At 43.5% G+C, this 144,179-nt stretch overlaps 4 protein-coding genes across 5 annotated transcripts; 2 read left to right on the top strand and 2 right to left on the bottom strand.

Moving 5' to 3' along the window:
- Positions 1-39,886: 39,886 nt before the first annotated feature.
- Positions 39,887-58,352, bottom strand: HSD17B4 (hydroxysteroid 17-beta dehydrogenase 4). Its single transcript, XM_061553507.1, has 24 exons — positions 58,172-58,352; positions 57,310-57,363; positions 56,723-56,830; positions 56,265-56,324; positions 56,130-56,151; positions 55,972-56,018; positions 55,785-55,869; positions 55,291-55,478; positions 54,171-54,262; positions 53,645-53,669; positions 53,147-53,275; positions 50,474-50,565; positions 49,475-49,711; positions 45,122-45,173; positions 44,937-45,008; positions 44,252-44,358; positions 43,998-44,063; positions 43,718-43,787; positions 43,252-43,358; positions 42,957-43,043; positions 41,786-41,875; positions 41,318-41,456; positions 40,534-40,664; positions 39,887-40,446 (listed from the first exon to the last, which is right to left on the bottom strand). The coding sequence occupies exons 1-24, from the start codon at positions 58,224-58,226 to the stop codon at positions 40,357-40,359; spliced, it is 2,205 nt and encodes a 734-aa protein (XP_061409491.1). The 5' UTR covers positions 58,227-58,352; the 3' UTR covers positions 39,887-40,356.
- A 4,455-nt stretch (positions 58,353-62,807) lies between these two features.
- On the top strand, positions 62,808-71,353 carry LOC133343736 (deoxyribodipyrimidine photo-lyase-like). 2 transcript variants are annotated; one of them, XM_061553505.1, is made up of 11 exons: positions 62,808-62,965; positions 63,963-64,148; positions 65,460-65,630; positions 66,253-66,398; positions 66,838-67,020; positions 67,308-67,466; positions 68,168-68,366; positions 68,716-68,868; positions 68,990-69,111; positions 69,213-69,372; positions 70,146-71,353. In XM_061553505.1, the coding sequence occupies exons 2-11, from the start codon at positions 63,992-63,994 to the stop codon at positions 70,307-70,309; spliced, it is 1,614 nt and encodes a 537-aa protein (XP_061409489.1). In that variant the 5' UTR covers positions 62,808-62,965; positions 63,963-63,991; the 3' UTR covers positions 70,310-71,353. The 2 variants fall into 2 exon arrangements, with proteins under 2 accessions (XP_061409489.1, XP_061409488.1); XM_061553504.1 differs by having other exon boundaries at positions 62,808-63,054.
- A 46-nt stretch (positions 71,354-71,399) lies between these two features.
- Positions 71,400-81,316, bottom strand: LOC133343737 (integrator complex subunit 14-like). Its single transcript, XM_061553506.1, has 12 exons — positions 81,057-81,316; positions 77,974-78,223; positions 77,718-77,825; positions 77,304-77,459; positions 76,249-76,364; positions 74,798-74,934; positions 74,039-74,131; positions 73,548-73,689; positions 72,186-72,319; positions 71,964-72,082; positions 71,753-71,818; positions 71,400-71,655 (listed from the first exon to the last, which is right to left on the bottom strand). Exons 2-12 carry the CDS (start codon positions 78,211-78,213, stop codon positions 71,410-71,412), a joined length of 1,557 nt encoding a protein of 518 aa, XP_061409490.1. The 5' UTR covers positions 78,214-78,223; positions 81,057-81,316; the 3' UTR covers positions 71,400-71,409.
- Positions 81,317-84,690: 3,374 nt separating this feature from the next.
- Positions 84,691-134,928, top strand: LOC133343623 (sodium/potassium/calcium exchanger 2-like). The gene is made up of 11 exons (XM_061553314.1): positions 84,691-85,367; positions 88,829-89,891; positions 115,866-115,922; positions 120,515-120,629; positions 121,274-121,327; positions 125,676-125,840; positions 126,908-127,038; positions 127,699-127,851; positions 128,767-128,856; positions 129,729-129,895; positions 131,389-134,928. The coding sequence occupies exons 2-11, from the start codon at positions 88,866-88,868 to the stop codon at positions 131,636-131,638; spliced, it is 2,208 nt and encodes a 735-aa protein (XP_061409298.1). The 5' UTR covers positions 84,691-85,367; positions 88,829-88,865; the 3' UTR covers positions 131,639-134,928.
- Positions 134,929-144,179: the final 9,251 nt, after the last annotated feature.

Raw genomic sequence — 144,179 nt, 5'->3', positions numbered from 1 at the left:
GGGAAATAATAATAAAATAATAAAAATAAAACATAATAAAATACAATTCTCACGACGTTTCGGCCACAACGCAAGCAGCCGTCCTCAGGTGAAGAACAGGCAGTCGGAAAGACAGCGTCCATTCAGACGCTGTCTTTCCGACAGAACCAAGAAGTTGTCTAATCAAATTAAACGTTTTAATTTAACCCTTACGTAAAATATAATCTTCAACCATGGTCAATCTACTGCTGGATGAAGGCGTCTCCAAACTGCCACCACCTCTCACAATCCCTGGCATGTCAAAATCCACACACGAAATTTAGAAAGAAAGAAAAAAAACCCATGCCACTTAGCATTCGCCCACATTAAAAACAGCAATGCCCATGTCCAATTTTGCTCACGGTGGCATCAGCGTATCAGATGAAAGCTAATTTTCAGCAGGGCATAGGTTTGTGTGTGTGTGTGTGTACGCGCACGCGCGCTTTTCAGCTGCCGCCTTCTCCTTGTTTGATTCTTTCTGCTGCTGCTGCTACATGCAGTGACGAGCAGGTGGAATTCATTCGACGTTGAAAATTGCTTTATGAAACGTCCCTCAGGGAGGTTTTTTTTCTCTTTCTCCAGTTGGTGGGAGCGGTGGGGGGTGGGGAGGATGGCCGAGAATTCTGCTCGTGTCACTGGTGCTGATGACACTTGCTGCCACTGCTGCTGCTGCTGCATTCAATTCAAACTCCTCAACCCTAAAGTAGGTGTCATGGCGAGGGACCATGGCTTTGCGATTCAAAATGGTACGCATTATTACAAGGACGTAATCCCCCTCAATATTCAAATATGCTCAAAATGTCCCCCCTCCAATATTTTGCTATAAAAATGTAATTGCGATGCTATGTAAATAAAAATAACAATTTGCTAAACCTTGGCCACAATATCTGGACTTGTCTTCATATAAATCAATGCATAGATTTCTGTTTATATGATTGTGGTTATGGTTGTACTTAATTAATCCATAATCTCTGCCATTACATACAATGAAACAAGAAATGGTAAAAAAAAAGTTAAAACAGCAATTTAATACAATACATTATTCGACAAAATTGTACCAAAAAAAAATCCATCCCATGTGTAAGTGAATATTTAAATATTTTAGGCAGGAAATGAGTTTTCAAATTAAGATATTTTTTCTGGGTTGGGACCCCCAGACACCCTGGAAGATTTGGTCCCCCCCAATGTTGACTCCCTGGCTACGGCCTTGCATCATCATTATTATTATTATTTAAAGGTGGCTCAGCGGCCGTAGAGCGGGCGTCTCGGAATCGGAAGGTTGTGGGTTAAATCTTGGTTTTGGGGGTTGACTCGGCCCATTGTCCCTACGGGGTCAATGAATTGCACTTTTTTGCGAAGTCAACAGCAGTTGTCCTATGGAGAGACTCGCCCCCTCCCCCCCCCCCCCCCAAGTGGAACGCGTCATTTAAAACAGGGAAAGAAACAAAAGTGTCATTATGGGGACCATGGCTGCAGTAAATGTGCCGATTGGCTGGGTTTTAGGAACAATTCACTTCGGTCATCAGAATGGTCTACATAATAAACTCTGAAGTGGCACGGGGTGTTTTTTTGATGATTGCTGTGTAAGAGTAGTTTTTTTTATTAGCTTGCAAATTAAACAGAGCATTGGAAAGGTATTCATCATCACCAATCATGGTCTATCAACCGCTGGATGAAGGCCTCTCCATGTCATCACCGTCCCTCATGGTTTTGCAGTGCCAATCCCATCTTACTCCTGCAGATGAGTCGATTTTATCACTCCGTCTCCCCAGTAGTTGTCCTCTCAGGCATGTTCCCACCTTAAGGCTACAATTCACAGCACCATCCTCGTCCAACAGTCAAGCTTCTCTTCTTAGCGTCGTGTCCTTCCCAAAACTGCTTGGAAACTCTTTGCATTCAATATCATTTCAATCATTTTCATTTGTTCTCTGATCCACGTATTTCTCTTTGTCCCCGTCTAAGTTCCAAGCACACGCTTCTGCAGATTTTTGCATAATAATTTTCAGCTTTGTGTTCCATTTTCTTTGTTGTTGTACATATTTCGTATCCATATCATAGCAGGGTAATATGCACCAATTTGTTACATTGGTATGTTGCTTTTCATTATCAAAGGTCATGCATGTGACAATTAAAAATAATGTGACATTTTTTTTCCCAGATTTGCAACGCCACACCTCTCCATGCTTGCTAATGTCACTTGCCATGACCCTTACGCAGCGATCATTCTCACCCTAAAAATGTGCCCTCGTTTAATCACTCCATCTCCTTGCTCCATGCGTGTTCTTTCTCTTGGCTGTCACTCCACTGCCAGTTTTGTCCATCGATTGTCATTCCACCTCCTAGCGACGTGTCGTGCGCAAGTCGATTTGTATCTCTTAATGATTGTAATGTCCCGGATTCTTTTTTTGTCTCCTAATCCCTGTGTTTCTTGGCCACTCTCTTGAGTTATTTCAGTCGTGCATCTTCCCATTTGTTCCTTTGTGCGGTTGGGTTGTAGCATTTGTCTTGCCAGTGACTTTGCCTCCGATCCATACATCACTGCCGGCAGTACACATTGATCGAAAAATATCCTCTTCGAAAAATGAAATTGTTCTGACTGCATTCATTACATACAGCATGTCCCGTAATTATACATCCCATCAATAGGTACACATGCCCATAGGAGTGTGTACTTTGTATACGTTATAGAGCGTCATCGACATAATTAAGACAATTACACTTTCCAAAGCACATGAACGCAATTGTCGGTTCAATAAACTTTTACATTGACAATAGTGGACTTCATGTGGAACTATAGTAATGTGAGGACAACTACATCATTGCGTGTGTTGTTTATTTGTGCGTGTTTGGCGAGAGTGGTGGCACAGTTAGTTACCACACTGCACTATGAATCCGATAACCTGGATTTCATTGCTGGCTACAGCTAACATCAGTAGCAAGTGGTAACTGAACCAATCCTGGGCCTCCCTTAAGTCTTCTAAGCACTGGTCTCGGCCACACCAACCCCTCATGACATTGCTCAGGCATTAATAGGTGCTCGCTAAGAGCTATTGCCACAAGTCTAGGAGGTTAGATGGGGCATATTTGTACCCAGTACATTGTGTGGGAAGCAGCTATGCACCCGGCAACCTTATTTAGATTCCCTGGCATGGCTAGCATCCGTGGCAAGCTGTGTCCGAACCTGTTCTGAACATCTCTTGGGTTGACTTTGGCTTACATTAAATTTTGCTCGTTTTGTCTACCCAGAAAAGCATCACTAAGTCTATTCAGGAGGGGCCTGCCAGGTTTTTGCAGTAGGGGGGGGCGGCAATGTTGCTGTGTAATCCCAATTGAGCAATTTGCAGGAAATATTTGGCCCATACCAGTCACATATTTTTTTAGTGATGGGAGGAAACCAGATAACCTGGCAGAAACCCATTACGAACAGAGGGAGAACATACAAACTCCACACAGAAAGATTCCGGAGTTGGGAATCGAACCCAGGTAATGATGATTGCTGTGTGAGAGTAGGGTGAGAATGATCGCTGCATGCTGTGAGATACAAGTGTTACCACTGTGCGACCCTGCCGTAAAGAATAGTACTTGGTGTAGTGTGCAAACAAATGATAGCCACACCACTGCTTCATGCAACACTTAATGTTATCAACTATAGCACTTTCCCCAACAGTGTGTATGGACAAATAATAAATATTTGAGTGTACAGTACTTTGAATATGAAAATAATTAAAACGGAAATATTAACATTTTCATCCAGTCCATGCGGTTATACATTTCTCAAACAATTCACGAATATGAAAAACAACAAATACGTGATGGCTAAATGCAGTCAATGGATGGAATGCATTCGAGGGTATGTCTATAAGAGATGTAGTGATGCAATAAGCTCGTGTGCAGGTATTAAGTGGATTACTAAATCGCAGGATCGCAAGTGATGGTGACAACTTGGCAAGGCCTTTATCCAGCAGTGGATCAACCATGGCCCATGATGCGTAAATGTCCGTTTGTAATGTAACGCATTTGGATTCTTCTACCTTGCACTACTGCACCACGTGAAACGTTGCATACTCTCGCGAGTCTGATTAAATAGTGTGTGCATCCCAACGTGATGGATGGCGTGGGAGCGCCATCGATAAGATGGCTAGTCTTCCTTCTCAGCCACCAGCACTTTCATCTGTTCAATGAGATGGGGGTGGGAGGGGGGGGGGGAGTCAAATAAATAAATATATAAGGCATACATTCAAACATTCATACACACGTTTTATATTTAGATTCAGAATCGTAGTGGAGTGGTGGCTTCATGCATTGGTGGATTGAGAATGGTTGTAAGTTCTTCTTTTATTTTATATCCAGATTGTCTTGTTACCTCAATGTTGCATTCCATTCATTCATGAAGACAAGTGGCCTTGTGCTGGAGACGCCACTATACTGGATGGTGGCCAGTGGTCAAGACTAACGTCTGTGTGGCAGCCAAGGGAGGGGGGACACCCATGAGAGTACAAACACCGGGGGGAGAAGGAGCAATTCGATCAATTAAATCAGTTCCATGTGCAAGTGCGATATGAATCGCTGCATTGCACGACCGTGACAGATATAGCAGCAGCCTTTAGAGTCCTGCATCAAACGGTGGATTTATCATGGCTGATGTTAAGATTTTGAGAAATACATACCGCAGAAATGTACTTTTCACAAGTCTTTCTTTCAGCACGTTGGGACGTGCCAGTGCCAAGCATTGTATGGCACTTTAGGAATGGATCACTCTTTTAATTATGTCTTTGTGCAGCAAGGGAGTAAAGTGTGGTTCTGTGAAAGTCCTGATGTGCAGTGCAGTGCATCAATGCATGTGTGTACAGCAGCATGTGATGACTGAGTTGGGCCTGTAGGTGGCTGGCAGGGTTGCACGTGTAAACCAGCCACATGGTTAATGGCGACTCGGAAGAAATGCTGTTGTAATACGTGCTATTGCATTTTACAGAGTGACGGTGCTGTTCTTCACAAGATTAATACACTGGTCAACACACTTTTTCTGGCATAAGGTATTTCAACGGTTGTAAGGTAATTTTGGGGTGCTGATTCCAAATCTGGCATCTGTTTTTGTCTATCACAGGTTTTTGAGATATCAAATATTGCATTTTCAATAAAAACTGCAAAAGAAAAATATTAAATAAATGTGGATATCTACATAGAATGATATTATAAACACACTATCCTAAAAATACAACACCATATTTGAACACTAAAGCAGTCACTCACTCGCAACAACTTGCAATCATAAGTGACAAAGTTAATTTCTGGTAAAATCAATGAAAATGGGGTATGCCGATAGCATAAAAATGAGATGTGATAGAGCAAATCTGAGATCAGATTTGGAATCAGCACCCTGAAATTAGTCTAAAACAGCTGCAAAAGTCCAGGCCAGAAATTTTTTTATTTTTTTTGTTGACCAGTGATATTAACCACAATAAATAAATGCGCTTGCCCTCGATTTGGAGCACCTGCCTACGTCCTTCATGTCGAGTGTGCAACAATTGCACCGGCGTGCTGCTGTTCGCTGGCGCCAGCGCGACACATTCACGTCCTTTGGTTAAGCATCAATAACGTTTGAGTAAACAGCACGGTGATGTTACGGGCCTATATTTCCAGTAATTGGATTGCATTGCATCAATGTTGCAAGCAATTTTCAGTTAAGCGTTTGAATTTCGGGAATCCTCAGCAGCAATGTCCTCAAGAAGGTGACCCCCACCACCCCCTTGCGATCGATAGCCAAATGTCACGGTTTATATTGTTCACTCGTGCGGAAATGTAAACCACTTTTGATAAAATTGGACGAGAAAGTTTGAATTGCTCAGTTGTGCCCATTCCCGCAATCCGTTTTGCTCTTGCACGTGAGCTGATCTCATAATTTCATCTCACAATGGTGGTCATCCTCGCGTTCAACGATGTTCTATCGAACAAGGGGAGCCCGCGAACGGTTCACATCTCACTCGCTACTCATGCCCAGGAATCAAACTTAGGCACCCATGTGTAAACTGAAATCCACCTCAACAATGTCCTGCTGCTCTCACTCCCTTTGCAAATTAGAAATTACTCTTTGGTTGTTTCGTTAAAGTCACGTAGATAGAAAAATAACTAATACATCACGACGTTTCGATAGCAACACAAGCCATCATCGTCTTCAGGTGAAACAACACAGCAGGCGGACTGCTGAGGCAGGAGGAAATGTAACGAGAGAGCCACCGCAAACCTGAGGCCACATCCCCCCGTGGTGGGCACAACCCAAGGGCAAATGGGCAGGGCTAGGGATGGAATTAGCAAGTAAATGCAGGATCGCAGAGCTCGCACACCTCGGCCAATCCGAAGGGGGGGAGGGAGGGGAGAAGGAGGGGCCGTCGCAACGGGCGAGAGGATGTGGGTGAAATTTACAGAGGGAACAATGTGATAGAGAGAAAAAATAAAAAAAGATATCAAATGAATTCCTGCAGTCACGAAAGCTTCAAATCAAAATTATAGATCGTCCAAAAATACCGTTTACTTTAAATGGAAATATTAGATGATTTCTATTTCAGGTATTATATTTCGAAAAAAATTGTAAGTAGTTTTTAAAATATATATATATCAATGGAGAATGTCATGAATTGTAGTTACAGTAAAAGGGTTTGCTTGTCACCTTTAGTAATTATGATTAAAATAATGTCATCAGTGGTAAAATATTGTTCTCATACACAGAAAATCGTATGTACATTACATGCAATGCCTTTAGTAAATGACCTAATTACATCCTTTATACATAAAACATTGCAACATTCCAATGCGTAATTGCACAGTAAATACCAGTCTAGCAAATGAATGTCACCGATTTCTAAATTATAATTTATATTTTACCACTACTAAGATCTGTGCCAATCAATGAGTAATTAGTGAAGTGTCCCATTTTTCTCTCACTGTCGAACACCGTGGAAACCTAAGCAACGTAAAACTTTTGCAGAAACTAATTTCATACCATTGACCTGGCATCTTGTACTAAACAAAGATGTATACCGCCTTAGCTAATTGAATCCAAGCACTGAAGCACAGTTTTTTATATATATACAAGTACTGTAGATGTGTTTTGTTCTCTCGTTAGTGACTAAATGAATTGTATAAATGTCAGCATCAGATGTTATTCATGGAAAAAAGATCATGTTTTTGTTCTTTTGCCTTGAAATTATAAATGTCCTGGCCCATTGCCGAGGGGATCTTGCATGCAATGAGAAAACATCAGCCTGCCGTGACTCTAACCCTTTGGATGCCGTTGTCTTCATTTTTCTTTTTCTTTTAAACATTCCTTTTCTAAACTTGGCGGTGTCCTAAATGGAGCAATGCCACGTGCAGATTAACCTCTTATCAGGAGCCCTTCGGGGGTTTAAACTGTTACCATTGGCGGTTACAAACGACAAAGCCCCAAGGGATGCCGATCGCTTCATGGCCATCCGTTGACATTTTTGCAGATGGGGCTAGTTGACTTCAGGTGACAAAATGTTTACGTGCAGGTCCCCCCCCCCCCCATGCCGCCACACGGTATTATCAGAGTTGACCCCCCCCCCCCCCCAGGACAAAATGCAGAAACCCAAGTTCGGCTGCAAGAAACTTCACCGGATCACAGTTGCAACGTTAGCAAACGGGGCTAGGGACCCCATCGAGAAGAAGAGGGGCGGAGAATCAGGCAGGAAGGGAAAAAATTAACCCGTAAAAACAAAGTTTTTCACTATAAATCCTTTATATGCGTGGCATCGGGGCGGCTCGAGTCCTCTCGTCCTCTGGCTTGAGATGGCTGCCACCTATGGGTCAGATGATTGTCTGCCACCATTAAGCAATTGGTAATTAAATATTTTTTAAAAAATTCCCTAAACAGTGTAAAATTTTTGGAAAAAAAAATCACGAAAAATAATTGTCACGCACAATGAGTCTGTGTGCAAAATGTCAGCTCGATTGGATCACGGGAAGTGGGTTAAAAAACGACCGAAAGATTTGCACGGTCGTAAGCAAGCAAGCAAGCACGCAAGCAAGCAAGCAAGTGAACTTAATATAAAGGATTTAAAAAGGGCGACAAAGGGTCCTGGGGTCCGAGTGGCCAGCCCCCACGGCCGCCACAGTTTTCTCATTTCACGGCGTTGCAAGGGGTACCACTGACGGGTAATTTGAACGCAAATGAAATCGGCCTGCTGGATAGATAAATTATGTTCGGCTAAAAGTCAGTCATTTGCAGCAAGTCTCTGTTCATAAACAGAGGTGTTGCGAACACCTTTCACCACGCACCACATTTCAACCAGGTCGCATATTGACGCGGCCAGAACAAATTTGCTGCTGCAATGAACATTACATTGTGCGGCATACACTTGAGGTGCGGTCGGCGCGGTGGTGCAATGGTTAGCGGGCTGCACCATAAACCCTGACACCTGAGTTTGATTCCCACCCAAGTCACGGCTGATATGAGTGACAAGTGATATCTGGAATGTGGTCCAGGGCACCCACTTTGCGAGTACGTATCAAGTATCAACCCCGACAACCAACATGGCTTGCGGAGGCCTCCATCCAGCAGTGGAATTTTAAATCAAACTACTATAGTAAACTTACAGTGTCATCTCACTTGGGGGCTCGTGTGGTCTCTTTGGTGGGAATCAGGCTCTTGCAACATTAACGTCCCATTGGTCTTGGTTTAGATGTTGGGACAAAGTCATAACAGGTCGGTATGGTCATGCCGACTCTTCAACATGAATAATGCTCTTGTACATTGGTTCTCAACTTTCTTTGGCTTTTTATGCCCCCTGATGAATTTTGTTTCAACTAATTACCCCCTTGTCTGACCCAATATGGTTCTGAGAAATAAATGTATGAATAATGAACATCAATATTTTAACCAACTGGCCATTTTATGAGTTATTCTAACCAGCTAGTAATTGCAAATGAATGTAACAAAATCAACGGACGCTGTGCATGCATGTCATAGTTCGCACTCGCTGGTTACTCTTGGAAACCACATTGTTTGCTATCAATGAGTTTAGAAAGATATTTTATATCGTTCTAGGTTACCATTTGGATTAATATTTGATCGTAGTTATTTAATATTGGCAGATTCATACGAGGTTATTCACCAATGATTTATGTGTGATGTAATTTCACACATGTATAAATCACCTCACTAACCCCCTGGGAAATTGCCACGTTACCCTCAGGGGTTCGCGTAACCCCAGTTGAGAACCACTGATCTAGCACTTCACAGGCCTACAAACATAAGAATGTATATTCTACATGTGTAGTAGGTTCCAGGAGACTTGGACGACATAGTCGGAGGCACACTTATTTATTAACCACAATGTATATTACAGGCCGAGATATACAACACTCGAAGGGGTATCGGCCCCTTCACCCGTCTAACAGGGAGATCCCTCAATCTCTGTCACGGATAGCCTACTCCTAGGTCCTCCACTACAGGGCTAGGGGAGGCTAGCTGACCCAGCTCTGGTTAAGCTGGGATTACGGCACCCTGAGTCCCCAGACCGGCTCTTACAAGAGCATCGGCTCTGGGCTCTCGGGGCCACGCCACTGGCTTGCCCTGGTCGGTCCTGAGAAGGACAGCGATCCAGGGGAGTCCCAGGGCCTATCTAGCCGGTCTTATTGCTTCGCTGGTTAAAGCTGAACACTGAACCCCGAGCCCTCCGGCTCACCGCCTTATATAGCAACTCCCCCACTGAGGGGTGGGGCCGTGGGGGATCCCAGCGCCGTGTTAGCCCCCCAGGCTAAACTGTGCAGACGTGGATGTAAGCACCTCTTGGCGTACGGGCATAACCACGCCCAGTGTGTTTGTTTGTCCTCCGTAACACCTCTACACGTGTTGAAATAGCTAAGCACAAGTGGAGTGCCGTTTCATTCATAAGTGGCTCGGTGGAATGTACATGTCTTTAACATGATTTTGCAATATTTGGTGCTTGTGTAGTGACGCCAACACAAACACTATTCCTAGGCCCGGGCTTCAGTTGTAGATTATTGGACTTCATCTTCTCTCCAACCGTCTCCTGCCCTTGTGCACTCCCCTTTTGTATTCCTGGAGCCCCCTTTCTTGAAGGTTCGTCCACCCAATTTCCCTCAGCCAATCCTCACCCTTCTTCTATAACGGTCGTCAACCGTCCACCCCGACAGTCCACCCTCGTTTTCCCAGCTTTTTACGTTTGAATTTCTCAACCAATCAGTTCAATTCTCTGGCCCTAACCAATCCTCTTTGAGGCCCCTCTGCACCAATCAGAGGCTTGACACACTCCCCGACTGTCCGTTTGTACACGTGTAACGGGTTCCGGAGACACTTGTAGATGTAACTTCTTTATAAAGGTCGTAGCGTCGGGAGTTCCAGAGTCCCAGCGCTGGCTCTCACAGCATCCCAGGGTCTCCAGATGGCTGGTCGTGGGTCTTGCGTCTTGAGTTACAACTGGGCCCCGATCGTCCAGGGAGCTCTCCTTTTATGCCTGGTCCGACGAGGGGTGGGGCCGTGTGCGCCACCAGACATCCCACAGAGCACACACAGCCCCCCCCCCCCCCCGTTGGCGGCGCCAAAAAGGCTTAAGCGCCTGGGAACCCAACGCCTGGCGCCCAAAGGCTTAAAAGCATCTGGACCCCCTGGGAACCCAGTGCCTGGCGCCCAGAGGCTTACGCGTCTGGACCCACCTGGGAACCCAGAGCCTACAGCAGCCCCTCCCTTCTTATGTCACTACACACGTACCGTATCAGGTAAGCGGTTTGTTGTTTTAGGTCTTTTACACTTGTAAGGGTACGTCTCTCAATCCGTGTACTATTACGATGTGTATATCGCACTGAATCTATTTAGTGGGTTGGTTTGCACAACACAACACCTTGCGTGCAATACAGAACACAGTGACACGATTCACTATGTATATTGCTGCAGATACCCTAAACGTTTAATTGAAAAGATCGTTTTATTGGTATTAAATAAAATAATTATTACCATAACATTCACAGTTCTGCTGCAATGTTAACTCAATATCCTCCGTTTCAATGGCCTCGCCGGAACGATCCTTAATCATAACCTACAGCCCATTTGTCAATCCACTGCTGGGATGAAGGTCTCTCTCTGTGTACTGTGTCGGCAATCGGGGTTGTTTGATCACCCCAATCAGCAGGGTCCGGTGAAGTTGCTGGGGTAGCATGATTCCCAGGGGGGTGGAGTTAAGTCACTTTATTTCAGATAAGACCAAATTGAGCTAAGAAGATATTTTTGCAATTAGTGTGACCGGTTCAGATATCATTCCATTTGTAGCTTTAGTCAGGAATCAAACTCAGGTTTTCCGACTTTTCGAGTGCAGTTCATATAGACTAAGCGGTCTCCGTCTGCTCCTATGAAATAAACAAAAAATGTATTCGGTCCACTTTGGAAGATAACAATATTGACTGTCACAAAGTCTCAACGTGAATCATGGTTGGAATATTGTTATTGAATCCTGAAAAGATAAATTTAAAGAGATTACCCAAGTGTATGGATTTCATTTTGTTGTTTGCACTTCAATGGTCCTTTCACCCAGCTTTCTACAGGGAAAATAACATCTGCAGCGATTTTAATATGATTTTTGTCATTTAATTTGGATTTGTATGCTATGGTATACTGGTGCTTATTAGAGCAGTACATTTCAGAGTAAGCCATAATGCAGCAAACTTCTCATTGTGTACGCCTTTAATGCACTGTATAATGCAAAACTGATTTTTTTTTTTACGTATTCGTTTTCGAATTTGGACTAACATTTTTGGGGGTTTTACGCATTAAACCAAATTAGCACGCGTTGCAATCATGATTTGTCGATTGATGCAAATGATCATACATTGATAAATGTCATAACTTTTACTTATTAAAAAGTGTGGAATCACACAAATACTTATCATATTCCGCTACTGGTTTTTGTTATTCTCAGTTATATCGTTTTATATGAACAGCACCGTCATTAATCATCGCTGGCGTATTCCTTCACATTTTAGACAAAAAGTTGCACAATCGCTGGATAATGAAGTGTCAGGCAGGGAAAAAATAGCATGAATAAATAAAAGTTACATCAAGCACCACCTATACATCAGCATCATCCACGATCTACTGCTGGATGAAGGTCTCCCCAAGCCGCTACTGCCTCTCATGTTCCTGCCACGCAACAATCCGCCTGGTGCTAGTACACCATCCGATTTTTGTGCTCCATCTCCTCGATGGAAAACCTCTCAACATCATTCTTCTTCCATAAACACATTCATCCTGCGGAGGGAGCTTGTAGGAACGTTGGGTTGCTCGGTCAATGGCCAGGGTCAACGGCGGCGTGGTGTATTCCGCAAATATGGCCGACTGTGAGGGCGGGCACAAGCCGGTGTGAGTAGGTTAAACGTTGAGTTTTATAAGGGCACCACGGGGTGACCAGCCCCTCCCCACCCAGCCCCACCCCTCCCACCCCCACCCAGCCCCACCCTCCCCACCCAGCCCCTCCCCACCCTCCCCTCTCCACCCAGGTGGTTCCTACCAGTATAAAGATTTTTGAGTTACATCGCAAAAATACAAATGTGTCGTTAACCCGCCACCACCAGACACAGCCAATCAATAATGTTTGCCACGTAAACACATTTATATTTATGCGATCTCACCCAAAAAAACGTTATTGTGGATATTGGTTGCGAAAGCCTACTTGTTAAACTGATCATTATTCTTGGCATTCGGCCATCCTGCTAGCAATTATGTCCCGACAAAGCCCACTTTTCTCGGCTGATATAATGACGTATTTAACCTGTCCATGTTCTTGAATCCACACGGTTGTCTGTCTCTCGGTCTAATTTTAACCTACTTTTCTCCATGCATCTTTGCACAACTTTTCAGTTTTTGAAAAATTTTCTCTGCTAATTATCACGTTTCATATCCGTATGTCATTGCCGATAATCTGCATTTATTAAAAAAAAAGTTTTCGTTTCGTCGCATGAATATATTACTCATAATACAGCTTATAATGTGCACAGTTTCGTAAACCGAGGGTCATGACCCTTAACTTGAATGCGCAATCACCTGGTATTGAAAGGATTCAGAAAAACATCGCATTTATGTCACGATGTTTGAGTAATGCTGAATCTCATTTTTGCGTGCAGGGTTTGTATAATGGGAGCAGCAATTATGATGCTTAAATACTGAGGCATGGTAACAATTCCCCCGACTGGTGATTCAAAGTTGAAATTAGATTTGAGTCGATAGTGACTTTTACATTCTCGTTGTGGTGAACGGTAGTGCCTGGAGTGGCGGCTGGGGTGGTGTCAAACCATTGAAGTCCATTGCACCATTCTTAGTCGATATTTCCCATCCATGAATATACAGTAGCAATCCGTCACTGTTGGCAATCATATCCCATCCCTTGCTGGTGTTTTATGTCGTCCTTTTCACTCAGTTCTAAAGCTTCCTCCACTCCATCAGTCCATATTTGTCTCGAGTCGTCCTCTCTCTCTGTTGCCATTGCTTTTTTCTGGATTCCTTTTAGCTGGCATGCAACCCGTACAAATTGTGAAAGTTGTACCCATGGCACACCACGCTATGGGGAGCAGAGTCGAGGATGTAATGGATGGAGAAGGGAACAAGGAATGGAAAACGGAAGCGAGAAGAGAAAGAATGTAAAATATAGAGGAAAACCCATAGAAAAGGAATGGAAAAACTGAACCAAATGGCGAGGAAAGATGTGGTGGGTAGCTAGTAAGAGGCTGCAGAAGGGCCTCACGATAGATGATTCTAGATTTGAAGCTTTCGTGACTGCAAGGATTCATACTCTTAGTTCTTTCGGTAAAGTCACGTAGGTAAAAAATGAAATAAAAATTAATATTGTTTTATTTATTTATTTTAATTTCATTTTTTTCCTACGTGACTTTACCGAAAGAACTAAGAGTACGATAGATGATCTTGGTAGTAGTCACTGCAGAGGATGGCTACACAAGGGCAGAAGTGAGCTGCATCGACTCGTGTGTGTGTGTGTGTTCGCAGGTGGCGGGAAGAGGGACTCAGAGTGGGGGTGGCAACACATACAAAGGCACGTCATTTATGGGAGGCTTGAGCTGATTTAGAAATATAGATTATTATTATTTTTCATAATAAACGTTTTTGGGTTAGATTGCGTTATTTATAATTGTGTCGTAACCCTCCACCACCCGACACGGCCAATCAGCAGGAAAGTGTCACGTACGACAAAAGACAAATAGTTCACTACTTTAGCCCACCGGTGTGTTGAAGAGTGAAACCACAACAGTTAAAATGTTTGAGTACGATGTTTCGCTGGTAATTGCATCCAGTCAATGTTAATCAACTACAAAAATAAATACTTGTTCACTCTGATTCACCTCCGATTAGCTCGGTTGGCTATGTACGGTGCGAAAGAAGTTCAACGTACATACAAACACACAACGAAATGAGTAATATGTATTTTGTTCATGATGCATTCCATCTCTATATTTCAGCCCCCCTATGCAGAATAGCAATAAACTTGCCACTGGTGTTAAATAGTGTACATTTGTGTAATTGACTTTAAGAGGGGGGGGGGGGGGGGCTCACCCCTCCAAAGCTCCCCTGACGCTACAGGGCCGGCGTGTTACAAACCGAACATCTAAAGTCTTGCCGATACGCCAACCCTCTGGGCCGTCATGCTTGGTTGTATAAAACATTGTGCGTGTGTGGGTGTGCCATGTCAATAGTAGCCAAAGGCATTGCTGTGCATTTAATGTGTTTTTTTATTGCATTTTTATGATAATGTTGTGTTTTATTCATTTTATAAATAAGACGTCAAAACTAGTCCACGCTTGTAAGTAAACGTCGCTTTGCATTGTGATAAAGAGTGGCATTTTTTATGCATCGTTGCAAATTTCACTAAACAGACACCAATTTTTGGTGTTTCACCAACTCGGTGCTTTAAATGTATGCTTTATTTTAATATATTTTTGCCACAGCGCCTACATTGTACAGGGCTCTTTTGTAGACATGTTGCATGTCCGATGCGATGCCTTTCATCATTTATATAAATGCATCTCTGAAACATTTTATGCAAAAGTTATACGGAAAAATGGAAATGCAAGCATCCATTGTTTTCATCATAACAACAGCAACTGATAACTGCATCAGAGGGGATGGTGGTGGGAAGGGACATTTCATTGTACCATATTCTCAGGTTCTGATGTGGTTCGTAAACATTTTGAACTGATAAAAGAGATTACTGACAAAAAACTGAGTCTTATTCAGAGGGCTTTTTTTAATCAACAGAAGCTTAGCATTTCAACAGATGGCAACAGCATCCAGGGAATTTGTAGGGCAAGGTATTTGGTTTTCTTGGCGGAATGAAGATTAAGCACCGCATATAAATAAAATAACACTCTTAAACGGTCAGCAAACACTTTGCCAGAAATAAAAATAAAAGTGCGCCCAAACGGAATTGTTTTCTGAATTACTCTCGGAAGATAAGAGGCTTAAGTCTCTTCCATTCCAACTAAATGGTGTTGAGGATCGTAATTTTGATGTCCAATGTCTGTTGCACTGTGTGCGATACTAAATTGTTATCGAAATTAGAATAAGGTTTGTGATATGTGACATCATCGCTATGATGTTGTTGCAATGAGCTAGGGTTGTGCTGAGCACCTTCTGAATGTGTTAAAAGTGCATGTTCCCTCTGATTCACTGATATGTGAGTCGTGCTTAAAGTACATTTACAGTGAGCGTTTTGATATTTTTGAACGTCAGTTTTTTGTGTTTTAGCTTCAAATATTAACAAATGTCACTTTGAAAATACCAAAAAACCTTGCCCAACGTGTCATTATCGAACACGCGTTTCAGCCATACGCGGTTTAGCTCACGAGGTCTATATTGCCGGAACACGGGGTGATGTTTCGGCTCTACTCGGTTTGACGCTGCCATGATTGTCATCTTCGCATCGAAAAATAGTGCCGTCAGAGTGCTGCTTTCGTTAGAAGGTGTGAATGAATTGACTGTGAGAACAATGTATTTGTAGAGGTGGTACGTACCGGGTTGTAGCGAGCCATCGCGTAGCCGGTGTCTACATCACGGTCCGCACATGGGTGGCTACACCGACGTCCGCATGAGCCCCGCCCCTCGGGGAGCAGAGGGCTATATAAGGCGGTGCGCATGAGCGCTCGGGAGTCGTTGAAGCCAGTGAAGAATGAAGACGGAGCAAGCTAGATAGGAACCTGGGACCCCTAGCCCCGCTGCCCTTATCAGGGCCGGGACTCTGTGTGGCTCAGTGGTGAGAGCCTGGGTACTCACGGCCCGACGTCCTTATCAGGGCCGGGTTTGATGGGCCAGTGGTTGGGACCCGTACTCTAGCTAGGTCGGGTCAGATAGCCTCCTCTAGGAAGTACTCAGCTGGAGGACCTGAAAGCGTAGTCGGTGTCAGGCACGCGTAGCCGTAGGCTGTGTTCCTAGGCTGTATAGATGACTGTTCTGTAGGGTGTTACAAATAAATACGTGCTGCCTCCGTCAACTCGTTTCCTGCAGTATTTACGCCGTTACATATTTGCCGTGTATGTTTTTGTCTATGTTTTGTGTGTGTGTGCTAATATAACACATTCATCAACACGCACAACAACACAGGGCACACGTTCATCGATTGCCGCACGCATCTTATCATCCACTCGTCGAGGGCGTCAGTCAGCAGACAGACGCCGAGATGAGGAATCGCTGACGTTCAAGTGACAGTGTTAGGGACGAGCGTCAGGCAGGGAATTCAGTATCAGGGCCGTCGGGCATGAGTGCTGCAGTGCGGAAAGAGTAATAGAGACGGGGGTTCCGTGTTGAGATGATATTGAAAACTAAAGAGAGTACACACACAATAAATGTAGTGCGATGCATCATCCTTGAGTACAATAACAAGTGTGGAAATCATGTAGATTTTAATTAAACAAAGAGGGAGGTGGTGATAATTTTGGACCCAGGAACACAACCCTATTTTGTCCATAAGGTCTATTATTTGTAGAACGCGGCTTTGTCCAAAAAGGCATTTTTTACAGGAACTTAACTCCCGGATTCGGCGAGGTCTGCCTGCATTGATCAGAGGCTTTCATGAAAATAATAAGTAATATTTAAAAATACTTTTTAAAGACACGCTTTAATGAAATGTACCGTACTCAGATCAGTCAAAACAAGGACAAACAGATTCAAACAGAGCTTTTATCCTACAGCGATCACCACACTCAATAATGCTAATTAATTATTAAGTAATAGTGTTTACAATTGATTGTGAAATAGAGATGTGCAATGACAAAATGTAACCTTATGTGGGTATGTGGGTATACTTGGGCTGTTTTTATATATAGTATAAATTGATTATCTTTCATTTAATTTTATTTTTATTTTCTTGTTTTATTTAATTTAAATTTATGAATGATGCCCTGACTGGTGAGCATTTTAAATTTCGTTGTACTGGTGACAATGACAATAAACGATCTATCTACTCGTAATAGCAGAACTCCGCGACTCCAGGAAGTGGCCGCAAAGCTTGCCATAACGTAAGGAGCCATGGTGATTTACAGCCAACGTCAGTTGAGCGTGGACAATTAGACCCAAGCCGAAACATAACATAAAAATTAAGGTTTAAAAATATATTTTTAAATAGAATATAGTATTGTCATCAGTATGACATAAGTATAGCAAGTTTGCAGTCGATACCACATTGGGAAGTGGGTTAAAATTGAGTTACAAGATTTGAGGATACGACAACAACAACAGACAGAGTGAGTTAAATTAAAGCATGTAATGATAAAAAAAAATAACCAAGATACAAGAAGCCACGATGGTTTGTGTTTTTTTTCCAATATTGTATTTATATTAAAACCAATGAAGGCCCATTGCCTTGAATGTGTCACTTATTTTCAATCAATGTTTGAATTTTTTTTCTTGAATCTTTTTTTAATCAGTCAATAACCATTATTTTCTACCAAATGGGGTAAATTTGATGTACCTGATCAGAATAAATCAGGTAGCATGGTAATATCTTTGCATGACAATATAGCTCCACTGCAACATTTTCACGGGATGAATTGCATTTAAAGATGGTAATTTGGCTTTTATACCGATTTCACTGACTTTTTTTGTCACGGTCAAATATCAACTCTGCATGTCGCCTGATGATGCTGGTTGTAATTACTAGAATTGTAAATGTTGTGGGTTTACTCTCCAACACACCGGTGTGCTGAACTAGTAACAAATTGTTGAGTTTTGTTTACGTGACAACCCTTACTAATTGTCTGTGTCGGGTGGTGGTGAGTTTAACGACATGTTTATATTTACACAATCTAACCCCAAAAAAACCCTCGATTATGGCTTTACTGCCTTGGTCTAATGCAGTGGTGCTTAACCTGGGTGCACGCATTCCCTGGGGGAGCGAGATGCCCTTTCTGGGGGTGCGAGACATGGCCACATTTATTTTTATAAGGTAACTCATCGAAAGACAAATTAAGCACGGGCACTTAAGTACAACTAATTTGTTTCATCAAATCCATGTATTCATTAACATGCATTTTTGTTTTACGATTGAGAACCAAAGGTTGGTTTCAAGGCTGCAGGAAAGGTTAAGAACCACTGGTGGGAATGTTGTATGCATTGGATCTGCAATGCAGGGCTGCGTTCACTGGGCCCCGTGGCTCTTTTGAACGGTGCCATCAGTAACGCCGAGAGCCCGGTTGATGGTGGGTGGCGTCACGCGGTCGCTCAGCCAATGAGCGCTCACATTGCGTTGGCGAGCCGAGAGTTCGAATTTGGCGGGGGTTTTGGAGGCGCTCACCTGACGCTCGGTGCCTGTTATAACGACGAGTTCTGGGCTACTAACAGACGGATCTTAAATCGTAACTTAAAGCTTTCGTGACTACAGGAATTCATATTCTTTGGGTCTTTTGGTAAAGTCACGTAGGGTTCAAAGAAAATAACAAAAAACTACGACGTTTCGATCACAACACAAGCGGTCATCATCAGGAAAAGGGGATTAGCTTCTAAAGGCAAATTGTTTATAAAAGTTTGAAATGGGCGTAGCCCAAATGTCAGCAGCATGGGCGGGGCAGCAAATGTTAATGTAAGTGATGAATGGCGACCGCGAAGGTGGTGGCTTTTCTACCAATTAAAGGGCTGCCAAGTAAAAATTAGCATGTACACCTAGATTGGTGAGTGGCCTCCACGGCGAGCGCACTGAGGTGGCTATGTTAATGTGAGAGATTAGCATGTTAATGTGAGAGATTGGCATGTTAATGTAAGATCGCAGAGCTGCCACCACGTCTAGGTCAGCGCGCGAAGGTGGCTGTGTTGGTGTGAGAAATTGAACCTGTTAATGTAAAATCGGAGAGCCGAAAATAACTAACATCGGAAGATGGCGGGACGGGAACATCACAGCCAGTGATCACTTAAACTGGTTTATAACGTCCTTCCAATGATTGCTAAGTTTGTACCCATCTTCTCTAAAGCTCTATGTATTTCCGACCATCATCTAGCCAGTGAACTAGAACACGTACACCAAGCTCGCAAGATGAATGGATATTCAGACTACACAATCCGTAAGGCTATCACCCCTACCGTCGGGAAAGAACCATCTGAGGACCCAATCAAAATCATCACCTTGCCATATCTAGCAGGGGTCACCAAAAAGACTTCCAAAATCTTGAGCAAACATAAGATCCAGGTTCGATTTAACACAGTACATAAAATTTGTGATCTGATCCCATCTGTGAATAATGTAATCCCTAACATGCAATACCCCGGCGTCTCCAAACGGAGCTGTGTCTGCGACAGTGGTTACATTGGGGAAACTAAGCGACATGTCTCGGACCGTGTTCGTGAACATAAGGCAGATCTTAAACACGGTAGGAGCAATAACTCGGTCGTGGCTGATCATTGTTGATATGCGGTGGGCTCACGAAATTTATTTCTCTAACATAAAGGTACTTTGCAAACCCACTGGCTATCAACAAAGATTCGTTCATGAAGCCATCCATATATACAGACACAGGCACAATTTTAGCCACCCGCCACTCCACTAGTTGTTGAGAGCATCGCTCCTCTGCCCTCCATTGTTGTTGGAGGGTGACTGCCTCCAACTGCCCAGTAGCGTCATTCACGAGCCTCCTCCATAGAGGTTGAGCTTGACACCGCTGTTATCAGTCGTCGGCAAGTCCACTCAGCTCTACATCCTCATGTACTACATCAGTCCATCTCTTTTCCAGCCCGTGTGGTGCCCATTTAGCCCCCTCTATCTGGTCAAACAAAAGCTGCTTGGGCATGCGGTGGCTGGGCATGCGGGCTACATGACCCAACCTTGTCCGCTAGAGGAGATCCCTGATGGGAATGTGTCCAGATATTTAAATGATATGTGAGCTCCTCACACAAACCAGGCTGGTTAAATTCAGGATGGATCGTAGGCAAGCCAACCTGAATGTTTCTAATCGGTGCAGAGAGGTCCACATTTCACAATCATAGATAAAGGTGAGCATGACTGTGGCTGAGATTACCCAAAACTTCATGTGGAGCTACAGACCAGGTAACTTCCACAGCATTATGCAGCCGAGGAAAAGATCATCTTGTCCGACTGATTTCGAGTGAGACCTCTGCTTTCAAACCGAAGCTAATCATGAGCACACTGCCCAAGAATGGAAACCTCTCCACTCTCTCCACAACTGAACCGTCACCAATGGGGAGTTGAGGGGTGGAGTGTTTGATGGCACAAAATACCCAGGCATGTGCTTAGTTTTGGTGGGGCTGATGGTAAGACCCCGCCTCTTAGTGGCACGCTCCAGGTTCAGCAGCATCTCCTCCAACTCCTCCTCTGAATGAGGAGCAATCACCAGATGATCAACAAACATAATATCGTTGACCGATAGGGAGCCATCCTTTGAACACACCCGGGCATCGATCAGCCTCATATTGTATCTGTACCAGATGGAAATTCCTCCATTACAGCCATGAAAAGTTTCTTAAACTATGTGGTCGAAAATTATGTGAAATAATGTGGGATCCAGAGGACATCCCTGTCGCATCCCAAGGTGAACAGGGAATGGCTTTGACTCACGACCACACGGCACACAGAGACAAATTGAGACAGAGACAAAGTTGATTTAAAAGGAACAGGGACAGAGTGGGACAGAGACACCGAGTCAGAATGAGCCAGACTAATACTAGTAAAAGACATATCGACATGGAGATATGGTGAGGCAGAGAAAACAGAGACATATTTAGACAGAGAGACACTGAGAAATAGTGTAACAAGCTATACCAGAGATACAAGTTTAACAGATAAGTGACCAGAGAGCATCAAGATTACAAGTCGAACTCGACTTACCTGTGTGACAGCGATTCAGGGTCACAGTGACCAGTGAGCCCCAGGACTACAAGTCAGACTCAAACTACCTTGTGACAGTGATCCAGCGTCCCAGGGTGACAGCTATACGGAGTAATAGTGAAGCGGTGACTTCAGCTAGAGGCTAACCGATTGCCCAATGCTACACCAACGGAAATTGCAATCCTTTCGCATTGTCCGAACACGTCCACCCCCACTCGCCGACACCACTAGCCAAACCCTTGCCCACCCCCAGACTCTCCGGAGTAAGGTCACCTGCCAAAATCCAGAAGCCCGACGTGAGAACAGCGGTATTGACTGGGGGGGGAAACAAGTTTTTACCAAGGTACAAAACCTGTTTTTCCATTGCCATGTCATCGTGCTCAGTTATTATACACATTTAGCCACACGTGTCAAAGCTGGCGCGCTAACGGAGGGACAAAGAGAACTCATCCACCACCTTTCGCCTCTCAGGTTTTAGGGTGTCCGACAACCCTGTATAGCAATGAGCGACGCAATCATTCAGCCAGAGGCTGGCTTTTCCCCAAACGAGGGAGAGGGCACAGTTAGAGGCAGAGAAAGAGACCAAGGGATCGGATTGATGGTAAGGAGAATCCGATGACTGAGGGAGGACCTTCTGGAAGGTTGCAGAAGGGATGGGAATAAGGATATTAAATGGGCGATGCGATGTGAGAAAATGGCGGGGTTGACAAGAGAGCTTCCTTTCAGTCTGTATATTGTGTTGCTGGAACAGTAAAGTTCCCTTAACATTTTACCTGTAGAGTGACATTTATTTTTTGCCACTTACACAGATGGGGAGCTTTCAAATACCATGAAAAAAATAGCTAACTCCCCAAGTTGCAATTGGGCTGTACCGTACACTTTGTTAGCAGTAAAGTACGGATTGGGGAAGGGTAATTTTTAGTAGTAGGTTTTTACCCTTTCAACTGGTACAAAAACTTACACCTGTGTACAAGGCATCATGTTTGCAATAACCACAACACAAGCAGTCAAAATGCAAACAAAAAGAAGCAACTCTGATTATGATAATGATATGCACTGCCGTTGAAGTTGATTGGTCCACACCCGAGACAGCTTTTCTTAGAGCCTAGTCTCCATTGGTGTTGGACCAGATGACGCCAAAAGGCGTATAACTCAAAGACAGCGCACTATCAGAGTATTGAGAGCTCGGGGTAAGCATTTACACTATGAGACATCTCATTTACCAGTGGCAAAATATAGTAGTAGGTTTTTACTATATTTTGCCACCGGTAAAGGAGATGTCTCAAAGGGTAATTTTTCTCAGTTGACAGCCGCCAGTTTGCTGAAGTATAATATTTGAGAATGTCGACGTGCATGCGACTTAGTTCAAAGCAAACGGGAAACTTAAATGGAACTTACAAGTCTTAGCAGTACCCATGACAAGTGTGAAGCCATTCACGATGCCCTAGACTCCTCGAGAGATGAAGTGTTGACGTCTCTTTTGGGATTAATGTTTCGTAGTCATCACCCGTTCCAAAAATTATTTAGAGAATAGATGAAATGTGAAGCGATGCTGCAAAACACGCGCCGTTTTGTGACATAAATATCCTGTAATTGTATTAAACCCTCTCTTCTTTGTGCTTGTGTTAGAGGAATTGCACCTGCTAATGCAGTATTCTGGATTCTGCCGTAGCGTAGTAGTTATAATACTGGACTTGCAATCCAGGGGTCTCCAATTCTATTCCATCTCCTGGCGCGGCAATTGAATCAACGGTGCACATTTATTACCCCCCCCACCCTGCCTTTGCCCACCCAGCATTATACATGGGTACATCCGCAGTAAGTAGATTGGCAGATCCGAATGTGGTGGGATTAAAGTGTGAGAATTGTCACCTCTGCTGAAGACGTATTGCCAGCGGTGAACACCTTTAAGATTAAGAGGGAGCTCCCTCTAGCGGAGGCTCTTCCGCCCAGAGTGGCGCGAGGACGCAATGGCAGAGCTGCACCTTTACCCAACTCATATTGTCACGTGTGCCATTGCTACCTGGCACGTGTGCCACTGCTACCTGGACACGTGTGTCATTGCTACCTGGGCACGTGTGCCATTGCTACCTGGACACGTCTGCCATTGCTGCTTGGACACGTGTGTCATGGCTACCTGGACACGTGTACAATGAACGCCACCGTGCCAATTAGACAAAGAGCGCCAAACAGCGGCGTGGTCATGGATTGTGCGCCAAAACGTCAGTAGGTCATCCCATCAGCCCACGCCCGGCACTTTATTTCCGTTGTACTCTTGGCACGGAGCCATTTCTTTTTGTTGTTGTTGCATCTCATTAAGGCCGTTGCAGCATTCGGCAAACTTCTGTTTTCTCCAAGGAAATGTTTTAACCAGTTTTCTGCACAACAACGAGCTCATGGTTAAAAATAGAACGCGGTGTTGCAACTGATGAGATATTGCTTGTGTCCTGTAAAAGCGTGACAATATTGATCGTCAAAGCAGTATAAGTGCTTTGTTCTTGTCTCCTGCGAGCAATATAGAATTTTGTTTGAAGGCTTTTTTGCACATTTATAGATGGGAACAGTTGTACCGTGTTCAATGTTATTTGCCGGTTTTATTCTCCATAATTATTCCCCAATTGTAGTAGGTTTTTACCCTTTAAACTGGTACAAAACTGACACCTTTATACAAGGCATCATGTTTGCAATAACCACAACACAAGCAGTCAAAATGCAAACAAAAATAAACAACTCTGATGATGATAATAATATGCACTGTCCTTGCATACAGTGCATATTATTATCATTATCAGAGTTGTTTCTTTTTGTTTGCATTTTGCATACAGTGCATATTATTATCATTATCAGAGTTGTTTCTTTTTCGATTTAAAGCTTTCGTGACTGCAGGGATTCATCTTCTTGGTTCTTTCGGTAAAGTCACGTAGAAGGGAAGTAATAAAATAATAAAAATAAAACATAATAAAACAATTCTCACGACGTTTCGGCCACAACGCAAGCAGCCGTCCTCAGGTGAAAACCAGGTCCGTCGAGGCGACAGAGTCTGAATGAAACAGCACACGAGCTTGGAGCATATATATAAGCTGGGCGCATTGACAAAGGAATTTGCATATCAAAAGGAATTTAGCATATTTATGGGAAATGCAGGAATGTGATTAGTACTGCATAATGCACATGCATATGCAGTACTAATCACATTCCTGCATTTCCCATAAATATGCTAAATGCCTTTTGATATGCAAATTCCTTTGTCAATGCGCCCAGCTTATATATATGCTCCAAGCTCGTGTGCTGTTTCATTCAGACTCTGTCGCCTCGACGGACCTGGTTTTCACCTGAGGACGGCTGCTTGCGTTGTGGCCGAAACGTCGTGAGAATTGTTTTATTATGTTTTATTTTTATTATTTTATTACTTCCCTTCTACGTGACTTTACCGAAAGAACCAAGAAGTTGTTTCTTTTTGTTTGCATTTTGACTGCTTGTGTTGTGGTTATTGCAAACATGATGCCTTGTATAAAGGGTGTCAGTTTTGTAAAAGTGTTAAGGGTACAAACCTACTACTATATTTTGCCACTGGTAAAAGAGGTCTCATAGTGTATTCCCCAATTGTTTTCATTGCGCGTGAATATTTTGCGCTCCTGTTGATTTCGTTATTTTGTATTGTCACGCAACTTTAAATAGTCCAATTTGGCAATCTGTTATTCAATAGAGTGATCCGTTTATAGCTACCCCACCGATGTAAAGTGACCCTAGTCTTGTGTAGCACGTGATTGTTTTCATTCCCAATTCGTTAGTTGCATCGGCCGAGGTGGAACATTCGCCTGGCCCCCACGTTCTACGCCGAACATAACCAAGACCACGCGTGTAGGTCCGTAACAAAACCTTGAGATATCAGACCTCAGCATATGCATCATCATTGAATGCTGTAAGCAAATAACACCAACTACATTGGACAAAGCGTATGTAGAGCGTTAAACGATGTATTACTTGAGATTGAAACAACATGTAGAGACTGATATGAAATGTTTTCTTGATATTTTCTCCACTTTTTTTTCGTGACATGTCTATAAATGAAGGGGAGCTGGCCACTATTCGCGATGTGTGCTGCAGCGTCGGCATCACCTCAGATTCCCCGTCCGAGGCCTGCTGACTTGTCTCCTCCTGGTCGTCACCTTGGCCCGGCCCATGGGTACGAACTGTCTTCCTGGTATCCATCTCGTATAGACAATTTCTGACTCCAGTTGTAACGGCGTAAGTAGTCCAGGAGACGTCGACGGAGGCAACATGTATTGATTAACAATTGCTACTATACAGTACATAATGCATCCTAACACTTGAAGGGGTAACGGCCCCTTCACCCGGTTCTATCCGAGGCAGTGTCCCTTAGCTAACGTTTCCCCGTTAGCTCCTACACCCTTTTAACCCAGACCATCCTAGTGGAGGCTAACTGACCTGGCCCAGCTTCGGCTCAGGTCCGACCCTCAGCCACACGAGCCTGGCCCTCACAAGGACACAGACCTCGCTGCTCTGAGGTCGACCCTGGCTTGCCCTGCTCGGCTCTTATAAGAGCAGCGAGTCAGGGCAGTCCCAGGGCTAGCTAGCTGGTCTTCAATCTTCACTGGCTCTTCATTCTCTTCTGCTCCAACGAATCCTCGAGCTCTCTCGCTCACCGACTTATATACCCAACTGCCCCCCCGAGGGGCGGGGCTGTATGCGGACGTTGATGTAGACACCCCACATACGGACGTTGATGTATACACCCCAACGTAACGGCTTGCTGCACCCCGGTACGTAATACCTGTACACTATGTAATGGTTAGCATACTGCACCGCAGTTGTAAAGTTGGCCAAAAATACCCTCCAGAGGGATTCTCTTGGAGGAGCCTCTGTCAGCAGTGGTGTGAACAAAGTAATTGCAGGCTTGCACCTTTATCTCCATATGTATAAAAGGCAAAGTTGTGATATGTGTGTCTGTTCAAAATGTTTAGCGCACTTCCCGACATGCAACAAACTTTAAATTTGCCATGTGGGTACTTTCCAGACTGTACACTTTTTTGGGGAGCTCAATAATGCATATATTTTGTGCACGGAAAGTGAGCTGTGACGTCACATCTGTCATGTGACCCGCGCATGTGGAAGCGAAACGCATTGTAGTGTAGTGGGTAGCGCTACGCTGCGCTACGAACCGGGCGACCCGAGTTCGATCCCAGCTCACGGCCACCACCGGTTGACGGTTATTTTAACCGGTCCTGGACCTCCCCTAGGTCGACTCAGCCTCAAACGAGTAACTGGTGTGCTGTGTGAACATCGCCACTGGAGGGACAAAGGCGGCCGGGCGTGGTGAATCCAAGTCCCGGGCGAAGCCGGGTAGGAAAGCTCGTTACTTATAAATGGATCAGCCAAGAACACCGACCTGTTATAACGTACAAATAATCGTTTGTCTCAAATTTAAAGATTTTTTTCACAGCGATGCACGATTCCTTGCCGATGCCACAACATGAATTTGAGAAGCCAGACCTTCAAAACCTGCCTATTATGAAGATCACACGTAACTTCCAGCCGTCAATCCCAGCCACACTCGGAAATGTTGCAGAGGGTAAGTGTGAATAAAAATGTAATGGTTATCTTCTCTTGTGCTGTCTCCATGGTGAAATTTTGACTTAAAACTGTCGTAATGCCAGGAATTCATATTCTTTGGTTCTTTCTGTAAAGCCACGTAGATAGAGAATATAATGAATAATAATAATAAAAATAAAGTGAATCAAAATATCACGACGTTTCGATCGCAACACAAACGGTCGTCATCAGGAAAAAGGGACCGCTTGTGTTGCGATCGAAACGTCGTGATATTTTTATTCACTTTATTTTTATTCTTATTTTTTCTATTTACGTGACTTTACCGAAAGAACCAAATAATATCTCCATGGTGCTTAAGTGCTCCAAGTCTCAACGATGCATAACTCTATTTTAACCATGTGTGAATTTTTGACGCATTACAAATGTAAAGTGTATCTTACCAGATATGAGGTTACAAAATAATAATCGCCTCCGCTATATTTACTGTGATTTTTTTTTGCCTTTATGTTTGTTATGCGATGTTCGTATTGATGTCACGTTTATGATGTTGGGTGATTTGGGCGTTTGTTAAACACCTTTAACTATACTGCTTTGTGTCTCAGATCTCCCATGAAAAGGAATTTTAGTCTCAGTGGCTCTACGCCTGGTCTAAAGGATAGCGTACAGCAGGGATGTGCAGTCAGGGGAGGCAGTGGAGGCAGAGCCTCACCTGTCATTCTCCAATGAAGATAGCTGTTACTAAAAGTAAAAAAAAGAATAATCAAATAAAATCAATATTAAGATTTTTCCACTGATCTGTGTTATAAATGTCATTTCTGTATGATTCCAGTCATTTTTATAGTCAAAATCGCCAAATTTGTGGAGCTCCGCTGCAAATACAGGAAGAGACGACGAGAGGTGAGGCAGCGACGAGCTCAGCCTCCCCTCTGATTGCGCAACCCCTCAGTAACTGGACGGAACGCGGGCAATAAGCGCGTGCCTGTTACTATCTCAGTATGTCACCAATGTAATGTTTGTAGACCCCTTCATTTCATGTCCTCGCCTTCCATACTCCAGGTAACTTATTTCACGTATGTGTATAAAGATATTTAGGCTCGCTGATCTCGTCATGAAACTGCAATGAAAAAGCACCAGGGGAGGCAGCTATCACATCTGCCTCACTGAGGGGGACGTGTCTAACACGCCCCCCGCAGTAAGGCCACGCCCCCCTCAGTGAGGCCACGCCCCCCTCTGACCTCACCGCACGTCACTTGAGTACAGACAGTCCCCGGGTTATGGAAGGGTTAGGTTCCCGAGAACGATCCGTAACCCATATTTTCCGTATGTCGGAAACTGTAAATGTTTCCCCCAAAATCAAGATAATTTCAATTTACCTTAATCTTTGTGCAGCTCGAGTGAGGCATAAGGCTACCCGCGGTATTCATCCACTACCTCACCGAGCTGCACTACTTGTGCTTACGTAACTAACGCAAAAAGAATTCCGCGTATTTAAATTTTTGACATGATTTATGGGAGCATTTCCGTAAGTTGGATATTCCCCAACTCGGGGACTGTCTGTCCATAATTATTATACATACAAAAAATCATATTTTAGAATGCATATTGGATAAATATGCTAACACGTCAAAAGGGATTATGCACAAAAATAACACGGGTCTAAAAAATATGTTATTGCCAATGTTGCCCATATATTTTTTACAGATCTGGGCGTTTGGTATCGTTCAGCTGTGTTAAGTTTTTTAGCGATTGGTTGGGGGAGTTTATAGCTTCGTGAACTCTTGTTACGTGTGTCCTTGGCTGGACATAATATTTGCAGAGCACAGAAAAAAGTATCCAACTTGTGGCTCCATTTGGAGCTTATCTTAATGGAGAAAATTTGAAAGCTCACAATATTTCGACTCGTTTTAGAGCCATGACCTACAAGAAGGGACGATGCACATTTCCAGCACAACGCGTACTCTGCGACACTTCAATACAAAGCATACAATGGCATCACAATTACCTCCAAGTAATCTGCTAATTTTCAGGCACGCAAAAAAAACGAATACAATAGTCAGAAAATGAGAGATAATTACACATCAGCTGATAGCGGTTACCAATACGTGTGCCTCGCACACCATTTTTATCATTGTTTACTGGGTATCCACCAGCTAAGGATGTAATAGAATGACCCAAACCCTTACCTCTGACCTTTAGCTTTATGCACTCACCATACATAACCTTTTGATGTTCAAATGTTTAATGGCATGCCCCACGGTATGTATAGCCGAGCATTAATTATTATTTTATATGTTTAAATGTTAAGACGATGGTTTAAGCAAACGTTAATAGGCAGTTACCAATTGATATTTAGTGAAATTACACTGTTAACGGAAACACGTAAAAAATTGGGACTAAGACTAAATATACTGTACACACATCATATAGCGATGCTAACTGAATGCGTAAGCACATTTGATTTGTTAAGTTTAAACAACGGGCACATTTATAAAATCCTTCCATGAATAAGTGGAACAAGAGGGCAAATACCATCAAGAGGGGCTTCTGTCGAGTTCCCTCTCGTGTTAGCAAGTAATTGCAGGTTCCGTATTTACCTTTACACATTATGTATACACTCCACACAGTATGTGTATTATAGCTTGGAGTACATGTTCGCATTTATACACTGCAATTAGTTTAACACATTGGCTTTCGTTACAAATATGAATCGTAATGAAGGTTTTTGGGTTCGATCGCGTAAATATAAATGTGGCATTAATACACCGCCACCCAACAACGAATTATTAAGGTTTGTCCCGTAAACAAAACGTACCAATTATGTGCTACTTTAGCATGCTGGTATATTAGTTGCTACTTCAGCACACCGGCGTGTTGAAGTAGGACGTTTCGTTTACATGACAAACCTTATTAATGGGCTATGTCGGGTGGTGGTGGGTTACCGACACATTTAAATTGACACTGCAATTAGATAATTTTTTTATTTCCCATATTTGACAAACTAAGTATAATTTGTATATATGATTACTGTAATATCATTATTTTTAAGTTTCTGATTAATGCGACTGCCTTTCATGTATGCATTTATTCTGCTCCGTAAGTGCTAAGCTAATTGGAGGGCATGGTGAAAAAGTAAGGAATTCCTATTGTCTAATGCACAGTACCATTTTTCCTCTGTCATAGGAATATACGTCCCAAATAAAATACTCACTGGTCAGAACACTGAGCCTGCACCCCGAGATCCTGATCGAGTAGACTGGACTGGTTACTCCAATACTGTTAAAGAAAGTGAATAGGATCAGCCAATTCCCGCACATAAAAATACATATTACCTGAACTGAGAAGATTGCAACTGTGTGACTTGGACATTTCATGTGATGAAGAATCCAATATTTGAAGGGGGTTGAAAGTTGTGTTCTCGTGTCAATAAGGAGGCCTATTGAAGTTATTTCAGAATCAAATGAAATCAAATAAAAGCGACCGACGCAATGTACACAACAATAAGAATGATACATAAACAAACATCATAATAAATAAAAAATAAGTAGAATAAAAAGCATAGTGAACACACAATACGAGCATTGGAATTAAAATCCATTCTAATCAGGTATGTTTAGGATTTCGTTTAAAACATTCTGATTGAAAAGAAGTTGTTACATCATCTTCCAGGGCGATTCTCTGCTTAGCTGCAGTGTTCCAACTGGTAAAATATTCATGTCGTGCCGTGAAGCTGAACTGCGTTTTATATTCAGTTCGTTGTCCTTCCCCTGCACCTCCGATTAGCACGGTTGGCTACGTACGGTGCGAAAGACGTTCAACGTGCATACAAGCCCCATAACAACCCCATGGGAATGTAATATTGGGAAAGAAAAAAAAACACGTGAATAATACAATGCAGTACTCATAAAAGAAAGATCATTTTTTCCGCATTTGTACAGGGAATTTTCTCAAGATGTAGACTCTTATTCCGATCTAACCATCAGACGTTCTCACATAATGCAACACACAACTTCCACTGAGCCGCACCACAGGGGAGAAATGAGCTAAAGCACTGTTTACTCTCAGAGACCTCAGACTTTATCTCAGCCGGTAAGGCCCATTGGTATCCATCATACATTCTAGATTTGAAGCTTTCGTGACTGCAAGGATTCATATTCTTAGGTTTTTTTCCGGTAAAGTCACGTAGGTAAAAAAAAATTGTGTTGCCTCCGAAACGTCGTGATTTTTTATTTTATTTGTATTTTATTTAACTTTTATTAATTTGAATTTTTTACCGACGTGACTTTACCGAAAAAGCCTAAGAATATCCATCATACATGTTGAACCTCTGTCACACCACCGTACGTAGTCAACCGTTCTAATCGGAGGTCGTTGTGGTGCTGAGCACTCTCACAAGGACAACCATAGGCCAAGAGACGTCGGCAGTGACCACAGTTGCAGGGCATTGCATAGCGAGGGAATGTGAGAAATATTATTTTTTTTATTTTCTTTCGACAGTATCTCCATTTTCAAGATGGGTGGGGGAGAGGCGGGAATGTATAAAGCACTGCGCATATCAGATAAAAAAAAATTGTATACTACATGATACATTCACGTGAAAAGTATATTCGTTGGTATCGTAAAAAAACACAATTCTAGGGTGTTCAATATCTAAACTTATCTTTCATTTTGGCTCGTGCCTTCACCCTTATCTCACCTTGATATGTACTCCTTGAAAGCAAGAGTTCATCACCTGTTCTCACATGGATTCCTCAGGAAGATAAACTTTACGTGTATGTGGTTGCATGGTTATGGCGACCAACTTAAATAGTTTCATTTACATCCTTAGACATTTGTAGCTTTGGCATTACACTAACTTGTTATATATCGAGCTGAAAAGTGTCCGTGGACGTTAAGGTACCAAAGGCATATGCTGTTATTAACGAAATCATTACAGCAGAATTTTCCAATTGTTTACTAGAATTGTTGGAATGCTGCACTAATGTCGGAGGTGTGTCCAATTATTACGGTTACAGAGGTTTGGCTTTCTTTGCGGATCTAAGGGAACACACCACCGGGCGTGTCTTTAGTGCCCGGTGCTTTGAAGTACACAATGGAGTGTTGTGATGTCACGTTAGACATTTGCGGGTCCATGGTGGGTGGGTTGTGAACGAGACCGTTCTTTGTGAATGGGCCGAGCTCATATTTCTCTGCACGTTATAGTCAACCAGCATTAATGTGCTAGAACAGTTGCACAATCTAGGCAACCATATAGTGTTAATTGAAATAAGACGCATATTTCTTGGTTCTTTCGGTAAAGTCACGTAGAAGGGAAATAATAAAATAATAAATACTAAAACATAATAAAATAAAATTCTCACGACGTTTCGGCCACAACACAAGCAGCCGTCCTCAGGTGAAGACAGAGCTGTCTGTGAGGATTATATTTTATTATGGTTTATTTTTATTATTTTATTATTTCCCTTCTACGTGACTTTACCGAAAGAACCAAGAAGATGAATCCCTGCAGTCACGATAGCTTTGAATCGAAATTTAATACGCACATTGTGAAATGTCGAAGGTGATAACATTTTATTGTGGATTATTAAATCAATGGTTTTACAAACACATGAAACAGACTACAGTTCTAATTGGTTAACATACTATTCCCAGGTGAAAAAAATCCACTTCACTATACTTATGATTACCTGTTAGTATAACCACGATTTTTTTCACATTTCCCGATTCGCCGCGGGATTTACGCACGGGAAATGAAAACATTTCTACAAGAAATGAACAAAGGATACGGAGCAGCAGCCATTACTCTCCGACAGCTGCCACTGGGAGGGTGCCGTTCTACGTTTGAGATCTGATGAAAAAGCCACTGCTCGTGTGTAAAGAGCTCTAATGATGAGATGCCATATGAATATATATAAATACAATGTTTTTTTTACAACCAAGAAGAAAATTTATATATTTATCGAGCGACACATTATTGTTGGCGGTCAGTTCATGTGAAAGTCTGTCCAATTATACATTCATAATATGGCATTGCCATCTGACTAGGAAGGTTGAAAGTCCATATCCGGGTGAGTGGTTGACTCAGCCCATCATCTCTCCAGTCATTGAAATCAGTACCACTTCGTGGGGAAGTCAAGTGGCTGCCCTATGGATAGCCTCTCCCTCAACGTACGGAAGTGCAATTTACGCAAACTGGTTCAGAGCTGTGAACAGGAAATGAGTACTCCCTCAATGCTCACGTGAGTATTTTCAACATGGAATTGGAACGATAGGTAACAATTTGGAGTTCAGTTATGTTCATCAAAAGCACGAAACCTTGCATCCAAGCGGCTTGATGAACTTCTCCAGCGCCAGGGGCTTTCATGGGAGTGCGCATGATATCTTTACAGATGTCACAATTTATGGTATCTGCAACCAAGGCACGACATGTCATTGAAATGACGAATGGAATTTTTTTTCTTCCCATTTCGCTCTTGTCAAAAAGCCATATACTGGTGGAAACATTCCAGGCAAGGCTTTGTATGGAGCTCTAATTATAATTCAGTACAACAGGACCTTAATTACTCGGTGCGAGATGAATCGCAGTAAATAACGTCACAATGGTTTTAACAAAAGAATGTGGCAAAAACGTGGGTAGTGGATTTATATATCTGCAAAGGCTGTCCAAACAGAAGGTCATGTGAGCATGGATACAAATAGCTGTGCGTCTTACAATATACCGTGAGGTTAGTGTTTTCGGTACATATTATCCTGAAGAGACCCAAGTAAGTGTTTGGTCGTTTCAGAATAATAGAAGCAATTTCCCACAAAAATGTATAACTTTGTGCCAGTAATCGCGTTGGGTGAAAAGCTAAATAAATACACAGACAATACATTTCCTTCATATGTCCGTCTCTTCATGTAAAAAATAACGGTGTTTGTTACACAACCCGTCGGCCGTACAGCCTTCTTGGAATGTATTGTTTCAAGAGTATCGATCCAATACAAGCCAATTCTCGATGGGCTTTGACGTACCGTATCTCATCAGCAGTCAGGTTTGCTTAAATAAATGCTGGTAAATCTTGACTTAAAGATTTCGTGACTGCAGGAATTCATACTCTTTGGGTCTTTCGGTGAAGTCACGTAGATAGAAAAATATATATTTTTTTAAATCACGCCGTTTCGATCGCAACACAAGCAATCGTCCTCAGGTGAAAAAAATTGATTAAGAGAGCTGCTCTCTTAATCAATTTGTGGCTGCGGCAGTAGTTACAATGGGGAAACTAAGCAACATGTCTCGGACCGTGTTCGTGAACACAAGGCAGATCTGATACATGGTAGGACCAATATCTCAGCCGTGGCTGATCATTGTTTTAACGCTGTGGGCACACACGAAATTGATTTCTCCAAGATGAAGGTACTCTGCAAACCTACTGGCTATCAGCAAAGATTCGTTCATGAAGCCATCCAGATATATAAATACAGACAAAATTTCAACCAAGAAGATGGGTACAAACTGAGCAATCATTGGAAGGACGTTATTAACCAATTAAAGTCATAACTGGCTGTGATGTTTCCATCCTACCTGCCGATGTTAGCAGTTATTTTCGACTCTCTGAGTTGCATTCCTGTGGCGGTGGCTACATTGACAAGCTAATCTCTCACAATACAATGGCCACACCAACAGCTTTCGGGTGCCCTCCATCTTCCTACTCTAACCCCGCCCACTTACCCTTGGGCTGCACCCATCTCAGGCCTATATAAACACCCTGCTTCAGCAGCTCTCTTGCTATATTTTTTCACCTGAGGACGATTGCTTGTGTTGCGATTGAAACGTCGTGATTTTTTTTATTATTTTTCTATCTACATGACTTTACCGAAAGACGCAAAGAATATGAAATGCTGGTAAACTACCGATTTTAATGGTAAGGGGCCTGAGTTCGATACAACATTATATAACACACAACTAATCATGAGCATTGTGGGGTAAAAAATAATAAATAAGCAGACTGCACATTTTAAACTCTACAATAAATAAAACTAAATTTAAAAGAATAAATAGCAGGAATAATTATTTTGTGATACTTTAAAAATTGTATTAACCATTCCTTATTGAGGCTTACATAATACTATCAATTATACGTATAAAACGTCTTTTTTTGTTTTTAAAGCCAAACCAGATGTAATCATAATTATTTGTTTCTGGAAACATAACGTGAACTGAAAATGTTAAGCAATCTCATACAGCCTACTCGATCAAGATCGCATAGCTCTGCCATCTAATGTCATCTTGAAATTTGATTTAGAATAATTCGATTTAGAACAAATTAGTGTCAACCACCATTCTTTATATTTCTTCTTGAATTAAGTAATACCTTGGCGTGACAAAGTATCTTAAGAGCCTTTAAATGACCTGAGTAGTTCTCCCAGATACCCCCCACTCCTCTGTAAAAAACCCACACCAATCGGACACTTGGTGAGAAGCGAGAAATAAAGCTCCCTTCACCTACCCGCAGGAAACCATCATCATGATCAAGTTGCCTTACAGCACAGCCTCCAATCCCGGCTGCTATGGTTTTCACCAGGCTATGGAAGTGAAGGCGCAGAGGGTGCTAAGATTTACTGGATACATTGTTTTACTGGTAGGAACCTCCTGGTTACACCAGCCCACGGGATTATTGTGTCCGTCCATCTGTCCGTCGTGCATCCAAAAATGGGAGGGTGGGGAGGGGCTGGGTGGGGAGGGTGGGGCTGGGTGGGGGGTGGGTGGGGCTGGGTGGGGAGGGGCTTGTCACCCCGTGGTGCCCTTATAAAACTCAACGTTTAACCTACTCACGCCGGCTTGTGCCCACCCTCACAGTCGGGCATATTTGCGGAATACACCACGCCACCGTTGACCCTGGCCATTGACCTAGCAACCCAACGTTCCTACCAGCTCCCTCTGCAGGAATGTGTTTGGCAATTGTTAAATCCCGCAATTGCCGTTCAAGGCTTGTTGATTTGGAGACAAGAACTGGAAGAAATAAATTGGGGCAGAGAGAGTAGGACTAAGTGAGGTGAGAAAAGTCCATACGTTTAAATTGAGAAAAAAAATCATTTTATCCAGGAACGATGACAGTAATTACAGAGGAGTGGGGGGTATTGGCAGGTGGTGGTGGTAGCCACGCGCCTGTAATCCAGCACTGTGGAGACGAGGTTTGGTGAATCACACAAATGTTGTTAACTCCTTTCCCGCTTGTCTGGCTCACCGTGCCTTCAAGTCGTTCTCTTCTCTCTCTCTCTCTACGAGAGTAAACGATTAGTGCAGATTATAAGTAAAATTATTGTCACTCTCTCTAGGAATCAAACATCAGAGTTGTAGGATTCAAGAGTACGCCTGAGATTTTTCCCGGGCTAAAACTAAGGCAATTCAAATCAAAACCGTGATGCATAACCTGAGTCGAGCAACGAAGTTCTCCCTCACAAAGGCTATTGAAGGAAATAAAATATACTTTCAGAAAATTGTATTGCAAACTGAAAGGCACACTTGTAATCAGTGTAGTGCCATAAGAGGGGAGGGGCTGCTGGGGGCTCTGGGATCCTAGGCAGATAAGCCCTCGGCGCCAGGCGCTAGGATCCCAGGCAACCCAGACGCTTAAGCCCCTTGGCGCCACCAACGGGGGGTCTGTGTGTGCTCTGTGGGATATCTGGGGGCGCACACAACCCCACCCCACGTTGGGGACGAGGCATAAAAGGGCAACTCCCTGGCCGATCGGGGCCAGTCGCAGCTCAAGACCCAAGACCCGCCAGCCAGCCAGCTTAGGACCCTGGACCCCCTCGTCCCGCTTGTCCTTGTAAGGGCCGGGACGCTGTGAGGGCCAGTGGTGGGACTCTGGGACTCCTGGCTCTACATCTTTGTAAGGGCGAGTTCTGAGGAAGCCAGAGACCAGACCCGCACCTTGGCTCGGTCGGGTCAATTAACCTCACCTAGGGTAATTGTAGCCGTGGGACCCCAGAGCGTAGCCAGAGTAGTGTATCTAGGCTGTGTATCTAGGCTGTGTACCAAGGCTGTGTACCTAGGCTGTAACAGAGTGTCAGGACTGTTGGAGTGTTGTATTGTAATAAAGAAGTTACCTCTACAAGTGTCTCCGGAACCCATTACATCAGTATTCGCCGTCTCCGATTTGCCGACTACATTTACAATGAATGCAAATGAATGAAAAGCAATTATGAAAAACTTAACAAATAAAGCTGCAAAGTGGGACAAACTGTAAATGAGCAAGACGTGTACAAGTTATCTAAACGATAACTGGAAAACTCAGCATGTGGGAAATAAACCTTGGCCAATCATTGACGGTGAAAGGGGATAAAAATGATGAGAGTAATATTGAGTTCTTTTGATTTTTTTTATTTGATCATGAAAAGCAACATACCAGTGTCCCTGAAGAAGGTTTTGATCCATGCATATTACCCACTTCAGTGTCATCGTGGACCAGAAACATGGACACTGATAAGATAAATATGAAACAAAAAGCGTGCAGAAGTGCACTTGGAATTACATTGAGATACAAAACGAATAGTGCATGGTTCAGAGAAAACAAATGCACGGTAGATACATATTCTTAGGTTTTTTCGGTAAAGTCAAGTAGGTAAAAAATTAAAATTAATAAAAGTAAAATATTTTTATTTTATTTTACTTTTATTATTTTACTTTTATTAATTTTAATTTTTCACCTACGTGACTTTACCGAAAAAACCTAAGAATATGAATCCTTGCAGTCACGAAAGCTTCAAATCTAGAACGGTAGATACATTCTATTGACTGACTGGCTCCAGAATGTATACGGTGAGGGCTGCACAAAAGGAATGATGGCCAGTGGATGATACTCGTGACAGAATAGCAGCCTCACAGAACATGCCAGAAAGGATGACCATGACTGAGATGGAGTGATGAGATCAGCTCAAAAGAGGGTGGGGGGGATTGTGTGGGAAGTCCTTCATTTAGAAGTGGATAGACCAATGGCTGACGCAGAGGTAAACATTGCCACTCTCTTACAATGCTTAACATTTGCAGGAAGCAGAATATAATTAAAATGTACATGTGTGTGCTTTCATGTGGGCGACTATATTGCATTTGTGCACGAAATATAGACATTAATTAATGATATTGTGGTCATAAACTCATGCCCCGGCTTATTTTCTAGCCATATCGAGATGGGAGAGAGGTGGATGGCGTATGTCAAGTAACTCATCAACATGACAAGAGGCCTGCCCTCTTAAGTGAATCATTTCATACTCTTTGGATCTTTTGGTAAAGTCACTTAGGTGAAAAAAAATAAGAATACAAAAATAAGAATACAAAAATAAGAATAAAAATAAAAAATAAATATATGAAAATATATTTAAAAAATAAAAATATATAAATTCTTTATTTTAATTCTTATTTTTTTATTTTCACCTACGTGACTTTACCGAACGAACCAGAGTATGGATCCTTGCAGTCACGAAAACTTCAAATCTAGAATTGAATCATTTCAGTTTAAGCAAAGCTATTCAATGCCCCGAGTTTAAATATATATCCGCATTTATATTCCTTCACATTACTGTCAAGACCATTGTTTCACATTAGTCATCTTTCCAGAAAAAGGGTTATTTTAATAAACGTGTTTAGTAAACATTTCCAGGATATTGGCATTGTGTATCTTTAGAAATGATCAAGTGAACTTGGACAACTGATATTTGTCCCCAATGTCTATCAAAATTAACTGTCTTCTAATCTTTTTGTAAAATTGAGTAAACTCAAATGGGCTTCATTCATATATATTACATACTTTGCATTGTTTATGCCAAGCTGCCGCTATTGAAAATACAAAAATTGCTTTGCATGGCACGAATTGTTTCCTATATTACAGTTATCAGTGATGGATATAATATCCTATTCAGTATCGAAGCATCCCCACAGGCTATGTAGTGTGGCTAAATAAATTGAACTTCAAATAGCCGCAACCAATTATTAATGCTGGAAGCGTGGCCACTCTATCACTGCAAGATTCAAAGGTTTCAGAATTTATTGTGCTGAAGATACTATTTTTTTAAATCTAGTTAAATGTGTTCATATACGAGCCAATATTGTAAAGCTGCAAATTGCAAATTTAACAAACTGTGAACGATTATCAAATCATCGGATATTAACAGTATTTTTTACATTAAAAGTTAATTTTTGAAAATTGGTCCACATTTTCCATAAAATGTAAACAAGTGAACACATCCATTATTTTTTCTAAAGGGGTTTTTTTTCAGCAGGACAATTACCATAATTCTCTCACCATGCAATCGCCAAAATTCCCATTCCTGTACTCACCACTGTGTTAAAGGATCAGGGACAATCGATCATGAACAATTGGTAAATATTATATTAGGTTTTAAAAATATTTTCCAGACTAATATAGAGCAGGATTTGTTCAAGCAGGAAAACTCTGGATTATTTTCAACCTTCCAGGTCTCAACAGTGATATGTTGCCAGATGGCTCTAAGCAAGAGCCATACTATTCATCAGACCCATCAGCACACACTCCCATGCTGCAGGAAACTTGTTGGATTCATGACACTGTCAATTCCGAAATAACTAATTGTACAGTCTTCTGCATTTTGGAACTGTATTGAATGCAGATTTCCATGAATCTCCGTAAATTACAGCATTCAAAATGCACTACCAACCTATTTTCTTTACAAAGGAGACTCATAATTGCACATTTCACATTTATAAAGTGATTTTAGACAATGCACCATTTGTAATCGGGGAGGAGTAGTGGTGGAGTGATTAGCACACTGCGCTATGGTGTTGGCATCCCCCCCTTTTACCAACCTCCACCTGACCAACACGAGGTTAAGTATGGTCAAAAAAACTTCCCATGACCGACATGGTATGGGTGAGGGTTTCATCCAACAGTGAAAGAATTCGGTACCATCACACAGAAAAGTTATGATAACCAAAGGCCTTTATTATGAAAGTCAAGAAAAGAGTGCAATTCTTACAGCACACATTACGTGGCGTCACCTAGTGGTTGCAAATTTAAATTAAAAGTCAATCGGAAATGGTTCACAACCAAACAAAATCTAACTTTACCAGGAGATGATTTCGTAATTAGAAAAGGTAATTCAAGAATTCAAATGCATTTAATATTCTACACAAGAAAAATGTATAGTAAGAAATATTCTAACATGTATTATCATGTATTAGCAAGCAATATACTTTTTTTCTGATAAGCATTCAATCGGAATCCTACATTACCGTCATTAGTGTTGGTTAACGATAAACCTTGCCGTTATTCTTTCCAAAATAATCACAAGCTCAAAAAGTTGAATTAAACATGTTAATCTTATGTGCTGGGTAGCTGAGCAAAATGCAACTTTTGCACCACCTAATGCCACAGTAAAATTGCTTCACACCTTACAGCTTGGCATTCTGCTTCAGAATATCCTCCAGCTTTTGACTCAACATGATGTTCCCCTTCACCTTCATCTTCCCAGAAAAGAAAGCCTGGTGTAAAGAAAAAAGTAAACGTTGTAACACTGTTATGCTACCGAGACATACCATGATATAAAGAACAATGTAAAGACAAAGTACCTTTTGTGGATTAAGCTTTCCCTGGACAATTTCAAGGAAGTCTTCGTCCGAGAGAGTGAAAGTGGTGTCGGCACGTCCCTTTCGAGGATTCCCTTTGTAGACTTCACCGGGGCCAGTCTTGAGGTCAATAGCTGCAGAACAACATGCACTACTGAATACTTTCCCTTTACCCTAAAGTGGAAATGGTACAAAATCCATGGCGTGAATAAAAAAAAAAGATATTGAATTACACCAATCTTGCACATTGCCAACTTGGTACATAGTTTTAATGTTGGATTTGTACTATACAAAAGCAAATGCTTTTAAATGGTGTGAAAATAAAAACCAAAGAACTCTTCATGAAGCAAAAACTTGAACCTTAATTTACAATCATCATCACGGGACCTCCTTTGCCAGTACCAAAATATGATAATAGGTTTTTCCCCTTTTTTCTTGCAACAAAACCAGTGTCAAGATGTTAAAACACCAAACTGAAACCTTTTACAAGGAATCATGTCTGCATTAACCACAATGCTTGTGGTCAGAATGCATAATATAAATATAATCTGATCATATATATTATCAGAGTATGCCAAATGCAACATGAAAGACAGTTGCATAGCTATCGAGTGTGCAGATGGTGCAGATGCAAAGGGGCCCAGAATCCGAGTTATGAAGTTGGGAGGTGGGGGCGGGTGGCATTTGGCAGGGGATCTCCCCTTCATTCCTTGTCTCAGGGTCCATGCCAACCATGCTACGTGCCACTCACTGGGGTTAAAGAACATTAAACAACTAAGTCACTTACTCCACTGTGCCGCAGTCTTGCCATCCTTGGTGATTTCCCACTGAAAGATGGCATTTACTTTCTTCACGAAGTCTGCGCCTTTTTCCTTTATCCGGTTGGCAATTTCAGAAAAGACGAGCTCACTCTGCAGCCCAGTGGCCTAAGTGTACACAAGAAAAGAAGGATCAATGTAGTAGAAGTAAAACAATAATTAAACGTTAGAAACTATGGCCAATTAAAATTGGCCTCATCAGATGTGTCGAGAATGTAAAACATATTAACATGCCTACCAGGTAACTGTTAAAACAGTCTGATTAAGACACACGGGACACTAATTAGCTTTTTCCCATACCGGTGCACTTTCTATGGTCTTGCTTCAATCTAAATCCAAGTAAGTATGCGTTATTATTCAAAATGACCAAAAGCAATGCTTTCAGATGAGAGCAGTTTCTTGGAATGGTGCCACCGCAAACCCTGAGGTCGACTTACGTTTTGAGGCTGTGGAGCAACAGTCGGAGTGTCATCACCTTTGAGGTCCACATAAGCATTGGCCAGAACCACTTCTCCGGTCTCAACCACCTGAGGACAAGGATAAACACTTATGAAAATAAACACAAACTGGAAGCACCAAGTAAAAATTACCTACCCAAGGCACGCTGATCATACTTTTTGGCTTAAAACTTTCGTGACTGCAGGAATTCAAATTCTTGTTTTTTTCGGTAAAGTCACGTAGATATGAAATAAAAATTCAATAAATGAAAAATTAAAGCAAAAAACCACGACGTTTCGATCGCAACACAAGCGGGCGGAGACAAAGAGGAGGCAAGCCTCCAAATGCAACTGCTTCTAAGGGCTTCCAGAGTGAGCAAAGCTGTGCGGCGTAAACGGCATGGGCGGGGCAGCCAGTGCTCATGTAGAAGTCAAGCACTAGAAGTAGGAGTATAAAACGAGTGTGTTAGACAATGGGGGGAGGGAGGGGGCAGAGAAAGGGGGAGAGAGGGGGGGGAGAGAAAGGGGTGGAGCAAGGGCGCAGTCCAAGTGTGTTAGACAATGGAGGGAGGGAGGGGTAGAGATATGGGGGGAGAGAGAGGAGGGGTAGAGATAGGGGGAGAGAGGGGGGTAGAGATGGGGGGGGGGCATTGCACCTCGCTACACCCATCCACACTGCTGATCATACGTTTCACAAAACTTTCATATCTGATATCAGGGGAGGGAAAATATAAATGTCACAGTACACATTGCATATTGCAATCTGTTACAAAGGTGACATTTTCAAATACACTTAGCTATACAACTTCAAATAAATATACATAGCAAAATTACACAAACTTATATATTTATTTTTCAAAACACTACAGACAGGCTTGTACATTTATATAAAAAAAATAGTATATTAAGTCTTACCATTAGTGATTTTATGACATGGTTAAGTAGGGGGTGTAAACATTTATAAGTTCATTGATTATTATCTAACCTTAACCTGACGCAACATTACCGAATATTGTTTGTAAGAATCGATGTTTTTAAATCCGAAGAAATTGCAGTCATTAGTTTACGTGACCCTGCAGCCACGAGAGAAGCTACCATCACCACAATGTTCATGGTTATCTTTTTGTAAGTTAATAATGTGACAGACAGGGTTAGTCTTTGCTTGACCCACCTTGGTTTGGAAGAAAACCCGACTGCCTTCCTTCCACATATCCGTCTGCAGAGTCTGCCCTGGGAGAACCGGCTTGGCAAACCTTGCCTAAAGAGATGGGAATTCATTTTTCGTTCCATTAAAAATTCAGAAACTCTATCAAAAGTGTGGTCGTCCAATGTTGAAACAGGTTCAGATTGTACAAAATAAAAGTGTCACAATAACAATGTGCGCCAAAGCTGGCTTGAAAACTATAATGCAGATGTTTTCAGTACGCGTTTTAAGGAATTAAGGATCAGAACAATCAGACCAGTACCTTGATGGCCTTGAACTTGCTTGTGTCATTATTAGCATATTGCTTGAGCAAGTGACGTGCAGAAAATCCAAATGAGCACAGCCCGTGCAAAATGGGCTGTTTGAAACCTGTGAAGGCAATCACAGTGGAAGACAGATCATGTCTTATCCATGAATTCATTGAAGAACAAACATAAACCAAAAGCTTATTCATCTATTCTTTAGATTCCAAAAAAGTTAAACGACTTCAGTTCAAGGAAAATGAAATGGCTATGGGATATTTATTTCTAGATTGGTCATATAAAAGTAGTGCTTTCGCAAATAAAGATTTGCAAGCAATGTAAATCACAATAATCATTGGATAATTTGGCCCACAAACAACACTACATTTTTACATTATGTGCGCTAATGTGATTCGTGAGTGACCCAACACAATTAATACTAGTTCCCTCTGCTGCTTTCCTCGTATAGACAGTGGAAGCACTTGCCTACAATGGCTGCAAATTCTGGATCAATGTGAAGGGGATTCCAGTCACCGCTCAACCGATACAGAGCAGCCTGAGAGGAAAAAAATACATAACATACAAAAAATATATACACAAAAATCACACAAGACAGAATACATTTTTAAATGCATGCGGATACGTCTAGAAAAAGATCGAGATGTAAAAAATTTATTCTACAGTATTTTTTGTAATCAGTTGTTGAATCCACCGAAATAATTGTGCACATGCAACGGGTCAATAATATCAGATAGGATCACTTTACTTGGTCCAAGCTGGTCTTGTCTGTAACGGATGCATCTGGAGACCTCTTCGGAATAGCCACAGTGGGCTGTGGTTTAGAAACACAAAGGAATGGGTTTGAAATTACTTTCGAATTCACAACTTAAAAAAAACCTGAACAAAGCACTATTAAATCAAGGGTACATGAACACAAACAACACTGCAATAACAAAGGAACCACTGCAAACGCACTAATTAACAATGTGACAACATCGCTCTCCAGTAATTAAGGCTTACCTTAACTTTGTCAGATGACCGCTTGCCACCAAATCCCCCTGCACCGACTACGAACACCGAGAACTGGTTGAAGCAAATTGGCTCCTTGTTCTCGTTGTAGGTGAACACTGTCAATGCAGGAAGAAGGTAATCCGTACATTTGCTTGTCACCACACGGTAAAAAGAGAATCATTGATGCACATGATGAACAAGTACTGCCCTTTGTCAATCCACTGCTGGATGATGGCCTCCCTACATTCGACAGGTTGTGGGGATGAAATGACCATACTTCACCATGCTGGCCAGTGCCGGTTGGTATAAGGTGGGAAAGTGTAGGTATGGGAGCAAAGAAGTACAGGGCAAACTATATATTTGGTTGCACTTCCCTCTGCTACCCACTACATAGTCCAGCAGCAACTTATAGCGCCCAGTTGTGCATGGCCGTGACCCATCCAAGCACTATCCAGGCTCAACCCCGCTTAGATATGGAGATGCATTCCAGGTGATTTAGTCATAAGCAGGCATGAACTTATTCACTTTGAAATGACATTGCCTGAAGATGCAATCCAAATAATTGGTAATGATATAAATAGTGCATGTCACCCTGTACATCATTTCCAAAAACGTTTTTTTTTTTACTAAATTATCTTAGAATATGATCCTACTCATATTGTTTTAACTGGGAAAAAAATACATGAACATTTACCATCAAGCAGGAGCAAGCACCCAGATCCTTTGTCCAAAACGTCTGCAATGGTTGCTTCTACAATCATCTTCCCTGGAAAAGAGCACTCATATTTATGAGACACGTGCGTGGGAAAGGCCATATTTGTCTGGCAAAAATGTACTATTAGTACACATAGTTAAAGCAACATCTCGCAATATAATTACCTGATGTTGGCAAGGGCTTGAAGATTTCCAAATAATGTTCTCCATGCAAAGACTACACAACAAAAATAAGAAATTTTCTATTATTCCAAAGAACACAGGATGAGATGTTACTATCCTTTGTGCAAGCACTTCCAAGAGTTCATGAACAGTGAGCCTGGTGAAATTTGGGGAGCGCATCGTCAGTAGTGACCCTTTGGTTCCTAGGGTGTTTCAGCCTTTCATACTATACACCCTCCCCAAAGGCGGCCAGCGACAGGGTGATCAATCCTACGCTTGCGTCCCATTCCCAATTAGTCATAGGAGTTGCCTTGTTGTTGGTAGCCAACATCCCATGGGACTATGCATGGCAGGGGCGTCCTCCTCCCTGAGTCAAGCATTGTTGACTGCATACCTCCTGGCCCTCTCACTTTGGGGCCCAGCTGGGGTCTTTCCTCTTCATCCAGAGCCACTGACTGCTGCCTTCTGCCGCCTCCGATACAGCTTTGATTGCCGAACGCTGGCTCTGGCCCTTAATTCCCAGGTCTCTAAGCAGTCTGGTTGTAGATGTTGCCACAAAACCTCTGCAGCCCACCTCCACTGGTCGGACTTCTGTGTTCCAGCCATGATGCCGTGCTTCGGCAGCTAGATCGGCATAGCGCAGATGTTTTCGCTCATAAGCCTCATCTACTGAGTCCTCCCAGGGTACTGTGAGCTCAATGATGAAGACCTTCTTGAGCGAACGGGACCAGAGCACCATGTCAGGTCTTAGGGTGGTGGTTGCGATCTCCGGAGGAAACACAAGTTGCCGGCCAATGTCAGCTAGCATTTTCCAGTCGCGGGCCAAGCGCAGCTGGTCTCGCTCTATTGGTGTAGAGCCGCTCTTCGGTGGTTTAGCCCCTTGGCGGACAAAGGTCGTCCGTAAGGGGTGTGATGCTGCTGGGGGTGGTAGGGAGTTGGTGGCAGCTCGCTTGTCCTCCAGGGCGGACGCAAGGTTTTTAAGGACTTGGTTGTGACGCCAAGTGTAGCGTCCTTGGGTGAGGCTTGTTTTACACCCTGTGAGAATGTGCCTGAGGTTGGCTGGCATGGAACAGAGGGCACAGTCCGGATCTTCACCATACCATTGGTGAAGATTAACTGGTGTTGGAAGGATGTCATATGTTGCTCTGATGGAAAAGCTCAACCGCCTCGCTTCCATGGCCCACAGATCCTTCCAGCTGATCTTCCTCTTCTCCACACTGTCCCATCGAGTCCACTGTCCTTGTTTGGCAAGAGAGACTGCCTTGGCCCACCTTGCAGCCTCCTCCTGATGGCGTACTTCCTGCACTACAATCTTCCGCCGCTCTGGTGCAGTGGCCTTACTCCAAGCAGCACGGCTAGTTAGCCCAAGGCCTCCTCTCCCTTGCTGAACATGACCCACAATGTCAGCATGTCTGAGGGCTGCTGTTGCCTCCTGGACTGCTTTTCCTGGCCTCCATTTGCGCCCAGTTGCCAAGGTCGGCGCGTTGTTGCTCACCACTGGGTCTCGAGATTCATTCAGTGTCATCTGGAGCCTGGTTTTTGCACACTTGAATTCCTCGGTTAGACTGGTGAGGGGCAGCTTGAGGACACCATCTCCATAGAGGCCTATGGTGGTAAGGCATCGTGGAACTCCGAGCCACTTCTTTAAGTAGCTCGTGGCTCCTCTTTCCATCTTCTCCACTGTTGAGATTGGAACCTCATACACTGCTAGGGGCCACAACACCCGGGGTAGGAGACCAAACTGCAGACACCAGGCCTTTAACTTTCCAGGTAGCTGGGTGTTGTCGATGGACTGTAGGCTACTACTGATGTCTTTGCGCAGCTGTTGCACCTGGTCTTTGTCCTTCAGGCTTGCATCATACCACCTTCCAAGGCTTTTTACCGGCTGCTCAGACACTGTTGGGATTTGGTCATCTCCGATGAAGAATTTCAGGTCACAGAGTACTCCCTTCACAATCGAGATGCTGCGTGACTTGGATGGTTTAATCTTCATACGGGCCCAACTGATGTTCTCCTTCGAGTTTTCTGAGCAGTCTCCTGGTGCATGGGACAGTGGTGGTCAATGTTGTAATGTCGTCCATGTAGGCTCTGAGTGGAGGGAGGCGAAAACCAGAGTCGACTCGCTGTCCACCAGCAACCCATTTTGAGGATCTGATGATAACCTCCATTGCCATTATGAATGCCAATGGAGAAATGGTACATCCCGCCATTATACCTACATTCAGGCATTGCCATGAGGTGGTGAACTCTGAGGTGGTGAAGCAGAACTGCAGATCCTGAAAGTACGACTTCACCAGGGTTGTGATGGTGTCCGGTATGTGGAAAAATCTGAAGGCAGACCACAGGAGTTCATGGGGCACAGAGCCAAATGCATTGGCGAGGTCGAGGAAGACTACATGGAGGTCCCTTTTCTCCACCTTGGCCATTTGGATCTGGTGCCAGATCATGCTGGAATGTTCCAAGCAGCCAGAAAACCCTGATATTCCTGCCTTCTGTACAGATGTATCGACGTACGCATTCCTTTGCAGGTACTCGGCCATCCTCTGGGCAATGATCCTAAAGAAGATTTTACCCTCGACATTCAGTAAGGAGATTGGACGGAATTGGCTGATGTTCACTGCATCCTTCTCCTTAGGGATCAGGACCCCGCCTGCCCTACGCCACACTTTGGGTATTATCTTCTTTTGCCAAGCTGTTCTCATAAGCCTCCAGAGGAACCTCAGGACGTCTGGTGCGTTCTTATACACTTTGTACGGGACTCCATTTGGCCCCGGGGCTGATGCTGTTCTTGCCCTTCGAACTGTGTTTTCCACCTCTTTCCATGTCGGAGGGCTGGTCTCAATATGATGTTCCGGGGGTTCAATGGGTGGAATATCTGATGGGATGGCCAGATGTTCATGTCGCTTTGAGTCAAAGTTTGTTGTTCTCAGGTGCTCTTCTAGGTCTTTCTTTGTTGTTTTTAGAACTCCACTTTTTTCCTTCGTGAAGAGACTTTTAAGGAACTTGAAGGGATCTTTATAGAATCGAGTTCTAGTTTGTTCTTTCTTCCTTCTGTGCTTCCGTAGGTTCTCTGCTCTACGGAGGGATGCCAACCGGGTTTTGATGTCAGCCTGAAGTGCCCTCTATGCCCTCCTTTTCCACTTCAGAGGCTTTCTTCCACTGTTTCTTAAGCTGTCTCCTTTCTTGAACGAGGCGCTTGATTTCTTGTTGCCTCCTGGAAACTGGTGGGGTTGGAACCTTTCTCCCGCCTTTTGCCTCTTGCACTCCAAAGCTTTCTGCCCCGTACTCATAGATGATGTCCCCCATCCTCTCCAACTTCTTCTCCACAGTGCCTCGAAGTTTCTCGAGGGTCAAGGTAAGGTCAGTATTCACTGTTTCCCACAACTTCTTGTCACTGGCGCCAGGCCACTTCACATACGGTCTGTGCCCTGGTAGTCTCCTCTCGATTGCAGGTCTCGGAGGCTGGGTGAGTTCCACTCCTGTTGTTGGTTCCACCTCAGTTGTTACTTCGGTGCTTGAGTTTACGTCCTCCATGACAGTGGTACTGATGCACTGCAAACTATGGTTTGCGTCCAGTTGCTGTGCTTCATTCGACTGATTTGATCGCTTTCGCAGAAAGTAATCAATGCGAGGCCTCTGTCTCTCTTTACCCAAACACCCCTTCTTCCTCTGGTGGATCCTCAACCCATGGTGTGATGTAACTTTCCTCCAACCACAGACACATACCTGCATCTGTTTGTGGCCTGCTGTTGCAGCGGAACTTGTGACAGTTGCTGTGGTGTTCTCTTGTGCTGTGCTCTCATTTCTCGTAGTCGTTTCCGGTCCAGTCGTTACCATGTTGTCAGTCGATGAGTCATCTTCCGCCCCCGCTCTCGCAGACTCTAGGGGTATTCTCGTATGTTGACTTTCTGTAGCTAAATCGGGTGTTTCCAACATACTGCGAAGCATGGGAAACTACAGAAATGGGAAGCTAACCCATGACTGTCCCAATGGGGTCTATTCCCTCCTGTCAGCCGTCTCTCCGTGCCGCCACAAGGACTTTCCCCTGTTGTCAGCTGATCTTTCTCAGCAGTCACTGGACAAGTCCAGATATTCAGATTCCAAATACGACTTTTTTTGCAAAGTAGTGACTTAATATAGTAAAGCACTTTGATTTTTCCACATTTAAAAAGAGAATTGGGCTCAGTTTGCCCAGGTCAAGAACTCTAGTAAACAATCCAAAATTGTAGTGATTTATTTCACGTTATTTCCAGTTAATATAAGTGCTTCAAATGTAACAATCGTCATTTAAACAAGTTCCATCAATTCATCAGGATGACACATTCCAAGTTCGTGAAGGCGACAACGGTCACTCACTTTTGCTGGTTCGAATGAGAGACCTGGCACATTGCTCAGTTGCCCATTCATCAAGATGGCCTGGGCCGGGATGACCCCGAATGTGGGCAGACAGCTGAAATCCTGGTGTCCCTCGTAGAGGAAACACCTGCCACCATCGGAAGTTGTCGACATCCCCACCCCCAGGGAGTACAAGATGGGCTGCAGCCAGGTGTACTCGTACACAAAGGGTGGCATCTTAAAGCCCACAGCTTGTCCCTTTAGGAGAGAAAACCCAACAATATATTAATGTGATCAAAGTACACCTTTCTTGTCCACGCACGAGTTAATGTGGAGGATGAGCTAACTGAACAGTGAGATGTGAAAGTGTTTCTGTAAATGCAATTCAGTGAATTCGTTTAATCTCAACTTCAAACATAAACAATCAAAGGAACAAGAATATCAAGGTGTACATGGAGCAATTAGACATTCGTTGCAACTTTTGCTTTGTAAAAGTCAGTTTCAGTGTTTAAACAACAGCATGGTTTCATATTTGGTACTGCCCTGGAATTAATTGCTGGATGTGTCCACACATCGCTGACTTGTATGCACTGAACTGTCACTAATTACATTGGATAACCTGGTGTATATCCCCTTGAAGACACAACTCATTAATCAAATTAAGCAATGTAAAAGCGACTCCGAGGATCAATTAATTTAGAAAAATCGTCTTTCATTATATGCAGCAGTGTTAACTTTTGCATTAATAAAAGCAAATGATAATGGAAAATAACACTTACACTTTATAAAATAGTGTGTACTTTTGACTCCATATTTATCATACTACTCATGCATTAAAACAATGTATCTATTTGAGCAACCCAAATAAAACAAACAAAGCACAACTACTTTCATATAAAACTGTAGAAAGTATTGTTGATACCAGAAAAAATATTAACCAAAACCAGGGCAGTGTATTTTGGCTCATTACTCTGGAACCTTCTATAAAGATAAAGAGTATGGATATTAGGGTTGTCATACAGGATCAACTTTAGTCCCACTGGCAGGTACAGGGGAAATTCCTTGTTGCTCATCAATCTTCCGAAGCACATCCAAGTACATTATTGTAGATTCTGAAAAGGACCATAGAAATATAATATGCATTACAAATTAAATAAAAACAAACATCTCATATCACGTTATCTTTGCAAGTATTTTTATAGGGTACGTGGAAAATGCACAATAAACCTGATATTAGAAACCAACGAAGGAATTAACAGTTAATTACTTTAATAAACAATGACACATTAGTGCAGGAGTAAAGTTAAAGCACAATTTTTGTAGACCAACATTGATGGTGCATGTTTCCATTAACGCTATTCCTGCAAGTGAAGACATAGCCAAAAATGCTTTTAAGCGATTAAGTCTCGGCTTCCACTGGGGTCAGACCCATTAGCTGCAAGCAAACTGCACAGCAGAGAAAAAAGGAAATAAGAGGCTTCTATAAGCACAACCCCATAATTCAAAATGTAGACAAAATCAACGTAGACGAAGGACATAAAACAAGTACATTACCCTGTTTACAGTGTGACATTAAATCAGTTGTGGTCAATGCATACATGACAAGAGAACTACCGTGCAATCCAAGTAATGGTAAAAATCAACGGCCTTTAATTTTATTAAAAGGTGTCCAAAAGCCAAAGCGTGCACATCCCACATAATGCATGCACAAAGCAGAAAGTGCCCCTCCAGCAACTTAAATCATTAAATGGCTAACATGTATTCTAAGTGACACCATTTTACAGAATGCTTTGTCCCAGCGGGGAGGGGGGGGGGGTTGGGGGGTGCTTAGGAAAGGGCAAAGGCAGCTTGACAGAAGACTCGGAGAGTGGGGAGTGGGATACACCAACATGGCTCCGAGTGACACCGTGTACTCTCGTCTGAAACATTTGCATGCCCTCCCCTCCCTGGAGGCCAATCACAGGTGACGGTGCTCATGACATAGTTCAGATTGCACAGCGATTTGTTATTTTGAAAGTAGTCGTGGGTGGGGGATTCACGGGTAATGTGGTGGCAAACAAAGATATATTCTTGATTTGAAGCTTTCGTGACTGCAGGAATCCATACTCTTTGGTTCTTTCGGTAAAGTCACGTAGGTATAAAATAAAATTAATCACGACGTTTCGATTACAACACAAGCGGAATATATATATATTGTGAAGCTGATTCAGTGCCTGCTTGACTGCACCAACATTAAACGCTATTGTAGTTTCTTCCTCAGTGCTCAACGAATATAAATACAAGCTAATTAAGATGGCATTTAAAAGGAAAGGGGTCAATGATTTGACCTGTGGAGGTTGATATGTAACCCGATAAGCACTTTATTATTATAATAGGTTTTTCCCCTTTTTCTGGCAACAATACAGGTATTTTCTGGCAACAATACAGATGTTAATACACCAAACTGAAACCTTTTACAAGGAAACATGTCTGCATTAACCAAAATGCTCGTGGTCAGAATGCAAACAAGAAACATCCTCTGATAATATATGCATTGTCCTTGAAACTGATTGGACAGCTTTATATTGAGCCTCGTCTCAAACGGTGTTAGACCAAAGGATGCCAAAAGGCACTTTATTATTCTTCTTTGTCAAAATGTCAGCAACTGTTTGAGATACTCAAGACTATGAAAATAATTATTAGGGCACAGATTAACACTTCACCATAGTAGTGCCATTCTGTAAAATAAATACGGGATGGCTCGCTTGTTTGATACTAAGAAGGCATTTTATAACAAGCAATCTGATCATATTCACTGGGAATTTGGTTCACTTGCCAGTATGGATGTTGGTATAATTCGGAACTGTAATATAGTTGGCTGTTTCCAGGACAGCAGACTTGTCCACAAACTGCCTTTAGAAATTAATGCAACCGAGTGAGCAACATCACTTTTTCTGCCTTTAACATTGAATGTCACAATTAGATGTCATCTGGAAAATGTAGAAGAGTTCAGTGCAAGTGAATGGACAAGTATTTTGGGAGCAACGCATGCATGAGTTTGCAATTAAATACCATCCCATTCGCTAACCTCATAAGTTTGCGAGTCCCTTACCCACCTACCCAGTGAAATGTGCTTGGCTCCCTGGACAAAGTCCACAGAACACAACATGCCCCCTCTTGACATGTCATGCCGCACTGGCAAAACATTACTGAATCCCTGAGTGTAGCCAGTCAAAAGTGTTTAGCGTGTAATAGAAAGTGATTTAATGAATCTGAATAACAAATATAAACTTTGCCATGTATTATTTATGGTGGTTTAACATGTGAGGTTTTTTTTTGGTTGTTCAAAATCACACTGAAAAAATGTACAGACCTTCCATAGGAGTGTAGGAGACCTCAGGAAATTTTGGGATCTTAAGCCAAAGCATTTAAGAGACCAACACCTGCATGAATTACCAAAATCAAATTCCTCTGCTTTGCCATCACAAAATTGCGGGAACCTTTAACTGCATCATTACCAATCAGGCGATGGTTCCAAAAGCCAAATACATACTCACATCAGTAAGCTGAATTGTAAAAAAGTAATTAAAATACTATGTATAATCCATGTTTGCTGTCTCATAACAACTAGTCAATTAGTGCTTTTGGAAGCAATATGGTTTATTCTCATGCATGCGATGATGCGCCCTGCCAGTCTTCTCATTATCGCTTTACCTTGAGATGACTTGGGATGTGTGCTATCAGTAAAGTCACAGACTTTATCCCAGTTGTCCCGCACTGCTTCGGGTGTCATGGGCTTGCCTTTCGTCCGCAGAATTGCACCGTTTGACCGCTCCCAACGCACTGAAAACAATGACGAATTGTACAAATGCAGCTTGCTCAATGATGCAGCTAAAAGATTAATTGTACTGTTCGTGCAAATATAATTTGTCCTCATTTGGACAGCAGCACATCGTTATTATATCGTGACATAAAATGACATCTAATACAATGTCACTACAATATGTGATTAAACAAGTGTTACTTTGAATTCTTGAATGTTAATCAGTCTTAGCAGTGCACGACATTCCAGCATGTTGATAGTGCCACCGTGTGTCTTACTCTGTACACTGCAAGTAACCTCGTCCATACTCATGGTATTTAAGAATAGATTAGCGAGATGACCAAGGTCGAAAAATACATCTTAAAACGTTGAAAAATTAAAGCACTTACATTTTCCAACCCAACCAGCTCCAACCTGAAATGACAGATAAAATGCTACAATATATTTAGTGCACACTTAACGTCAAAGTAGATTAAAGTCAAAACACTGGTGTGTAAAAGTGATTAAAAAAATAAAAACTAACATGTAAGACTGTACATTTTTGGTGTTTAGTTTGTTGGCCTTCCCCCGCACCTCAGATTTGAATGGTTGATTACGTACGGCGCACAATATGTTCACCATACATACAAGACCGATAAATTAAGTCAATTTGCCAACAAAACCAATACAATTCATGTCACCATACCTCGCCATAATTTTCTTCCTTCTACTAGATCCTAGAATAGGGAGGAAAATTCAACACCCAATGCACAAAATGCTATGATCGTATCCCATCTGAGTTTAGGTCTTCCCTTTGGTCACCAACACCAGGGTGTCCCCCCCCCTCCAATGCTGGGCCTGTTTACCTGTACACTTTACCAAAATCAACACCAAACATCCCAAATTGCAAACGTGAGTCACATTTAATTAATTCACCTCAAAGATGCTGCCGGTATCCTGACAGCTCTCATGGCAGAGCCACAGAATCAGTGGGGCCACAAACTCTGGCTTAAGGGCATCCACAAGTTCTAGAGAAACAAGTGTCAGTGAGCAGTTACCCCTCAGATACACGTAACATTATAACATTTTCTAACACAATCACAAGCACGTGTATATAATTTTTTTCAATTCACAGTACAAGCACACTTGAAACTGGGTGCATGAATGTTAAAAACTGTATATAAGTATACATGTGCACACTTACACGTTCTTATCAAGAATGTATCCAAAAACATGAATTCCATGAACAGTATATGTTTGGCAAATCATTATAAAAACAGCAATTTGATAGGTGGCTGGGGGACTCAAGAGACCACTGCACTGAGCTAGCACCAGTGAAATTCTGGGTTTGAATCTAGGCAGCTACCGGTAATTAAAATGGGTTCTCAACCCAGTCACCAGGGAATGCACAAAAAAACCCATCACGTAACATTTGCTTCTGAACTTAACTTGCATAAATGCCAACTCTGAGAACTAAAGTATTATCTGACGGTCATGCGATGAGAATTACACTCATTTGAAGAGATGGTGAGAAATGCTGCCCTCTACTGTGTGGATCAGAGGGCCGATTAAAGGGATCTTAAAGGTAGCTCTGATATCCACTTCTGTGAGGCCTTCTCTAACACAAAGGGTTGTACTGTTCTCCGAGAGATTCGAACGGATTCTTCATCTCCTGACATGACACAAATAGCATAAACAGTATATATTCTTATTCTTGGTTCTTTTGGTAAAGTCATATAGAAGGGAAATAATCAAATAATTAAAATATGAAACAATAAAAATTATCACGTTTCGACTGCAACACAAGCAATCGTCATCAGGTGTGAAATCCACAGCAAGAAATGTTTATTGTTTTATATTTATTTTATTTTATTATTTCCCTTCTACGTGACTTTACCGAAAGAACCAAGAATATGAATCCTTGTAGTCCCGAAAGCTTTAAATCAAAAAGTAAATATTCTATTTATTTTAAAAAAATCTGATTTTTCAATATTACAGGGCTTAAATCATGAAGAAAAATGAGGCACGTGCAGTTTGGCAAGTCCCGTGCACACACCCTGAGGCATGACGGACTGGGTGAGTCGCGAGCCGGCGGTGGGCGCCACTGTGTTGCACTGCACATTGTACTTCTGTCCCTCGATCGCGATGGTGTTGGACAAGCCCAGTAGGCCCAGCTTAGCTGCACTGTAATTGGCCTGGCCAAAATTTCCATAGATTCCCGAAGATGAGGATGTCATTATGATTCTACAGACATATCAAAAGAGAAAATCCAGGTGGGGAAGGGGTGAAAGTTATAAGCATTCAGCATGACTGTATTATGACCACGTGTTATCACTTTCATCCGCCAAAAATCAATCCAAGCCTGGATAAAGGCTTTCCTAAGTTGTCTAAATCTCGGACGGTTCCGGGATGCAACGGTATTATGACTGTTATGCTCGTAATTTCTGTCTCCTTTGCAAAACTATTGTAAGACTTGTTTAATTAATGTCTATTTGTTTCAATTTTCAAATCATACATGTGCAAAATAAGCCTTCGGTGCCAATTCCTTACCTGCCATATTTTTGATTTTTCATGTGGTTCCATGCTGCTCTTGTCACCAGAAATGAACCCCTGAGGTGAACTCTCTGAATAACATCTAAAAAGAAAGTACAAATAAAAATATCAAGGGTACTTGTGCATATACACAACTATTAATCACGTTCATAATTAAGGTCATGATGGTTTTATTGTTTCTTACCCCAGTCCTGATCGCTAATTCGAGGAAAAGTGCGGTCCCGCAAAATTCTAGAAAAAAAATAAGATGTTATTTTTGTCACACGACATTGACACAAGAACCATACGTATTTTTTTATAATATACGTGTAACTGAAGTTGGTGAACATATATGAGACTTACCCAGCATTATTGACAACTACATCTGCAAAACAAAAAAATCACATCAATGTGCAGCTTGCTGAAAATGGGAAATATAAATCTTACAATTAAATTTAAGTAACAAAATAAATCAGTGCAAAAAAATGTGTGACTTACCTATCCGCCCATATGCATCCAGGGCACTTTGAATCAGTTTTTCACCATCCTCCACAGAATCTGTTTGGTAAATATCGAGTAGAATAATGAGACGGATCAGAAATGCAGCTTTCTTGTGACATACCAATCCATAATATTACTATACCACTGCCATGTACGACTTCAAAAGTAAATTTTGGTTAATCATTAGAGCATGCTAGCAAATTAAAGGGATGGGCATATTTGTGTAAGTAGTTCAAATACACACTTGCATGTTCTATGGGTAAACACGTTGGAAGGCATCTTCTTGGTTTTTTCGGTAAAGTCACGTAGAATCGTTCACTACGTGACTTTACCGAAAAAACCAAGAAGATGAATCCCTGCAGTCACGAAAGCTTTAAATCGAAATTTAACGTTGGAAGGCCTTTGCAATTGTAGGCAAAATGCATTGCAATGGATACACCATGAACACACCATACCGTGATTGGCAACAGCTTTGCCTCCTTTGGCCAGTATTTCTTGAACCACCTTGTCAGCTGCACTTGCACTCTTTCCTTCACCTTTAATATCCCCACCCAAATCGTTCACTATGTAAAAAACAACAAAATGATTATTACAGCATAAACATGACCAATTATCGTGATCAAAACGATGTGTAAAGATAGCTATACCATTTGTGAAGGTAGCATTTAAATAGTTTTTATGTTTTACATGGTTTAATGAGATTTCGTAAGTTAACTTTGCGATGCATATCGACAGCAAAGAACCGACTCACATGTGAACTAACCAATAACCCAATTCCCTGTTGGATTATTTAGCTCAATAAATGCTCATAACATAGTATAAGGAGGATATAAAGTCAAATTCTCTGAACTTGTTTTATATTCTTGAATATGGGAGATATGGACCACATAGTAAAACATTGTAGTCTGCACTCATTATAATTGTGCAATACATATGGTTTTGATTTTCCCCCGGTAGTTTTTCGGTTTATACGTATGTGTCAACTTGCACATCCACCCTTTAATATCGGTTACATTTTGTGGTATTTTGCCACTTTACTTACCAACCACAAGCGCGCCTCTTTCCGCAAATGCCAGTGCATATTCCTTTCCTAGTCCTGTAAAAGGAAATACGATATACATTTAAAATAACAAATTGAATTTGAACACTGTGACATTGCAAAGTGTCTGCAACAGGCCACACATCACATGCCCGGTGTGGACAAAGGTTCGGATTTTTGTTTCAGTCAACATTTGTGGAGGAAAGTTAGCTCATCTGTCATCACGTACCACCAACAATATATACAGACAGCAGCAATGGCAATGCGGTAATAAGCCATACGTACAGCCGAATGGTGCTTTAATCAATGTTATCATGAGTGACTTCACCAAGCAAACTTTAATGCAACTGCAGATTTTAGTTTTGGGCGACATTCAGGCCTTACATAATCCTCTAGATAAGACTGTTTTCCCACTGTCACTGCCCTTCCTATCTTCACTTGCTATCACTGAACTTTGTACCATATGCTTGGAGGTCAGAGCACCAATGTGCCAAGTTTCCAAATGGGGGGGAAAGGAACGGACACGTCCCAACTCCGGTGCAAGTTCAACTGCAGCGTTTTACACAGAGAACAAAAAAGCAACTCCACCACAATCCCTGATTTTTTTAACTTTAATTTTACTCAACTTTACTGTAGGTACAGTGCAATAAGCCCAACACTATAGGCCCAAAGAGAAGTAACGTCAGGGCACGAACGAGCACGAAAGCATCGGCTACACCTTAACGTACGCGGTGCAACATTCACGTCTCGACACGTAAGATAGGGTGGCAATCGCATCAACGTTACATCCGACGTCAAATCAATCCGTAGACTCGATCAGTATAGAAACGCAAACAAAAAAAACTTTCGATTCATTATACCATACCTCCACCGGCTCCCGTCACCAGCACGACACGTCCGTCAAAACGCAATTGTGCCATGATTGCCTTTGCAACGGCAGACTTTAACACGATAAACTTCAGAGGGTGAAGTGTGCACTGTGTTGGGAGACAAAACGTCAGTCGCCGTCTGCACGCAATGGTAACGAATGGAGGGCACAGGTCGGGCTGATCAGCTGTTGGTGACGTCACAGGACCAACACACTTCGGAAAAAAACGGGGGGGTGTTTGAGAGGGCAGATTGTTTTACATTTAACATTGACATTTATAATTACGAACTAAAAATCGGCCTGATGTTATTTGTAAATAATAATTTGTTTGCTTACATTAGATCCGAGTCTAAATTACACGGAAGGCGTATACGTAGTTTTTACGGTATAGTTATACATGTTCTTGGTTCTTTCGGTAAAGTCACGTAGAAGGGAAGTTAAAAAAAAATATATGAAATATATATTTAATAAAAAATATAAAGATATATTTTTATTATTTTATTATTTCCCTTCTACATGACTTTACCGAAAGAACCAAAAATATGAATCCCAGCAGTCACGAAAGCTTTAAATTAAAATAGTTATACATGTCAGAGGTGGTAATTTCTCCCCCGTCCCGTATAATGGATTCGTCCGCCAGGCTGCACCATTACTCGGTGCAGAGTCCGGCGTTCATGAAACGCGAGTTCACCGACACGAGAATCGGTGCAGATCAGTCTCCTATTCCTACTCTGTTCATTATACTGGTAGGAACCTCCTGGTTACACCAGCCCACAGGGGATTATTGTGTCCGTCCGTCCGTCGTGCAGGGAGGGGCTGGGTGGGGAGGGGAGGGGCTGGGTGGGGAGGGCAGGGGCTGGTCACCCCGTGGTGCCCTTATAAAATTCAACGTTTAACCTACTCACGCCGGCTTGTGCCCGCCCTCACAGTCGGGCATATTTGCGGAATACACCACGCCGCCGTTGACCCTGGCCATTGACCGAGCAACCCAACGTTCCTACCAACTCCCTCCGCAGGAATGTGTTCATAATCAACCATGGGTCGGTTCACTGCTTGATAAAGGTCTCCCCAAGTCGCCGCAATTCCTCACAACCCTGCGATGTAAATATTCCACCTCGCACCTGCACCTCAGCTCATTTAACCTCCGCACCGGATTGCATGCAAAGTGCATGAACACCGGAATCGGTGTCGACTTCACCTTGCACCAACACTACAATGAGTAGCAACGGAGTTCACGCACATTTCAATATATGACAAGTGTTCCACAGAATTATAATAACAAATTATTATAATAATCGGATGTGCGGGGGGAAGAACAAACTAATATCGAAACAATGGTCAAGTTTTTTAAATTCTCTGTCCACCCTATTAGTACTGTATCATGGGTAACACCAGTCGAACAGCAGGCAGATTTAGATTTAAATTTAGGTCTATATTGGCACAGGTGTAAAGAAGCTCTTTCGAGACATCCATTTTGTGTAAGTAGAATCTTTATTTCTAAGGTCAACATAATTACAACTTGGAGCGTAATAACAGGTTCACTCGTAATTTCTACTGCTATCAAATCAGCCCCGATGGTTTCCACCTAGTTGCTACACGATCAGTCAGCCCCGATGTCCACCTTGTTCGTTGACAGTCCCTCGCCCAGACCGCGGGCCTCGCTCCCCTTATATACCCCCGCAGAGCCCCACCCATATCGGAAAGTCTATACAGTACCTTCCGGCCACCTGCTCCTAATGATCTGAACGTGTACCCTCGAGCACTTCGTCTTTACCGTCCCCCACACCCTCCCCTCGACGAAAAACAGCCGTCTCGGCTTTAACTCAAATTTTCACAATAGGGGACTTAACATTGTTGGACTATGGCATCTCACAAGGGAATTTCCATGGGAATATGGATTTTTTAAATATTTTCCTCTAGGCCAACGCTTAAACAAAGGCCCTCGAAACAAGGGGTGGAAGGCGTTACGACCGACAATGACCTCTGCTTACAGCAGGTATGGTCAACCAAGCTTACCCTTACATTTGTAGGACTCGTACTGACGCGACAACTTGTCTTTCTCGTTCCTTTATTAACGCGTATAGTTCACATCTCCGACAGCATCACTCAATGTTCCTCCATACTCTTCAATGCACAACTCTCCATCGACCTCACTCAATGTCCCTCCGTTTGCTCGCTCCGCTCCGCTGTTTCGCTCGCTCTCTCTCTCCCCACCAAGGTCCGTTACTCCGCTGCTTCGCTACGCTGTACTCGCTCCGTCCTTGCTACTCTGAACGTACTCTCTATATCCACTGCTACCGTATACTGTATTCTCTTTGTCCACTGCTACCTTATACTATACACTCTTGTCCACTGCTACCTTATACTATACACTCTTGTCCCAGGCACAAACTCCAACGCTAACTCCAACTGCAACTCCCACACTAACAACGACTCCCGTATCTCCACACGCTCTCTGCCTTTATCCCCGAACCAATTAGCCCCAATTAATTATGTTATCCCCCGCTTAGCTACTCGCCTCCAGGCCCCCAGCCTCACGTGATCCTGTTATCGTAGATACCCCAGCGCCAGTCTCAACCACTCACCCTCTCGACCAATCACCCCCCAGCGTCCTCAGTTACCCCTAACACCTGCAGCGTCCCTTAATTACCTCACCCCCTTAATTGGCGCAACAACAACTGTATCGCGCGCCCCGCTCCCTGTGTCCCCGTTTTTCACCCTTACTGTCTGCCGCACGTCCGTATCACAACCAAACGCGTGACGCGTGTTATCTCAAGTCCTACACATTTAATACTCTGTTAAAAGGGAACATTTCTACACGTGGAAATACACAACCAAGAGGTACACTCTCCTCCACCATTGTTAAAATTTCGGTTTATGTCTGTGTGGTCGAACGACACGCTCGTCCCAGCGACACTCCTCCCTGGTGTTGCTCGGATGACTCCATCAGCCTCCCCCATCCTCCTGATCTTCATTAGGGCCATGCCTGATTCTTTCTTGTGAAATTCCACGTTGTTTCTCAGACATGGCTTACTTGTCTCGAGTCGACTTCACCCTGGCATCCTCTTGCGATGTGGTCCGGCCTCCCGCAGCAGTAGCAGTTGATCTCGGCTCAATACCGGGTCCCTCCGCGGGTCTGCCATGGTCGCTGCTGTTGTCGATCGTGCCTTGGACTATAAAATTCACGGAATGCCGCTGCCATCTCCTCCAAGGTCATTTGAAGATCGTTGCTCAGGCTGGGCCCGGCGGTGGCCGCCGTCGCCACTGCTCCTGTCAGTTCCGTTGGCCGTCTGGTTCCTCTGCTCTCCCGTACAATATGTAGCACAAGGCCGCTCCCTTGGATGAGGCCTCATATCTGCTTTGCCACCAGCGCATTCCAGGATGCCTCGGCTATCCGCGGGAATGCCACCTTAGCGAGCGCCAACAAGGCGCTACGGTATGCCATCGGCGGTTCATTGTCTCCTCGCCACGGTAGGCCTCGGCACGGTAAGGTAATTTACCCTTTTAACTGGGTACAAGGGTAAAGATAAAGGTGTCGACCATGCTAGTTTCCAAAGTGGCCACCGGAATTCTAGTTTTAATGCAATTCTGGTCAGGCCCTATAGCGTAGAGTGCAGTCTCCAACTCACAAAACACATTCCTGCGGAGAGAGCTGGTAGGAACGTTGGGTTGCTCGGTCAATGGCCAGGGTCAACGGCGGCGTGGTGTATTCCGCAAATATGCCCGACTGTGAGGGCGGGCACAAGCCAGCGTGAGTAGGTTAAACGTTGAGTTGTATAAGGGCACCACGGGGTGACCAGCCCCTCCCCACCCAGCCCCACCCCTCCCACCCAGCCCCACCCTCACCACCCAGCCCCACCCCTCCCACCCAGCCCAGTCCCACCCTCCCCACCCAGCCCCTCCCCACCCAGCCCCACCCCACTCTGCCCCACCCCTCCCACCCAGCCCAGCCCCACCCCTCCCACCCAGCCCAGCCCCACCCCTCCCACCCAGCCCCACCCCTCCCACCCAGCCCCTCCCCACCCAGCCCAGCCCCACCCTCCCCACCCAGCCCAGCCCCTCCCTTCACGACGGACGGACGGACACAATAATCCCCTGTGGGCTGGTGGAACCAGGTGGTTCCTACCAATATTATCTACTCTATCTGGCCTATGTCCTTTCAAGAAGGGCCATTTCCCAAAACGTCGCCGATTATATAATTTTTCTTTTAATACCACGGTGTTATTGATGACTGTGATGAGCTTATATACAGTATCTGGTAATGTCGTGGCATTGTTGAGTTTTGCATATACACAGGACGGTACTACAGTGGCATTGTATAACTGCGGTCAAACTTGAAAATTGCGTAAACACGCGACAGGGTGTCGATGTGTAGACGTATGAACCAATGGAAATGCCTTTTGCTTAGTGGTTAAGTCACAGTTTACGTAAAAGGGAATGGAATAAATTAGTATTGCATCGTAATCGCCCTTCGGCCATTGGAAGATGGGCCCCTTTTAAATGCCTCTTCTCGAAAACAAAATGGGAATCGATTCCTTCGCGAGTTTCCGTTTATCCAAATCGATTCCTTCCGCGGGCGACTCAGCGCGGATCTTTCACGTTTCGCCAAAGCAATCGGATCGGCGAGGGAATCGCGAAATCGAATTGCATCTTGGATCGATCGAGCAGCTTGCAAGAGAGGGAGCTACGTTTCAGATGCTTGTTGGGGCTTTTTGTTCGCGTTACTAAATAAGCGAGCGGGCTTTGTGAAGCCGTCTCAGCCTCCGTGTTGATTTAATTGCATATCTCAAGGTACCAGCATTGTCCCAGTCGCAACCGTTGTGTGTGTTGTGGTGGGGATCTTCTCTTGCACGCTACTCCTTAGCATTCTGCTGTGCGTGGTGAGTGATTATTCCCCGTGGAGATGCCATCGGCCGAAACGTCGCTCGTTACACCACACCAGACGATGTCCTTTTTAGGGCCGCGGTGTTACGAGCGAATGTGTTGAGTGTCTGTTGTTTGTGCTCGTCCGCCGACTGCAAACGCATTAATTGTTGATGGTTGCTTATATGCACGACGTCGTGCTCTTTGGTATGTGTGGTGTGTGTGTGTGTGGGGGGTGGTGGGTTGAGCCTTTTCGCTCAGTGGAGTGGGGATAGTGCGGTGCTCTAACCACAGCGCCACCACTCCGACCCCGATGCAAGTTGTACGCCGTCCGAGTTTTGAGTTTTAATGCGAATTTTCGTGGGTTGGATTTGATCAATTTCACATTTGGGCCGTGTCAATTCGCGACCGAGTAAGGTGAGTGATCTGGTCTATTCAGCCCAGGATATTGTTGTACTGAATTTCTATGCTCCCATGTACTCCGCTTTTACTAACCAGTACTGACCAGCGTGGTGAAGTATGTGAAAAAATAACCCGCCACGACCTACACATCCAGCAGTGGAGGTCAGGTAATTCAGCACAGGGTTAGCTCATTAATTTCAGGGTCCGGTGTTACACGGTTGGGTCATATTAATTACCCCACTATCAGGTGATTAATCCCAGGGTCTGGTCATTCATCCCAGGAGTCAATCAATGCATATTCGGGTCAGCTCATTAACCAGAATCACTTGTAGTTGTTGATCTGCACCTACATCAGACACACGGAAGAAGACTTGAACTTCATAATACATCCAACACAGAAATAGAGTCCAAAAAACACGTACATTTTTTTACTTAACTCGATATGTAACATACAGTACTTGTCAATGTTGGAAGTTTTTTTTTATATTTCAACTCTTAATTTGTTTTGCATATTTTGCCCCAGATTCAGAGTTCTATCTGCTCACTGCCACGATGGCCACCACCAGCAAGCAACCAGCCAAGAAGACACAGCCAGAGCTGTCTCATTTTGGAGCACTCCCAGAGACCAGTGGAGGACCTCCGAGCAAGAAGCCCAAAGTCGAGACTACGAGCAAGGAATTTGATGCGGCCACCACCGCTGCACCTACAGGTACGATTACTGAGCAACCTTCATTGTGCCATTCAATGCTTTCACTGAATGAAGTTCACATAAAGTTGCGTTTTTAACCAACCCGAAAGCCATTCTATTCATGGAACCTCTATTTTATTCGGGGATTCCTCCATATGGCCAAGGAATCGCGGAATCATGGCGGCGTTTTTGACCGACACAAAAAACAAAATGTTAATTGCTTAAAATGAGCCAATTAATTGATTAATTTATGCCGATTTTGATACAGGCATGTATTGTCACCGGATCTGAGTACGTGTGCAAAAATGTGGAATTGATTGGACAACAGGAAATAGACTAAATTTTGATGACAAGATTTGACCTCGACACAGGAGTCAAGTTAAGTAAAACCGTTGAAAAATGGATGGACATATGTGATATTTCTTTACAATAAGTATCCTATGGGCTCATTTAATGAGCAAAATTTCAGCAATTAAAAATGTATTCAGGAGACGATTGCACATCTCTCGAGAGTATCACCCCAATTAACCATTTGACTTGTCTTGTTTAGTCTTGTCCAACAGTCTTTTCTACCGTGACTTGCCAGAAATAAAATGAGATTTTTAACAGTCACTGGGGGATAATGTTATAGCCAATTATACTTTGATCTATTATTGTGTGCAAGTGTGAAGGTGGTGTGATATGATTTTTTTTACTGGAACCAGGGATGCAGTGAACTGACATGAACCTGGGGTGAATGTTTCAGCTGAACTAACTTTGAAAGTGAGTGAACTAATGTGACCGGAAACAATGTCCAAGGCCACCTAAGTGCACTGGGAATGTGGCAACCATTAGTCGGTGTACTTTGAGCAATAGCACCTCTCTTGCAATAGCTCTTCTTTACAGCACATAAGAGTAGCCTATTATATGATTTTTAAGGCGGCATTATTGACAATATTTCTTACTGCCTCAGCAGTCTGCCTGCTGTATTTATTCACGTGAAGACGATTGCTTGTGTTGCGATCGAAACGGAGTGATTTTTATTATTATTTAATAGATTTTCTATCTACATGACTTCACCGAAAGACTCAAAGAGTAAAAGTATTAGTGACAATGCAGATTTTTATTTATGCTTGTTAACCGCTTACAATATAGTGTCACCAAATAATGTCCTAAATATGATTAATTGACATGTTTAAAATGAGCCACGTAAGAAAAAGGTTAATTAAACTTCATACACACCTTAATAAATGCATTTAAGACACTAATTTCCGACTTGACAATGAGAAATTACGTGCTTATCACGACTTAAGATTGTGTTTAAAAATGCCCTCGTGTTGGTGAATGTGGTAGGAAGTGGAACTTTTGAAGAGCAGATTTCCAAAACCCGTGCAGCTTTGGCTTCATCTGTATTGGAGTTCCGCTTCAACAAGAAGCGGGTACGAGCTGTGTCTAATACTGATGCTACGGCACCGAACGCAAGTGGCATCTTATACTGGATGTCACGTGACCAGCGTGTTCAAGGTACGTCCTTTAGGCTTGCTTACCTTTTACAGTACTTCAACATGCATTTAATTAAATGGGTCACAATGCCAATAATTTGCTGACCAATATTAAGTATATTCATGACAATTGTTTACATTAAAATAAATGTTGGTTTTGTAAGTTACATTTGAATTGGAATATTTGGACGTGACATGCACAAGGCTGCAGATGAATTGTCTAACTGCATGTTCAGGAAGCCTAGTTTGGAGAACTACATATTAACATTTAAGGTATAGTGTCGGCAGGAGTGTACTGAACATGCACAAAAACTCACCATCATGAGTACACTGCTTTATGACAAAGCAATACATTAATAATAATTAAATACATTTAGTATTTGCACCATTCTTATAGCAAAAGGCTGTCATGAGGGCACTATTTTTCACGTGTGTAGTCGGCCGGTAGGGGGCGATATTGCTATCGTTATAACCCAGTTATATGTACAGCAATATCAATTAAGATCCCTCTGATTCTTCAGGGAGAAGTTGTTTTAAGTAAAGACCCTCTTCACTTGCCCATATTGTGTTTTCTGTTATGAGACTGAATGATGGATGTGAAGGCGTTTGTTTTTTAACAAAGAACCTTTCCTCCTCTCACGAAGACAACTGGGCAATACTCTATGCCCAGCGGCTGGCCCTAAAACAGAGGCTTCCACTCTACGTCTGCTTTTGTCTGGTGCCCAAGTATATGGATGCGACTATTCGACACTTTGGCTTCATGCTTCGAGGCCTCCAAGAGGTTGAAAAGGTACGCGCAAGTCATATTAATTTGGCTTATGTATTTCGTGTCATTTCATCTGACATTCTTAGTAATGTTAGTTTTTTATGATTAATAAAACTGCACTTTATTTGTGATGCCTATATTATTTAAACATTCGTCTTTTGTAAGTAGACTAATAAACTATACAAGTATTTTGCAATTCAATCGTCACGAATTGGGTTTACGATTCAAGGATCTTTTGTAGTTTTGTACTTTCTCAGTCTCTTTTTCACCGTCTTGTGTCTTGTCCGTACTTTCACATTTTGTCTCCAGTAGCTTAAGTGGAAATGTGCACAAAATTATTGTGAAAACAAATTAAGATTCTTACATGGACAATTCAATGCACATCATGTGTACAATGATTTATTCTAATAGTTGATTTTCATGAAAGGTTACATGTGTATGAAAAGGCACTTTTTTTTTCCAGGAGTTCCGCTCCCTCGACATCTCTTTTCACCTCCTGAAAGGCTATGCCAAGGATGTGCTTCCTCCGTTCGTAATTGAGAAGAATATTGGTGCTGTTGTGACGGACTTCCTTCCTCTGCGTGTGCCCAGGCAGTGGGTGAAAGACTTAAAGAAAGCTCTGCCAAAGAATGTACCTTTAGCACAGGCAAGTGTCTACACAATGAACTGTACTGGTTGTACTTTGTAATTGGCACACATTGTTAACTGTACCTTGAAATTCTATTAATATTATTGATTTATCCATGAGTGTCAAGCCACTTTTTTCAGTAGGGTTCTGCACCAGGATGTCCTGCCCACCATGTAGCTCTGTACCCTATAACAATCATGGTGAGCACATACCCACCCAAGCACCTTCTCTACGCTCGGCTATGAAGATTACGGTTTTGATTGAGACTGACCTAGTTTTGTGACAAATGTGTGTACACTCTGCAGGTGGATGCACACAACGTGGTGCCGTGCTGGGTCACGTCAGACAAACTAGAATACGGAGCGAGGACGATTCGCAGGAAAATACACGACAAGCTGCCACAGTTTTTCACTGAATTCCCTCCAGTGATTAAGCACATATATCCAGCCAAAAGCCTGCCAGAGGTAACTTGCCACATTCAGATAATATTGTCCATATTGACAATCTCAATTTTAACTCTTACCAAAGCGGTGGGGGGTTAATTTGTTATTTTGTGTATATATGTAAACATAATTATAGCATAATTAATTTTACAGTGCAGCCCTAACATTTCCTGCTCATGCCACTGCTGGAAGAGGGTATTTGGCTTACTCTTGCAAACTGACAAAAAGTCTTGGAAGAGGTGGAATACCACACTTTACACCACCACCTGCCGATGGTTTTTAGTATACTCACATTTATATTGCTGGATGGACAGAGTTGGGGAGGATTTAATAAACTTTCACCATTGTTTCTAATTCCATTCCGGAAATTTTACCAGCGACCTCTGCATTGCAATATTAAAATTAACAGTTTGAAAGATGCAAATTGTGGGCCCAAATCTAACAATTAACCAAAGCACCTTTCAACCAAGCACACAATGCTTCGGTTATCTTTATTGGTCGTCCTAAGCCAGGAGTGGATATTCCACTTATTTCTGCAATGCTTTATGTTATAAATAGTCATAGCTTGAATATACTGCTCAGTGCGACGCTCGCGTCGGTGAAAAAATCTGTTGGGAAGTTGTGCGCGGGGTGCGTAGCTGCAGCGAGCTTACGTTAAAGCTACATGCGGTCAGAGGAGTGCGACGGAGCAGCCAAGAGCGTCACGTGCTGCTGTGTTGCAGGAGACAGACTGGGAGGCGGCACGGCAGTCACTGGAGGTCGACAACAGTGTGGGCGAAGTGGCGTGGGCTCAGCCCGGCACGGCAGCGGGACTGGAGATGCTCAACTCCTTTATAAACGAGAGGCTGAAGCTGTTCAGCACAGATCGCAATAACCCCAACAGCAATGCCCTCAGCAATCTCTCACCGTGGATTCACTTTGGTGCGCAGAGAAAGTCCCTCGGCAGCAGACTTAGTGTCATATGCATTAAAGTGAACAACTACATATTTTAGTATCTTTTATGTGGCAGTTTGAACATTTCCCTCCCTCAACTCATATTTAGCAATGAAATGACAGTCATTTTGTCTCGTCGGCCGAATGCCGTTATACATTATTGCACAAAGGTGCTTCGAATGCTGCTAAACATTTTCAATAAAATCTTTACAAAAACAAACGTAATTGAAATAAAAATTATCAAAATAATTAACTTTATGTATTAGGGGTGATGTGCAGCTTTCAACATGACTGCTTATTCATAATAAAATGCCTCCTTGTAACATTTTGTGTGTAGGTCAGATCTCCGTTCAGAGGTGTGCTCTTGAGGTCAGTAAATTGAAACCCAAGTACCGCGAGTCTGTTGACATGTACATTGAAGAGGCAATCGTGCGACGGGAACTTGGCGACAACTTCTGCTTCTACAACAAAAATTATGACAATGTAGATGGTGTGTGCACTTCAGCTGTCACTGAAAAACTATTTTACTTTCCATGTATTGCTTCAAATTCTGCATGTACCGTTTCGAACGAATTTCGAACTTGTTCACCAACGATTGTAATTTTGTTTAGGGGCATATGACTGGGCTAAAAGGTCCCTGGATGCTCATATACAGGACAAGAGAGAATACATTTATTCTCTGCAGCAACTGGAAGAAGCTAAAACTCACGACCCACTTTGGAATGCAGCCCAGGTACAGTTGAGTGTCTGAATGCCCATTTATGTTTATTGACACTTTTCTTTGATCCCGGTGCATCTGTAACTGGAGCATTCTGTTTTGTTTGATGGTAACAGCTGCAGATGGTAGTTGAAGGAAAGATGCATGGCTTCATGCGCATGTACTGGGCGAAGAAAATCCTGGAGTGGACGAGCTCCCCAGAGGAGGCCCTCCGCACTGCAATCTATCTCAACGACCGCTACCAGCTGGATGGAAGTGACCCAAACGGTTACGTTGGTAAATGCAAACACCTAATAGCACTGTGTAGGTTCTATGGTTGCGCTGTTTATTTATCTGATGTCGAGTTGTACCACATGGTATTCGGCATGTCCATTTCTCTCCATGGACCTTTCACAGTGTGCTATCACTCTGGTATGGACGATGATCAGCTTCATGGTTTCACTACATATTCACAAGTAATGAGCATGTAAGCACACTCGGACGAAGCTCATAAATAACATTGGCCTGGCCTAAATCAAACTCCAGTAGCAGCTGCCAACTTAATATAAATGACGGAGAACCTAAGCTGCTCCATTTAGTTAATGTAGCTCCCAAAACATTAAAAGAAATATCACACCAAATGACACGTGACTTACCCTAAAAATATATCAGCTTAGTGCTTTGTGTTGGACACTTCCAGCTGTTCAAATTTGCCTTGTAACAGTTGGCTTGCGCATGTAATTTTCCGTATAAAAGGTACAATAGAATCTGATTACGATGAGCTTACAGCAGCATGGCAGTGACTTGTGTCGCAATACCATTGATGTCTGTTGAACTTCGTTCGCACTGTACGTAGCCAACCATGCTAATCGGAGGTGCGGGATGTAGCATTCGTCTGATTTTCGTTTTGCCTAGTATTTAGCACACGTGCTTATAATTTTGCCCAAACCTTTTATACCTGCTATTGCAACTTATAACTTGTATTTGTACATTATGCATACAAGTGTCTTTTCCTGGCTAGGTTTCGTGCAAGGCAAGTTTAACACATTCGTGATTTTCATTTTCGCTAGGCTGCATGTGGTCCATCTGTGGCACACACGACCAGGGCTGGGCTGAGCGCGCAGTTTACGGCAAGATCAGATACATGAACTACGCAGGCTGCAAACGCAAGTTTGACGTGGGTGCATATGAAAGCCGTTACAGCTCGAAGAAACTGGGCTTTCCAGCAGAGTAAGAGCCCACAGGTATAGAGACGCTGTTGATGAGACACTAACTGAATCGAAAATAGTATTTTAGATAAGTGACAATATCTTAGTTTATCATGGCCTTTACATGTTTACTTTTTACCCTGGTAAAGCGTAAGCTTTTTTATAACTATCACAACATGTTGATGTGCATGGTTTGTGTACAACTCATAATATATTATTTTGTGTACGCTTTTAGAACGTAATATCTTACTGACCGTTACATTAAGTGGTTACCACTTTTTAATGTTAGTTTTGTAATATTAAAACAAAATTAGAATGTGAGTGCATGTCGGTTTGCAGTGTTGAAAATAAACATGCACACAGTGCACAGCTTGTATGCTGAAACCGATGTCAAGTTTGATAACATCCCAATACATTATATTGATATGATCACACAGGACGTCATTCGATATTGAATGGAGACGTTTTCATTTACCATTTTGAGATTAAATTTATTGATCAAACCTATGTCACATTCAGCTAAATTCCTAACCATTAGTATGAAACTGGTAAAAAAAAGCATTCCTGTACAGCACATATAATAACATTACAAAAAATGATTAGTATATTGCTAATAAAAGCAATTCATTCCATTTATTGCTTAAAATGAAAAGGCCAAATGGGGAGACGATCCAGAAGTGATCGCTACAGACTAACTGGCTCCCGTTCAGAAGGGCTGCATATCATGCTGTATTTTGTTAAAGGCCAAGGCACCACTCTGCATTACAGTGCATCTATTCTTCATATGGGAGAAAAATCATTATGTCAGGAGCTTGTGATTCTTGTAGACACACAAAATCGATGAAGAATGGTGGTGGTCAACCACATACTGTGTACAAAACAGCACTGGGAATAATAACAATGTCATGAAAACATTAAGATGGTTTCTAAAATAAAACCTGGTTAGGCATTAAAGTTCTTCCATGAGGTTTTCCAAATCATAGAGTAGTAGCCCTGTAACTATGAGGTCTGCATAACTTGTGCTTATAGCTGACCACTGGCCAAAAATGCACTAAGTATTGTACGCTGAGGAATAAATCAATTCATTCAGATAAAAATAGTCACCTGGAAAGACATCTTACTTGCGCTATTCTGCACTGCACCCTGAGAAGTTTGTGCGGAGCGGGGCGATGGTGCACTCGTAGCGAGCGTGCTCAGAACGCGGGCGAGCCGACCTCCGCAGCTGCTTGGCGGCATGACTGAGCTGGAAGGCAGCATCAGGATGCGTCTTCTCGGGCAACAGCGAACACTCCCGCTCCAGCAGCTCCGCTACGCCGGTCAGCAGGTCCTGGAAGCCGAATGCCAGGGCAGCCTTGCGCAGCCGGTTCAATTCCTGCACATGCCACATGAGCACAAACGCGATGGTTTACTCCGGCGTCCTGGTAAGGAAAATGCCAACGGGATAGTAAATTGCTGCGTGTCATCCTCACCTTGTAGAAGGTTTGTGTTTTTTCTGGAAGTTTCCTGGCATTTCTCAGAATCTTTTGCACATCCGTCTGTTGGAAGAAAAAAAAAATATCAAACTTGACGCATCCATGAACTAAATTGTATCCAACAATGACATTCTAATCCCCAATTTCAATGCATTCAGTATGGTGACACCGATGCTAATGAAATGAATGTTACATGTAGGCGGCTCACCTGGAGGCCACCTTGCTTAATCCACACCACGACGTTTTGAGCATAGCTGCGCTTGGTGGCCGGGATCATGGGAAATGGCGTCCGAGTGTCATCCTCCCCATACGGGTTTTCTGCGAAATCTGAAAACAAGACACGTATCTAACCACAGAGCCGTCACAGCAGTGAGGCAGTAATACTTATCTAATTATCCTGATACAATTTGTGTAAAAATGCACTGCACACCAGAGATGGGGCCCAGCTGTGTGAATTTCCCCAGCCATGGTAAGGTATCAAAGCCAGGTTCAAAAACGGACATCATCAGGTTCGACTTCTTTTTGCTGTCAGCTTGCGAGTATAGCATCCCGAACCATGCCGGCCTGGACAAACAAGCAATTAACACCACACAACATACAAGCATCATTGGGAAAACATGGTTGGTTGTTGAACCTAAATCCTAACCATCCAAAGCTGTGATATTTTAGCCATTAGACCTCTTATTGATAATCCTTTCAAAGTTTTTTTAAATGTTCATTCAACCATCTAAGGACACTTGTTTTTAGAAAAATATTAAATAAGCCCAAAACAATTATCTACAAATCTTAACATTCAGCATACAAATGCCTAATTGTGTAAATATTTTAGGCAACATTATCCATGAAATACATTATAAAGGGAACTTTTATGTGGCACATTAGGAATGGAGCACTCTTTTAATAAGTCCTTATGTGCTGTGCAGTACATCAATGCACGTGTGTACACCAGCATGTGATGACTGAGTTGGGCCTGTGGGGGGGCTGGCAGGGTTAATGATTAACTGGATGTCTACACCAGTCGCGTGGTTAATAGCGTCTCAGTGAAGATTGCTGTGTGTGACACATGTGCTGTTGCATTCTACAGGTAAAGGACCCAAAGGTTGTTTTGGTCGTTATAGAAATGTTCTAGACTTGTTCTAGACGTTAAGCTATGGCTTTGAATTGTTAGTTCGTGATATATTCAATTCGAGGGGTTTTAGCACTGTGCATTGTAAAGGATGACGCACTGTAGTTAATACTTGTAATTCTTAATTCTCTAACCCTAATACTGTTTAGTCTATAACCATGCCCATGCACCCAGAGTATGACTACTTGCAATGCTATTGAGAATAGAACACATGTAAAGTAGTAAGTTGTACAATGGTACAGTACGTATACTGTACACATACAGTACAGATAATGGGTGTAAGAAACCGATATAAGTGGATGGTATAGATAGACATACAGCTTAGGATTAAAGTAATATTCGAATAGTGAAGTTCAAACGTTATTGTCAAAGACAAAGATGGTTTATCAGTAGTAGAAGTGGGTTTAAGAGAAAACTGCTAATGATTAACCGGACGTGGACACCAGTCACGTGGTTAATGGCGACTCGGTGAAGAATTGCTGTGTGTGACACACGTGCTGCTGTTGCATTCTACAGATTAACCACAATAAATGTGTTTTCCCTCGATTTGGAGCACCTGCCCAACGTCCTTCATTTTGAGTGTGCAACATTTATATTTGTAAAAAATGTCATGGAGGCCGTCTTAATAGGCTGTCTTTCCAGCTTGTTTTTGACTTCACAACTCACCCAAGTTGCACCAAGGCCACCATGCCTTCCACCTTGAGGCTACCGTGCAGGAGGACACAGAAAGACGGCCTCTTGCCAGCGTTCTGAGCACTTGGGTCTTCATCAGTTTCCTCTACGCCACCTGCCCCACCATCCTCTGACTCTGTAGTTTGGAGAATTTCAGATTGTCCTCTGTAAATGCTGAATCAAACACTGTTGCAGTTTACCACAATTTAAAATTGAAAACACCATATTTATCAAACTAAAACCTAAAATGTATTACGAAATGTGATCCCATATTGCACACTCCGATTACAGTACCACATTTAATCTGTATGTTATAAACAGCAATGCATATCTTCCTATAATTTAAAAGTTTCGAAAAATGCCATCAATGCCATACATGTAACCACAGAAGTGGTTATAACTGGTCTGCATTACTTTTAATCCAATAATATTTATGTATTCTGTAATTGCCAAGTGCATCAGCAAGCCCAAGTCCAGACGCCCACCTTTGCTGTGTCCGATTGGCAGCACCAGGTGGCGAGAGATAACGGGAGGGCTGCACACATCGTTAATGTCCAGGAAGCCCACAATCTGTATTTCTGAAAGAAAAAAAACACAATGGAACGCATTTAAATTACCATGAAAACCATGAAGAAACTAAATGGCGAGGTCACTTATATACAGTTGATCATCGACTGTCTGGCTTCCAACGTTATCCGGCGGTCCTGGGCTGAACCGGCAAAACCGCACCAAAGGCTGTAACCAGTCCGGCGATCTGCACCATGTGCTTGACTTCAGTGTCAAATATTACATGCAGTACATTATACACTGCATACAACTGAATGAAAACACTGCGTGTATAGACATTTTTCATGTCTAATAACTGCAGTAATACAAACAAAATATGCAGTGCAATCCAGCAAAAAGTGCGTGTAAATCAGCGTTGGCATCAGTCCTGCAATCGTCAAACACATGTTGAGACAAGAGCGTAGTACGAACATCACCCCATGCAGAGCCTTCGAGATTGGAGTGGTAAGTACGGTACAGTAAATACAGCAACTCCTTTTCATTCTTAATCAACTCAAGAAAAATAGGCATACAGCTTTATATATATTGAGAATGATCTCCCTCTTTGCACTCAATTTGGCATGCAACCTTTCTCAACTGCTCAAGTATGTATTGACTGAAATAAGCCATTTTGTAGAAAAGATAAATGTGAAGAAGATAATGTTTGTAACAAGTGAATAATACATCAGCTGGCTCACCAGGCAGGATGTTCCTTGTATCTCCCTCTTCTTCCTGAAGGACTGGCTCTGGGCGTGGAAAAAGCTGCGCTTCTGATGCCAGGTGACCGCACTTCACGACCGTGTGGAATGATGAATATCCCTGCTCTATCAATTTGCTGTCAGCACACAGATGTTCATGTTTGTACAAGAGTATTTTTCCCCCTGGAAAACGTTAGGGACCTCTTTTATTTGAGTAAGTTCCTCAAAAATGGAAGTGGAATACATTTTGAAATAACCTAATTTATAACCGTATAGATTATCCGGGTGTCAATTAAAACTGATGTACAGTCAATTCAATATTACTCTATGCACAGAATACAAGCAATCTAAATTTAAAAAATTAATTCAACCATTGTATAAAACAATTACTAGAATTCGATGCACTCATTGAATATTATAGCTTTATAACTTGTTTTAAACGTTCCCTTTTGTACACCAATTTTTTTCACAATTGCTTGTGGCATTTCTCTTTTTTAAAATAAAAATATGTTACGGGATATCCATGCACTCAATAATTCAAGCAGTAAAATGGCAGGCTGCCTTTGGATGCTGTTATTTCTGCATTTTCACAAAAAAAGTATTCATCACTAAAAAAAATCAAAAAACACATCTGCTTAAATAAATAGATCCAATGATTCTGCAGTGTCTAATGTAAGTGACAGTAAGAGTGCAAGTCATTCATATATCAGCCAACGTGTAGAGTAATGGCTGCACCAAAAATATAACAGCCTATTATATCACACCTTTGTAAATTAAAAAACATGAGGTCCCAGGCATTTTACAGCCAATTATGGAGGAGTTTAAGTACCTCGGGGTCTCTTTTGCGAGTGATGGTAAGTGGGAGCAGGAGATCGGCCGGCGGATCACTGCGGCGTCTGCAGTGTTGCAGGCACTACCATTCCATGGTAATGAAGCAGGAGCTGAGTTTTCAGACAAAACTCTCTTGGTTTACAGGTCGAACTACGTTCCCACCCTCGCCTATGGTCATAAGCTTTGGGTAACGACCGAAAGGATGAGATCACGGGTACAAGGGGCCAAAATGAGGTTTCTCCGTAGGGTTGCCGAGTTCACTCTCTGTGATCGGGTGAGGAGCTCGGTAATCCGGGAGAGCCTCAGTCGAGCCGCTGCTCCTCCGCATCGAGAGGAGCCAGCTGAGGTGGTTTGGGCACTTGGTAAGGATGCCCCCTGATAAGACTTCCCCTGGAACTCTACTGGGCACGTCCCACTGGGTGAAGACCCCGGGGCCGGGACACGCTGGCAGAACTATGTCGCTCAGCTGGCCTGGGAACGCCTGGGAATTCCCCATGAAGAGCTCGAGTCTTTCGCCAGAAAAAGGGAGGTCGATACTGCCCTCAACATGCTGCCACCGCGACCCTCACCAGGACAAGCGGACTGAGAAACGAACGATCGATAATAAACATAATGCTTACCTGAACATGACCTGCATGTTCTTGGTGGAAAGGGGACCCTCCATGTAAAACACTTTGCCGTGCCCACCATTCCGATCCACCAACCATTGTAAGTTTTCCAGACAGCCCTGGGCCAGCTGCACAAAATAAAAGATGAGATCAGAATCTAAGAGGTGATGTCTTATTATGATGGCACCCACCTGTAATACAGCACCTTGGAGTGAAACTGCCAACCCAAGGACGTAGTGGTCATCATCTCCTGGCTTGCCAGGATATGGCAGTACATAAAGTTAATTTATATCTGCATTTCATCGGCATGCACAGGTTTTCTCCTGCATGCATAAACACTCACGAATGCAGTTGGCCAAACATCCCGATATAGAACCAGAGCTTGGGCAATTGTTACGACCAATTCTGGCTCCTTCCCGCTTGTCTGTAGCTTCACGCACCTTTGCAAAAACTGTGCGTGACATATACTACAGTGCTGAGAAGTAGTTTGCATGAACATTGATATTTTATTTTAACTACATTTGTTTACCTAGAAAGGTCTCACCGAGGCTCAAGATTATCTTTTAAGGGAATAATGTTGATATTTATGTAATCCTAATGGAATAATTTTAAGGTAATATTTCAGCATTTAGATGTTTGGCCAATACCAGATATATTGTATGTTTATTTTAGCTATGGAAAGAAACCTATGCAGAACAGGGAGAGAATATACAAACTCCACACACGAAGGCACCCGAATCAGGAATCGAACTCAGGAACTCCTTGCTGTGAGACACAAGTGTTAGCACTGCAGCACCCTGCCGCCGACATAATTATCTTGGGTCAAATGTGTCCACCTTACAGTAAAATAATTCTAACTATACAGTGTTAATTACATCATAAAACAAGGTTGCTACCCTATCCCAATGGAAATCATTTTCACAGCATTTACATAACTAGCGCATTTTTGCAGCTGACAAAAAAAACTTCAGCATGCACGTGGTTTTACCACTTGATTTTAGACAAGTGTTAGCTTAAGCATCCAATAAGATTTACTTTTGTTCTTACACGGTCTATATACTGCTCACCTCCTCCAGGGTGGCAATACACATTACGTATAGCTTAGAGGGGAAGGGAAATGGGAGGGGGAAGGCACGATCGTCACCGCGCTGTCCCAGAGAGGCCAATGACTGCCTCAGGGAGCCCTTGCCAATACCCATGCAGCCATCTGTCACCAACACCACCTGTTCGCCACACACAATAGCATAATCTCACACACTGCATATTTTGGGCACTTCACATGACATGTTTTTATGCTGAAAACGAAATAAAATAACTTGAGCAGAGCAACATTTAGCTTGCAGTTTAATCTTTAATAACAAATTAAGATACCATATAAAAGGGGGAAAACCTATTCTCAAATTCAGAGTTTTACAAAAACACAACCCCAAAATTAACCTTGGTGCATGTGTCACAAAAATGTAACCAGATGTCATCATCACCTGGCAGATGCTACCAACTCCCCACTCTTCTTGCACGATTGTGCTCACGGTTTTAAGTGCAGCCTCTAAACACGTTTTGTCTTGGTCTTCGACTGTGCTCAGTCCCTCCTGAAAAGTGTCACACGCACATAGTTATTTCACAGCTGCAATCAAGGGTACTTTTCATTCATCTCGTACATTAGTAATGTCTCGTACCAAGCATGTAGACCAATATTGCAACAACAACAAAAGCCACAATTAAACCATCCAAACGTACTTGCAGGGAGCTGTAGTCTCGTGTAAATGGTACAATCAGTCTGCAGACGGAGGAAAAGGCGAGGAGGGAGGTAAACTCAAGCCGGTAGTGTGTGGCCAGGTGATCCAGCAGAATGCGGACCCCGTGGGCTGCCAGATGCTTCCTCTGCTGCTCTTCCTCAGCACCTACACCAGGCCCGTTAGTGCCACCGGATGGCCGCACCATCGACAGCGATGTATCCAGGAGTACCGCAGTCGGCATTTTGACTTGGCTGTGGCAAGTGCACAAAGACGATTAGCACGGCTGGCTATGTACGGTGCGAAAGACATTCAACATACACGCATATGAAGATAAAGAACCACCGTATAGTCTTAACATGCATTGGGGCAAGTGCTGTTAGTGAGCAACGATGAAGCTGGCACAGCACATGAGGGGGTAGGTGGCCAGCACCTCACCCAGCCGCCCACGTTTCACCGGGGGGAAATATTTACACACTGCACCGGGTACTCATTTGAGGCAGAGTATACTTAGGGGAGGCCCAGGACGGTTCAGAATAATCGTCACTGGTGCTGGCTGTGAGTGGATATTGAACTCGGGTCGCCGGGTTCGTGGTGTAGCACACTAACCGCGACACTACTGGCAAGTCAACAATACACCAACTGACACGAATTTGCAATATGGATCACTGTAGAATTATCCAACTTTTTATAACATCCCATGGTCTGCAGTGCTTAATGCCATCGAAAGATGATCACACATGTGTGTTAATATCAAGTGTCCTGCATGCTGCATATACAATGCAGTATGTACATATATAAACATTAATACCGAGAAGCATTTTATCTATTTGTTGACCCAAGTGACCCATAAACCTCAAAGGCCATACTTATCAAGTCCGTTCAGCCGGAGACAGTGCGTACCACCCTCTTTGCGTTATTGCTCTGAGACTGCGTTCCCCGTCCTGACCAATTGTAATCGGTTAAAGACGCCGCACTGCTCGTCGTGATTTAATTATACATTTACATTGCTCACGTGGGGACTGCGACATTCTCCTAATTCACCCACCCTCTTGCATGAGGCCAGTCCATATTTTTGGGGAATTTTGCAATGCACAAGGATGATGCCGTGCTTGTAAATGGATGTAACAGGCAGGGACCACCGAACGACTTTTCTCATCTCACACAAATACACGAGGGGGTTTCGAGTGACATGTTTATCACGATGTGTTATAATGATGCTGGTCCTCACACACAAGTGCAAATTTCGCTTTCGCTGACTTATTTGTACCACGGACGGCACTCGCCAGCTGGTGCTCATAATACATCACTCACGATGGTGACACGAACAATGTTTCATTCTGACAATGATATCGATGCTTAACATCCTTGAAATCACCATATTGACGATGATCATATTCCGGTGACCAAGATTATTATGATCGTGGTCATGGCGATGTTGATCACAATGGTGATCAATGCTGTTGATCACATACTAATAATAATTTCTAACGTCTTTAATATGTATTTTACAAAAGAGGCAGTCTATATTTTAAGCGACAGCTTGGCGAGACCACGGATTAACCAAGTGGCCTGACGTCTGTGAATGTTCAATATTTTATTTAATTTGGCAATATGGTCAGGAATCAGACGCCAATGTCGAGGTCTGCTCGCCACGACGAGAGGACTTCAAGGATGGAATTGGTCGCGTGTTGCTGTGCGCGGACTCTAGTGGTTTTACCCCATGGCCCAACGTTCGGATTGAATGGCCAAAAGCGCACGAGTGTGGCTAGTATTTCAATTGTATCTATGTATCTCTATGAGTATTTCGTATCGATAGGAGCCTCTATGTAGTATGTTGAACTTCGTTCGTACCGTACGTAGCCAAACCGTGCTAATCGGGGGTGCGGGCGAAAGGCAACTACACATAAAAATCAGTTGGAAAGAAATTAGTTAATGTATCTCTATGGTATCTCTATGGGTTTCCTTTACGATCCATCGTTTGGGTTGCATGGCCAACATCGCACTCCGATGGCTTGTCTTTAATGTTTTTATTTATGAAGGAGGTGTACTTGTGAATAATGCATCAATTTATTTCGCGACCAATATCCATAACAGAGGTACTCAGGTTGTAAATGTTGTGGCTTGGCTCTCCAACACACCGGTTGGTGCTGTACTAGTTACACTACACTATACACTAGTATAATACACTATACACTACACACTAGTGCTGTACTATTGACGAATTGGCCACGTTCTGTTTACGTGACAACCCTTACTAGTTGGCTGTGTCGGGTGGTGGTGGCGAGTTTTCACGACACATTTATATATTTACGCGATCTGACCCCCCCAAAAAAAACTCTATTATGAATAATGCATCAATACGTTAATACTAACAATACAATTAAATACCATGAGGGTTTAATTACACAACAGGAGAAAGTTGAATTCAGTACCAAGATACCCGTAGTTCAATTAATCACCAAGATAGTTGAATTAAACACGAAGAGAGTTGAATTAATCACCAATATAGCTGAATTAAACACGAAGAGTTGAATTACACACCAACAGAGTTGAATTAAACACCAAGATAGTTGAATTAAACACCAATAGAGTTGAATTAATCACCAATATAGTTGAATTACACACCAACAGAGTTGAATTAATCACCAACAGAGTTGAATTAAACACGAAGAGAGTTGAGAATCAATCACCAAGATAGTTGAATTAATCACCAAGATATTTGAACACGAAGAGAGTTGAATTAATCCCCAAGAGTTGAATTAATCACCAATAGAGTTGAATTAATCACCAATATAGTTGAATTACACACCAACAGAGTTGAATTAATCACCAACAGAGTTGAATTAATCACCAATAGAGTTGAATTAAACACCAATAGAGTTGAATTAAACACCAATATAGTTGAATTAAACACAAATATAGTTGCATTAAGCACAAAGAGAGATTAATGAATCACCAAGAGTTCAATTAAACACCAATATAGCTGAATTAATCACCAACAGAGTTAAATTAAACACGGAGAGAGTTAATAGAACACGACGAGTCTGCTCCAGCGCCTTGCTGCGGCATCGGCCACCAACTCACCGCCGCTTTCAACTCCTCTCGGCGCTCGCTCTCTCTCTCTCTCGCCGCGGCTAAGTCGACGGGGAAACTGCGACCATCTTAGCACGAACAAACAACAACGACAACAACAGAGACGCGCCACGCAACTTTCGACGTTGTCGTTTAACGCGACGTTCCAAGCCGCTGCTGCTGCTGCCGCTGTAGTAGTCGTGGTGGGGCCTGGCCCACAGGGGGCCCACAGTGGTGGTGGTGGCTACAGGCCGGGCCGCGTGACCTCTCACCCCGCCCCGTACCACGTGGGGCAGCCCCCCCCCCATACCACGTGGGCAGCCCCCCCCCTCCCACCCCTCCCCCCCTCCCCCCCGGGGGGTTGAAGGCGCGGAGGCGATGTCAGACGCCGAGGTTTTTAACCTCCAGATGGTTGTGTGTGTGTGTGTGGCGTTATCAATGGATTTGGTTGTCGATTTGTGAATCTGACGTTCATTAGTGTTATTCCCGTGCGGGGTTTTTGTTGTTGTTGTTGTTGTTAATACGGCAAAGCCACTCACTGAGTTTTATGGCTATTTTTGTTGTTGTTGTTTTTAAAGAGGGTCATGTTTTTTGTTTGATGTTTAGCCAGCCAGCTGATTTTTTGTTTGAGTGCGTGTACACTGTTGTGGGAGGACATTGGGGTTGACTCGGCCTCAAATGATTACCTGGTCAACATCGCCACTGGGGAGACAAAGGCGGCCGGGCGTGGTGCTGGCCACCCACCCCCTCGTGTACCACAGTGCGAGACTTCATAGGTGCTCGCTAACAGCACTTGCCCCAACAGTCTGTTAGAGGCTATACGGGGGACCTTTGTCTTTGTGTCGGGAGAAATCCCACGACGAGATGAGATCACTCAAATGTCCGCACAGATGGATTCATTAATGTGTCTCCTGGACAACTTTAGCTTCGCCGGGCTTGGGAGTTTCAGCGTGACCCCTTGACCCTTACCTCCAGTGCTAACACTGCAATATTTTGCTGTCTTTTCTTGGATTTTCTGTTTGCTAATAGTCACATATTCACTTTAAGATGTTTTCTTGTTCATGTTTTTTGTTTGATGCGGTTGCACCCGATTCAAGAGCCGAATGGCTCACAGGGCTATACCGAGTAAATGAACTTGAACTTGCAAGCGTGAACCTGCACTCGTAACTTTAGAATTATCTAAAGTGTTTATTAATTTACAAACCGCTGTATTGACTCTCCGGCACGTGTTATTCCATAGGAACGTGGAATTTTTCATTAAAAAAAAACAGCACACATTCTGTAACCTCAATGGCGCACCGTGTCACATATCTCTGTTTTACTGGTAGGAACCTCCTGGTTACACCAGCCCACAGGGGATTATTGTGTCCGTCCGTCGTGCATCAAAAATGGGAGGGGTGGGGCTGGGTGGAGAGGGGAGGGGTGAGGTGGGGAGGAGAGGGTGAGGAGGGGCTGGGTGGGGAGTGGAAGGGGTAGGGCTGGGTGGGGAGGGTGGGGCTGGGTGGAGAAGGGAGGGTGGGGAGGGGCTGGGTGGGGAGTGGGAGGGGTGGGGCTGGGTGGGGAGGGTGGGAGAGGTGGGGCTAGGTGGGAGGGGTGGGGCTGGATGGGGAGGGGCTGGATAGGGAGGCTGGGGCTGGGTGGAGAAGGGAGGGTGGGGAGGGGCTGTGTGGGGAGGGTGGGGATTGGGAGGAGTGGGGCTGGGTGGGGAGGGAGGGTGGGAGAGGTGGAGCTCGGTGGGAGGGGTGGGGCTGGGTGGAGAGGGGCTGGTCACCCGGTGGTGCCCTTATAAAACTCAACGTTTAACCTACTCACGCCGGCTTGTGCCCATCCTCACAGTCGGGCATATATGCAGAATACACCACGCCGCCGTTGACCCTGGCCATTGACCGAACAACCCAACGTTCCTACCAGCTCCCTCCGCAGGATTGTGTTTGTAACGGTCGCGGTAAACGTCGCGTACAATTATCAACGTGTTGCCACCGGATTTTACACCAAGATTGCCCTTGCTTTGTGCAAGACTTGCTGCTGCAACACAAAGCGCCTACAGCAAAACATCGTCGATTCGGTTGTGCCACGTCTGTTCGGTCGATAGAGGGCACTTGAACTCCGCTGTGTCGCTCTGTGCCAATGACTCCGGCAGCGTTTATGAAAGACTTTAATGTTCTACGGGTTTAAAGCATGTTGTGTGAATCGATAGAACTATTTCCCGCCCAATTTTTAAATCGAGAAGCGAACACGCCGGATATTATAGTGTCCTTGTATAATGAATTTAAATAGGTATAGCACACAGAAGCCGACTTAACACTCTATTTTTATTAACTTAGACGTTCATATGCGAATTAAAACTTAGAAAAACAGAAGATTCTGTATTTTCAGATGAAAGGCGATGCTTGTTCATGACAAACCAAAGGGAGAGCATGTTTTAATCATTTACCTGACCCGCAATGGATGAATTTTGATGGGAAATTGCTCATTTGAAAGGTGTGATTGAAAATGCACACGTTAATGTTGACCTCTCCTTGACCCCAAAAACATACGTGGTATTTTTTTGTTCGACGATTCTAAAAACATCCCATAATTTTAAACGGAATAATTTTCTCGAAATGTTGGTACTCGGAATTATACATTTGATTAAAAAAATGATTATTAGTTTCATATTCTTGGTTCTAAATGTATTAGTTTCATGTTTTGGTTTAACGCATGCTGCAATTAGACGGCCTTCATACAGTATATGTTTTCAATGTTCCTGTGGAAATTTGAAAACACAAATATAGCTTGAAGCCTTTTGTCAATCCACTGCTGGACTAAGGCCACCCCACGCCACGTTAAATTGACAACCTTGACCCCAACAATAATGATTATTCTAATTGAAATGTGTAGTGCGTGTTCATATTCTACAATAACCAGTCCATAAAATAAAACAATAACACTTTAATAAATCCGTTTATAGGCTTTTCGAAAGCATTGTATTTTTAGGCAAACCTTGGACGGGTTTCTACTTTCTTCATCTCATCAGCAGTCAGGCCTCTTAAACATATGCTGCTGGATTGCCAGATGCTGGGGAGGAAGTCCATTTCCTAACAGTGGGGGTCTGTTTAGCAGAAAATTGTACATTTGTGGAAAAATACATGAACCCATTATATTCCATCTATGAGCCTATATAAAACCGAATAACATATAAATGTCCTTGCTTGCTTGATGAAAGAGTATGCGAAGGTGTGATGCGGGAAAGCTTGTGTGTGTGTGTCTGTATTATTAGCAGCATATTCTTTCTTGTTTTGTTTCCTCTGAGTCAATAACAGCTCACCAGCTAAAGTAGCCGGGAAGATGCCTCATCATCATCCATCCGTGCAGACAGAGGCCAGTAAATCCGTCCATTAATTTATGGGGCACGAATGCAGTCATCACATCACATCACAGTGCGCTGCGACTGCCTCCCACTCTGTCTCCCTCCCGCACTCCCAACAGCGGCAGTACCAGCATCATGATCATCCCAACCACCCCACCCACTCCCCCACCAACTCCTCCTCCTACCCCACCACCAGCAGCACCACCACCACCACCCAGCAACCCCAACCCCCTGCCATCCCCCATCCCTCGCCCCCATGTGATGAAGTGATGATGATGAATCGGCAGGCAGCACGCATCCCACCCGCTATGCATCACGCGCAGACGGAGCGCGTGGAGCAACACGCCGGAGTGGCGGCACGGGAGGAGACCGGGTACGGGCGGCTCGGAGCTTCCTGCTGTTCTTGCTCCCTGCTCGCTCCGTCGTGCGGAGCGGCGCACTCACCGCCCGCGACTGTCGGCCAGTGACGGACCCTCGTGCGCGCGGCGCTAAAGAGAATAAGCTTCCTTCTTCATACATATGGAGCATTAATATTCCGGGCGGGTCTCACTGCAGTCGGGAAGGCATCGGGAGCTGTAAGGCAGCGCCCCTCGGTATTCATCTGCGCTCTGGACTTTCCCACCCCACCCACCACCACCACCCCCTTTCGAATTCGTCCGGCACTGCTGGCGCAAAACCTCAACAGCCTTGCGCGGTCCGTCCGTCGTGTCAGTTTTGAGCCAGCAGCAATACCAGCAGCTCCAGCCAGCGCAGCCACCACCCAGCAGAGCCCGTCCTCCCACCCCAGTCCGTCCGTCCTGCCGAGGGACCACAGGCATCGATCTGTCGCCGGGAAGGGCGAGTCAAGGGCGTCTACGTCGCCGCGCGGCTTCTCCATCCCGACCGCTCATCATCATCGTCCCCTCCTCATCGCAGAAGGACACAGGGGAGACACCAGAAGCCACGCACAGCCACGCAGAGGAGGCACCCCACAGGTACGCGTGCGTGCGTGCAGGCGACCAGCCGCACTAACCTTGGGGGGGGGGGGGGGGGTCTCCGACCGGCACGCCGGCACGCACGCAGCCACAAATGCGTAATTGCGCAAGGGCGGATGGCGCGGGCATTTTAATGCGTAATCGTGATAAAGGGCACCCTGTTAATTGGGCGTGCGTGCGTGTTGAGTGTGTGTGTGTGCTCGTGCATACGTGTGAGTGTGTGCGTGTTGAGTATGTGTGCGTGTGCTTAGTATGTGTGTGTGCCACACAGCCCGGTCGGTGTGAGTGTGCAGCGGTTAGCACGCTGCGCTACGAACTCAGCGAGTTCTATTCCCGCTCATGGACAACATTGGTGACAAATACCTGTACCGGTCCTACGCCTCCCCTGGGTCGACTCAGCCTCAAATTAGTGCCTGGTGCAGTGTGTAAACATCGCCACTGGGAAGACAAAGGCGGTCGGGCGTGGTACTGGCCACCCACCGCCATGCGTACCGTGCCGGTCTTCATAGTTGCTCGCTGACAGCACTTGCCCCAACACTCTGTTAAGGCTACACGGGAGATCTTTGCCTTTGTGTCACGCAGTCCGGCCGGGCAACGTGAGACGCCTTATTGGTTTGCCTGCGGTCACCTTCGCGGTCCCGATTGAAGGGTATCCCGGGGATGCTTTGGGTTCGGGGTTGGCAGAAGCCAAGGGGGTCCCCCCCCTCCTCCTCTCCCCGTGGGGTGCCGTGCGTGTGCTCTCCCACCGACCTAGAGTGCCCTTGCTTTCTCCTGCTGTGTGTGTGTTCGTTATGGTGTTCGTGTAGTTCGTGGGGGTTTTACGCAGTGACTCTGTGCGTACGTGTGTTTTTGCGATCGGCTCTGTGTACATAGCGCTATAGATGATGATGATGACAATGACGATGATGATGACATACTAATGGCTCGCAGTGTTTCATGTGTAATTATGATGATAATTATGACGTTATATAAACGACTGTGCTATAGAAATGCATTCGAGTATTTTAAGAATCATTCGTATGATTACACTGCGTAGATGATGATATCAAAATGCACGATGGTGAATTAAGAATAATGGTGGTGGTGATGATGATGACACTGTATAGATGATGATGGTGATACTCAAAAGTATGACAGTGTATATCATTCATCATGAACGGGATGGTACCACTGTGTATTGATGATGATGGACATGTAAGGATTATGATAATATGGAACACACTGTTCTGACATTGAACACGACGCTTGTGCTTACACACAGCTCAATGTATATATGTAGCACTATAGGTTGATGATGCTTGCATGAAAGTGCATTATTCTGAGCCTACATTGTATTAAAAAAGATTGTATACGAATTTACGTACAACTGCGCGCGATACAATTATATTACTAAAACGCATATGCCCGCTTTCCCCCGGCCTGCTCACTCAACAACACCAATGGCAAAGAGTAAGCGAATACATAACTACAAATTGACAACGCAAGGAAGAGCACGCGCGCGCTTACGCGCACAAAAAAAACAATTCCGGGGGTACCCGAATGTGATGTGACTTTTTCAGAGATGGCAATGCATATGGAGAAAGCGCCCTCTGTCCGGGAATGCGGTGCTCACGGTACAGACTGTGTCGTGTTGGAGGGAGGGGTGTGCCATGCCAATTCACCGTAGATTTGTGTTGGTCTGGCTAATTGTTGCATTTTTGGCTGCGCCGTCAGTCAAGATTTAAATTTCGTTTCAAAGCTGTCGTGAATGCAGGAATTCATATTCTTGGATATTTCGGTAAAGTCTCCGTTACTTTACCGAAAGAACCAAGAAAAACAAACCAGATGTTAATGACTGCATTAACTTTGTACGGGTTTTTTTTGCTGTTCATTTTAATAATAAAAAAGTGCAATGTGGAAATTGTGACGACAAAAGGTAGATGACACGGTAGTAATATAAGACGACAATTTGCCCCAAAAATATCCCAGGATTACAACGTATTTATTGATTTCTGCCCATTATTCACGCTTGTGCTTGATAAAAAGAATAATGATTGGGCGTGATTATTATTGTTATTAATTACGCCCGGCAAATTTACCAGCAATAAAATGTTAATGACACAGCAACGTTCTCGGTAAATATCAATAATAATCTGTATTTAAAGCTCGGGGGGTATTCTGAGAGCAATCTCGAGATGGAAAATGTATTGCAAATGATGAAGGGGAAACTTGAAAATATATTTTTTAACTTAACCTTTACGAACGAGCAACTTACTTTTTTTTCTTCTAAAATTGAGTGTCGATTCTGAATTGAAAGTAGGGAGGTTTTTGTTTAATCTGGGTTATTTTATTACGCTTCCTAACGAACAGCAGAACCAAATAGACTCCCAAATCAATACGACACCGTGAAGAACAAAAACTAATTAAGATTCTCAAATTTAATGTCCGTGCCCTTATTTTTACTGTGTGATTTTTATTGTTTTCATAATCTGATTTTGTTTTAATTATTAAAACCACACTGATTGATGTTTGTCTCAGGCAAATATCGGTCCAGTCACACCATCACCCTGGCAGGTACAACTTTAGGATAACCATCTTGACACACAAGAATATAACATGACCACACAAACTAGAACAGCCCTTAATTCAAACCTTTGTGTCGACACTGTATATTACCATTAAGTCTATTTGGAATTGTTTATCTGCACGATAAAATACCCATCAGTTTTAACACTTTAAATTTCTGTGCTCAGCCTGGCCACCCTCAATGTTTTACCCTCGTGTCTTCCAAAGGGACAATTGATTGCTCATTGTGAGATTAGCTGCCCATGGCTTCCTTACCCAAGAGACCACTTAATACCATTCAATTGAAAGTGTGTGTAAATGTCATTGTGAATAGAGAGAACCGGCTGCCAGAGCAGGTGGCTCCAAACCAGTCCAGGTGGCCGCAAAGATAGGCAGCGCTGTGCACACTGTACCGCTTGCCAGAGCGCTAAATTACACGTTCTAAAAGTGCACTGGGCAACGTTGGCCTCCCCTGACAATTACTTACATGTATTGCTCATTCGACATTGCTAAATGCGTTACGAATGTTTTAGTCAATTTACTTTGACGTTATTCTTTTTCCTTGGCAGTTTGACAGTGACAGTGTATGCTATATGTGCCTGCTAATTAAAGTGATGGTCCTGTCCTGCTAAGCTGGGATTGCCAAGAGCTCTTATAGGGTACTGTCTAAAGGAGTGGAAATTCAAGTGAATCCCATCATTAATCATCAATTACCCTCTTGTGCCTTCTTGACATCAGACGTGGGCACAGAGTAATGTTTTTTACGGGTCCTGAAAGATCTGAACCACCGATGGGATCCATCGTCGCACGGCGAGTATTTCTGACATTGTCGGCCGGCAAATGAGTGGAAGTGCTGACCACCACCGCTGCTGTCTCGCCGATTTGTGCTGCGTGTGGATTGCATATATTTTGTTCAGGTAGTTTCACGCGGTCGCTGGTGGAATTCCGGAGGTGATGGCACACGGGAAGAGGAGGCGGCTGCGGCTGTGCAGGGTGCTTGGCCTCGTGGCAACCCTCCTGGTGGCCACCGTGCTCTCGCTGGCGTACAAGGCAGCCGGCCCACCCGCCACCGTGACCTTCGACTCCAGAGTCAACGGCATTTTCCGCACTCGAGCCCTGCAGGGTTACGAGGGCAAGGCGGCTCCACGCGAAGTACTAAAACCGACGGATGCCTCGTTGAAAAGCAAAAGTGCGAACGTGGTTAAACTCGACGAAAGTGGGAGAAACTCAATAGACGAAGGCGGAAAGGTGTCAAAGAGCGAGGACGGTGCTCCTCATTCCAAACTGCACGGCGACGGATGGGACAGGAAGCCTGCCGGCATGACATCGGACAATAAAGGTCCTCTTAACTCCACGCAGTCGACCAAGGAGATGAACCAAACGGACTCGCACGAGCAACTCGATTACCCGAGGGACTTATTCACCCTGGAGCAGCGGAAGCGCGGTGCCGTGGTGCTGCACATGCTGGGCATGATCTACATGTTCATCGCGCTCGCCATCGTGTGCGACGAGTTCTTCGTGCCGGCGCTCGGCGTCATCACCGAAAAACTCGCCATCTCCGATGACGTCGCCGGGGCCACCTTCATGGCGGCCGGAGGCTCGGCACCTGAGCTGTTCACGTCCCTGATCGGCGTCTTCATCTCGCACAGCAACGTGGGCATCGGCACCATCGTGGGCTCGGCCGTCTTCAACATCCTGTTCGTGATCGGCATGTGCGCCGTGTTCTCGCGCGAGATTCTCGTGCTCACCTGGTGGCCGCTCTTCCGCGACGTCTCCTTCTACATCGTGGGGCTCAGCATGCTCATCATCTTTTTCCTCGACAACCTCATTAAGTGGTGGGAGAGCGTGCTGCTGCTCAGCTGCTATGTGAGCTACGTGGTGTTCATGAAGTTCAACGCAAAAGTCGAGTCCTTCGTGAAGCAGCGCCTGAGCATGGACCCTCCGGCCAAGATCCCCGGAGGCATCGACGAGGGGGACAAGGTCAGGACAGCCCAGCCACACACGTGACCCCCCTCACCGCCATCCCTCTCTTCGTCTGGTTCATTGCATTTTTCGGCCCATTTTCTCACGACCGTTTATTTTCCTTTGCGACGGCAATTCCGCTTGTCTCTGTCCATTGCTGCATCTAGCAACTGATGTAGCTTCCATCTCATCCAGCACTTGATGTATCCCTCTCATATCACTGCGTATTCACTCGCGAGCATATGTGCAAATCCCACTCCATTCTATTTAATGGGATTTACTATTTTTTTTTAGTAAACTAAAAACCCGCACATTCTTTGGAAATCCGTCCTTCCGTCCCAGCCAGCCAGCAAAATGTTTGTTATATTATACTTTATTAGTAGAGAGCCTGTTGCTCTGTCATTTCCACACTCTTCTCACAATCCTGTACTGGGGGCACCAAGATGTATCAGATTTTTTACGAAAAACATTGCAAGATAATAGGTATTGTGACCATTGGAACCTCCTTTGCCAGTAGCAAAATATGATAATTGTTTTTTTACCCATTTAGCTGGCAACAAAAGGTATTGTGAGTTTAAAAAAAACATTATTTTGGATTTAAATAATATTTTGGCGAAAGGATAACATTAATAGGAGCACACATTGAAACGTTCGAGCAAATTGAAATGAGCCGTGTCAGTCTTCTGTATCCGTTCCTCACAGATAGTCGGTGTCGCTATATATTACGTCCTATGAACTTCCTCTGCTGTTTCAAATTGAATACAATGTTTATTTGCTACACAGATAATTTCATACTCTTAGTTTTTTTCGGTAAAGTCACGTAGGTAAAAATTTTAATAAATAATAATAAAATAATAATAGAAAAAAAATAATAAATCACGACGTTTCGGAGGCAACACAAGTCTCCGTCATCAGGTGGGACCGTCACAGCTAAATTTACCGCATCAAGCGAGGCAAAATCCAAGAGACAAGCTCTTAAATACAAGTTAAGGGGGAGGGGCTTATCTGAATGTGGTAGTCAGGGAATGGATATTATTGTATTTATTTTCTTTTACAGGGAATATTATTTTTATTATTATTTCTATAATTTTTTATCATTTATTTTTATTTTTACCTACGTGACTTTGCCGAAAAAACCTAAGAGTATGAATCCTTGCAGTCACGAAAGCGTCACATCTAGAACATATAATCCCGTTTAGCCAGTTGCCCAGCTAGTTTCGGTGACAGCCACTAGCAATAGAGTTCGGAGCCCGGCCATTCCTATCTCTCCCTTGTCACCTCTCACCCTCGCTCTCATTATTCCCACCTCTCCACTTTCCCATCCCATCTCTGTCTTGCCTCTCCATAATCCTCCCCTCCCACTGCGTGTCGCTCTCCTTCACTTTCCACTTTGCTCTCTTCCCTCTCCGTTTCATGCCCTTTCACCCTCTCCCCACCCCTCTCTTCTCTGTTCCTCTCCGTCTGTTCCTTCCTCCTCTATCTCCCTCCCTCCCTCACTCCTCTCTCTCTCCTCCGTCGCATTTGTGCGGGATACACAATGCACGCACCCAGCTCGACACTGTGGAATACGGGTGACGTAATCACGCAGATGTGCGTGGTGAAGTCATGCACTGCGCACGCGCACTTGCGAGCCAGCCTGCCAGGAAGCCACGAATCCAGGCAGGAAGCCAGCCAGCAAAACTTTTTTTTTTCCTGATATACGGTAGTGTGACGATACGAAGGTGCAGCCCTGCAATAGCTTGCTAAAATAACTGCTGGCAGAAGATCCTCGACTCGAGGGAGCTCTCGAGAGTTGTTCTACAGAGCGTAATTTGGCCTACTCTTCCATACTGGCCAGACGCCTTAGAAGAGGTGGGGGTACCCACACTTGATCCCACCACACGTAACCTGCCAGGCGGCTGTTTTGTACCTCTTTGTACTGCTGGATGGACAGAGCCAGCGGGGGGGGGGGGGGGTGAAAATAAAATTGTTTCAACTGCCCCATTGAGAGAACAAATCAAACGGGTGACCTCTGGTTTGCAAGTCCAGCACGCAAAAGCATTACACCAAATCGAGTCTGTGTTCGTATAGTGCTTGAGATTAGACATTGACTTTAGTCGCAGAGCTCCGAGGCTTCGGCGGTCAGTGTGGCAGGTGAGAGCGGTGACAGAGGAGCGTTGTCGCGTCCATTTTGCAATGCTTTCTATTGAAGTGTAAGTAACTGGTTTCAAGTTTAGGAAATGAGTTCCATCTGAATGTAATACACATTGAACATCCATTTGTAGTGGGTTCTTTTTTACGGGTAGAACATAGGAAAGGGATAAAGAGCAGAATAACTAAATGCAGTGGTGAGCACATTGTGCTGTGATCCTGGAGTTAAATGCTGGGCCGCAGCTAACACCAGTGGAAAGTGATGTCTCAAGTGGTCCTAATGCAGAATCAGAATCTTTGTTTACCCTGGGGAAATCCGATGAGCTATGAAGCTCTTTTTCACAGATGTCCAGTAGGGGTGGGGTCAGAAAATTATAACAACAATACAAAAATCGATAGGAGTGTAAAGTATAGGAAACGTAAGCAAATCAATAAAAATGAATACAGTGGTACCCCGGAGATCGAACTTAATTCGTTCCAGAAGGCCATTCGAACACCGATTTGTTCGAGCACCGAATTAATTTTCCCCGTAAGAATGAATGTAAATTACATTCATTGGTTCCAGACGCAAGAAATCTCTCATAAACATTTTACACGAAGTTTACAGTAATTACATGCATAAAATCATACAAAAAACCAAGAAACACAATAAATACATGGAATAAATGAATAAATATATGGAATAAATGAAATAAATGAACATTGAACTTCACTTTACCTGTAGTAAGGAGAGTTGATGGCTTGAGTGGAAGGTGGTGATGAGGTGGTGGTGTTATTGTTTGGAAGGGGAGTCACCTTTGTCTGGGCAAGCGTCATGCACGCTGGCCATACGCGTCTCAGCCATACAGGTTCTTTCAAGTCGCGATTGCCCGTTCGACCTCCGAATTTCGTTGGGTTTCCGGGGCAAAACATGTTCGTAAATATCGTTCGAACACCGATTTGTTCGAGTTCTGGTGCGTTTGATCTCCGAGCTTTTACTATACATAAAATAAAAAGTATGTAAGTCCAAATTGCAGAAGTGCACTAATTCCCAAGCTTGGGCAAGGCAGCAAAAAACATCAAAAACAGTCCCTCTATAAAATTAAAAGTCTATAAAATTGCACATACAGATGTAACTATCGATACATGAGTAAGGATGAAAGTTACAAATCACATTAGCAAATGCAGTTGTATCCAGCACTAATCTCTTTCTTCAGGATATTTTTAAATGGAAGATTTACGATGTTAAAGGAGGAAATAGGGTTGTTCTAAAACATTGGTTGGTGCTGCAACGGCAAAGGCTTTGTCACCTTTTCCTCTTCTTGCTCTTGAGATAGTTAAAAGGCAATTAGGTGGACGTCTTACGTTTCTTGGGTATGACAATGGGGTTAAACACATTCCTGCGGAGGGAGCTGGTAGGAACGTTGGGTTGCTCGGTCAATGGCCAGGGTCAACGGCGGCGTGGTGTATTCCGCAAATATGCCCGACTGTGAGGCCGGGCACAAGCCGGCGTGAGTAGGTTAAACGTTGAGTTTTATAAGGGCACCACGGGGTGACCAGCCACTCCCCACCCAGCCCCACCCCCCACCCAGCCCCACCCTCCCCACCCATCCCCTCCCCACCCTCCCCACCCAGCCCCTCCCCACCTTCCCCACCCCTCCCCACCCAGCCCCACCCTCCCCACCCAGCCCCTCCCCACCCTCCCCTCCCTCCCCACCCAGCCCCTCCCTCCCTGCACGACGGACACAATAATCCCATGTGGGCTGGTGTAACCAGGAGGTTCCTACCAGTATGATTTACTAAGTCTAGCACCAACCTGTACTGACTAGCATGGTGAAGTTTGGTCAAACTACCTCCACTGCTGACTTTACAAATGATTTTTACTTTTAAGCATTCATTGTGGTACAAAAAATAGTTCCGTAGAAAACTCCGACTCACAAGTACCTATTAACTTTAGTATAGTAGTCCAATCAGCACCTCACATTACATTTCTTATTATAAAATTACTTTGCAGAAATAGAGCAAAAAAGTGTATTATTACGTAAATTTGTATGATTCTTGCAGGATTGTTTTTTTTTTTATTATAATCACCAGACCACACTAACCAGCATGGCGAAATATGGTTAAACACCCCCCCCCCAACCCCCCATGGTAAACACAGCACCAGGGGAGGCCTCCATCCAGCAGTAGATTGACAGAGGACTGAACGTTTATGTTTAATTGTATTACTATTATCTTCTCGTTTCATTATTACCTCCACTTACATATCAACGTTGAGCTTACCATCATCCTCATTGTTTGCAAATTACTCCAGTGAACTGCGTCTGGTCCTGTATGCAATAGATTCGATCTTCGTACGTAACACTCGCATATAATGCGCCACCGGTATAAATCATGCATGCAATATTGGGAATTGATGTCAGGCATTGCTCGTAAAAATAAAATTAATAAATAAGTATAACAATATTGTAGCATTATGACGTCGATATAAATTATACCAAAATATATTCGCTGCTCGTTTAATTTGTTGAAATTGGCTGCTAAATCACGTGAGCATTTAGCCTGCCACTGGTCCGGGCGGCTGAGCATTCGTGTTCTGTATCTGATACTTCTGACATCTGTTCTGGCCCAGACGGGAATTTTACAACTTCCCCTACCCCCGAGGAACAATATTTACAGTTATAAATAGTCTCTGGTTCTATCGGTAAAGTCACGTAGGTATAAAATAGAATTAAAATAAATCACGACGTTTCGATTGCAACACAAGCAATCATCATCAGGTGGCAAAACCACAGCAAGAACATTTTCTTGTTGTGGTTTTCCCACCTGATGATGATTGCTTGTGTTACAATCGAAACGTGGTGATTTATTTTTTATTTTATTGTATACCTACGTGACTTTACGGAAAGAACCAGAGACTATGGATTCCTGCAGTCACCAAAGCTTAGAATCTAAATCATCATAAATAGGTATCAGCTCTCTTTGTAAACGCATCCTTTTTTATTTTAAATTCCTATTCAAACTCGATTTGGCTTTCTTGATGCCTTTAATACTTAAAGCAGAATGAGCAACACTTGCCAGGTTATCCACAAGAGGATACACATATTTGTGATACAGTTCAGGCAGAGGTGGTCAAGGACAAACAACAACTCGACACATCCGTCAATAACACTGCTCTGAAGAGGGACACATTTGGGCCACGCTTTGGCAATGTCCTGCCTTCATAACGGAGATAGTTTCAATGAATTTATTTTAAAACATATATTTGGATTCATAACAAAGACAGCCGAAACATCCACAGCAATGCATAGCACAGAAACACATCTGCGAGTCCATCTTTCAATGTTCCGTATTGTGTGCCGGCATTTGTCAGCGATGTCCCAAGCAATGCATTGAGAACAAAAGGAAAAGGCAGGGAGAAAGAGGGAGAGAATGTGTTTTGCTGGCCCACAGAGGTAACTCGTGTGGCCTTGTCCTGGCATCCCCTTGTATTTGCAGGTGAGGTCGAATGGGAATTGAATTGAAAGGAAATCATATTTGATAATATCAATAATATTCAAGTTGCTCTTACTAAGTGTTCTATTAATGCCAATATATACAACCTACTAGTCCACGAGGGCAGTTTGTGGTTCCTCCAAGTGTTAAGATTAGTCATGCAGGCCATTGTGTTAAATTTACATGAAATAACTTTATGGTGCCAGGGCAGATCCGAAAGGCATGATGGCGTCATTGAAGAAAGAGTCGTGGCATTTATAAAATACAATTTAAGTATTGTCCCTTTGGAAATTTGGCACATCCAGATGGGATTAAAATACACATCCATACGTTTGAGCCATACTTTAAGGGCATCTCTGCAAATTAGGAGATTTCACCAACTCGAATGTTACTCTGCACTGATTCATCAGACATGCTGTATGCAGACTTTGTTTTACTGAGAAAGTCTTAAGGGAGCAGATGTGAAGCCCCAATATGCATCTCTGTAAATAGTGTTTCCAGTGCGTCAGAATAAGTGAGCACCAAAGGGCCTCTGTGCCCAGCCTCACAGGTCTATTGAGTGCCTATCTATTATTATATTGCTCTAAGAGGGGTTTTGATCGTTGGCGGGAAGACGCCCCACCTACACTCTACATCCACCCCTATAAGCCCAACCCCATGTCCAGAGGAAGGGACGGATCCTAAAGAGGAAGGGACGGGGCATGAAGAGGCAGGGGAAGGTCCTACAGAGCCAAGGAACGGGTCCTAAAGAGGCAAATCCTAAAGAGGAAGGGACGGGTCATGAAGAGGCAGGGGAAGGTCCTACAGAGGAAGGGATGGGTCCTAAAGAGGAAGGAACGGGTCCTAAAGAGGCAAGTCCTTAGGAGGCAGGTCCTAAAGAATAAGCGGCAAAGGCCTACAGAGGTTGAACGTTTTAATTTTGCTCTCGATTTAAGGTAACAGAAGCGTCGAGTCAAATATGTGCAGAAGGCTGCGTTCCTTTAGAGCCGCAGGTGTGGCCACAGGCCAACTGGTTTCATTTGATTTCTGCGGAACCAGGACCCATAGTAAGACTGATGAGGTTCAGTTCAAGGCACACCTAGAGGCCCCCAGGATACTGCAAGTCTCGAGGCACGTATAGACAATTTTGCCGTGAATGTGGCCGAAACGATTAGGTCTTGGAAAGTTTGCAGTGTGTCGGCCAACGTAAACACATTTTAAAACACACGTTATTGCTGTTCATTTTTGAGGGTCAGCTCACGCTGGCTCCATCAAACTACGAAAGGAGGAGTTGTGCAATATAAATGTATAACATCCTAGCGACACTAAAGTCGAGATATAGAAATATATATATATATAGATGTAGTGAGATAAGAGACATGTAGATAAAGAACAGCATTGTGGCGAGATGAGAGGACAGAAATCCAGACAGGATAATGATGGCAGAGATTCATTGGATATTTTTTATTAATTAGCTTGTTATGTCTTTTTTGGAATTTGTATTTAAGATGATAGTTGATGCACCCCTGTTATTGTCATGAATCAAGGGCCCTTTTGAGCCGCTTGGGCCCGATGAGTTTTTTTTTCTTAGTTTGCTTGTGCATAGTGCCCCAACAGCTTGTGCACCCCCACAGGACATCCTGTGCACCCAAAAAAGGTACATGCCCCCATCCATACCGGCCGAAGTAGGTTGGTCTTTAGAGTGGGAATTGATTATATCAAGGCTTCCGAGATCCATCCTTTCTTCCCAGGATTTCTAAGTGGAATGGCAGCTGTTGTCCGACCAGAAGCGAATCGTGCAGGCCACCATAGCCAGGAACTATTTATAGAAGTCACGGAGAGCTCGGCGCCCCTTAACCTTGGGGGAGGTCAATGAGGCGTAATCACTCTCAGCAGGGACCTTATGACACCAAATAGCAGAAGAATGATTGGAGTGCAATTGCAGAATAAAGTAAGAAATGGGTCGCAATCATTCAAAAGAGATGGAGTCATGGGAAGTATATTAATTTTCACGACATTTTCTCGACTGGTTAAAGGAATAGGGAATGAATTCAAAAACATTGAGAGCGGAGCGAATTTCCTCAAATAATTGAGTGGGGATGATTAGCGGATAAAGCTGTTTAAGATTATTCGACATTAGGACCACACGTTATATCCAATGTTATGGGTTTGGCAGGGATTTGATTTTTTACTGCTTTGAGGTTCTTTTCTCTCATGCTTTTCCCGGTAATGGAGTAGAGGGTGAATGTTCAACACGTTTCATAATGTGTATGTTTAAGTGTCATAGTCATGTTAATTTGCTTCAATATATTTAATAATATAGTGCTATGGCTGAAATTGTAATTATGCACGCAGAAAAACATTGTGGAGGCTTTTATCCAGTAGTAGATAGATCACGCTCTTGCTTGATACTGTATAGTTTGTTTATATTTATTTTTGAGTCCTTTTTGCAAGTGCGAAAGAATCGCACGCATCAGCAGAAAATTGCTGAAAATAACATTCAAATTCCATACACAGCCTGTCACAAAACTAACGGGGGAAAACTGAGATGTGTGCAAAATCACGGAGAAGTGCACATTAAGAATTACATAAAAGGACAAAAAAATAAACACATCTATTATCGAACGTAAGCAGGTGACGGACGTCATATTCTTCTTGGTTCTTTCGGTAAGTCAGGTAGAAGGGAAATAATAAAATAATAAAACTCTGTCTTTCCGATAGCCCTGTTCTTCACCTGAGAACGGCTGCTTGCGTTGTGGCCGAAACGTCGTGAGAATTTTATTTTATTATGTTTTATTTTTATTATTTTATTATTTCCCTTCTACGTGACTTTACCGAAAGAACCAAGAAGATGAATCCCTGCAGTCACGAAAGCTTTAAATCGGACGTCATATTGACTGTTAATACAACTAAGTGGGCTTGAGTAGGACATAACGACAAGAAGGAATGGTGGCTAACAGTCAAAAATAGTTACAGAGTGGCATTTAATGGGTTTAACAGCTACAAGAGTACCTGCACCGAGGAGATGGAGCAATGAAATCAGCCCTATTTTGGTGGGAAGTGGATAACTACAGGGTCGTGATAGAAACCGACGGCTTGGGGAGGGCCTTCATCCAGCAGTGGATTGATAATGGCTAATAATAATGATGAACACGTCACACTGATAACGCACCAACAAATAATGCTTATGATAATTTACACTCGATGGTGCCTGCCCAGTGTGTGCGTACTGCACACAAATGCCGCTCGAAAACATAAAATCAATACGGAATTTAGGATTTCCGCATGCTCGACTGCTTCACTGGACTGTTTGGATACAGCTTGCGCTGTTGTTTATTGAAGCTGGCTGCCAGTATCGGTTGAGGCTGACTCAGCCAGCTCCTCGCAACAGCCTGCGGGCAGATAGCGATGCTCAAAGCACACAAAAGACAAATACGGCCATGCGTGTTCGTCCTCCGCTCGCGATCGGTGGGGACATCGTTGTGGGAGTTTGTGGCACCAGTGGAAGAGGCCGTGGGTTGTGCGTCCACCGCTGTCCTAGGCGTGGGCTTTCAGCATCCTATCGCTGATCTAACCACACTTAGATTTTCACACGCGTCATCTGTTTTCTTGCCTATCTGCAAGACCCGGGACACTTTCTCAAGTACAGCCAACGCTGTACACCAAATCTGACGCATTGGGGACTGAGGGAGTGAGATTAATTCACACCCTGCTGTTTCGGGGGATTTTCTGCTGACCTTCCGAGGAAGGTGATATTATTAGGACCGTTTTTTTTAAAGAAACCCTGTCTCTGTCATGCCGTGTGATTTGCCCACGTTCTGGGTGTTTGAGTGCAGTGCGCACACTGACTCACGGTCCGCGCCACGGAGGAATTCTGTAACTTGCTGTTGAATGAAGTGTGATAGCAATTGTAAGGTTCAGTTTGGTGTTAGACTGCTTGGTATTTTTATTTTACCAGGTAAGGCCGACTGAGCTATATAGCGACCTGGCCACAAATTATATCTCAACTAAGTGGCTTTTCACGTGGACATTTATATCAGCCAAATACTCATGTTTCTAAGTGTGGAGGAAAAATCCGCAGGACCCGGAGAAAAATCCACACGATCACGGCGAGAACGTGCAAACTCCAAATATACAGACGTCAGTGTTGGGATTGAACCCATGGCCTTCTGGATACAAGGCAAGAAAGGTAACGGGATAAAATATGCTGTGATGTTATTTATTATATCAAATCATAATCATCGGCCTGGTGGCTTGACAATAGAGTGAACTCACATGTCGGAATGTTGCGAGTTCAAATCCTAGTTGGGGGTTGACTCAGAACATTCTTCTTCTATGGTCGATAAAACAAGTAACACTTTGTAAGGAAGTCATATGGAATTACTTGCCCCCGCCATTGGAATGTGCAGCAGCCATCACTGGCTGTAAACCAGAGATGAGCACTGCCGTAATGCTCATTGAGCAGGAATTCACTTTGGTTAATATACGTACATACATATATACACTGCATAACTCAATCAATCATTTAATTTTTTTTGTCTGGTCGTTGTGCACTTACATTTCCAGTTGAATTGGATGCGCTTCATCAATGCAAATTGGAATTGAAGCGTTCAGGTTTGTAATGGCAACACAGGAGCTGCCATCTAAAAAAATTAAAATCACAAGCCTTCTCAATAAGATAAATTACATTTCAACTGTGTTTGTCGCTGCAATAGCATGAACTCGGGTGACCTTCCCGTTTATTCACGGGACAATGACTGAACACACGATGCTGCCTCACTTGCATGTCACAGTCACGCGCACCGAACGCTTACGGAACCTTTGATTCATGTAAAGGCACTGTCCTGCAAATTGGTTGCTTATGCCACTGCCGGCAGAAAGGACTCCACTAGAGCGAGCGTTTGAGAGCCCCTCTATTGGGTATTTGGTCTACTCTTCCACGCTAGCCAGACATCTTGGAAGGAGTACCCACGTGCGAGCTGCCGATTGACTAACCGTGGTACGTCCTTCTTCTTGGTTCTTTCGGTAAAGTCACATAGAATGGAAATAATAAAATAATAATAAAATCAAATAAAAAAATAATTCTCACGACGTTTCGGCCACAACGCAAGCAGCCGTCCTCAGGTGAAGAACAGGTCTGTCGGGGAGACAGCGTCTGAATGTGGTACGTCCATTTACTGTAAACTGCTGAGCGGACAGACGCGGACGAGGGATTTCAGAAACTTGCACCATTGCTGCAACTCCCACGTCGCGAGAACGAATCGGCGACCCCTGGATTGCAATGCATTAACGATTACACCACGCGGCAGCTGCCTAGACCATGCAGGCTGTAAAGAAATGGCAATGGTACTTTGCAGTTCATCTCAGTTCTCTGCATACATTCTTTGTGATGAGGATTTCACATTATCACACGTGTTGGGAGGTTGCATATTACCCTTAAGCAAAGCCCCTTTGGCTCGACCTCTTGTAGCTCATTCATGGTCGTGATCATCATCATCATCATTACAGACATCACGGTAGGGACCATTGCCTGAACGTGACCAATCGTGTCACATCTCAGAAGCTAAGCAGGTTGGAGCCTGGTGAGTATTGTACGTGGATGGCTGCCTGCCTGGGAATTAACCGGGTGGTGTAAGGTGGCAAGAATATGGTGGTGCTGAGCGCCACCCCATAGCATGCATAGATTTTCTCCGGGTGCTGTATTTCAGTTTCCTCCGAGAGAGCAAACATTCAGTATTTTAATAGATCCATAATAAAGGTGTTTTGGGTTACATTACGTAAATATACAACATTTACACGATCAAAACATCAGTTTAACATGTTAGATCGCGTAACTTTTTTTATGTATAAATATTTACGCTATTTAACCCTGAAAATATTTATAAAACACTAGTCGCGAAAGCCTACGTGTTAAACTGACTAATTATAGTGACTAAATGTGTTATGCGTTGTAGACCTTGGTTGTGAGATGACCAGGAGATGGCAGCACAGCAATTTGTTCGATCTGGGAATAGATTCAATGGCTGTGGTCTATGTGCAGATTGAATTGCTCTTTGCGGCGCTTTAAGAGTTATCCCCACAGATGCGTGAGGTTTCTCCTGCGACTCAGATTTCCTTCCACATGCCACCCACAAAGTGAATTGGCCAAACATATACATTTCAAGATCCTACTGAAAAAGAGTCTTTAAACTCATTAAACTGGGTAAAGGATCATTGTAATTGTATGATCAGAGTCAGGATAATAATGTTAATAATTATCATAATCGTTATGAAAGCTTTAGAACTAGGCGATAATCCATTCAGATAACTTCATCTATATTTTAAAGGGGCATCCTGAATCCATTCATTCTCCTGAAGGATGCTGTCCCATGAGCCCTCCACTCATTAAGACCATTTAAGGGGAATTCACGTCGAGAGAGAGAGAGAGAGATCTGGTGATTATGAATTCAGCAAATGTATGGATTTATTGATTGCATAAATGGGGCGACAGGAAGACAGAGCACATAAGTGCACACTTTAAATTACGTCGGAAATAATATTGCAAATTATACGGCGAGCGTAGGTTGGTGTAGATGAATCGTGTCATGTAGCACTTTACGTATTTACCAGGTATTTGACAATGTATTGATTAATTAATTACTCGGGTTGGGCCATCCGATTATTTTAGTCATCGATTACTCTACCAAGCATTTCCTCGATTACTCGACACATCGGATATCACAAAACAGTTGTAAAATCAATCTCTCACCTATGTTCTCACGTGTGCCGCTGGACGGGAGGTGATGGGTGGAACTTGGTGACGTCATGTGCATCGTCTGGCACGTCATGCTGGCCGTATCTTGTAGGGGGCCTGAATAATCAACGAGAAAAATAAGTAATTTCGATTTAAAGCTTTCGTGACTGCAGGGATTCATCTTCTTGGTTCTTTCGGTAAAGTCACGTAGAAGGGAAATAATAAAATAATAAAAATATAACATAATAAAATACAATTTAATTTTTATTATTTTATTATTTCCCTTCTACGTGACTTTACCGAAATAACCAAGAAAATAAGTAATATTTAAAAATACTTTTTTTTAAACATGCTTTAATGAAATGTACCGTACGAGTAATGGCAGAACTCCACGACTCGAGTAAGTAGCCCCGAGGCTTGTCACAACGTCAGGGACCGTGGTGATTTACAGCCAACGTCAGTTGAGCGTGGACAACTAGAGCCAAGGTGAAACATAACATGTAAAAAAGATGGTTTAAAATGTTTTTTTTTATGATAGAATATAGTATTGTCATCAGTATAACATAAGTATACCAAGTTTGCAGTCGATACCATATTGGGAAGTGGGTTAAAATTGAGTTACAAGATTTGAGGATACGACAACAACAGAGTGAGTTAAATAAAAGCGTGTAAAACGAGTAGTTGATTCCAATTTTTTGTCAATTCATCAAATTAATCGACCAATCATTTTAGCTCTGATTGATAGTTATACTCATCATACGTGCATAGAATCGTGCGGTGAGAATGGATTATCTATCGTCCATGCAGAGTATATGGACATGACACCATGAGGTTACATATTGGCGAATGAAGCGAACAAATTAAACAGACATATTTTTAAAAATACAAACGAGACAGGATAAAAGACACAACGAAAAAAACATTCTTAAATCGACTTACGTCAATTCATGAAATCGTTGGAGCGGTTTGGGGGTGGCAAGAATCATGACGCACCACGCATGTTCAAAAGGTGAAACGTGTTCCAGAAATGTGGCTTACATCGATATTGTTTCGTAATAGACAGAAATAAAAATGAAAGTGACGTCACACAGGGTATTATTGCAGCATAGGGTAGGCAGCCTTTGCAATGCGTGGTGACGTCGACAGCTTTGGGCAAGGTCACATTCCGATATTTGATCTTTGAATGCTCACCGCACAGTTGCCGTATGACTAACGAGCCTCTTCTTGGTTCTTTCGGTAAAGTCACGTAGAATGGAAATAATAAAATAATAAAAATAAAACATAATAAAAACAGAATTACATATTATTTTTTATTATGTTTTTTATTATGTTTTTTTATTTTAGTATTTCCATTCTACGTGACTTTACCGAAAGAACCAAGAAGATGAATCCCTGCAGTCACGAAAGCTTTAAATCGAAAATTAACGAGCCTCTTCAGTGTCACCCATTGTAACGAAACAAAACAGATTACATCAAACCGAACGCTTGCAATGGATTTAATTCGCACCAGGCATCGGCTGCTTGGCTAAACTCAGTCGAGGACCACCAGCAGCAGCAGCAGGGCTGTACAGACTGCGGAGAGGGGGAGAGAGCCTGCCAATCTGTCGCGAAGCCGCTACACGAAGTGCGCACCGTGGAAACTCCGACAGCGCAGTGCAGCACGCGGCGGGAGAAACTAACAGCAGGCGTCGTGAATAACAATCACTCGATGTTTTTAATGTTACTCCTCGCCCCGGCAAAGTGCTGAGGCTTGCAGCGAATGCAAATCCCATTCCTCATACTCAAAAGATGTCCCTTGCCTGGCATCTAGGGATGTCAATTATTTACGTGGGCTGTAACATTAGTGCACTCGCAGACGCCGCCCGAGTCATGATGATGACGACCTGCTTCAGAAATCTGAGCACCAAAAAGAGGGAGATCGTTTTGGTGTTTGTGAAAGAGGTTCTTACGTTTGATGGTCAATCTCTGTTGCTGAGCACAGGCAAGGGTCCAAAGGCAGAAGACGTCATGCAGCCTGCAATTGACAAGCGTTGTTACATGGAGTTTTTTTTTTAATTGAGCAAGGTTATTAAATGAACTTGGGAAAAATGCAGAAGTTGGGAGGGAATTCCAAAGTCGAGCAGTTTGAAGGGAGAAGCAGAAATGGAAATGTTTTGACCTGCAAGTGTGGTGGTTGAACACGGGCTGCGAGGCCGAATCCTCAACATGCGCGGATGAATCAATGAGTGCGTGGGAACTGAAACCATTGTATGTACGTACGTATGTTGAACTTATTTCGCACCGTACGCAGTCAACTGTGCATAATGGTAGTAATGAGACGAGCGCTATGGGGTTTTTGTGAACACGTCTGATACAATTTGTCAGGAAAGGCACGACGCTGTTGGACTTAAGAATGTTATAGGTTTTTATAGGGAGAAGGCAGAAGCAAGTGCACTTTTACATTTTATTACCCATAATGCTTCATAGTATTACCCATAATGCTTCTGACGCAACTTTAAGCCACCGTATTGACCGTAAAGCAAAGTAAAGTGTGGGCTCAGCTCGGACACGACGCTGGAAGGGATCATGTCCAGCGATCGAGTGGCACCTAAGGGAAAGATGACTCCCGAGCAGAGGTCGCAACCGGGTACCCGATACCCGTACCCTACCCGATACCCGGCTACCCGTACCCGGCCGGGTACGGGTACCCGTTTGCGACCTTGGTGCGGCCGGGTACGGGTAGACCGTGAGTCACTGGTGAGTAACTGTTTGTCACTCATTTCCCAACGTCTTGTCTCTTCTCACAATTCAAGTTCCTAGAATCAACCCACCCGCGCCTGCAACATGGCTTCATCCCAGAGGTCGCAATCAGGTACCCGTACCCTACCCGATACCCGGCCGGGTACGGGTAGGGTACGGGTACGGCCGGGTACGGGTATCCCTTTGCGACCCTGGTGCGGCCGGGTACGGGTAAGGAATGAAAACCCGTTTGCGACGTCTGCTCCCGAGTGCTCGTCCACCGTGGAGATGGAGTGATTCAATACGTTCGCGTGCAGGAGATGAATTGATTATTGCATCTCGCAAGACCCTGCGAGATGGTGATTGGCTTGAGGGGCGCTTCATCCAGCGGTGGATAGGGCATGGCTGATAATGATGAATGCTCCATGATGAGGATTTAATTGAGGTTGTGCCGCACTCATCGATAGGAGTGGAACAAGCGAGAATAACCACTGGTTAGGAGCAAGACGCTTTGTGAGTTTGACCTTTGCTGCATGCAGCATGGAGAATTCTGCATACGGCGATTAGGGGCCGTCCATAAATGACGTCACGCACCTAGGTGGGGGGGGGGGGTGTCAGACATTTGTGACGATGTGTGACGAAGGGGGGGGGGGGAGGTTGAGAAATGTGACGTCACATCAAAATGCGCAACTTTAAATATAGACACACGTTCTACTTAATTAAATAGACTTTTTAATAAATGTTTTCTCCTACAACATCAGAGTGCAGCGGCACATTAAATACGCACTACAATGACAATAGTTTAAAGCGATTTGAAGTATATTTTATTTGGGGGGTGGGACAGAGCTTTGTGACGTCATATTTGAGGGGGGGGTCTGACTTTTTGTCACGCCGTGTGACGAGGGGAGGGGGGGTCAAAAATCGTCAAAAATCGCGTGACGTCATTTATGGACGGCCCCTTAGTCCGCTCGCTGTACCGCCTTCTCCTGGCGAACGAGAGTATTGCAGCTCCTCGAAACCCACGGGACGGGCGTTTCACAACATTGCGGTGCGATCCAGCAACTCTCCACTATCCACAGTGCTGGATCTCAGGTCACGTGCATAGCCATCACCGGCGCCAGGCTTGCTTCTATTAATCAGATGCGAGTAGAACATTTGGACCCAATATTTGAATGTTGATCCGATGAACGTGAACAAATCGAAGCATGTACAGAATGTTCATCTCTACGAAATAATTGCATTTGTGACAGTGCGTGGTTTTGGTTCGTGCTGCGCTGAGCTCCCATTTTAATTGTACGTCAGCCACAACCACGACAAAAAAGATACTTTTCGTAAAAGAACAGGAACTTTCTCCCAAGAAAACAAAAAAAATGGCTCAGAAACATGTTTTCTTGTCCAAGGCAGACGCCAGCATTCTCCGCCAAAAAAACAGGGTATCTGCTGACGAGTGTAGTAAATACAGTGGCCATTGACATTGCAGAGGTTAATACATGCACGTACGTATCAGACTCGGATCAAATAACCGCTCCAGCAGAGCTCATGCTAAGACTGACCTCGCTTCGTCCTTTGAGCATAAATCATTAAAGAGGTGGCCGTGTGTAAAGAGAGAGAGGGGGGGGAGAGATGGGGGGGGGGGAAGAGAAAATAAGTGGGCGAGCAAATAAATAAATAACTAACACGTGCTCACACACAGTTCCGTGCTCTGCCCTTCAAGTGCACGTTCCTGCCTCTCGTAGTCTGCACGTACACGCCGCTTGTGGGATGCCCACAGTGTGTGTGTGTGTGCGCGCACGCGCGTGCATGGACACGTGTGAGTCGTGGCCAAAGTCAGAAAATAATAAATGCCTCCTGGTGCGGTGTCGACATCACCGCAAGACCCACGACGATATGTGACCAGGTTCCAAGCCGTGCTCGTAGTGGAGCGTTGCCACCCGTTCTGGTTTTCCCAGGACGTCTTCGTTTGGATGCAATTGCCCTGGGAAATCCTGGGGAAACCAGTCTTTGTGGGGACATTCAATCTCCCAGGTTTTGTCATTTGCAGAATAACACACCGGCCAAAACATGCATTCGCATGTAGTTCTACCCTCTACCAATACTATTAGATATTCTTCTCTCCAAAATGTCACGGTTTTTTGCACCTCAAAGGTGGCACCTCCTCTCATGCCTGCCTCAAAAGCATTTTCTGCAATAGCTCACCGCAGAAAAAGCGACAGCCAGCATATTTAAGCTATAAGGTGGACCTTTGCGTATGTGTGCAAACATCGGGAGCGGTTGCGCAGCGGTTAACGTGCTGCAGTACGAACGCGACAACCCAAGTTCAATTGCCGCTCATGGCCAACACTAGTGATGATTATGTGAACCGGTCGTGGGCCTCCCCTAGATCAACTCAGCCTGAAATGAGGATCTGGTGCGATGTGTAAATATTACCACTAGGCACACAAACGCGGCCGGGCGTGTTGCTGTCCACCCACCCCCACGTGTGTTGTGAGGCCCTTCACTAGGTGCTACTCGCTAACAACACTTGGCCCAAAAGTATGTTGAAGCTATATGGGGAATCTTTGTCTTTGCATGTGCAAAAACAATATAAATATTATTTACTTGTGTTGCATCATATAAGTCATCACATTCATTGTATTTTCAGTTAATAATAATATCGGATTTATAATGCTAAAACATTTCGCGCAGTCGATTAGGACATTTCATTCATCATTGTTTCTCATACTAAATTCAGTGCTAAAGTAGTGTCGAGTGTTAGAGAGCCACTGAAATTACTTTAAAATGTCCTAGCTCTGCATAGTTTACCCGTGAGAGGGGAAACAGGGCAGAGGGCTCACTGAAACTTACCTCTGCTTCCCCACGTTAACCATAGAACCCAGCACAAAACAACGTCATTAATCAGCGAAACTCATCATTACCACGCCCCTTAAGGGATTTCAATTCATAGCGGCAGTGAGGGAGCCTAAGTGCCCTGATGCACTTGGGCAACGTTAAGGGCAACCGTTACAGGCAACGTTCACTCGCGACACATTGACCGTGAGCCACTTACTTTGATCGTAACCAGCCGTGGATGTATCCACTGCTGGATGAAGGTCTCACCCCTGACCGTGATCACATGCCATGGTCTCGCGGTGTGACGATCCGCCCGGTGCCTACTGCGCACGAGATGATTGCACGGCTCCATTTCGGCGGTGGAAGTCCGCCCGTCGTCATCTTTGACCACTTGCCAGCAACCTTCGTCTAGTGGCCGGTCAAGGCGAAGTCTCCTCCACCTTGAATGTGTTATCTGGCGCACGTGTATCTCTTAATGTCTCTCAGTATATGAGGGGTGGGAACAGCTGGTGGCACAGCAGGGGTCACCAGCCTGTGCATCTGCCAGTCATCTCAGTCAAGTCAACCCCGTGGCATTTGCTGGGTCACGTCCCCTGGCCTCCTGCCAGCAGCGAGCCTTCGACGCTTCACGTGGCCTCAACGTGCACCTGGCCTGGCACGGGCGCCGTGGTGACGTCGCCGCCACTCGGTGCCGAATGCCGCTCGCTGTTGTCTCTCAGTGTCACGTCAAGCACGCACCTCCTCCGTGCTTTGCGCACTTTTCAGCTTTTGTTCCATTGTCTTTGTTTATGAATCATCTATAATAGTCGGTGGAAAAAAAATATGTAAAATGTATTAAAACCTTCTTTATACACATTGATGTGTTGCTTTTGATGAAAAAGTTCAGTTTTCCAGAAGTACCCCAACCTTCTCTTATCGGATTCTCGATATCATAATTTTGATCCTAGGCTGCTTTCAGCAGCTGTCCTCGGTATGTGTACTCTGATAAACTACTGATAAATTATATAACTGGCAAACACCTCCAAGTAGAAGCACCTATGGTAAGGGGCCGTCCATAAATGACGTCACGCGATTTTGGACGATTTTTGACCGCCCCCCCCCCCCTTCGTCACATGGCGTCACAAAAAGTCAGGCCCCCCCTCAAATATGACGTCACAAAACTCTGCCCCCCCCCCCCCAAAGCCATATTTCTATTTAGAAAATAAAACATGCTTCAAATCGCTTTTCATTCTGTGGAATTAATATGATTGTTATAATTGTACTCTCCATTTTGCTTCGTTCTACTACAAAGTTTCAAGTATTTTTTTATAGTTATAATTACTTTTAATATTTTATAATTATGAGATAATTTCAATGTAATATTCTGAACATCTGCAGTTTTAGTTAGACGTTGAATATTTTCCAGTGAATTTTATGCTAAAGTTAAGCTTTCCAACGCCTCCTTTTTAATACGTGTTTTCTCCTACACATCAGAGTGCAGCGCTACATTAAATACGTACTACAATGACAATAGTTTAAAGCGATTTGAAGCATGTTTTATTTTCAAAATATAAATATGGTTTTGGGGGGGGGGGGGGCAGAGCTTTGTGACGTCATTTGAGGGGAGGGGGGTCTGACTTTTTGCGACGCCGTGTGACGAGGGGGGAGAGGCGGGTCAAAAATCGTCCAAAATCGCGTGACGTCATTTATGGACGGCCCCTTACTTCAACTGCCGCTCCTGGAGATCAAACCAGCGGGCACTCTTCTGCATTGCAAGTCGAGTGCACTAACCACTGCACCCCCGTAAAGTTGTGTCGGGAGTAAAGAAAGAAAAAAGACGAATCATCAACAGAAGCCAAATAGGGCTGAGTGCAATCTTGCTGCGGGAATGGTGGCCATACAAACATTTACAGTGCAGGGCCAGGGAACGTTTTGGCATCTTTTATGCGGGCAATAGAGAAATAAATAAATAAAGATACCGCGGACAGAGAGAGAGAGAGGTACCTTTATTTATGGACTCGCATTAATAGTTAATGGCTCGTGAGGCGCCGCTTGCAGTAGTACACAGACTAAGGCCACTTTGTTGAAAACTGCACACCACTGAGTTATTTAACCTTTGGGGGTGCTTTTTTTCGTATAAGTTGTGGGATGAAAATGTTTTTGGCGGGTGTTTATTCGTTGATGCGAAGATGGAATGAATATCGGCGATTAGATAATTGCCTCTTGTATGTTGGTTATTAAAAAAATAGTTAACGTGGAGGAGATAACCTTGCTGTGAGACGTGTACGACTATTTATTTTTCAATTTTTTTGCACGTATATGCGTGTTACAAATATTTATTGCTCATCTCCTCACCTTTTGATGGCATAAACGCAACAATTTTGCACATTACTGTCATAGTTTAGGCCCGTAGAGGTTTGCGTAAATATTAAAAAAAAATCTGTCGACATCGCTCATCATCGTGATGGCACGGTTGCTTTTATAATTAAATATTCATCGAGGGGTGAAAATGCGTGCCAAAAATAAAAAAAATGAGCAGCCTCCTGCTTGCTGAAGCTGTCTTCTCTGTCTTGCTTTCAGGAAAGTGTAAGCATCATCACGGTCTGAATGTAACCGCCCTCCCCCTTGCCTCCCCAACGCACTGTGAAGTGGTGGTGTTTGTCCCAGCACGGGTCACGGGCCCTCCCACTAACCCCTGCCCACAAGATACTGGTGGGTGTTAGGCATGTGGTTCAGGGGTCGAGATGTGTTTGGGACAACACGTTCAAGTCCTCTGCTTGCAAACCTGCCCAGTCGAACCAAACTAATGTCAGGCACTTAAAAGAAAAAACACGTTTCCACAACACCTCCGATTAGCACGGTTGGCTACGAAAGAAGTTCAACAAACATCATCAACGCGATCCATGGGCAGATATTCCGTAGATATCCACTGCGCAATCGTTATTTGTTTCCATTTTCATCTGTCTTGTGCGAATGTGCTCAAGTTCGTGCCACATCTCTCTGACACCAATCTCCGATGTCGTCGTTAAACCATTCTCTATTCTTAGGTTTTTCGGTAAAGTCACGTAGGTAAAAAATTAAAATTAATTAAAGTAAAATAAAAATAAAAAATAAAAATCACGACGTTTCGGAGGCAACACAAGCTTCCGTCTTCAGGTGGAACCGTCACAGCCCGACAGCTGTATCAAGTAAATGAGAGATTACAAGAGATACCACTCCGTATATATAATGGTTGAGGGGGGGGGGGGGAAGGGCCAGGAACGGCACACTTTTTTATTATTATGGTAAGGTGCGGCTTGAGACTATGAATAGACTGCATAACGCATTCTCTGTTAGGTCTTCCTCTCTTCCCTGTTCCTTCCATTGTTTTCCGAACAACGCGCATACAAACAGCACAACCCTCGTGCTCTTACTTTTACTCTCATCACTTTGCAACGTCGTAGCAAAAAAAAAATACAAATAGCGATGCCTCGAGATGAGCAGATGTGCTCAGAGATATCAAAGCATCGATGTTCCACTGCTGAGATCCTGGGTTTGAACCTGAGGTTCTGCCACCCGTGATTCAACCAAGTTCTCAAATTTCACGGAGTTGATGGAGTAATCCCAGTCATGGATGACTAAATAGCTACAAATACCTCTGATAGCAGGACATGTGTTCAAGTGTCCCCCATGTGCTGTGGATAAAAGGATCATTGGAAGGATCTCAGAAGAAGTGATGTGAAAATCCGTGGGTCATACTTCAATATCAGGGTGGCAATGCTCTGAGGATTCTGAATGGATTCTGCATCTCATTACAATATCACAATTCGATTAAAACTGGGACGCAATGAATGAAAATTTACTCTGATTAGGGAACAAAAAATGATGTATTGAGATATAAGTCGATGGTTGTTTTGATGCATGTGACGGGCATGAGCCATTTGCACACAGAAACGTGTATCTATCTTAGGTAACAACATTGTTGAAATTAAAGCTATGGAAGGATGTCTAGCCAGTGTAGAAAAGTAGATTTGATAGCCCTCTAGAGGCTCCCTCTGTAGTGGAGGCCCGTCCACCCACGATGGTGTGAGCAAGCAATTGCAGGGCCGCGCCTTTACCTTCTTTTATAGCTGCTGTAGCATCTGATGCAATGGGACATTACGTGGAACGGCTCCAGCCAGCTCGTGATAGGCTTTTCAACTAAGATTAAAATGATTCATGTATTAGCTCTCTCCATCTGTCTCTGACTCTCATAAAGTTGATCCAAAATAAGTTCAACTTTAGTATGAGGTCGCGTCTCTCTTATGAATATACTCCATGGAGAAACCGGACAAATTGAGCGACGTGTTGCCAAACAACAAAAAATAAATGCGTTCAAGGAATTAACAAAAGCGGTTATCGCCGCATGACGCTAGAGGGCGAGACTGAGACAGTTTTACAACAAACTTGAGAGTGTTGTGTGATCAGTGCGTATTCGTAATGGACTAGACTCGTAGCGTGTGCGATTATACGTTTTTATACTTAACACATGACTAGTTGTAAGTGTATGCCGAAGTACAACAAGTAATTTATTTAGCAAACTTTAATTTTATTCTTCCCAGGGTACCATGAAACAAGGAATTTGATTGCTTTCGTTATTATCGTAGAATAACCGCGCAGGTTGAGTGTATAAAAGAGCGCGTTTGCTTATAATTGCCCTTAATTGCATTTGGGGGAAAAGTATTAAAGACACAAGCAGCATTAGAATGCTGCTCAAATAATGTACGAACATTATTTTTCAGTCCTTTGCCAACAATCCAGCGCTTGGACGGAGGACCCTCCGCGTGGGTTGTTTGACCAGACAATCACTTCGGTGGTCACGGTAGGGGTTGGTGACCTGAACTCAGGTCGCTTGGGTATGTAAGGACTCATCGATGGGACCTTTTTGCCAGTATCAATGCGTATATTCTTTCGGTAAAGTCACGTAGAAGGAAAATAATACAAATAAAACAATAAAATAAGATAATTCTCACGACGTTTCGGCCACAACGGAAGCAGCCGTCCTCAGGTGAGGACGAAACGTCGTGAGAATCATCTTATTTTAGTATGTTTTATTTTTATTATTGTATTATTTTCTTTCTACGTGACTTTATCGAAAGAACCAAGAAGATGAATCCCTGCAGTCACGAAAGCTTTAAATCGAAATTTAATGCGTATATTATCAGAACATGTTTGTTTGAATTTTTTGCCACAGGTTTGTGTGATTAAACCAGACTTGATGCCCTGAAATAGGTATAAATTAGGTGTTTGAACATATTAACATCTGTTTTTTTTTAATTGCCAGAAAGGGTAAAGCCAATTTTTTTGAAAATCAACGACTCATTGCGTCATCTATCGAACCGGTTGTTTCGATCACATTACTGTACGCGTGAAAATCACGGGCGAGAGAGCAATCGTTAATGTACAATGTGTGCGCATTATTCGCAAATCATATCCTGATGGAGCAAACAAAACTATCCAACGAAGTGAAACCGTAGAAACAATACAAGCTTCATGTTAACGTTCTAGACCAGGGGTCGGCAACCAAAATAACAAGAAGAGCCATTTCTTTCCAATTCGGTACAAAATTCAGTATTTCAAGAGCCGCAATGCATCTGAGTACATACTGTACATACGTACATATCGTCAAGAAGCAGCCCGTAAAGAGCCGCATGCGGCTCCGGAGCCGTAGGTTGCCGACCCCTGTTCTAGACGAAACAGAATTACATCTTAAGCGAATTCAACTCTGCGGTGACCTTTTGAAAGTTGGGGTTCATATAAAAAAACTCAGCAATGGGGGGGGGGGGGGGGGGGGTACAACATTAAACAAACTGAAGCCTTGACGATAAGAGTTTGGAAAGAGGGGGGAAGGAGTTGAACTCACAGTACCCCCCTTCAGCCCTTCCCCCAATGATTCAATTAAATTGCCACCGTGATCGTGAAAATGCATCAAAACGCTGGCGGGGATGGGGTGGTGGGCATCAGTAGTTACCTACCTCGCCTGGTATACAGGAGGTCGTGGGTTCAATCGTTAACCTGACGCTGCCTCCTGTATGTTTGGAGTTTGTGTCTCTCTCTCCACCGTGGTCACGTGTTCTGTTTTTTTTGTTCCTCCACATTTAGAATCACCATGCGTTTAAAGTATTTGCGCTGCTATACATTTCTACATGATAAACCACTTCGTTGAGCTATCATTTGTGGCCTGATCGCTACTGAAACAGAACTGCATAGCTCAGAGGACCTTACCTGGGAAAAATATAATATAATAGTCGTAGTACACACGTATTGCGAGCCCAAATTCAATTTTTAGGCGCAATCTCCAAAACACGAAATGGCGCGTACAATGTGTACCGAAACGCATTTTTTGCCACGACTGGCACTGCCCACTGCACGAGTGTGCCTTCATCACTCGGGGACTTTAGGAATGCCATCTCTCTTGCACTTAAACACAGAACGTTTTGCTCGACTGTACGTAAACCATTGTGTGCCGCTGTTGTGCGAGGACGGGTTAACTGGCCCTCGAGGGCAATGTTTTTGCTTGCAAGAGACACCAAACATTCCTTTAAACCAGCTTTCATCTTGACAATCATCGTAGCCTTTTTTGTCATAAATAGCGAACAAGAATAAAGCATTACATGTCTTCCACACCCTTCCCCCCCCCCCACTACCAATTTTCATTTAATCAGCAGTACATACTATATTTATAATTTCTCTTTACGTTTATTCGTTTTGTTATTTATTTATTTAACCTCATGTACCATTCTTTAGCGATTTATATATTACCTTGAATGAAACTAATTATAGTCCTGAGTGGGTTGAGACTGGGTTTAAGTGATATTACATGCTAATATTATTTGACTGCCTTCCAAACGGATTACTCAGTCTGTAAGGGTGAGTCAATACATTCGAACATGCGATTTTTTTTTAAACCCTCATCATTCTCAGGCCCCAATTCCACAAACTCAATTTTGGCTCAATACCTCTTACTCAGTTCAACGTTTACAAGCGTCATATTCTTCATGTGTGTGTGTGTCAGCGTGCTTGCCTGTGCATATGGGAGCGGTATTGCAGTGGTGAGCGCACTGCGTTATGAACCAAGCGACCCGAGTTCGATTCCTGCCTAAGGCCACCAACACCAGCGACGATTATCTGAACATGTGCTGGGCCTCCCCTAGAACAAATAGGCCTCAAATGAGTGCCTGGCGCGATGTGTAAACATTGCCACGAGGGAGACAAATGCGGCCGGGCGTAGTGCTGTGCCGGCCTTCATAGGTGCTTGCTAACAGCACTTGCCTCAATAGCCTGTTAAGGTTATGCGGGGAGGGGGGGGTTGTCGTTGAGTGTGCACAGAGTGAGTTGTAGAAGATAGTTTTGGTCGCTCTTAAAGTTCGGGAAACTGTTGTGGTGTGATGTTTTATTTTTAAAAAACTTTGGGTGAATTTATTCCAAATTCTCCATATTCTGAAAGCTGTGGTTTCAAATCACCAGCTCATATTGTCTTGCACTCTATTTCGTCATCATTATCATCAGCAGCCACTGAATGAAGGTCTCCCCACACAGTCGCCATACCTTAAAGTCCTGCAATGCTACACTCCATCTCACTCCTGCGTGTAAGCTGATATACATCTCCGAGGCAGTAATCCTTGTGGGCACGCTCCCTCCTTTGTTTGTTATTCTGTCACCAGTCTTGCCCATCAGCCATCATCTTTATCGCGATATGCCTTGCCCAAGGCCCCATACTGGTTACGAACATTCCATTGTGCTTTTTAACGTACACTTTACAATGTTTACTCCCGCCGAAACAACTCAAAATATGACACGGATTAGCATTTTAAGCAGCCGTCATTGAGCAACATTTAATGAAAAATATATAGTTTTTGGGGTTGTCCAGCTATCAGTCGTATGCACAGAGGCACTAAAGTACGGAAATCTATTGGCAGACATCATGGGAGATTTCTCAGATGGATCAAAACCCAGGACCTCTACCAACCACAGAGCATCTCGCTATCTACTCATGTGTGCGTGGTTTCATGTGAATCCTTTTTTGAATAGAGTGATGTATGGCGCTATAAAAGTATGCGTGTGTGCGCTTTGGCATGCGCGTGTGCGTGTGTGCCTGCATGCACGTGGGTGTTTGTGGTCCATGCTAACAGGCCAGTGGCTGCTCATCGGACCCACTTTCCGAGCCCACAGACACGACTCGTCTCAAGGTGAGGCGTCCATCACGAGCCTGTGGAACGAACAAGATTCTGTAACTACGGTAACAACGCCTGTGTTTTGTAGGGGTCTTTTTCTTTTGTATCCGTGGGATATTTGTAAATACGCCCACACGTGAAGCGAGTTCATTTTTGACCTTGAGGATCTTGTGCAGCCGTACTTGAATGTCATTGTGGTGAACCCGAACATCAAAATCGCAATTTAAAATTAACTTAGTACCCGATTGTGGACTCGGGAGATGTCACTCAATTGAGCCCGAGACGCACACAGTGACACCCAGAGCCTTGGAAGAGTAAAGGTGATTGGGTGCGGTCTCATGATACTGTGAGTGCATCAACACCACCCCCCAAAAAAAGAAACGACCTTGCGCTCGGTGCTTGCAATTATATTTACCCATACAAATGATGAAACATGCTGAACATGCCGGTTCTATAATTCTACTCGGCAGTTAAAGCAGTCGACATTCTGTATGCCTGAACTTTTAATGGCACCTTTAAAAAATTGCCTTTCGAGAACGTTCTTAGCATTATAATAAGGCAGGATGGTAAGCAATCGTTACACAATCACTCAGTTTAACACGCAGGCTTTCGTGACCAACATTATCCGTGATGTTTTTTTGGGGTTAGATCGCATCAATCTAAATGTGTCGTTAAACTCACCACCACACGACACAGCCAATGATTAAGGTTTGTCACGTCAACAAAATGCGCCAATTTGTTACTTCTTAAACACATTTACAATTTCAGTACGACGTTTCACTGGTGATTACAACCAGCTTCATCAGGCGATAGCCATAATTGTGAAGAAGTCTTCCTGTTTCGGTCTTAAACAGAGTAAAGGTGATATCTTCACATAAACATATCAGGTGCAAATACCAGATCATGTTAATCTGAGAATATGTAGTATCTATTATTGGTTGGGTTATTCACAGTTAATCAACATACATAATGTGTGTACATTGTTGATCTGAGAATAAGCAGGTAATATGCAGTACCTGTGGTTGGCTGCTCACAGCCAATCATCACTGCTTTTGCTATTAACTGTCCCCTGAGATAGATTAGCTCATTAATTCTAAAACACTCAAAAAAACATTTGGTCATACAACTCAAGCAGAACCTTACGAGAGAAAAACGAAATCTCTATTGCTCAGTCCGACTTTTACGGGTAAGTATTTGAACTTCCTGCATAACGAGGGACAGCGATATAATTGTGTAAATACACGTGCTTTGTACAAGGTGAGATATTCACTGGTGTTTGCAAGGTCCATCCATGGGTAAATTATTTTAATGAATCTGTGCATAACAAATAAATGTGACCCGGTAACACTCAAATTGTACGTAGGTGAATAATGACCACTGGCTGAGCCAGTGGGGGGGGGGGGGGGGCACGTGTCCCCCCAGTGCGAGATGATAGGACAATAGTCTGAGTCCATTATTGGCAATAAGTAACGGCAAAGCGGTTATAAGGGACTCAGAATTGTGCGCAGTTGCGTACACAGCACACGACTTCAGCGAGCGCGATGCCGATCACACGACGCGGTTCGAATTCGACCCTTGATCGATGGCTGTGCCATTGCCGCACACGCGTCGAATAAAAAGCAAAGGACAAGTCCTTACTTACTAATAACTCCTCTATCATTTTTCATTGCTGGAGGGGTTGCCCCCCTACCTGAAAATCCTGGCTCCGCCATTGATAACGACCACTATATTTGGGGGAGGGGCAGGGGTTCACTTTGTCCCTCACATTAGGAATTGCGGGTGCATATAATAATACATTAAACAATTCTTTATTGTAAACTATTGAAAATAAATTAATAAGTGTGCCCGGTTGGTGGGGGGCATTGCCCCCCCCCCCCTCAGGGCCGACCCCCCCCCAAACTCCATCCATGCGTACGCGCTGGAGTCCCAAGCAAAGCCCCCACCTTTCTATTTCTAGTTCCGAGTGAGACGACAGAAGTGATATTGAGTTGATTTTATTTGTTACGCAGATGATCCCATTTAGCCAGTTTTCTGGCTCTTTAACATGGGAGACCCGTGGTGTTGTAAGCACAGCAGCAGCAGCAAGACAAAAAGGTCAATATTGCAGAGAACGATTACAAAGTCCTTGAGGGATATGGCACAAGAAAGGAGGTATTTAAAGGTCGTAAACAAGACGCACGCGAGTTAAAAGCCAGGGCGAATGTAATATGCGCAAGAGGCGCCAGAATCAGTGAGGTACAGGCGCAAGTAAGCTCTTTGTTTTGGTTTAATAGAAAATAAGATTGTGGGGGGGGGGGGGGAGAAGAGAGGAAACCAAGCTGCAGATGAGTGGCCCTTAGGGTATTACAGAATCGTGGAGCAGCAATGCAGAAATACTTTTTTTTACCAAACTAAGTTTTAGCAAATGGTATTTTTAGTGGGAATTAAGGAGGCATTTATCAGGCTATGCGAGGGCATTAGAGGAACTAAGTGGGCCTTTAGGTAATTGGCAGATTTGTTTAGGAGAACCTTTAGGATGAATACAGCCCAGTGACGGTCCCTCTGGATATCCATGGGTGACAGATTTAAGTTAGTGTACCGGTTGTAACGATGAGTTCTATGGGGGGCAACGTCAAGGGCAAAACGAAGAGTGGAGTGGTACAATGGAGCGAGACGTTTTAAGGTTAAGAAGCTAGGTGGTAGATGGTGTCACAATAATCAAATATGGGCAAAATTGTGGCTTTTACTATATTCAGATGGAGTCGATGTAGGAACACAACATTTGTTTCTGCAGTGGCCTTTCATGTCGATGGGGAACTGAAATTTGAGCTGACATTTGGTGCACCCCAAATCTTTCATGAATCCAGGGTTTATGGAGCCGATTAGTCCCTTAAGATGTTTTCTTTATTCTGGTTACGCCTAACGCCACCGCTGTGTGCGACTGTCGTTGTTAAGAGTTTAGGAATGGCTAGGGGTCACACACAAAAAAACCAGCCACCGTCTCTTATTTGAAACGTGGGGTGGTGGTTGGCCTGGCTGCCGCTCTCCCCACCGCGTGAATATACAAGTTGAGCCCCACCAGGTGTTTGATTTTTTGCAATAAGCGTCGCTCAACCGATTTATGCCCCGAACGATTTATAGCCGGACGAAATAAACCTTGCCAACTTAAATGTGGGTAAGTAGGAAATGAACCGGAAGCCCATTATTACTGCGTTAAATCATGGGCACGGATATTCACTAGCAATGTAATGAATAGAGGGGCTGGTAAGGCAGCCACATAGTGTTGTGGCTGCAGTAGAATTATGGTAAAGCTTGGGCATATCCTTACCAAAACATCACTCTTTAGGGAACCCAAACACAATTTGTTTAGTCTCAATTTGAAAGTATTTAAAACTCTGCTAAATGTCCAGCCTCCCCATGAGGATGCCTTTTATTTCGAAAGATTTTCTGTTATTTTAAAATATGGCATATTTATGGGTCTCTCAAAGATCTACACATGTGGAAGATTATAAGATGGTGACCACTCTCGGGCAAGAATGAGCACTCTGGCAACATCCGAAGGGTATTACTGTGTGTGTGGCTCAAGGTGTCTCCCCATTGCGAAGTCACTCAGAGATGCATGCACCTGCCTCTGCGCAGTGTACCTACCCTAGAGCTCATAATGCTCGCTGTGAGTTACTGTGGAGCATTATGGTCAAAAGCATATATAAGCAAAACTCAATTCTCAGTCTCCACATATACATGCACATAAAACATTTATTCAGTACATTGTCCTATTGGCTTTCCAGACTAAAATTATCCATCTACATACATTTAACAAGCCTGGCTTTGCTGATGAGACCCAGACGGTTAGAACAGGCCCAGAGTTTGCTTTGCTGATATATGAATTTAACCATAATGCTCCACAGCCACTCACAGCGAGTGTTTATAATATTGCTTTTTGAGTTGTACAGGTCCCCATAGTTTAGATGGAATATTCTTGCAAAAAACATTTGTTAACCCAACATTTGTTGCATTAGCCATATCTGTTTTGAATTGTTGCTTTTGTCTCCTGTATTATTATTAATAATCATCAATGTGGGGAGTAGAACAGTTATGCAGCAATACAAGCACTGTGCTATGAACTCACTCTAACCAGAGTTGGAATCCCAGTCATGGCTAACATCAGTGGCGATATCTGAACCGGTCCTGTGCACCTCCCTTTACCATCCTGCACTGACCAGCATGGTGAAGTATGGTCAACACAACCCCCATGACTACTCACACAGCATTGGAGGAGGCCTACATACAGCAGTGGATGAACCCTCATTTATATTTACCATTAAAACAATAATGTATTAACATTAAACACTGTCCACCCAGCAGTAAAAATGGGTGGACCACAGTCAGTCGATCTGCAGGTCAAGTGTTGCGAGGTCACAGTGTGGTGGATACTCCCATCTCTTCCAGGATGTCTGGCCAGCGTGGAAGAGTAGACCAAATACACTCTAGAGAGCAGCTTTCTAGAGCTCCCTCTTCATGGAGGCCCTTCTGCCAGCAGTGGCAGGGCTTGCATCTGTAGTTCAGTAAACAGACGACTGACTTCATTCTGAATGGCGTGCGCGCGCGCGTTGTGTGTGGATGTGCAGCAGGGGAAGAGCCGAAAGAAGCGCAGCGAAGAGGCCAACACGGTGCGCTACAGCAAGATGATGAGGAACAGCCTCTTCCAGCTCATGATGTACACGCTGGACCCTCTGGGCGATGGTGAGGTGCCCAAGCGGGCCACGACAAAAGCTCGCACACACTTCGCCCGCAGAGCCTCCGTGGCCGTGCCGGGCTAACTTCACGGAGTGGCCACACACACACAAACAAAAACCACAGAGGGGACGCACTTCTCGTGTGTGTGTGTGTGTGTGCGCGCGGCCGTGTTCTCGCTTCTCAAATCCCCCGCAAGCACAAAATATGCAGGTTCAAGAGTGCAAGCCGAGAAAGAAGCTCGTGTGTTAAAAATTAGCGGTGTGTACCTAAGTATAAAAACTAAAACTACACAAGTTGAAACCTTGACATGTCATTCTTTTTTTTTAGGTCCTTCAGCCAACAGAAGACTTGTGTTCTATGTGTATGTCATGCTTCACCCCATCCATGCATTCAGTCACCCTTTGTCTGTACGTTTCCCTGTCTGTCTGTCTGTCTGTTTGACAAAGCTTTAGGATTACGTATGTATGTTGAACTTCTTTCGCACCCGTACGTGGCCAACCGTGCTACACGCGCAAAGAAGGGGTGATATTGTGCCGACCCTCGATGCACAAACGCAGCTGTGAACGTGGCCTCGGGCCAAGCTGTGTTACGTGCCGGGAGCACACGTGCCCTTTGAGAACCTTTAGCTTTGCCATGTGTCATCGTTACAGAAATCCGAGGGACCGCCGCCAATGAGAAGTTCTATGACTCAATCGCAAAAGAAGGTAATTGCAGGCGCATTCCGCCAGTTGCATGACATTCGGAAGGTCCATTAAAGATCAGCCCCCTCCATCACGATGCCAGTGCCTCCTAAATAGGCACAGCATGTGCGCAAATGTCACTGTAAATACTGAAATAGACTTAACAAATGTGCCCCCCACCTTTGCATGAACATGCTATTTTCACCGATTTTGGACAGGGACCCGCTTTTTTGTATGCGCCATAGCTTACCGCAACTTAGCGCAAATGTTTTTTGCTGAACTTAACAAATAAAAAGATTCGTCCCCTCGTTGCCTACTGCATACGTACACGCATGTGTGTGTAAAAAGTATACATACGTGTATGTATATATATATACACGTGTATGCTACATTCATGTCCTTGTGTGGACAACTGTACATGTGTACGTGTAAAATTATGACTTCTTGTTGCCATTCACTGTGATGATGTTTCTGAGCATCCTCGGGTTTAATTTCACTCCTTTCCAACCCTGCAGGGTTTCCGCCTGTTCCCACTCATTCACGTGAAAGCGTTTGACATTTTTTTGCCCCATTAGGTTCTGTATGGAAATGTCTAAAATGTGCTCTGGCTGCGTTTGATCCCACAGTGAGTGTTGACGTACAGAGGTGTGCATCGTTGTGCGCTTTTGCAGGGCTTTTGATTTTTGTTCCCAAATCTCCTGTCTTTCCATCTTATTCCTATTATTTGCTATTTGCTATTACAAATATTATTATTACGATTTGAGCGGTTGGAAATGTTTTCCTGGTATGTTTATTTTATGCATTGTGTTTATGAGTTTCACGTTTATGTCTTTCATTTTGTTTCATTTTCTTTTTAGATTTCTGTTTATGTTTTTCAAAACCACTAACATCAAACATTACCAAAAGGTATGTGTTATCTTCTAACGTTGTCATGGAAGTTTGGAAATTCTTATTGCAGCTCTGTGCAACATCGTTGATTGTATTTAAACTTGACTTTAAATTGTCTTTAAACTGGAATATGATTATCCCCATGTAATTCTAAACACAGTATATTGTTCATAATCCTTTAAAACCTAAGCTTTGCGAAAAAAAGAGAGATTTCAAACATATGCTTTTAAATGTGTATATGCCCATATATATTTTTAAGCTTGACTCTGTACAATACTATTCTTGTCACGAACAAGCATCTATAAAAAAAAAACTTAAATGCATAAAAAGTGCCATGGTATAATGGTTAGCACAAGAGACTTACAATCCAGAGGTCTCGTGTTCGATTCCAGAAGTCCTCGGTGCAGGCACGGCAGTTGAAAGAACAGGAAAGTCACGTAGGTAAAAACATTAAAAAGTAAAATAAAATAAAAATCACGACGTTTCGGAGGCAACACAAGCTTCCGTCTGCAGGTGGTACCGTCACAGCCACGACAGCTGTATCAAGTAAATAGTTTTTTTTATTTTACTTTTTAATGTTTTTACCTACGTGACTTTACCGAAAAAAACCTAAGAATATGAATCATTGCAGTCACGAAAGCTTCAAATCTAGAAAGAACAGGAAAGTTTCTCAAATCCTTTTCCTACAGCAGCGTAAATGGGCACACGCCACAGTGAGTCGACTGGCGGGTCAGATGTGGTCGAGTAAAGTGCACTCACGCCTTTCAACATTTCAACGTGGAAGAGTAGGCCAAATACCCAATAGAGTTTGCTCGAGTGGAAACGCTGCCACCAACAGTGGCACGAGCAAGCGATGACAGGGCCGCACAATCTGCCTTGTTTAATGCGGCAAAAGCACTTTACAGCATGGAAGAGCGACCGTCAAGTTTTTGGTAAGGAAAGTGTCGAGTGGCAGCGCAAGTGCTTACGTGGTACAACCGTCCGGCTGGACATTTCCGACGTATTGTGACATGCTGAAATACACACGGGTTGTGTAAGTGGAGATAAATCCACGTGAGAAAAAATAGAAATACCTTACATTGCAACCGAATGTGCACCCGGAGTTACCTGCAACATTTGTAGCACGTGACTTTTTAAAATCACACAGTTGCAACATAAATAGTGCACGCTTCAATTTGACGCATTTTTGACAGAATGACGTGAAAAATTGCGCCATTGATGGTGTAGGTCATTCATCGATGGGGCGGTGAACTGGCGGTAGCGCGTTCGCCGCTTGTTGCAGAGGTTCGTGGTTCGGATGCAGTGGCCGCCCCACCAAATACTTGTGGGTATTGTAACCGTGTCATCTGCTTCACGGTGAATGTTAAAGATCCCATGACACCATTCACAAGAGTAGGCCATTGGGCGCTGGCAACAACAGTCCAAATTCGCCAGATTTGAAAGATTACCAGCAAATTACTCAATTGGACTATACATTGTAATCATCAGCCCCTCTTAAGTGAAAACTTGGCAGGACCCTCCTGAAAATGAGTCAGTACACTTAGTGAAGCTATCCTGGGTAAACATAATTATTTACATTTTTTGCCCAAAATAATCGGAATCGTCAGAAGCCCGGCAAAAAATGAATTCCATATAAAACCAAAAGTGAAAACGCACTGATCATCTGTGACTGAGCGAGTCCAGTTGTGTCGTAATACCTCGCTCTGCCCCTCCTCCTCTACGTGCATGTGGATAGGTGTAGTGAAAATGTCACGTGTCCTCAAGCGTCAAAGTGGGCCACACGATGTTGATCACGTACACCGGAGTTGTATGAATATGGGTGCAACTTACGTCACGGACTTTTGACGTAAAAAAACGATTCAAGAAGGAAAGAGAAATATAATTATTATACCTTTATGTTTGGTTAGCTCACTTTTTACAGTTGCTCTTGAACAAGAATTACGAGATGCTTTTTGGAAATGTATTTCGTATCAACGTTCTGTTTTATTGGCTGTGCAAAAAAAAAAACTTCGCCCGCCCTGAAACAATTACTTTTTTGGATCAATGTCTGTCTCACAATACCTATTGGCTGATCTCATGTCGAACTCTCTGGTTGTTCTTCTGCTATTTTGTCTCCTCTCTCGGGCCTTTCACTCAATTGCATTTGAATTGGGATATGAGATGTATCTGTCAATACAGCACTAACAGCCCCAGTGACTTCCTGTTTAGCAACATAAATTACCAATGGTGCAAGTTCAGTCTTTTTGTAAATGTTCCTTTCGTACAAACGTATGCATTAAGAATTCAAGGACGCGGAGGTGCGGTGTATTGCTTAGTGCTGTATATGTAAGCCCATCGATGGACACATTTTACCGTAGAGTATTGACATAAAAAAGAATAATAGCCGATGGCATTTTTTTACACATCTACGAGGTGATGCCAACTCAGCCACTCTGTCTCCCTGCCAACTCAGTACGGCGTATCGATTGTTCCCGCAAATCACAGCCCATTGTTGTATTTAAAATCAAAAGGTACTTGAAAATAACTTGTGATTTACGAACCTGTAAAACATTTTAACAGCGTGTGCACAGCATGTATTACCAAAAGTATATATTTGAAAACTAAATATAAAGGATGTGTTGTTTATTGAAAGGAACAAAAACACTATCAACACAAAATTATTGTACGAATTACGACTGGGCAAACGTCTTGCTTCTGTAGTATATGTTTTAGCTTTCCTACAGTACAGTTAAATAGTCGAATTCCTCTTATCCATAGCGATGTGGAGGACGAACATCGTGGACACTGTTATTTACTATGTCAACTGCACATTTATTCCATTTATCCATGACAGAAAATCGTGGAAAACAATAATTGAGATGCAAAATTGTAGGGAGTTTTTCAGAAATCCTACAGCTGCTGTGGATAATAGGAGTTGCGGGCAATGAAATAGATCAACCGTGTTCCTCTTTAGTCAAGTTTTCTTTCTCCGATAAAGCTTTCTCCCCAACTTAGAGAAGTCCCAAAGCCGTTAAGCGTCACAGCATCGCTCCGCCCTCTCTTTTTCCCACGTGCCTGTCTGTCCAAGTGCGGGAGCGGTGGCGCAGAGGTTAGCGCGCCACGTGACGAACCCGGCGAACCGAGTTCAATTCTCACGGCCAACAACAACAGTGGCGATTATCCGCACCGGTCCCGGTCCTGGGCCTTCCTCCCCTAGGTCGACTCAGCCTCGAATGAGGACTTGGTGCAGTGTGTAAACATCGCCACTGGGGAGACAAAAGCGGTCGGGCGTGGTGCTGGCCACTCACCCCCTCGTGTGCCGCGCTGGCCTTGTATGTATATTGAACTTCTTTCGCATCGTACGTAGCCAAGCGTGCTAATCCAAGGGTCTTGGATGATCGCTAACATCACTTTCCCCCCAAAAAAGTCTGTTCAGGCTATACGGGGGATATTTGTGCCAGTGTACCCATGCGTGGCCGACTGTTGCTGCTGTGTATGTCCCCAGCACGCATGCAGGAGCAGCAGCAGACAGCAGCGGTCGTCGCTGTAGCAAAGAAAGAGGCCAAGAAAAGAACAAGAGGGTGTCCACCAGCCCCGCTGAACCGTCACCGATCACACGTGAGCCACAGCTCAGTTCTCTTGACAGCTACTCCCACGTGGTTTTCGGCTCGTTCGGCACGGTGCCCAACGTTTTGCCCCGCTTGCTGCGAGCATTCCTTTATGAGGGGCTGCATTTTTAAATTTCTGCAGAAGCCTTCCCGCCCACAGGCACGTGGTGCTCTGAAGCTGAATTTGAGCTTCTTCAAGAAATGTCGGTGACGCTCGTCCGGTGAAACGTCGACAACGAAGTGCAATGGCGCGTTTTTTTATATCCAGCAGGCGGTTGACCACTCACAGAGCAGCCAACTCATATTGTGACGCTAATGAAATCACTTACAATTGATCAACGGCCATGATTCACTGACACCAGGGGGGCATTTGGGCAGATCAGAGATGATGGATGGACACCGCAGAGACAACAGCAATTGTAATCACCATGCTGGATGAAAGCCTCGCCAATGCCGTTACCATCTCTCACGATCCAACTACCACCAGCACACCATCTGATTGCATCGCTCCGTCTCTCATATTTGACCTCTGAGACGCATTAAATTCCTTGGCTGCCAGAAATGTAATTGTTGCTATTTTATTTGGAACATAATAATAAAACATATCCATAAGAGTTTTTTTTAGGTGAGATCACGTAAATGTAAATATAAATGTGTTATTTAACCCTCCACCACCCGACAGCCAATTAGTAAGGTTTGTCACAAAAACAAAACATGCCAATTATGGATAATATTGGTCGCGAAAGCCTACGTGTTGAAATAACATTCATGTTAAACAGCATCTTCGATCCCCAGCTCCCTCGCCCCTCTTCCCCATCCCCTCTCTCCCCTTTCATGTTGGTTATCTTCCCCCTCACCTTTCACCCCATATAAACTTTCACTTCTCTGCTAAGATGCCCCCCACTTTGGTGTAGCAGTCATCCCAATCTACCCACCCCCCTTCACGTGATAAGCCGCTTCGTTGAGCTATAGATTTGAGTCCAGGTCACTTCGGAAAAATAGCTATACAAGTTCAGTGGGCCTTACCAAGTGAAAAAAAAAAACGTGTTTAAAAAATATAAACTTAACCCTGGGGAGCACATCAATAGACAGTCCTTATCAAATGCATCATCTGCGTCTGGTTTATCAGTAGGGGAGAATGAAGCCAACGTGGACAGCCCGGGCCTGACCTCGCCTGCCCAAGAGACAATCTCTCCAAGCAACAAACCCAACGGCAGTGCTGCCCCACAGAAGATCGACGCTGCCAATGGTGCAAGCCAGGTGGGTTCAGGAGCAACCTGTACACACGGTATACAAGTAGGAATGCCACCACTACTGGATTTGCCAGCATTGGCCTATTTTTTGCGGTAGCTATCCTGGGAAATCCATTTTTCTAGGACATTAAAAGTCCCATCCTTTGTCAATTATGAAATAACATATCACTCAAAACATTGCATCCTAAACTAAAACTAGACTTCTTATTTTACCAGATAAGTCCTGCTGAACTATATACATGTAGATATGTTTTAGAATCTACCTGGCCACAAATGATAGCTCAACGAAGTGGCTTATCATGTGGAAATTTATAGCAGCCAAATACTCTAAACACATCCTTTTAAATGTGGAGGAAAAAACCAGAGGACCTGGAGAAAAATCCATGTGATCACGGGGAAAACATGAAATCTCCAAATATACAACAGGCATCAGGGTCGAGATTGAACCCATGACCTCCTGCATACCAGTTGACATCTCGTCATCCTACTTTAGATTGAAAACTGTCTTTACAACTGCTTTTGGTATTTAGTTTATCCTTCCCCGCACCTCTGGTTAGCCCTCTTGGCTACTTACGATGCGAAAGAAGTTCAACATACATATCTACATGATTGTCGGTCTGCCATGACTCGCTTCACAGCACTGACCGCTGCTTTTCTCTGACAACAGTCGGTCGATGACGCGAGTGACGAGAAGGAAGAGGAGGAGGAGAAGCCCTTGAGCATGCGGTGGCCGGAATCGACCAAGAAGCAAATCTCTTATGTCTTCTTACTGCCGCTGGTCCTGCCTCTCTGGATCACCCTGCCTGACGTCCGCAATCACGTACGTTTCCCTCATTCACAACGAACGATTCGAATGGATGCAGCATGGCGCGGGTGGCCCCACGAGCCACAAACTAAAACATTCGTATCGTCAAGAGCTGTACAAGACGCTACGGTGGCAAGATGTTAATTACCTCGCCTGGTATATAGTAGGTTGTGGGTTCGATCCCGACACCTGTATATTTGGAGTTTGCATGTACTCCTCATGGTTGCATGGATTTGTCTCCGGGTCCTCCGGTTTTCCCCTCCATATTTAGAAACATGCGTTTAAAGTGTTGTATTTGGCTGTTTTAAATGTCCACGTGGTGAGCCACTTCGTTAAGCTATCATTTATGGCCAGGTCGCTTCTGAAAAAAGAGCTGTATTGCTCAGTGGGCCTTACCTGGTAAAATAAAGAAAAATAGTTTAGTTTCATAGTTTAGTATGTATGTATGCTGAACTTCTTTCGCGTCGTATGTAGCCAACCGTGCTAATTGGAGGAGCGGGGTGATGACACGGCCAGTTGGCTCAAACTGGTCAGTTGTGAAGTATTGAACTTAGACATATGCGAGAGAGCAGTCCCACCATGAGTGCTCAGGTCTGACTCCGCTGCCAGAAGCGACTGTTCCAGGCCGCTGCCACTTCCGCATTTTTTTTAATGAGAAGTAAAATATAAGCTGCATATTCTTTTTCTTCAGAGGCCCATATGACCCGGGAGCCGTGTGTGGCTCTCAATGTGGTTTGGCCACCCCCCGTTTATAGCATTGAAATATATCAGTGTCTAACTGATGTGGCTGTCATGGCTTCTTACCCAAAAGGCCAATAGATCGAGTGAAATAGATGAAGAATAATCAGATGAGTGACTGAAAATTAATGTACTACATTGTGTCCCGGAGCGAGTGAGATGACTCTACGTCTGTCATTCTATTCCTGCCAGCGCTCCAAAAGGTTCTTCATGGTCACCTTCTTCGGCTCCATCCTTTGGATCGCCATTTTCTCCTACCTCATGGTGTGGTGGGCTCACCAGGTGACTTCACAGCAACCACGAGTGCTAGATCTTCCACGTCTCCAAGTTCACGGCCAAACAATAATTTGTCGGTTTTCTGAGATCTTGCGAGCTGCAAATTATTATATTACGCATTTATTTAGTGACATAAAGCTTTATTTATTTATTTATTTGCTGGCTGCCAGAATATAAATTCCTCATTGTCTGCACAAGTAGGCATTCTTATTATGAATGCCATAGGCTCATCAATTTCGACTTAAATTGATTATTTTGCTCATAATACATGCAATGGAATCATGCGTTTAAGAACAGATGATTTACTACTTATGCAAATCACATGTTAATCTTAAATTTAGATGAATGGGGTGAAGGAGAGCTGTACAAAGAAAGAGCAAATTAGAAACAATACAAAATGAGACAGAGAGAGAATTGCATGGAATCACAATCATTAAATTGTGATCATTCCATACCGAATGGTAAAGTTCCAGGTTTGTGTCAGTGCAGGTTTCACTTTAAAACAAGACATTTGTTTGGAACAACATGTTCGAGTCATCTGCTTACAAACCTCTCCAGTGGACCCAGCTGATGTCACGCACTCATGAACGCCATGAAACCACAATGTAGCTCTTGTGCCTTTACCTTTCCATACAACGTTGTGACGCCATGCGTAACGTCGCAAACTTCCTTCGCTTCAAGGTGACCGAGTGGCTAAGAGGTGACAATAACCAATGATGTTTCAACATTACGCATTATGGACATTGCAGTGTCGGCTGTATCCTACGAAGCAGAGTTTGGCATCTTAAAACCATACCTTGGCGGTGGGAGTGACCGAGGCAGAGCATGATGCCGTGTGCCTCCGACTGATGCCGTGAACGCCCCCGTTACGAGCGCAGGTTGGGGAGACCATTGGCATCACGGAGGAGATCATGGGGCTGACGATCCTGGCGGCGGGCACCTCCATCCCTGACCTCATCACCAGCGTCATCGTCGCTCGCAAGGGACTGGGCGACATGGCCGTCTCCAGCTCTGTGGGCAGCAACATCTTTGACATCACCGTGGGGTGAGAGAGTATCACACCGCATTGCCACTTTCATCAAAACATATCACCGCCTTCATTAAACCCTCTACGATGGGTTTTGTGATTGTATCGCGTGTTGTTCAGCACAATGTACAACATTGTTCTTCACACACTTGGAACTGAACAAGAAGCCGGCATGTGGAGCGAAACGTCGGACATGGTGATGAAAAACACGTGGAGTAACCCGTAAACCCATGGAAGAGAGCTACAGAGCACAACTGAAAAAACCTACCCAGTATTATTTACTAAATACTGTGAAAATTTGCCTAAGATGCTGAAGTTATGTTTCCAGCTTGATGATATGGTAATTAGTTTTGGTCTTTTTGTTACTTCAAAATGTAGTGAACAAGTTTGTTTGGTGCTTTGGATTTAAATCTGAGCTGTTACTGTTAATAATTTTTGGTTCTGAAGTGTCGTGGGATTATGGGCTCAGCCTAGTCACGAAGTTTTTGCTGAAAAAAAACATAACATCACATTTTTCACTTAATGTTACTAAATTACATCTCTCAGACTTCAATTGACACGTGATGAAAATTACATTCAGAATGTTATGAGGTGTGTCCCCAAATGTGGATAAATAGGCCTTTTGAAGTGTCTTTAGAACAAGTGATGTCATGTCATCATCTTGGGGTTGTTCTCTGACATGGGGTGCTGCGGTGTTACAACAATATACAACACCAAGTTTTCCTAGGTGCTCTCATGTATAAGTTAATACATTTTCATAGGGTCGGAGCCCCCTTTTGCATGTTCATTTGAAATAATATAACGGATTGGGAAGATAGAAATAATGCGTATTGAGAAATAGTCGAAGGGAGTTGCAAATTCAATGCCACGTATGGATTTCTGTTCAACTATGTGTACACCGCACAAACGCAGAGATATAGCTGCACAAATATTAAAGACTGCTGCCCTTCGGCTTTTATGAACCATATTAGGCATCAGAGGTAAATACTACAGGCAGGCAGAGAACATGCTGTTGTCACAGACCCGGATTTTCAGTGTTCCATCAATCGATTTCAGTCAGCAAAGAGCTACTTTACTGGACATATATAAATCTGACCATGTCAGGCTCTTATGATCTAAATATCAGGGTATCATCTATTTTTTCAAAATGAATGCATCGTTTAAACTATACTTGTAAGCATCCTATAACTTCCGCATCGCACATTGTCAGCAGTCCTCAAGTTGCAAAAATGTTGCCTTTGTCCAGAAGACCATAAATGCATCCATACTAGTAACAACTTGGCATGTTTCGTTTCTGTGACAAACCTTACTAATTGGCTGTGTCGGGTGGTGGCGGGTTTAACGGCACATTTATGTCTACGCGATCTAACCCAATATTATGTATAATATTGCTCGTGAGAGCCTACGTGTTAATTACGGTATTGTCAGTCATTACATTGGGTATCGTCCCCATCGTCCGTTGTGCTCATACTGGTGGTGGTGGCGGTGTGTTTGGGCCACGTGGTGCGCAGGCTGCCAATGCCCTGGCTCATGTTCTCGCTGGTGAAGGGCTTTGCACCGGTGCAGGTGAGCAGCAATGGCCTCTTCTGCGCTATCGTGCTGCTCTTCCTCATGCTCCTCTTCGTGATCCTCACCATCGCCGCGTGCCGCTGGCACATGAACAAGCTGCTGGGATTCTCCATGTTCCTGCTTTACTTTGTGTTCCTTATCATCAGCGTCATGCTGGAGACTCGAACCCTGCACTGCCCGGTTACCATATGAGCTCCCCAGGCATCCCAGCCTCTGTGCCCGCCTTGAGGAGATAAAAGTCTCCGGCCGGTGTTCTGGAGATTCCTTTCTCAACCCGATCTTTGAAAAGGTCTCGTCATGTGAAGGTGTCCAGAGAGCATCGCTGCTGAATGATCCACGGGGTGCATCTGCGTCCATCAAAACACCCGAGAAATAAGACCTCTGCTTCAAGAACTACCTTCCGAGCAACATCATTTTGTCACCGATGGACAACCTGGATGTTCCATCTTGATTTCAGTTGCCTACCAGCTATCATCACCAAATCAACCTCCATCACCAATGGCACGGACTGGGAGTGAATGGAGAGCAGAAGAAACAAAAAAATGCATGAAGGCAGAAGGATCAAATGAGGTGTACAAATGTCATAACGTGAAACTGATTGACCAACGCTGTTTGCTTTTGTCTGCTGCTGCTGCTTAGGAAGTTGAACACGGGGAGCTTTTGCAATTGCTTCATGTTGCACAAGACGATGTTTTTAAATCAACTTACAAACTATCGGAGAGAGAGAACATGCGCACTGAGGTGGCGTTATGCTATGACACGAGCTCACGCAGCATGGATCGTCCGAGCTCGAACTGATCCGTTTCCATTATGACCCGAAACCTCATCAAGTCCATTGGTGTTCGACGTGCAATGATTGGTAACATGCTGATAATTCATCTTGTAGTTTCAGGGGCATCACAATACAATGCGGGTGTACCACTTCTTATCAGTACGTAGTCACGCAGGTTAGAGAAACAATGCCCAACCATGTATCAAACGTCATACTCCCAGCTCTTACGTTAACACAGGAATGGAATGCACATGTCTTTTTTGAAGTGGCATAAACCACCGATGATGCTAGATTTCTCTTGCGGGTCGAGGCACAGTTGCATGAGGAATCATACCCGGGGGTATTCCTACGGCGTTAGCTCGTAAGTCCAGTACACATTGCAACTCGCTGTTGATGTCGATGCAAGTGTCGGCACACAGAGCCTGTGCACACAAACGCATTCTGCAGCATCCCCAGAAAAAAAAAAGCTAAATTCGCTCGGAGGGGCAACGCCACTTGAGTGCGTCTCAAAGCTGGCGACGTGTGCGTGGCAATAACACACAACACACCTTACCGAGTCCGGAGTTCTATGGTAAAGGATGACAATCGATGTGGACAAAACCGAAACGGCTAACGGGTGTCCTTCACTTTGTTTCAAATTAACACACTTGCACTTAAACGAGATGTGGGAATGTCTTGCAGTGTTTACAGCATGTTGGCGACAGCGTTTCCTTTGAAGCCGATCTTTGTCAGTTTCAACCACGACTCTGCGCGCATTGGTCCCTCTGGGATGGGAGTGTCGTGTCAGAAGGCCACCAGCAGCACGGACTCTGTGCACAGGATCTCGTTTCGTCGCCGTCGACACACAGGGCGAAATTGAAATTTGCATGTGCGCTCGGCTTAGGGAGACAAATTCTGCCGCGTACGAAGCGTGTCAAAAAAAATAGATGACATTGCATGCCAGCTTTCTATTCCTACTTTAGTGTAATGGGACTTAAAGAGTTAGCATCTTCGGACATTGTATTCATCAGAAGGCTTAATTGAAAACTCAATCAACACTATATATGCATGATAGTTGCCTTGCTGTGAGACAGTGAACATTCATATAAATGTTTATTGTTGTTGGTTCCTTTTTTTTTCTTTCTTCAGAATGGAACATGTCCCTGTTGTTGTTGTTGTTGTGGGAGTGTGCTGTCCACGTCTGCTGATGCCACCTAAGGGTGACTGTAGGCGTCCATTCGACACGAAGTTGTTAACGGTACTCTCCGTCGTGGTGAATGACCTTTCGTGTGTCACGTTGTCTCTGCGTTCCTTCGCGAGACTCAATCTTGAAGTCTGAGCATCGCCATCGAATCACCTGCTTGTCTATGTGGAAGGTTATCGTGATTCGTCTTCTTTACCCCAAAGCACCAAAATATTTTCAACCAAAAAGGAAATACCACACACATGGCAAGTCAAGATGCAGAGGAGTTATCATTGCCTTTCATGTTTAGAAACGGACTATTATTATTGCAGTCATAAGTTAGATTGTAAAAGTCACATTGCACTTTTTGAATGTGGATTCAACTCCTGTATTTCGCTCGACGTTTCTTTTTTACTCATGCTATACTTTCAGAAGACACTGCTGTATTCTGCTCACGATGAATGTAAGGAGTCTGCATGGGGAAGGCTGGAGGGGAACGGTGGGGGGGGGGGGAGTTGTCGTTATCTGCTGAGAGAAAATTCACCTTTCCATCATTTACAAAACTTATCGACTTTTATTTACACTCCACAGGTTGTTTGCCTCGCATCACATTTCACAGAGGCAACCATAAAATATCCATATATATCGCTGCAAAGACTTGAACATCCTATACCTGCTTGGCTCGTTGCTCCACCATAACCTGTGCTTGAAGTCTTGTATGCGCGAGGCCTACTTGTCCTAGTGCGGTCACTGTCTAATGTGGTATGATGCCAGCCAAAGTTGCGTGAGTGTGCAATTGTGCATGTTTTTGCTTTTACATGTAAATCTCCCTCTACCACAACGGGAGGGTGGGGTAGAGAGATGCTATTTAACTCAGAAATGTAAAACGATATGCTGCGTAGCTCAAAGTACAATTTACAGTTGTAGTAGTAGTAACCAGCCTTATTTGTTTAACGGACCACTTCCAATAATATATCAGTCAGTATTGCCATGAAAAATATACATACTATACCATCCTAAACATACAATGTTTGTGTGTAACAAATATCCCCTCCCTCCGCCTCCTTTGAAATAATTGCGTCAAAATGTGTTCAGACACTGGTGTCTCTCTACCCCGGTGTCATGGTCCATGAGCGAGAGCAGATAAGAAACTTGAACAAAAGAAGACTTTCCGACGTGTAAAAACACGTTTCAAGATACTGTAAGTTGAAGCATGATTAATCCACTCGGCAATTCAGGTTACAACCCAACGTCGCCCGTGCGTTGGCTGCATGTAAACATCCAAAAAACGTTTCCTGGCCTGCTAGCTAACTAACTAGTTAACTCGCTAATTAACTAGCTAACTAGCTAACTAACTAGTTAACTAGCTAACTAACTAATCAACTAGCTAACTAACTAGTTAACTAGCTAACTAACTAATCAACTAGCTGACTAACTAGCTAATTAACTAGTTAACTAGCTAACTAACTAGTTAACTCGCTAACTAACTAGTTAACTCGCTAACTAACTAGTTAACTAGCTAACTAACTAATCAACTAGCTGACTAACTAGCTAATTAACTAGTTAACTCGCTAACTAACTAGTTAACTCGCTAACTAACTAGTTAACTAGCTAACTAACTAATCAACTAGCTGACTAACTAGCTAATTAACTAGTTAACTCGCTAACTAACTAGTTAACTCGCTAACTAACTAGTTAACTAGCTAACTAACTAATCAACTAGCTGACTAACTAGCTAATTAACTAGTTAACTCGCTAACTAACTAGTTAACTCGCTAACTAACTAGTTAACTAGCTAACTAACTAGTTAACTAGCTAACTAACTAATCAACTAGCTGACTAACTAGCTAATTAACTAGTTAACTAGCTAACTAATCAACTAGCTGACTAACTAACTAGTTAACTAGCTAACTAACTAGTTAACTAGCTAACTAACTAATCAACTAGCTGACTAACTAGCTAATTAACTAGTTAACTAGCTAACTAGCTGGCTGTCTGCAAACAGAACAGTTCTGGCGTTGCACGTTTACTGGAGCATCAGCCGTCCCCGCAATTAAATGTTGTATCTGCGCCACTTCTTGTCAAATACTCCGCGGGATATGGCAAGAACCCAATCATCAGTGGGTTTGTTTCTCTATTGTTGGGTTTTAGGTCATTGCTGCTGTTGCTGCTGCTGCTGCTTATTGCTGCTGTGCGGGTTGCAGTGTGCGTCGCAGGCATGTTTGGTACGCGAGGTGACCAGAATGTGAATGGCGTTTGTCGGGATAGAGAGGCTGAAATGGCCTTTTGGCCAATGCACGTCATACATCTTGAACGTACCACTACCCGCTAGCATGGAACGTTGGACCAACGTTGGGTCCCCCCGCCCCCACCCCCCGAGTGGCCGAGCCTCGTGTAGCCAAGTGGTGTATACTTGGGTGTGCGCAAAGCGTTTTGCTTTGCGAAAAAAATGACTCTTAGGGTGCATACATTTAAAGCCTTAAGTTTGTAACTTTTAGGATAAGCGCCTAACTTGTTTCAGTTAATTTCAAAGTGAGCGTCATAGTTTAAGTAAAGCCGAACTCATGTTCACAGCGTGATGTTCTTAACGGTTCATGGTCATAAACAAAATCCGACCGCGGAAAGATGTGCTCATCGAAGACATCCTGCAAAGACTTGCAGGAGAAAAATTAAACCACTGTTTTATATGAAGCAGCAGCAACTGCTGCTGCGGCTACCCTTTGCTTGTATCTCATACTATTTGGCACAGATAATGACCCAGCAAACATGGAAACGTCGAGCCAACGTTGGCCAAAACAGTCCCAACCGCAGTCTCACGTTGACCCCAACGTTCCACGTTCACTGGGGAGACGGCTGATATCGCCCATGGGGGGCTTAAGACACCATGTATGACAGTGGCATGTCAGTGGTGTTGTATATACACATTGAAGATTGACCGATACCTTTGGCCAATTGACACGGCATGCAATGAGCATTCAAAGTCCCTGAGAAAAGGTCAATGCAGAAACAAATCTTTGGTGTACAACGGAATTTAATTTAGGCAGTGGTGGTTGTTTTAGTCATCCAGGCAAGGTATTGGTCAATCGCAAGATACGTTATACTGTACTTAATTGTATTGCACTGTATACATTAGAAACTAGTGTATTAGCCCGTGTAGTTAGCCGTTTGAAGACAAATACTTAAATATATAATGTATGTATGTATACACAATGATATTTTTACCAGATTCTAAGCAATATGGTTGTATTTATAGCAAAGTTATCTGTTGTGTGTTCGTTCAGTTTCGAGTCAATGGGAAAAAATAGATCGCATTGGACGCATTATCTTGAGCCCAAGGAATGTTTAAAAATCACCAGACCCAAAATGACGTTGCTGGTTTCGACATTGTGCGAGGAACATTTGCGACGGGTTCATGCCCACGTTGATACCACCAGTGGCAGCTGGTGGGAATGTATGTTGGTGAAACGAGGAAGTTCAAGGCTTAGGTGCTGCGGTGTGAAATGTGTCTTATGTTAATAAGTTAAACCAAGATTGTTGCCCAGCAAGGCTCTGGCAGGCAAGTGTCTCGGGCTGGTGTTCCCCATTATTGGCCAGAAGAAGAAAAAAACACATCAACCGATAAATCGTCCCGATCTGCTCTGTTAATGCAAAGCTGCGTACCGTGCTGAAAGACGTTCAACATACATACAAACCAAGCGCAGTTTAACGCAGCACATGCGTAAAAAAATCACACAAACAATAATAAAATCTGTAACTTACAAGAAGAACCCACGATCAAAATAGAATAATAGTGCAGGCCCCAAAAACCATAAGTTTCCAAGAACAGATACAAAACAAGTGCGGTGTGAACACGTCACTTGTACGGTGTAGGGCCGCACGCCCATGGGAAAGGTGCAAAATGACTCCCCACGTGTTTGTCAAGGTGGAGCGAGTTACAAGCAGTCGCCTTTACAGACGAGTGTAAAAAACATATGAAATAGCGTCGCAGTAAATATGGGACGACGTCGGGCCAAGGTTGGTCCAACGGTTCCAACCACATGTCAACGTTGACATGTTTACCAGGATGCAGGTGATAAGGCTTAAACATGTAGGCACAGGTAAGTAGTATAAGACTAGATTTGAAGCTTTCGTGACTGCAAGGATTCATACTCTTAGGTTCTTTCGTAAAGTCACGTAGGTGAAAAAATTATTATAATAAAATAATATTATTTCCCTTCTATGTGACTTTACTGAAAGAACCAAGAAGATGAATCACTGCAGTCACGAAAGCTTTAAATCGAAAAATAAAATAATAATAAATGATTTAATTATTTTCATTTATTATTATTTTATTATTATGTTTTTACCTACGTGACTTTACCGAAAGAAGCTAAGAGTATAGTATAAGGCTATTTTATTTCCTTCATTTTTCATTTTATTGCAGGCCCCTAGTGACCCGGCGCACGCCACTGATTGATTCGACTCATAACTCCTCATTGTCCTGGAATTCAGCAACTTCCACTCCCCAGACACGCTGTGACCACTGCATTAGCTGAACCACCACCTACACTATAGGAAACGTTATCGCGTGTTGTTGGACTATTAAAAACCACCGCGTCAGTTTTCCCATGAGAACAATTATTGTCAAGGCAAAATGGGATAGCTGCTACGTTCACAAAATCCATCCGGGATGCCCCCCCCCCCCGGCCCCCCTTGAAATGCTATGCATTTAATATTTAATGATCCCTGGAAGCGGTTAGAGTGAATATATTATTAGAGGGGTGGGTGTTAATGCTTCTACGTTTTTTTTTTACGAATGAAGCATCAGATTTTGTGTAAAAAAAACATTTACGCGACAACAATGGAGCTTTTATTTTGATTTAAAGCTTTCGTGACTGCAGGGATTCATATTCTTGGTTCTTTCGGTAAAGTCAGGTAGACGGGAAATAATAAAATAATACAAAAATAAAACAATAAAAATTCTCACGACGTTTCGACTGCAACACAAGCAATCATCATCAGGTGTGAAATCCACATTTTTCGAATTTTCTTGCTGTGGATTTCACACCTGATGATGATTGCTTGTGTTGCAGTCGAAACGTCGTGAGAATTTTTATTGTTTTATATTTTTATTATTTCCCTTCTACGTGACTTTACCGAAAGAACCAAGAATAACAATGTAGCTTCTTCTTGGTTCTTTCGGTAAAGTCATGTAGAATGGAAATAATTAAATAATAAAAATAAAACATTGTATTTAATTATTTTTATTATTAAATGAAACATAATCTTTTATTATGTTTTATTTATATTATTTTATTATTTACATTCTACGTGACTTTACCGAAAAAACCAAGAAGATGAATCCCTGCAGTCACGAAAGCTTTAAATCGAAATGTAACAATGTAGCTGTTACACTGATGTGAACTCCCACGTTGTTGCATGAAGGTAGCGTCAGCCTCACTCACTCGACGTTGCATATTGAATGATGAATGATCCGTGGCGGTCCCATACGCAATTGCAGCGAAACAAACTCCCCTTTACAAAACTATACACTCAGTGTGCCCCATAGGTCACACCCCAAGCATCGGACAATTTGAAGTATTCGAGAAAGCCGTTCCGACCCTAGCTAAAACAATGGAACACATTTTGACCCCTTTGCTGGGCTTGGTAAGAGACTCGTTGGCCGAGCGATGGCTGTTGTGACGCATCTTTGTATTGCTTCACCCTTCTCCCCCCTGTTTAATGTGCACTGCAGTACACACTAGGGTTGCCACCTCTGAGGTATACACCGGGGCATAACATGGGAATATTAATATCTCACAATACCGTAAGAGGGGGAATCCCACGTAAATGCATTGTCTTGTGCAGCTGACAAAAACCGGGTCCCGGGAACACGTAGATACCCAATAGCGGGTGATTTGGCCTACTCTGCTTTCAAGCATGCTGGCCAGACGTCTTGTCAAAGAGTGTGAGTACTCAAATTCTACTCCAGGCACCGCGTGCGACCTGTAGATGGGTGTGGGGGATTTGATAAATGTTCCAAATGTTTTCAACTGCCCCAATTTTTTCGATTTAAAGCTTTCGTGACTGCAGGGATTCATCTTCTTGGTTCTTTTGGTAAAGTCACGTAGAAGGGAAATAATAAAATAATAAAAATAAAACTTTATAAAATACAATTCTCACGACGTTTCGGCCACAACGCAAGCAGCCGTCCTCAGGTGAAGAACAGGTCTGTCAGAAAGACAGCGTCTGAAAGACGCTGTCTTTCCGACAGACCTGTTCTACGTGACTTTACCGAAAGAACCAGGAAGATGCCCCAAATTTCTTTGTGACAGGAGAAGTCCTTTATAAAGAGGACGTTCCTAGAAGAAGAAAAGCGGGCAGGTGGCAACTCTAGTAATGTACACTGGCACTGGGTATTTCTTTGACAAAGAACACTTGCTGAGGACAATAATCCGTTGTGACCCACCTCGACGCTGGTGCCGTTTGCTGTTGAGAGCTCTCCGTCTGTCTGGTGCTGGTGGGTCCCTGTAGTTCCCCATGTCTCGGCATAGCGTGCGTGCGCTTGTGCCGATTAAACCTTTTTATGCAGGCTCCTTGACAGAGCCCTTGAACAGGGGCCTCGATTCACGGACACTCTTGCACAGAAGGTACTTCACCTTTATCTTAAGATCAAATTTGCGTTTTTTTTACTTTGAAAGTATTTTTTGTACATGCCACATACACTGTTAATAATGGCAAACGATTTATAAAAGCTACTTTTTTTACACCTATAGATCACATTTAATTAATTGCATCCTTTTTAATTACATGTAATGTTTTCTCTACATAATCGTAAATATTCAGATGGGTAGAATCACAAGATTTGCAGCATATCCATTTTTGTTTACAATTGCATTTACTTGTATTCAATAATTGCATCACAGTGCAACCGTTACCATGTAAACTGTCACGTGGTTTTTATTTCTGTATTTTTTTCACCAGTGACGTATTTGAAAAAATAAGCTTGTAGACTGCATACAATCCAACGATCGACTAAATGGACTAGAGCGTTACTTTTAGCATGTGTAGAAATACAAACGTTGGTATGCCCTTTATTTCAGGTACACATAGAACCAAATTAATTGTTAGAGAATGTTAATGTTTTCTTCTGAATTTTGGCCAAAATGTGCCAATGTCTCCATAAGCAGCAATGGAGAAAACCCATCCAGTTAATATGTTTCAGCCATTTCGTCAACATGTTGATATACTTCTAGATTTGAAGATTTCGTGACTGCAAGGATTCATACTCTTTAAGTTGTTTCGGTAAAGTCACGTAGGGGGGGAAAAATAGATAAATAAATAATACAAATTTGACATAGTAATAGAAATAAAATAATATTGAAAAAATTCAGCTTTATTATTTTATTTCTATTATTATTTCTATCATTTTTTTTACCTACGTGACTTTACCGAAAAAACCTAAGAGTATGTTGATATACATGGACTCCTCTACTTACGAACGAGTTATGTTCCAGATGTCTGTTCGTAAGTCGATTTGTTCGTAAGTCCAACTTTACTCCTTTCGATTCCAAACGTGTTGTACGGCATGTACACTAAACACGGGGATTGGCTTTAAAAGTTGTATAATCTCCTGCAGATGTAGAAGCCACCACGGCCATCTATTGCGTAACAAGTTCGTAAGTCGAGTGTTCGTAAGTCGAGGAGTCACTGTTACCCACTCAGTTGCAGCCACACGAACTTAAAAGTGACGGATCAGCCCTGCAATTGCCTGCTCACGCCACTGCTGATGAAAATGCCTCCACTATACGAAACTCCATAGAGGCCATCTAAAGGGTATTTAGTCTACTCTTCTAAGCTGTTCAGACTACACGAGACCTGCCGATTGACTGCAGTGCATCCATTAACCCATTCCGATGACGTACGTACGCGTATGTCATCGGTTTTTCTTCCGATTCCGTTCTGATGACGTATGTGAAAAACTAAAATAACGTCATCAGTGCCGAGGCTTCCACAAGGCCATGAGGGAGGGCGTGGCATAGTTTGGTGCCAGCTATTACAGCGTGTGGTCGTGTCGATACAGTTCTCTGCGGTGAGTACAATATCTTTATAAACAAAGGCGCTATGCCGAAATAAAATTAACGCTAACCGCTTGCGCGTTCCGAGAATCAGCGGTAAACGGGACACCCACCTTGCAACTTGCAGACGTCTCGGAACGGGAAAGAGTTAATACTTCATTAGACCTCCTTTGCCAGTACCAAAATATAATAGGGTTTTCCCCTTTTATCTGGCAAAACTGAAACCTTTTTACGAGGATTCATGTCTGCATTAACCACAATACTTGCAGTCAAAATGCAAACAAAAAACATACTATGATAATATATGCATTGTCCTTGAAACTGATTGGTCCACACCAAGGGACGTCCCTTTTGACTGCAAGTATTGTGGTTAATGCAAACATGAATTATTGTAAGAAAGTTTCAGTTTTGTTGCCAGAAAAAAGGGGGATAACCCCTAGTATTATTAGGGTTAATACTACTAGATAGACACACGTGGGAGGGTTTAATAAGCTTTCCAAATGTTTCAACTGCCACGACGGGAGTTTGAAACGGCGGCTTCAGGAAGTTTATTGTGCTAACCATTTCACCTCGGCAGCATCCCTGTTACATAAATGGTGCAGTAAATGAGAAAAAACACGTTTTATTATGGTTATTCGTATCGTGTCATAGTTTAAATATCAAAAACACACGTACGACGGTAATGCCATTCTAATGTTTCAGACAATTGTTCTTCAAGCTCTTACTTTGAAATGAGAAAGTTGGTCTTGAACATCGGTACTGTTTGGCTTAATTTGATAATTTTTTGGCATTTTGACACGTTATTTTATCACTTCACCATTTCTCTAAGGCAAGGCATGATGTTCTTGTCACATAACTGAAATGACTGACAATTAATATACAGAAACTTTGTTGATGAAATATGGCTGACCAGGTACATTGTTTAATTAGGTGTGTACTCCTGTGTATGCCTGAAGCTTTGTTATTGACATCTGCAAATTAAAAAACATACATCTCTTATTATGGAAAGTCCTATAATCCACAGGTTAAAATATCCTGCATAAAATAAAAGTACATACTTCATTGCTCTTATTTAGTTTGCCAATGGTATGCGATAACTTTGTCATGAGTTCACTGAAAATTCCCAAGAATGCTGAAGTAGATTACAGTGGGATAGTTTAAACTATGGAGCAGAATGGCTGTCCAAATGTATGCAAAGCTGAAAACACCTTCATGGCCACAGGAAGACGAAGAGTCCATCTGGAGACCCAAATGTCCTCTCTCCGGGTTTGCCGGTCACTGGGTCCTGGTGTTGTCAATTGTTTTTCTCTCAACACGGTATAGTATTAATGTGTGGGGGTCGGGGTGTACAGAGCTGTATTTAATCATACATGAATGTAAAACCTGCATGTAAAGGAAGAAAACCTATTAAACAATCTCAGAGTCTGTATGAGTTATTTCTCGCATTGATTCACCGTGATATTGTTGTGCAAGTCAGAATTGGTGTCCGTGTCCTCGGTTTTCTTGGAACTTTAAGACCCACAGCTCTACCTGTGTTTCCTATCGAAACCCCCCTAACATTTATACTCTTGGTTCTTTCGGTAAAGTCACGTAGAAGGAAAATAAAATAATAATATAAATATAAAACAATATTTATATTTTTATTATTTCGAAAGAACCAAGAATATGAATCCCTGCAGTCACGAAAGCTTTAAATCAAAATCCCCCTAACATTTGTTTTATAGTGTGCATCTATATATATGTGTGTGTGTAAGTCAGCTCAAGTCTCCTGTAAGTCACGTGACTTCGGTATGGCCATTCCCACTCTGAACCCCTGTCCTATCCCCACCGCCCTCTGTGAAAACAGACGCTGCTCGTCCATCAGAGGTCGCAAACGGGTTTTGATTCCTTACCCGTACCCGGCCGCACCAGGGTCGCAAACGGGTACCCGTACCCGGCCGTACCCGTACCCTACTCGTACCCGGCCGGGTACGGGTAGGGTACGGGTATCGGGTACCTGATTGCGACCTCTGGGATGAAGCCATGTTGCAGGCGCGGGTGGGTTGATTCTAGGAACTTGAATTGTGAGAAGAGACAAGACGTTGGGAAATGAGTGACAAACGGTTACTCCCCAGTGACTCATGGTCTACCCATACCCGGCCGCACCAGGGTCGCAAACGGGTACCCGTACCTGGTCGGGTACGGGTAGCCGGGTATCGGGTAGGGTACGGGTATCGGGTACCCGGTTGCGACCTCTGTCGTCCATGCAAGCAGCATCGAGGCCCTCATGTAGCCTCTCCCTCCCTCTCCTCATCCTTTCTGACCTTCGGCTCCCATTGCTCCGTTCCTTTTAAAACCGTTTCCTCTTATTTGCCCTTCTTTTTTTTAATTTCCACTCATTACTGTGCATCCTTGACTCCACTTGCCCTTCACGGGGAAACAGTCACTAAGATCGTTGAATAGACAAATTGAAGAAATGTTTTGATGTATTGGTGCTGCATTTTTAGCCGTTTGCGCCTACAATTTTGTACAATTTTAAACAGCTTTTGTTACAGGGGTACTTGAATTAACATTGTATCAGGCTACTATATACAAAAAAAATGAGGCTTGTTGAATCCTTCATGATACCTTTTGGATATACAGTATAGATATTTTAGTCACTCAAGGATAATGATTTGGATTTACTCTTTGGTTCTTTCGGTAAAGTCACGTAGAAAGAAAAGAAAATAAATAATAGAATACGACGTTTCGATTGCAACACAA

Source organism: Lethenteron reissneri, chromosome 18, assembly GCF_015708825.2.
Source record: "Lethenteron reissneri isolate LAM-NWPU_2019-01 chromosome 18, ASM1570882v1, whole genome shotgun sequence".
NCBI classification, from domain to species: domain Eukaryota; kingdom Metazoa; phylum Chordata; class Hyperoartia; order Petromyzontiformes; family Petromyzontidae; genus Lethenteron; species Lethenteron reissneri.
The sequence above is the reverse complement of the archived record's forward strand: the minus strand, read 5'-3'. Positions and strand labels throughout refer to the sequence as shown.

Bases quoted from the DNA above. Each gene is read 5' to 3' on its own strand.
- HSD17B4 (XM_061553507.1), bottom strand. From the start codon at position 58,226: ATGGCACAATTGCGTTTTGACGGACGTGTCGTGCTGGTGACGGGAGCC. The intron at 54,263-55,290 runs GTGTGTGCACGG...TTGTTTCTCTAG, and splicing joins CCAGTCCGTCATGCCTCAGG to AACTTGTGGATGCCCTTAAG. The intron at 41,876-42,956 runs GTGGGTCAAGCA...CCTTGTCCTCAG, and splicing joins GGGTTTTCTTCCAAACCAAG to GTGGTTGAGACCGGAGAAGT.
- LOC133343736 (XM_061553505.1), top strand. From the start codon at position 63,992: ATGGCCACCACCAGCAAGCAACCAGCCAAGAAGACACAGCCAGAGCTG. The intron at 64,149-65,459 runs GTACGATTACTG...TGAATGTGGTAG, and splicing joins CACCACCGCTGCACCTACAG to GAAGTGGAACTTTTGAAGAG. The intron at 65,631-66,252 runs GTACGTCCTTTA...CCTCTCACGAAG, and splicing joins ACGTGACCAGCGTGTTCAAG to ACAACTGGGCAATACTCTAT.
- LOC133343737 (XM_061553506.1), bottom strand. From the start codon at position 78,213: ATGCCGACTGCGGTACTCCTGGATACATCGCTGTCGATGGTGCGGCCA. The intron at 76,365-77,303 runs GTGAGCAGTATA...TATTTTGTGCAG, and splicing joins GTATTGCCACCCTGGAGGAG to CTGGCCCAGGGCTGTCTGGA. The intron at 71,656-71,752 runs GTGAGGATGACA...TGGCATGTGCAG, and splicing joins AAACACAAACCTTCTACAAG to GAATTGAACCGGCTGCGCAA.
- LOC133343623 (XM_061553314.1), top strand. From the start codon at position 88,866: ATGGCACACGGGAAGAGGAGGCGGCTGCGGCTGTGCAGGGTGCTTGGC. The intron at 121,328-125,675 runs GTAATTGCAGGC...GTATGTCCCCAG, and splicing joins TGACTCAATCGCAAAAGAAG to CACGCATGCAGGAGCAGCAG. The intron at 127,039-127,698 runs GTGGGTTCAGGA...CTCTGACAACAG, and splicing joins CTGCCAATGGTGCAAGCCAG to TCGGTCGATGACGCGAGTGA.